General features: G+C 33.1%; 4 protein-coding genes and 1 long non-coding RNA gene across 17 annotated transcripts; 3 read left to right on the top strand and 2 right to left on the bottom strand.

The window, feature by feature from the left end:
- Positions 1-25,630: 25,630 nt before the first annotated feature.
- Positions 25,631-28,353, top strand: LOC123210349 (ubiquitin-conjugating enzyme E2 32-like). Its single transcript, XM_044628643.1, has 5 exons — positions 25,631-25,874; positions 26,504-26,635; positions 26,723-26,807; positions 27,465-27,628; positions 27,706-28,353. Exons 1-5 carry the CDS (start codon positions 25,764-25,766, stop codon positions 28,129-28,131), a joined length of 918 nt encoding a protein of 305 aa, XP_044484578.1. The 5' UTR covers positions 25,631-25,763; the 3' UTR covers positions 28,132-28,353.
- Positions 28,354-45,421: 17,068 nt separating this feature from the next.
- On the bottom strand, positions 45,422-110,089 carry LOC123210122 (protein WVD2-like 3). Of its 13 annotated transcripts, none has more exons than XM_044628339.1 (6): positions 109,961-110,089; positions 107,664-107,746; positions 107,448-107,550; positions 107,288-107,359; positions 107,006-107,132; positions 45,422-45,445 (listed from the first exon to the last, which is right to left on the bottom strand). In XM_044628339.1, exons 2-5 carry the CDS (start codon positions 107,738-107,740, stop codon positions 107,037-107,039), a joined length of 348 nt encoding a protein of 115 aa, XP_044484274.1. In that variant the 5' UTR covers positions 107,741-107,746; positions 109,961-110,089; the 3' UTR covers positions 45,422-45,445; positions 107,006-107,036. The 13 variants fall into 13 exon arrangements, 8 of the variants coding, with proteins under 8 accessions (XP_044484274.1, XP_044484273.1, XP_044484272.1 ...); XM_044628338.1 differs by lacking the exon at positions 45,422-45,445 and adding an exon at positions 58,211-58,344; XR_006501208.1 differs by lacking the exon at positions 45,422-45,445 and adding exons at positions 67,600-67,955; positions 68,047-68,586 and having other exon boundaries at positions 107,448-107,746.
- On the top strand, positions 84,162-85,307 carry LOC123210121. Its single transcript, XM_044628334.1, has 5 exons — positions 84,162-84,422; positions 84,510-84,561; positions 84,650-84,720; positions 84,812-84,890; positions 85,104-85,307. The coding sequence occupies exons 1-5, from the start codon at positions 84,330-84,332 to the stop codon at positions 85,157-85,159; spliced, it is 351 nt and encodes a 116-aa protein (XP_044484269.1). The 5' UTR covers positions 84,162-84,329; the 3' UTR covers positions 85,160-85,307.
- LOC123210124 lies at positions 106,526-106,921 on the top strand. Its single transcript, XR_006501210.1, has 2 exons — positions 106,526-106,591; positions 106,673-106,921. It is a non-coding gene; the product is annotated as an uncharacterized LOC123210124 (long non-coding RNA).
- Positions 110,090-119,605: 9,516 nt separating the features above from the next.
- Positions 119,606-122,088, bottom strand: LOC123212559 (universal stress protein PHOS32). The gene is made up of 4 exons (XM_044631738.1): positions 121,783-122,088; positions 121,585-121,694; positions 121,397-121,515; positions 119,606-119,833 (listed from the first exon to the last, which is right to left on the bottom strand). Exons 1-4 carry the CDS (start codon positions 121,958-121,960, stop codon positions 119,749-119,751), a joined length of 492 nt encoding a protein of 163 aa, XP_044487673.1. The 5' UTR covers positions 121,961-122,088; the 3' UTR covers positions 119,606-119,748.
- Positions 122,089-125,262: the final 3,174 nt, after the last annotated feature.

The following is a 125,262-nucleotide window of genomic DNA, read 5'->3' as shown; positions in this document are numbered from 1 at the left end:
CATAAATCTCCTATTGAAAATTAATATCACAATTGAATTGTAAAATATTTAATTAACTATTAAATTTAATATAATATAATACATAGTTAAAATTCTTTATATAATAAGTAACATACCAATCAATTAGTAAAAAACAAATTAATCAGCTTGAATTTCAGACTCAGATCATAGTGAATCTTTGTATAGGCCATAAGGGAGGAAAACGTAAAATTAGAGTTTGGAATTAATAAAAAAATGTTGTTAGTTTTTTTTTTAAATGATAGTGACATTTTCGTAAACAATTGAAAATTAAAAAAAAAAATTGTATTTTAAGTTTGGCAAACAATTTCAAAAATACAGTGTATAATTCGCGTTTAATACGAGAATAAAGTAAAATATACGTTTAATACGTTTTGAGTTCAAAAAATTTGTTTAAACATGTTTAATATATGAATAATTTGTAAATTTATTAATTAGGCATACACTATAAGCAAGATTAGATAAAGCATGCAAAAAAGAGATAGAGATTAGATTGAGTTTTCAATATTTTTTGAATGTCACTGTATGCCTTAGGAAAGAAAAAGGCAATCAAAACAAAAAGATGCATCAAACAAAAATCCTCATAAATTATCTCATGCAACAAATTACAGGTGAAGGATATTATGTGATGTATGCATCATTACTTTGAAGTCACCCTTTCACCAACACTTATTCACTATTCTCCCTACGATTTCAAGTCCCTACTGCCACCTTTTCCATTTACACCTTTTATACATTTAAGCCACCTTCACCACCCTTGGACGAGATCACACATTAGCTATCATAGTCTACTAGATATGCAAGTCTAGGTGCTATTGACTTGACTAATATCATGATGATAATATAGAGTATTTGAATTCTAAAAAGATGCAATTGGGTAGGTATTTGAATAACTTGTGTTCATTTTTCGTGAGCTCCAAGCTGAAGCAGACTGTTTGTTTATCAAATCAGCCATGACAGGTTCATGTTGTAGAGCAGCCTTGCATAACAACTATAATGTCCATATCTTAATTAATGATCTTGTTAGTGAACGATGAGATTTGAAGATGATGGAAAAACCACATACACGAACTATTCATGAAAAAATTAATGTCATAGAAAAACATAGAGAAAGATTAGTGATTTTACTACTCTAAACTTAGATATTTGATAAAGAATGATGGAGAAGAGCTTCACACTTGTCAAGCCTCCAAAAAAATCCACCAAACCAAGCTAAATCACCTTGGCAAAATTCTTAGAGAGAGGGGAGAGGAGTTGTTTTAGTGAGAGAAGAAAGCTTCACACTAAAATGCACATTTATATAATGATGGCTTAGTTAGCAAATATCTATTTGTTGTTTGATTCTTGTAAATTCTCAATTCAAATTATGACTATGCATGTATATCATAAATATACTTTACTCATTCTAATTGTATCTCACAAACAACTTAACTCTTAAAGTGTCATTTAACACCATATAATATTTTACATGATGAAATATTTATTACCTTTTGAAAGGTGCTAGTCAACCCTTAGATAATTAATCCTCACTCTCTAAAATGTTTGGTTTGTTAGTGTGACTTTTTAGGTTCACTATAGCATAGTTGTAAGTCTTTTTTTCAAATGATCCAAAAAGATGTCCGAAAATTCAACAACTATGGTAAACATCTAACAATGTGTCATAGTGCTTAAACCACGATAAAGAAACACTCCATTGAATTTAATTTCCCAATCATACATTTTATGTTGGTAAGATCATTTCATTGTCCAATTCTAATCGAGTTCGAGCTCATGGTATGTCAAAACCCTAATTTCGATACTCTATAAATCGTTAATTGATATATTCAAAATGTGTCACCACGAACAACCTTCATATGATTTATATTATACTATGACCAAAGATTTTGGTTTTCAATATTTATCGACATTCGTTTAGGAACTCAAAATCGGATTGATCAATGGACACTCTAAATCCAATATCTTTTGATTCAACAAATCTTGTTTTAATCGTCATTAATCTCCACATATAAACAACGCATGACCAACATGACCTTTTGTATGGAATATGATTAATCATGTATTCATACACCATATGAACCATATACATTCGTATCATATCTAATAATGATATCTCAGGTTAAATAATTACTTTGTACACTAGTATAATCATACAATAAGTCATTGACTATGATTTAATGACCATGTGACTTATCATTATTGGTCATGTTCAAAAAATGGTTTACTAACTGTCAGTCCATACTATACCCTAATGACATGATCATCATCATTATCCGTATAGATATCATCTCATCATATTTAATGAAGGCATTCAATATGCCTATTATACGATATTATTGCCCAACTTATATCATGTTCCTGGGGAACAATTTGATAATACAGTTTTATATATTGAATGAATTATTTAGACAATTCACATACATATTTAATATTAATGTAAATAAAAGAAACAATTTACCTATATGAACAAAAAAAACTTGTTCCTTTATTAATAAATCATTATATATATATAAAAGATAAAATGTCCTGAAATCGACAACATGAATGGTTCCTAGGGTTATATATATATATATAAAAGATAAAATGTCCTGAAACCGACAACATGAATGGTTCATAGGGTATATACTAACAAAACTCTCATTTGCACTTAAGTTATTCGTTGTTTTATCTCATATCCATCTTTTTAAGATAATAGTCCAACTACTTCAATGTTATCGCCTTAGTCAATGGGTCAGCAACATTTTCTACTGATAAAGTCTTTTGTATCAGTATTTCTCCAATTTTGATGAATTCTCTCAAAATATGATACTTTTGCTGAATATATTTAAACTTCTAATATGCCCTTGGTTCATTTGCCTGTGCAATAGTATTAGTATTGTCACGTAAAAAGGTTATGGGTAAGCTATGTTTGGAACCATACCATGTTCAAATACAAACTTGCACATCTATACAACCTCTTTTACTACTTCTAAAGTAACGATATATTTAACCTTGTAGTGAAGTTAGTTGTGGTTGACTATTTGGAACTCTTCCAACTAATTACACCTCTAGTATGTATGAAAATGAGCCTTGATATAGACTTTCTATCATCAATGTTCAATTGGAAATCAAAATCTAAGTATCTTTGAATGTTTACTCTGAACATTCATAACTCAAAAATAGATCTTTAATTCTTCTTAAGTACTTAAGAATTGATTTTACAGTCAACCAATATTTTTCCCTTGGATTGACTTGATATCTACTCGTAACACTTATGACACATGCTATATTAGGTCTTATACATAAGATTGCGTACATAAGTCCACCTACAACTGAAACATAAGGTACATTGTGCATTCGTTATTGTTTTTCATCAATCTTTGGACCTATATTTTTAAAAAATGAAAACCGTGAGTGAAAGGCAAAAGTCATTTTTTAAAGTTTTTCATGATGAACTTTTTCAATAATTTTTCTATGTACAACTTATGGGATAATCTAATTATACTTTTCATTTTATCTCTATAGATATGAATTCCAAAGACATAGGTCATATCTCCTAAATCTTTCATCGAGAAGTTCTAGATAACCAAATTTTAACCTTATTCATCATGCCAATATCATTACTCATTAATAGTATGTTATCTACATACAATATGAAAAATGTCAACGCGTGATCTGTAACCTATTTGTAGACACAAGGTTCATTCAGATTCTTTATGAAATCAAATGATTTGATTACTTTATCAAATCGGATGTTTCAACTCCTTGAAGCTTGTTTTAATCTATAAATAGATTGACGCAACTTGCATACCTTATATCTTTTAATAGCGAATACAAAACTTATGAGTTGTTCCATATAAATGTTTTCCTTGATAAATCTATAAAGGAATGTCATCTTGACATCCATAAGCCAAATCTCATAATCATAGTATGCAACAATGGCTAACATTATAAGGATGTATTTAATCATAGCTACGGGTGAAAAAGTTTCCTCATAATCCAACCCTTGTCTTTGAGTATAACCTTTTGCTACCAACCAAGCCTTATAAGTCTCCATATTTCCATCTTTGTCAATCTTTCTCTTGAAGACCCACTTACAGCTTATAAGAATAATTCCTTCTAATAGATCAATAAGTGTCTATACTTGATTAGCATATATAGATTGTATTTTAGAATTTATAGTTTTTAGTAATTTACCTAAATCAGTATCTAGTATAGCTTCTTCGTAACTTTTGATATCATTACCATGATCTATTTCTCCCACTAAGAAGGATTCAAAATCTTGATTATGAAGAAATTCATATCTAACCACATGTCTTGATACTTTGGAAGATTTTTATGTTGGAATTGTAGTATTTTATATTGAGGTTCACTAAATGGATGATCTAGCTTCAATAGTGTCAGTTTGAAGCTCTTTGAACTCTCCCTCAAGCTTAATGTTTCTTCTAACAACACTTTCTTCAAAAAAACTCTTTTTTAAGTAAGTGTGCATTTCTACTTGTCGTTTTTCTTTGATTAGTCGAGAAGTAAAAGTAATATCTTAAACTATCTTTAGGTAGTCATATGAACCAACCTTTGTCTAATTTAACATCCAACTTATTTGTTTTAACTATTTTAACATAAGCTAGGTAGCCCCAAATTCTCATATAATTAAGATTTGGATGTTTTAAATACCATAACTCATATAATGTCTTTTAGACTGATTTTGACAATACTTGATTAAGGATTAACACAACAGTCTAGAGAGTATATCCCCATAATGATGTTAGCAAGTCCATAAAGCTTACCATTGATCATAACATATCCAATAGGGTATAATTCTTCTTTTTAGATACATTATTATACTAAGGGGTATGTAAAGGAGTCAATTGGAAAATTATTCCATTATCCTTCAAAAATTCCTGAAAATCTGTACTTAGGTATTCTTTTCCATAATTTGATCGTAAGATCTTAATACTCTTTTCATTTTGCTTTTTTACTTCATTTTTGAATTTTTTGAACTTTTCAATTGATCTGAATTTGTATTTTATCAAATACAAATGTCAGTATCAAGAATAATCATCAATAAAAGTAATGAAGTAATAAAATCCTCTCTTGGCCATGTTGCTAAATGGCCCGCATACATTTGTATGTATCAATTCTAATAACTCTTTGACATGTTCTCCTTTACTCTTAAAGGAAGATTTGATCATCTTATATTGGAGACATGATTCACATGTTGGATAGGTTTTTGAACCCAATGAACTCAAAAGTCCACTTTCTCCAAGTTGAATCAATCTTCTTTCTCTTAAGTCACCTAATTTATGATGCCATAAAATCTTGGACTTATTTCACTTCGAATTCTTTTATTGGTAATGGAATTCACTATATTATAATAATTCAATTCCAAGACATACAAACTATTTGTATTTACAACTTTGTCTATTAAAACATTTTCAAAAAATATGAAACATTCATTTCTATTAAACTATATATTGTAATTAATTATACATAGAACAAAAACAGAAATGATGTTCTTAGTGGCCTTTTCAAAATATAGAATTCTATACAATGTCAAAATATGACCTGATGATAGTCGTATATGGCAAGTACCCATGACCTAGGCTATAACTCTTGCCCTATTTGCCATCTTCAAAATGATCTCACCCTTTGACAAAATAAAACTATTTTGAAGTGTTTGCATAGAAATACATACATGAGATGTAGCTACTAAATCTATTTTACATTGGTTTTGCTAAATTTGTACTAGAGCATACCAATCGGTATCAAAGCTGGTTTTGAAGCGTAAAAACTTAAGTAAGAAATGATACAATTTGTTCAGAAAGCAGAGTTCTACCAATAATGATTACTAAAGGATTCAATTGATGAGATCAAAAGCTTGATCAGTGACCTAAGTATGCAACAGGTGGAGACCTTGATTAAACAAAAAATGGTGGACTCAACAGAGAAAAGGATAATTGCTAGATGATCTCAGAGGATGTCATAGGCGGGTCTATCAAACTAGAGTTCCCTTGATTCAATAGGAAGATCCTGATAATCGACTTTTTAAGGTAAATTATTATTTTTTTTTAGATAGATAGAAAAACACTTAAAAACTAGGTGAAGATGGCTTTTTTCCACTTGGATAAACAAGTTATCTAGTGGCATCAAGGCTTTATCAAATCTAGAGGTAACTAATCTATCACTTAGGAAGAATATGGCCAATTATTAAGTTCTCGTTTTGGATCCCAAACATATGATGATGTATTAGCAGACTTAAGAAACCTTACGCAAGTTGGTTCCCTTTAACAGTATTTAGATGCCTTTGATGAATTGTATCCAAGGGCAGGGATAAGATGATTAGACACTTAGTTTCTTCTTGTCAAGATTAATGGATGTGCTACAAATGTCGATCCATATGTTCTAGCCAAAGTCATTAGTTGAAGCCTATGCATTAGCAAAATTACAAAAGGTGACAATAGCTACCACGAAAGATCAACTAAGGCCATTTTCCCAAACTACTAATCCTAGATTAATTTCATCCCATAAGAATTTTGCTAACTCTTAACCTAACCATATATCACCAATCACTTTTCCCAGCATAAAAAATAATCAACATGCTGGAATATTACTAACACCTGTTATGCCCAAATTGCAAGAGATATCACCTCTATGTAACAACAAGTTGTTAACCAATAAAGAACTAGATGAAGTAAGGGCTAAAGGTCTTTGTTTTTGATGCAATGAGTGTTGGACCTCTAGGTGTTTTGATTATGCCAAAACAAAGTTTAAAGTTGTTAATTTATATATATTGGGCTAATTAAATCTATGATAAAAAATTTGTATGATCGAAAGATAGGCAAAATGTATATTTTTCATCTTTTCAGATATAAGATTCCCATCCGCAAATGTGGGACACTAGTTCTTTTGCTCATCCAATGACCATCCTTGTAAATTTAGAGCTCTTAAGAATTTTTGCCAATTGAACAGGGATGTTTGTCCTTAAAATAGAGATACCCATTTCTAGACTAGGGACGTCCATTCTCATGATAGAAACGCCCATTTCCTTGTCTAGGATGCTCATTCCTTTGTTGGTCTTTTCATGTCTAAAACTTCTGCAATTGAATTTTGAAGGTGCAAAGAAGAATACCAATCTCGAAAAAAGAGGCATATGTCCCTTAAGTGGTGTGTTTCAAGAATTTAATCGTTGGATGATTATTTCAAAGCCACTAAAGTGAGAATGTATAAGAGAAGGTGTGTTTCAAGAATTCAATCATTGGATGATTATCTCAAAGCTATCAAAGTCAGAATGTGTAAGAAGACATCGTGTTGTCATGTTTTCAAGGCCAAAACATCATTATCGAAGCTTAACGGATACATTATCCTAACTAATGGTCATTTAAGCTAATTCAACCATCCAAAAATATAAATTAAAGACTCTTTGATGGGGAATAGGTTAGAGATATTGCTAATATACAATCTAGTACTCATTTCTTCTCTAATTTCTCTCTAAAGCTCATAACCCAAATTCTTAAGAAATACATTTATGCTCACTTTTTTGTATCAACTTTGTAAAGGCATTCACATTTATTTTTATGTATTCAAACAATCGTGGGTGAAATCTTGAATAACTATTATGGTGGGTAAAATCTTGAAGAACTATTGTAAAAAGGGGATTCTTTACTAATAAAACTTCAAGCATATTTTTTGAAGAAGTGGATGAAGGAGGCTTGGAAAAGAAAACTCAAAACCACTATAAATTATAAAGCACTTCATTTACTTACTCTTTTTACTTTATACTTATATATATGTTGTATGTTTTGATTAATTCCTGAGTATAGTTTGTTCTTAATTGTTTGGATATCTTATTGAATTTATTTGTTTGGTTGTGACTGATTATAAATTTGCTTAAAAGATTTTACTTGGTTAAAAAGTTTTAAATAATCTTATTCATCCCCTCTGGGATTATTAACTATTTAAGGGACGTTTAGTTTGAAGAATATTTTATTATCAAAATTAAAAAATTATCTTGAAGATTACTAAGTATAAATTTATTATTATGTTTGGTTACGTTTAGTAAAATTAGTATGTATAAATAATTATTGTGTTTGGTTAGAAGTAATAAAAAAATACTAATATATTATTTTATTTATTATATAAAATATTAATAAATATAAAAATATTTTTATATTATTTATTATTTTAATTAAAAATTGAGGGTAATTTTGTCTTAAAAATTTAATAAGTAAGGATAAAATAGTAATAATAATTAAGATTACCATAATAATCTTTTAATACCTAAAGTGAATGTAGTAATTAGATTATTTTCTATATTACCTGTTACATCACCATTAGTAATAAAATATTACTGGAATATTTTATTACTTTGCAAACTAAACAAGATAATATAAGTAATAAAAAATATATTTCTAAGGTAATCTTTAAATCTCTCAATCAAACAGACCTTTAGGGTTTTTCAATTGGTATCAGAGCTTGGATTCTAAGTATATAAATTCTAAAAAATTTTAAAGTTTAAGATCGAATTTAGAATGGCTAATATATCTACCCCTATTTTGGTGAAAGATATAGTATTACAAGACCACCATTGTTTTGTGGGTCAAACTACACTCAATGAAAAATTAGGATGAAACTTTACATTCAATTGATAGATTATAAGTTATGAAAAATCATTGAAAATGGTAACTTTGTGCCTAGAGATCCTAGAACAAATTTGCTTAAGAATGAAGAAAATTTTAATAAAGAAGATGAAAAATTGATGAGTCTAAATGCAAGGGGTATGAATATTTTATTTTTTGCATTAGACTTAACCGAATTTAATCATGTTTTCTCATGTGATTCAACCCAAAAGGTATAGACTATCCTTCAAACCACTTATGAAAGTACAAATCAAGTGAAGGAGTCTAAAATCGAGCTTCTATTTTGGGAGTATGAATTGTTTGAAATGAAGTCTAAAGAGAATCTAACCGATATGTACAAGAGGTTCTTAAACTTTATAAATGATCTTAGAGAACTTGGAAAGAAGTTTGAGACCATTAAACTTGTGAAGAAGATGTTTCGATCATTACCAAAATCATGGAGGATGAATGTGACCGCTATTGAAGAATAAAAAAACCTAAGCAAAATAGGCATGGATGAGCTTATTAGAAGCCTATTAACATTTGAGACGAAAACAAAGCCCCAAGAGGAAGAGGCCAAACCAAAGATGACTATTGCCTTGAAAAAGGAAAATGAAATGATGATTCTTCAACAAATGAGGAAGATGTGAGTCTTCTTGCAAGGAAATTCAAAAAATTTCTTTCAAGAAGTAAAGGCAAGAACTTTTCTAAATCAAAATACAAGGAGGATAGTGATGATGAAGTGATATGCTATGAATGTAAGAAGCCTAGTCACATCCAATAAGAATGTCATCAACTCATGAAGAGGAGAAAGGAGAAGAAACTTAAAAAGAAAATGCTTACGACCACTTGGAAAGGAGTGACAATTCAATTGATAAAAGTGAGTTAGAGCATGAAAGAGTCAATCTATGTTTCATGACAATAAGCGAATTAGAGGAAAAGGGTAATAACTCTAATTCTTACTCTTTTAATGAATTGCAAGAAGCATTTGATTGTTTAATGAATGAATATAAATGCATATGTGCTAAAAATAAATCTTTGAGAAAAAAAATTGATATAAATTAAGAATGATCATGAAAATTGCATTAGTGAGCATGCTAAGGTCAAGAAAGAAAACTTGAACTTGTTAAAAATGAAAAGATTTTAGCATCAAATGAGTTAGAAAAACTCAAAGGTGAAAATGATGCTTTGTTTGAAAAAGTGATTAACTTAAATGAGATTTTAGATAAATTCAAGATAGACACAAAAAGATTAGATGAGATATTTGTATCTCAAAGATATGCATTAAATAAAAAAGGCCTAGACTATAATAGAGGTAATCTTTTTACTAAATCATATAAGCCATTAAAGAATAATAATTCATTGTATTTAAAATGTAAATTTTGTGCTTTTATTGGTCATAATGTTGGAAAATGTCTAATTAGGAATGTCAAACCATTTAACTTAAAGAAAGTTTGGGTTCCTAAATAGATATTGAAGACTAACCCTAATAGACCCAAAACAATTTGGGTAACAAAAAATTCTTGAATTCTTTTGTGGGTGTACCTTGTAGCATTGGAATCAAATGGTGCAAAATTCTTAAATTCTTTTTACTAAATTATATAAGCCATTAAAAAATAATCATTCATTGCATTTAAAATGTAAATTTTGTGCTTTTATTAGTCATAATGTTAGAAAATATCGAATTAAGAATGACAAACCATTTAAAGTAAAGAAAGTTTGGGTTCCTAAATGGATATTGAAGACTAACCTTAATGGACCCAAAACCATTTGGGTAACAAAAAATTTTTGAATTCTTTTTCAGGTGTACTTTGTAGCATTGGAATCAAATGGTGCAAGATGAATAGCTAAGCAAGGCACATATTCAGGTAATGAAGATGGGAGCATCAAGGTACTTTGAAAGTTTAAATTTCTTCAAGTTAAAAGCTTGAGAAGTCAAGTAAATACCTAAACTCTCTTTTAAATTCAATAATTGTATTATTTGAATTTGATTGTTGGTTGGTTGGTTGTTTGAATATATATTCTTTGATATACTATTGGTTGAGTGCTCACTAATGTGATGATGATAATATTTAAATAATATATTTGAATTGATTGAATGATTTCATGTGTATCTTGGTAAATATATGATAATATAGATATATTTTTCAGTTGGTATCTAAGTAACATTTGATATAAGTTTGAGCATCTAAATGTGTTCAATGCTTACTACAAAATTAAGTCGAATCAATGTGAACTTGTGTTCAAAATTGATCATGACTTAATTTACATATATTCTCCTTAAAGTGGATCAAGATATCCAAGATTTATATTTTGAGGTGTTTTGATTTCATGCATGATTCAGTTGTCTCATTGCGTGATTTTAACTTCAAATTTTTGGAAAAATCATATATCAACAACTTTTTGCAAAAAGCTAAAGGTTTCACAAATTTAAGCTTCTGCATGTACACCCTTCTATGCATTTCATTTTATCTTTTACTCATACTGTATAACATAACATTTTCAGAAAAATACTTTTTTTGTTACTTAAACTTATTCTCATGCTTTTTTTAGTTAATTATCATTATTCATAGTTGTGGATGATTTGGTGTCTAAGTATCAATTTTGAAAATTTGTATAGATACCTAGTTGACATACCGTCTAACATACTAATATACTAATAATGCTTTTGATAGTTTTCTTGAATATTTCTATTGATTATCTTAATAATGTTTTGAGTTTAAATTATATACTTTGAATTTTATTGACTTGAGAATATATATTTCTTGATGATGATTGATTGAATAGCCTTTGGATATATGATATTCTTTTGGATTGAATGTTTGATAAATAGTTCAAAGGTTGAATGAAGATGAAAATTTGTTTAATGCCTTATTGATATTGATATTGAGGTAATTGTTTAAGGTGAATTATAGCTTAGGGTTGGAAAGAAGTTTGGATGGTATAAATGCATATATTGAAGTGAAGTGTATCTATTATTGATCAAAAAAATGATTTATCAAAAATATAGGGGATACCATGGCAAAGTTTTTTCCAAAACCTTTTCATATGGACTTGCTTTAAAATAAAAGCTTGGTAAATAGGTTTTTGTTTTTTTAAGTAAGGGGGAGCATATAACCATTGATTAAGGGAAAGAAAATTTTCAAATTGGTATTGCTTTAGCCTTAAATTGGAAATCAAATAAAAAAATTGACTTTTAATTTATCTTTCCTTTATTATTGTTTTTGATATATGACAAAAGGAGGAGAGATTGGTTAAGTTCAAAAACTTTAAATGGGTTTATAAAAATCAAAATGAAAATGAAAAAGGAAGGTGATTTTTTTTAATGTTAAATTAAATTGTATTGTTAAAGTAAGAGGGAGTTTTTCAAGTGAGAGGGAGCAAAAGATTTTCAAAATTTTTTCTCTTGCTTTTCAATACTTAAACTTGAGTTTTGTCATTAATCAAAAAGGAGGAGATTGTTGGACCCCAAAGTGTTTTAATTATGTGTTTTCAAAGCCAAAATATCATTGTCAAAACTCAACGGATATATTATCCCAACCAATAGTCATTTAAGCTATTCTAACTATCCAAGACTATAAATTGGAGACTCTATGATAGGGAATAGGTTAGAGATATTGGTAATGTAAAATCTAATACTCATTTCTTCTCTAATTTCTCATCAAAGCTCATAACTCAAATTCTTGAGAGATAAACTTGTGCTCATTTCTTGTATTAGTCTTATAGAGGCATTCACATTCATTTTTCTGTATTCAAACAATCATGGGTGAAATCTTGAATAACTATTATGGTGGGCAAAATTTAGGGTAACTATTGAGTTGGACGCAATCCCAGATCAACTACTGAATTGGATATAATCTGAGAGAACTTTTGTAAAGAAGGGATCATTTACTAATGGAACTTCAAGTGGATTGCTTGAAGAAGTGGATGTAAGAGCTTGGAAGAGAAAGCTTCAAACCACAATAAATTATTGAGCATTTTTTTTCTTTACTGTCTTTACTTTATGCTTACGTATATGTTGTATGTTTTAATTAGTTACTGAATATAATTTGTTCTTAATTGTTTGAATATATTGTTGAATTTATTTGTTTGATTGTAATTTATTATAAATCTAATTAAAAATTTTATTTGGTTAAAAAGTTTTAAATAATCATATTCACCCTCCTTTAGGATTATTATCCATTTGGGATTTGTTTAATGAGAAATATGTTTATAAGCACAAATGTAAGAAGAAACAACTCTACACTCTCTAATTGGAAGTCAACATTGGAGATAAGGATAGTTAAGATACAAGCCAAGTGCCGGAAAAATGAGAGGTAGGTAAGGAATCCAATTTGATGCAACTCTCTTTAGATGCACTTAGTAAAGGTATAAGTCCCATAATTATGATATTGAAAGGAACTTATGGAGGAAGCTTATTTACATCTTAATAGACTTGAGCAATGCGTACAATTTTCTTAGTGAAATGACTACTCTAAGGTTGGATTGCTCATGGACACAATAGAAATGACTCACGTAAAAATGGTAAACAGACAATAACTACCATGTGATAAGTTTTGTATAGGTTTCAAATGGAAAGCTCAAGGACATGAGTTTGTTGTAGATGTGTATCTATTATTTCTCAATAACTATGATCTAATTCTAGGTATAAAATGGCTAGCAACCTTGGATGATATATTGTGGAACTTTGAAGAGTTGCCAATGATGTTTAATTAGAAAGGGCAATGAAGAATTCTACAAGGTTATAATGGTAGTAAATTATCCCTTATTGATGATGATTATTTGCTGAAATTACTCAGGAGAGATCAACAATTGGCTTCAATCCAATTAGTTATACAATTTGAAAGGATATAGTTATCAGTGTTGTAAACCTCTAAAGAAACCAATTAGGAAGATTAGGTTGGACTGAAGTAACTCTTTTAGAAATTTCAAGATGTTTTCAGTAAACAAATGAAACTACCTCTAACTAGAATTTAAGACCAACAAATCATTTTGAAGGATGATGCCAAGTCCATTACCCTAAGACCTTACAAGCACAATAGTCTATAGAAACATATCATTGATAGGATGGTCTAAATAATGTTAGAATCTAGAGTTATCAAGTATAGCAATAGCCCTTATTCCAATCCGATAGTCATAGTGAAGAAGAATGATGACTCTTCAAGATTATGCATAGATTATAAGAGCTTCAACAAATCAACTATTAAGAACAAATATCCCATTCCAATAGTGGAAGAATTGTTTGATGAGCTTAAAGAGACAAAAATATCTTCCAAGGTGCATTTATGATTTGAATATTGGTAGATATAGATACATCCAAAGTCTATAGAGAATATAACATTTAAAACGCATGAAAGACATTACGAGTTTGTAGTCATGCCTTTTAGATTGACCAACACACCCTCCATATTTTAAGACTTGATGAATTCCATCTTTAAGGTCCATCTTAATAGGTTTGTCTTGATCTTCTTTGATGATATATTAATATATAATAAGAATAAGGCCGAAGACATAGAGTATTGAAAGTTGGTATTGAAATTGTTAAGAGTTAATAAATTGGTTGCTATAAGGAACAAGTGCTTCTTTGGCTCCACTTAAATAACCTATCTAGGTCATATTATCTCAGCTCAAGAAGTGAGAACAAATTTGAAAAAGATCAAAGTAGTAGTAGAATGGCCACTTTCAAAGATAGTGAAGCAACTCAGAGGCTTCCTTGGTTTAACTTGATATTACAGGAAATTTGTGAAGGGTTATGGGTGTTTAGCTTGACCACTGCTAGAGTTTTTAAAACTAATGCTTTCTAATGGAATAGCACAACCTATAATGCCTTTGAAAAGTTAAAGAAAGCCATGATAGCAACCCTAATATTAGCCTAGCTAAATTTCGTGGAAAGATTTATGATAGAAATAGATGCTTATAAGGATGGTATTAGGGTTGTCCTCACACAGGAAGGGCACCTAATAGCATATGTTAGTAAAGCCTTAACTCCTAAAAGCCAACTCTTTTCAATCTACCAAAAGGAAACATTGGCGATACTTTTCACAATTAAGAAATGGGAAACAAATTTGGTTAGCTAGTCTTTTACTATAAAAACTAACCACCAGAGTGTAATACTCACAAATTCATCCAAGGGTACTATCATCTTTTGGCTTTGTTTATGATTGATTATGCTTAATAAACTTAATGTATGTGGATTTAGGCTTGCATGACTATTTGAGAAGGCCACACACCCATGTATATGATGGCAAGGGTAAAATAGTCTTTTCCTATTTGATTTTTGGTAATTAGTACAGTATGAGTGACATGCATGCCTATGATACGTGCCCGTGTATGAGTACGCATATGTTTGTGTATCATGTTCATGTATGGTTAGTAGGTTTCAATTTTATATAAAGACGTGTTTCATGAGGATTTTGGAATGTGTCATTAATGGGTAACAATATACATGCCCATGAGTGAATATTACACACTTGTGTCGTGATTTTTAATCAAAAAAGAACCTAGACGTGTTTTGCCTAAAAATTCATCTATGTTTTCAGAGAAAATATAAAGAAATGAGAGGGACTTTAGAGTCTTTGAGGCTCGAGGACGCAAGAGGAAAAATTTTGGGATTAATCTTAGCCATAAGAAGATTAGCTTATCGCCAAAGGAAAGGTAAGTAGCATGATACTCCATCTAAATTCTTTATTCTAATTAATCTGGAAATCTTGCGATAAATAGTGATTAGACTAAATGTGTTGAATGTGGAATTGATTGTGTTATGATGTTGATTTGATTGTAAATTAGTTTGTGTTTGGGGAAATAGATTGATATTATGAATGTGATGCTAAGATTATGATTTTAATCACCTTGAATAAAGGATTCAACATCAATAACAGTATTCTAATGTGATTCTATGATACACAAACATCATATTTGTGATTGATTTCATATAATGGAGCAGTGATGTCTTCTTGAGAGGAAAATTGAATATACTTATATTACATTTAGAAATTGTGGATCTAAAACTAATTTGTTGATGGTATTGATGCGTTATGGGACATATTAGTGATAATGATGTGTTTTTGAAGTATTTGTAATGGTTTACTATGATTTTAATGTTGTAATGACATTTGGTTGGCTGGAAATTGTTATTGGAGTTGGAAACAAAAATCTAGAAAAAGTCGACAAATGTTATGTGCTTTTAGGCGAGAATCTTCCTATGTTGAGCTAAAGCCACAGACATGTAGGTTTGGGGGTGGATACATGCTCATGTGGTACTGGTCATATGACCATATATTCTACCCAAATGACATGCCTGTGTATGTGTGATTTGTGTCGTGAGGATTCAATAATACAACCCTCTGTGTGGAAGATACACCCCTATGTATAATTGGAGAAAATGAGAATAAATGAATGTAAATTAGTAATGCTTTGATATGGTTATGAAAATGACTAGTTTACCTTTATAAGGGAGGATTATAAGAATATGATATAAAACCTTAATGAAAGCGATATGAGATAAAAAAATGGATAAGTGTATCGAACTATGTGGAAGATGACATGAAGGGTATTTAGGTGTGCCTAATTATGTGAACGATGATATAGTGATTCTGAATCAAAAACTAGAAATGATTTATTATGATATTACAATTTGTCATCGAGCTATGTATAATGTGACGTATCACCAAGGTATGTGCCATTGAGCTATATGCGATATGGTAGTGAAAGCATCAGGGCTAATATGTGTAACCTTGATACCTTTGAATAATTATGTATCGACACAGGACACATTAGCATTTGGGATACTTGTGTATGCACTGATGCTAGGTATTTTAGCATTTCGGATACATGTGCTATAGCAAAAGACATTTAGGGTCTCATTACTCTTATGATATGGTATCTATAGTATGAAGCCCGAATGACATATGCACTCACTTTATGATTGACATTTAAAATGTTTCATGCTTTTACCAGACATTCAAGACACTGATGTACATTATTTAGCATTAGTCATTCAGGTGACACTGTCATTGAGAATTGGGCAAGGGGTGTCGAATGATTCAAATGAATATCTAGGATCTTGAAAAACATTCGTGATACCACAAGGAGATTGATCAAATGACACACATGAGATTAAGATTATCTATGATGCATGTTCATATATTAGATATTTTAGGGTCACTTACTTACTGAGTGTGTTTAACTCACTATCTTCTTTTGTGGTTTTATAGGTAAGACTTATGGAACAGTGGGCTATAGTAGTAGGGAGCTAATGGGTCAGCTTAGGGCAACACATGAGATAAGAGTATTTTTGTCATTTTGCATAATGGTTCATATTGATGTATTTAAATTTAACTGTGATATTGGTGTACTCTATTTTATGATCTTAGATTTCAAACACTAAGATTGATATTATGTTTGATATGCTTTATTATAATTTTTGGGTCTGTGGGAGTAAATTATTTATCATGTTATTATTTATTGTTGCATTTGTTAGGCAAAGTTTTTAGTTAGCATGTCTCTTCAAATATCATCTCAACTAGGGGTATGCATATAAAGAGGGGTGTTACATAGAGTTTAAAACATCTATTAGAGCAAAGGGTCACAACTCCTTCCCAACAAACATGAGAAGCAAAACTCGTGCAATTTGATTATGACATTATATATAAAAAAAAAGGGAAAGAGAACTTGGTGGGAGATGCATTATCTCAGTTACTTGGAATAGAAACCAATAGCTTGACTTCTAGTCTGCTACCTTAGACATCATGCAATGAGTAGAGAGATCATGGGTTGAAGATCTGTATCTCCACTCTATTATTAAAGCTAAACAGCAAGACCTCAGTAGTTATGATAGTTATTCTCAGCATTAAGGAAAGTTGAAAAGGCAAGGCAAATATGTAGTTGGGCAAAAGGTAGAGCTACAGAAAGACCTCATTATTTTATTTTATAATTTAGCTATAAGTGGCCATTCAAGTATTAGCACCACAACTAAGTGGTTGAGTTCAATTATGTATTAGAAAGGAATATGGTGATATGTCAAAAATTTCACCAAGGAATGTTCCACTTGTCAAAGATTCAATTTAGAAAATAGGTCAACACCTAGCCTATTACAACCTTTACCTATAACTTCTAGAGTTTTTATAGATATCACTATGGCTTTCATGGAAGGTCTCCCAATCGATGATATTTGTAATAGTTAACTAACTCACCAAGTATGACTATTTCATTAGATTACTACATCCATTTTCAATAGTCACTGTACCTTAGACCTTCTTGGATAATGTTTATAAGTTGCATGGATTATCAAATATGATCACCAGTGACAAAGGCTTTTTTTTATTAGCCACTTATAGCAAGAGTTGTTCTAGCTTTAAGGAGTCAAAATTCAATTATCCATCTCTAACCATCCTTAAATGGACAACCAAACGAATATTGTTAATAGGTGTTTGGAATACTACTTGAGATGCATGGGAAAAGACCTCCCTCATACATGGTATTGTTGGTTGTCACTAACTGAGTTTTGGCACAACACATCTCATCACTCAAATATTTACATGTCACCTTTTGAAGCTCTTTATGGATATTAGCCTTTCATTCATGTTCCTTATTTCTCGACAACTCCAAAATTGGAGTTGTTGATACGTTTATCCATTCTAGAGAAGACAAAATTCAAATCCTAAAGAAGCACTTAGAAAAGGCTCAACAACATATCAAAGTAATGGCTGACAAGAAAAGAACGGACAAAAATTTTCTGGTAGGTGATTGGGTTTACCTCAAGCTGTAGCCATATCAACAATAGTCTCTGCAACAAGGCTACTTGAAACTTCAAGCTCCATATTATAGCCCTTTCCAAATACAAGATACAGTGGGTGTCATGACATATCGTTTATATTTACCCTCTGATGTTGATATTCATAATGTCTTCCATGTATCCCAATTGAAGCTTATGTGTGCTCCGATCCAAGCTTCATCAACTTTGCCACACATGATTCCAATTGTAAAACGTACATCGCTAAGTATCCTTGATTACTGGATGGTGAAATGTTACAATATTGTTGTTGCACAAATGTTAGTCCAATGGCAAGGATTTCTACAAGCTGTTACCACTTGGTAGTTTGTTGATGACATGAGAAAACACTTCCCTCAATTCTCCCTTAAGGTCAAGGCTTTCAAAGAATGAGGCATTGATATGAATTTGAATTGCCCAAAATAAGATACGATGTTGCATTACAACAATCCTAAGAGTGCATAAAGTGTACCATTTCATTAAACAAAAATGGCATCGTTTGTTTTGAAAGTTGGCAACAAAGGACTAATTTCATTTGTTTTACTTCAATATCTCCATTTGTCTATTTCATATTTTTAATTGCCTTTTATAGTTGATGTTAGATGGGAAACAATATATTAAAATATTTTTGTTACAAAATGAGAGGGATGTGAATGACACTGTTTTCCTATTTTCATCTTTAGTACTTTGAATTTTGTTTTTCTGTATTTCTCTCGCTAGACCTTCTTTTTGTTTTACACATTCTGTTAAGTTTGAACTGGAGCATACAATTAACAAATTTTAGGTCAAGATATTCAATGACTCTCAATTGTTGTACCAAATAATTGATTTTCTATTTTCATGACTTTAAAGAGAATAAATAATGAATTTAATATATCATAACAAGGAACAAGATTCCCTTACAAGTCCAAATATTTTAATAGAATATATATTGGTACAGGATACAAATAGATTCTATGACTCCTTTCTCTTAAATTTTTTATTAAATCAATCAGAGAAGAAGACTGTATTTGAAAAGGATAAATAAATGGGCAAATGTACATGTTACAATTTTTTAATGGCTATGGTATATTTAACACTAAATAACCTGCTACATACATTGGTCGACAGCAATGAATTTGCTACTCAAAATACTAGCAAGTGGTAATAAAAAAAGCAAGAAGGAAGTGTTAGCAGGATTAAATTTTCACTTAATCACAGATACAAAGAAGCATCAGACAAAAGTTTGCCTTTGAATTAATCAAGTTAGGAAAATATAAAATTTATGCAACAGTGTTCCAGTTATTTTATGGAAATGATAAATTGGCCGAACTTGTCAACTAATTAGTGATGTAATGTTGATGGACTTTTAGGTCACATATATAATGATTATACAGATATCTTGTCGACATTATTCATAAAACATTCGAGAGTTAGATATCTGATGAAAGATGAGTAATGAAATAGACCTAATTGATACACAATTCTATACTAGAGTTTGAGACAAATTTATAATAAGGCTAAGATATAATAGCAAATACTTGAAGTGTTGTTCTACTCTACAAGAGGTGTCTCCATTTAATGTGTCTGTTTCGAGCTTGTTGTTAAACAGTATTATGATTCCGAGAACTCATGGAGCAAAAATCAGGTTGCAAGGCTATTTGGGCTCGCGAGAAACAATCCAACTTGCATGCATGTTATACTTACTATTAAAAGATTAGTGATTTAAGGGTCAAATTTTACAATAAATGTTTATTCAAGTAAGAAGTGCATATCATGATTATATAAAGAACACATGATGACAAGATAAAGGAAAGAGAGCTACAGCTATCATTGGATTCCTCCTGTATATCTTTCCTTTTTGCTAAGATCTTTGATGCTAATTGATGGGTATTGCATAGTTCTAAGAGAGTTTTGTGGGTGACCTTCTTAAGTGAACCTTTGAGGGGACAAAATTCCAATGTCAGGTCTCATTTCTGAACTTGATTCTTTTTGTTCATGCTTATCCTTAGTCACAAAGGACAAAAAAGAGAATTTATTGAACTGAATCAATAATACAAGAATATTTGCTCATAATCTTAACTAGGAAATTGAGTCCCTCATTTGTGCTTGAGTTAAGCTTTTAATCTCATACTCAAGGCTACACAAGTCTCCAATAATTGGAGTTGATTAGGATTTATTCGTATGTCAAATGCAAGAAATTAAAGATTTGCAAATCAGAATCTTCCTGAAATAGCTGCAACAAATGGCAAAAAATTAAGGCCTAGACACATGGCAGATAAATAAAACAGATAAATAAAAGCTTAATGTGTATCAAACTTGATGTTCCTTTCCATCCAATTATTAGGCATTTTCTATCCATAGTTAATGTGCGGCAACACCCATAGGGAAACTTTTTAACCACTAGATTTAATTGACACAATGATGAAGTGCTCAATTCTGTCTCCACCATTCCAAATCTAGCAAAAAAAAAAAAACCCTCCAATAATCCATATTTTCATGTTGAACTGTTCTCTTTGCACCCTCTGTTGCCACAATACTTCGAATCATGTGGCTTAGATAAATTCACTCAATACATATTCTATTTGTATTAAATTGGTCCATACAGGCGTCAATGTTGTCAAAAATTGCATTGTAATAAAAAAGAGCTTCATTAAATCGGTCCATGAAACCTTGTGAATTATGGTTTGCCTCAACTTCTATGACCACCGTTATACATGGTTTCAGATTTTTTATTAGTATCATTAATGATTCCAAGCAATCAAGCTTGAAAAGGAACCTCTTAAAAATAATGTAAAGAAGACAACAACTTCCTCAGCCTCTACCTAAAAGTCATCTTCTTTTAGATCTTTGTAGTCTGATACAAAAAACCATTTTAAATGATATGGCTGAGTTAATAGTCTTAGCAAAGTCCCTCAACCTTTTGCCAATCTTCTGCACTCTTACTGTTGATGTTGTTGTTAAAATAGCAGTTATCTTAAGAAGTTAAAGGAGGCAGTCATGTTGAGCAGCAAGAGCTTGCATCAATATTGTCCATTGCTTGGCAGTCTTGATTTTGAGATCAATTACATAAACCTTTTTTGCCTTGGCCACTTTTTCTTCTATGGCTTGGACTGCAGTGAACTGGTTGGTTGAATGAAGGGAATTTCTTGGAGACGAGACTCTTTAAAAGCCTTGTCTATGTTAAGCTGATATCCTTCCTGTTTCTCTATCATTCCTCTCCCAAACATCTTTCCTGTTTCCCTATCAATCCTCTCCCTAAGAGCTTCAACAAAATAGTACACAATTCTTTCAATTAGGTGGCCAGTAATTGAAGACAAATTATAACAAATGTTGAGTAATTCACTTGCATGATCATACTGTTGGTTGCTAAACTTCTCAACACTCTAAAAGAAACTAAACTAGTTCCACATTTTTACAGTCCTCATCCAGGAGATCATTGGGATGTCTTGGGAGATCATTAGAATTTTGGGGCGGATATTTGCTAAATCTTGCTCTTACAGCCTTGAACACTTCTTCGGTTGACAATACAAGTGCACCTACTCCATTGCAGATTGCTTTATCACTGCAATTACTCAGTTTTTCCATGTTTAAACACTTGTGCCTATTTGAATATTTCTTCCTAAGTTCATATGCTAGTAAGGAAAAAATGCTTGGTCATTTCATCTTTGGCCCTCTAACAATTGAGATTTTAGAAAAAAAAAATTCCCCTAGCTCTATAGGTAGTGGTTGGTTTAAATCCATGTCTTTTATAATTTTTCTTCTAAAAGATCAAGTAAACTAATTTAAACAACTTTCATATCCAATGGCAACATTGATGACAAAGGTAAATACGATATATCTGTAACAACTCTGGTCCAACAACCTGACCCACTGTCAAGATATTGTCCACTTTGGACACACAGTCCATCATGAGTTTGCTAATGGGCTTTACAACCCAAAACGCGTCTTGACAGTTAAGGAGCTCACAGGTTATTTAACCACTCAAATTCTCCCACTACTAACCAATGTGGGATACATAGATAGACCCAGTATCTCCCCCGTGCTTTGTCGATGTGGAATTTGCCTAAGAGTATCACAATATCCATCCATTATTGAAGGTGTAAGCCAATGAAATAGAAATTTTGATACTGACTTATGGGCAGGAAGGAAGATGCCCAGAAATTTGTGAAGCTAGCATTTAGTGGTTATCTCTGAGACTAAAACCAAAATGAGCAACCTAATGAATGAGATAGCCAACAACCAAATAGCTACAAGGGAGGAGTTTTCAATCATTATTTGTTAATTCACCTAAGAACTTCAATCAATGATGACATAGTGAAAGAAACAACGTAAGAAACAATCAGGAAGAAAAACCACATTGCAAGCTACGTAAAGAATGGACAACTTTCCTCTTATTTAAAAATGAACTCAACTAAAACTATCGCCTTATTATAACCAGAATTGTCCCCACTAAAATATAGAATTCATTTGCTACACAACTATATTATTTAGAAATGTCTAAATTTTCACCATGTAATAGAACCATTTTCCTCAACTCTGAGTTTCCATTTTCTTAATGAATTTATGATACAAACATACAAACATGATAAAAGTTTCATTCTTCACCAATATTATAATGATAATTTCAAATAAATAATGCAGTGAGATCACTGGTAAACACTGACTAACTTTCTTTTGTAAATATTGTAATATGTAGTTGTCTACTTTATCAATTTATTTAAGCCCTAAATGACAGAATTACATAGGATAAACTGTGAATGCCTTAGTTGTTTTCCTCAATCGAACTTCCAAACAAAGAGTGAATGAATTGGCGTACCTTTCCAACCTACAGCAAGGCTTTTTGCATTCAACTCAATTGTACAACAACTCCCACAAGCAAATTTGTTTACCATAAGGTTTGCTTGTTACAAGGATGCCATACTTAGTTCCATCTCCTTCATGCCATAACGGCTGAAGAATGCCTTCTATCCACGAATTTTCACATGTCGAATCTTCCTTGCCTTTCCCTCACCAACCACAATGTCTCTGATTGATTCTCTAAAATACATTGATTCTATCACTATCCTCATCTCGCTTCATGCATCCATCAATGCAGTCAAAATATGCACTAAGAAAGAAAAGACCTTCAATGAAATGTTTCACAAAACCTGGTGAGTTTAGATTTGCATCAACTTCAAACACCACCATCATACAAGGCTTTCGTATTTTTGACCACTCTCACTATATTTTCAAGGCGATTCAGGACTGCAATCATGTTTCTTATGACAACATGATTTTAAAAAAAAAAATGTTGGTGGGGTTCTGGTTGTTGAAACTTGGAGAAGATGATTTCTTCTTTTGATGAAGCATCTTGATAAAATCCATATCCTGAATTAACTGGATCAATGGCACCGAACTTTTCCCAACCTATAGTTCCATAAGAAATTAAATTGTTTCCCTTTGTTCCTTTCTCGCATACTCTAAAAACCATTATCTATAAAGCTAAGTTTATGCTGAGCTTCACTAAAATTGAATCCCTCCAAAGGGAACATCACATTCTCCATCTAAATACAAAACTTAGCTACCGAGATCAGAATCAAGTACGTCAATTTTAGTTGGTGCACACTCCTATGCTTGAAACTCAAAGTATTTCTAGATATAAGTAACCAAATACTTTTCTTCTTGTCTTATTCACAAATCTTTTTATGAATGACAAAATCTTCCAGTTATAGTATTATTATTTGACAAATTCTTATGCCCAATTCCACATACAACAGTAACATTGACATAGAGGTTGGAATTTTCAAGGTGGCCTGCAATTGTAACAGTAGATTATATGAATTACATTTGGATAAAATATTGCATAAAAGTCAACCTTTTAATATTGATCTATTTCTGTGACATTTCGAATCTCACTATCTAGGTCACTCTAAAGATATAGTAATACTCTATTTCATAAGAATCTATTGCTAAAAAAAAACACGAGAAGTTTCAATTGATTAAAAAAAAACTAGTACAAAACACTCTTATTTTTTTGTGCCGGACATTTGGTGTGAAAAATATTATGAGGTATCCAATCATCTTCCTCAATTATGGCGGCATATTCTTCATTAGAAGCTTAGTCAGTGAAACATAAAGATACAATCCTTTGATTTGGGAAACCGGCAATAATGTTGGACACTTCCTTCGAACTGATATTAGGAATACACTCACTCTAACTGAGGAAAATAACTAAAATTACAAGTCCTAAAGAAAAACTAAATTCTAACTACTTGTCATTTTTACGTGGATCTAGTAAAGATTTTTAAACATCAAACAATAGTTTCAGAAGCCGCAGTCAAGTTGATCTCAATATCTTTGAAAGAACCTTCCACAAAAGAATTTCCTGAGAAAATCAGCCAAGAATGCTACAGAAATTAAGCAGAAGAACATAGAATGGTCCTTGAAAGAAAAAACAATCAAAAAGTTATAAAAGACATGAAATCAAACGTCAGAGCTTGCGAATCTACCCTGTCGCCCAGTTTATCTAAAGAATTAGAAAACTAATCAAATATTTTGATTTAGATTTGACTCAAAATTAAAATAAATAAATTCGAAACGGGTGAACTAAACTCAGCAAGCTTTCAAGGTGATGCCCCTAATAGAATAATTATTAATTTCATTAATGCTTGTCATAGTTACTGAAACTTCAACTTCGTTTTGGCTTTGTCATGGACCTCATGGCATCGAGAAGGCTGTCAAATTGAATATTGTTAAAAAAAAAAAAAAATTACTCAGTAGAAAGTAAAGGCGGTTAAATTTTCTGACATGGGCCGAAAAATATGAAGGCCCAGCCCGTATAATTGGGCCCATAACTCATCTAGTTCGGGCTCGATTCGGTTTATTTATGACCGGTTCGAGTTTGACTCGAGCTCGATTCAAATCGAACTCGGCTCGGCTCTAGTTTGACTCATTTTCGGCTCGGCTCGTTTACGGCTCGGTTCGGCTCGTTTTTTATATCAAAACGATATCGTTTTGTATATATATGGATCAAAACGACATCGTTTTGTATAAAAAATTTTAAAAAAAATCTACCGAGCTAATTCAAACTCGACTCGAGCTCGATTGAATCAAACAGAGTCCGACTCATTTCAAGCTCGAACCGAATCGAGCCGAGCTCGAGCTTGAGCTGGCTCGGCTCGAGTCCAACCCTAGCACTACTGGTTAATAAGAGACTAAAAGCCAATGATCTGTCGCCATGTGAGCAAATTCTCTTCAGATGACGTGTCAACTCACAACCAAAATCACACCGTCTCCCATCTCAATTAAAAAAAGTCAGTTCCCCCCTCCCGGCCTCCCCTTTCCTTTTCTGTCGTTACAGGCAAGAATTTGGTCTTTAAATCAGACGGTAGTGGTTGATCAATAATAAGTCAGATCGAAATTCAATGGCGGACGATAAGTACAATCTGAAGAATCCAGCGGTGAAGAGAATCTTACAGGAGGTTAAAGAGATGCAATCTAATCCATCAGATGATTTCATGAGCCTTCCACTGGAGGTTCGTAAGATTAATTGGAATATTTTTTATATTTTTAAATATTTTTTTCTGGTTTTGAAAATAATAAACTAAGGGATCTATTGTTGTTCATTTTCAATAGCTCATATGGATTACTTAATTTTTTATTAATTTGATTTTCTTTTTTTTTTGCTTAGTCGTTTATTTGAATTGTTTATGCATAATTACATAAATTTTTGTTTTTCGGAAGTCTTTTTTGTTTTTAATTTGATTATTGTTGAATTGATAAAAGGATTCTTTTATGAAATTTTTATATAATCGCTTAAGTGTAACGAAACTAACTCAATTAGGGCTTCCTGTAGTTGAATTTGGAAATGTAGCTGAGTGGGGTGGAATCAAGTTCATAAATTACAGTTTGTTTATTTAAGTTTGTTAAATTGGGAGTGATTTACTAGAAGTTGGGTCTTTATCTTTTGGCTTAAGTATTTGAATGTGATCAAGATAAAAACAAAACGAAAGTTAGTGATACGTTGAAGTGAAATGATGTTCAAAACTATGTTAATTTGATTGGTGAAGTTTCTTTTGAAAGAGAGTCTTCTGTTTCAAATTTGGTTTTTTCTGTGCATTATGCAAGGGGTAGGTGTTGCTAAGCTTATGATTCTTGGTCACAGGAGAATATATTTGAATGGCAATTTGCCATCAGGGGTCCGCGTGATACCGAATTTGAAGGTGGGATTTATCATGGACGGATTCAATTGCCTGCTGAATACCCATTCAAGCCTCCATCGTTTATGCTGTTGACTGTATGATATTACTCTCTTGACAAGCATTGCTGCTCATCTTCTGGTTGTTATGTGCTAATTAGCTTTTAAATGCCTTTTCATTTTCAGCCTAATGGACGCTTTGAAACCCAGACTAAGATATGCTTAAGTATTTCAAATCACCACCCCGAGCATTGGCAACCTTCGTGGAGTGGTAAATTTGATTATTTTTAGCTTTCTGTGGTGTGATTTTGTGTAGTCTTCACCAAGATCCATTCTGTGTACAATGTTGTGAAGTAAGGTCTATTGTCTAGTTTTAAATTGCTTCAAAGGCCAATTGAAGCAGTTCGTTGAGTGTATTGCAACTCTTTTGAGTAATGATATGTTTGTGCTTCTTGTATCTTACATGGTTTTGCATGTTGATTATATAATGAATATTTGAAGTAGGCTTTGCAAATACGTGTGTGAAACTGTGAATTTATGTTATATTCATTTAATCAGTGGTGTTTATTTTCATGCAGTCAATCATTTAGCTTGATATATTAGGAATTTAGACCATTGTTAGCCTGGATATAAATTTGTTTGATTATCCATCAAATATTGCTGCTGCTTTGTTTTATTGTGGGATCAAAACTTTGGAAAACAATTCTAAGTTCTGGCAATGCTTGGCAGATTGGTTAAATATCTGCCTCATTATTGGAATGAATGTGTTTTGCTTCAACCTATGCTGCAAAGTGTATTTCCCTCTAATGCTGAATGATTTTTCAACTTGGCATGTGCACATTATCTGATATTTTGTATTTTTCTAAGTGGGCTGCAAACCTGTGTATTGTAAGTTTTGCACCTGGCTAACGCAATTGTTTTTCTGCAGTGCGTACTGCCCTTGTAGCGCTAATTGCATTCATGCCTACCAACCCAAATGGTGCATTGGGTTCACTAGATTATAAGAAGGAAGAGAGGCATGCTCTGGCTATCAAATCTCGTGAAGCTGCCCCAAGATTTGGGACTCCTGAACGCCAGAAGCTCATTGATGAGGTATGATTTAGCTAAATCTTTCTTTTGTGTTTTTTAGCTTTACACATGATTTGTTCTAATCAACTTTTGGTTGACAGATTCATGAATATATGTTAAGCAAGGCACCCAGTGTTCCTCAGTTCAGCCCCCTAGAGTTCTCTGAAGAAGACCCTGCCAACAAGGATGGTGAGTTCCAAGAAAGTTCCCAAGGTGCTGGTATTGTGCATTCCCAGGAAGGGCATCCAAATCCTGCATTGGGTGAAAGGATTACCAATGAAATTCAGGAGGTTCCTGCTGATGCTAATCCCAGCCCTGCAGGAGGTGGAGCATTAAGAGAGGTTTCTACTAGCGGCTCAAGTGATCATATTCTGCCACCAAGGGCAGAGATGAGGATTCAAAAATCTGCTGATGATCGGCTATTCACATGGGCTGCTGTTGGACTAAGTATAGCAATTTTGGTTCTTTTGCTGAAAAAGTTTATGAAATCCAGTGGTCATGGTGCTGTCTTTATGGATGGATCGTAGATATGTGAATGGGTTTAACAGGCTTGACCGTCTGAATTGCCATGAGCGGTTAAAATATTATCAAAAGATTTCCCATTGGATGGCTTAGTATTGTGTATGAATATGGTCCTTCAGAAGTTCATCTTCATATATCCCATGATTGTAAGTAATAGATGACCAACTCATTTTTATTATCAATTGTAATCATTATTCATGTGCAGTATGAATATCCTTTCATATTGAGATACGTTGTATGCGCGAGACATATTCTTATACGGTGTGTCTTGTCGTTCGTTTTGCATTGGACTTTTCTGTATTCCTAAAGGGCTCTGGCTAGAGATGGCAATTTGGATCCGGTTTTAGGGGCTTCGACCCTCCCTGACCCTAATGGGGAGGGGATTCCCCGATAAAAACGGGAAAAGGGGCAGGGATGGGGATGAAAAAAATCCCCATAATTGGGGACGGGGATATATATGTCCTCGCCCCGCCCTACCCCTTCCCTCCCCGCCCCGGCCCGCCCCCCCGCCCCCTAAATATAATATATTAATATAATTTTTTTTAAACTATTAAATTCTATAAACTTTTACATTATAATTTATTAAAATCATAACTTTAATTTTACTAATTTTTGAATTATCAATTATCAATTTTTACTAATTTCTGAACTATTAATCTAATATATTAAAAAAACCTCAAAATCTCATTATCATAAAATACAAATGCACCAAATTAATTAAATTGGAAGTTATTACAAAATTACCCTAAATCATATACATATTTACTAAAAACGAAGGTTTTCAAAACCGGACCAGGATAAAAACCGTTTTAAGTACTGGTTTCGGTCGGACCTGTTGAACCGTTTGAACCGGTCGAATTACAATTTAGTCATAAATGAGAAGTCGGTTAAACGACTGCAGCTCTGTTGAACGACTTACCAAAAAGAGGGAAAGGCGGTTTGTCTTAGGTGGGAATAATAAGAAAACCAGTGTAGCAGCCCACTGGAAAATAAGAGAATGGTTCAAGAAACGCTCTTTGGAATGGATACAAAGGGCTTTTTAAGTTCATCTCTGTAAGGAGAAACAACTTTCACATTGTCGATTGAACCGTTTTAAGACTTTGTTTTAGTTTCTTTTACAGGATTAGGAATAACTGGTTTCTGTGGCCTGGATTACACTTCAAACTTCTATTATTAACTCAGTAATTGACAGAATAAATGAGAAGTCGCCGGTCACAGCAGCAACGAAAATCGTCGTCGTCAGCCAACGTCTGAGCCTGGGAAGTCACCGTGAAGTGAAACTACTGCCTTGTAAGCCTGCAAATCGACACCCCTCGGCGGCAGCGTCGTCGTCGGCAAGGAACAGGAAATTCGTCGGAGGAAGTCGTCGGCTGCAGCAACTAAGGACTGCGTCTGCGTGCACTGCAAGGAAGAGGAAAAAAGAAAAACAGTGTTTTATGCAGAAAGTTTTATATGCAGCCTTGAACCGGTTCCTGCATGGACCGGGTTGGACCGCGGTTCAGGAGAGAACCGGCGGTTCAACTGCGGTCCAATCCGATTTCTATTCCAAAACGGTTTTGCCTTCAACAGAATCCAGCTACAGTACCGGTTCACGGACCAACCGGTTCGATCGGTCGGTCCGGTTCGGTTTTTAAAACCTTGCTAAAAACTATAAACTTAATAATTTTTATTACAAAATTGCCACCCATCTTTTAACCCTAAATCTAAATCCTATTTTCCTTCCATTTTTCCTCCACAGCCGCACACTTCCTCCCCCAGCCAAAGCTTCCATTTTTCACTCCACAGCTGCACTGCGCACTCCCTCTCCCAGCCAAAGCTTCTTTGTCTTGTAGTTGGAGGTAAGCTTTTTCCTTCCATGATTGCACTGGCATGCAAAGACTTTTGATATAAATATATTTCCTTCAACATTTTTTTTCCCAAAAAAAGAATAATTTTCAGCTGCTATATTTTTCAGCTATACTCCTGTACTTGGGCAAACAAAAGGATTCCTATGATTGTCTTTCAGTGTTATGTAACTATTTAATCCCAACAACAGCCTCCAAAACGTAATGCAAAAGCCCCACTTAGCGACTGGCTTGTACATTTTGTACAATCAGTAATACTTGAGCGTGAGACTTACCAACTATGTTGGCTTTACCACATAATGCATCCAAGCTCTGTTGTTCTATTCTGGAGTCAGCAATATTGGCTCCAGGAAAATTTAATTAATTTCATTTTTGTTTAATTAATTTCATTCTAATAAAAAAGATACTCTTTTGTAGTTTCGTAAAATTTATTTATTGATTATTAGAATTATTAATAATGCACAATTGAAGAGTGTATATTCATAAAATATTGAGAAATTAAAATTTATTGACTAGGGTATGGGGAGGGGATTTTTCCCCTTGGGGATGGGGAGAGGATTTTTCCCGCGGAGACGGGGAGGGGATAGGGAGAGGATTTTCCTTCACGGGGAGAGGACGGAGATTTTTTGTTATCCCCGTAACGGGAACGGGCTGGAGACGGGGATTGATATCCCCTCCGGGGACGGGGACGGAGACGGGGATTGATATCCCCTCCCCGCCCCTCCCCGTTGCCATCGCTAGCTCTGGCCATACAAAAAACAGTTTCTTGGAATTGTCTACATTTGTACAATTTGGAGGAGCACATCTCTCACGAGGCAGAGGGTAACTGACCCCACGAGCATATATCCCATAAATAAATAGCATATATGGTGAATGAATGAAACAGGTGGTTATCAATAAATGCAGTAATAACAGAAATAATACAGCAGATGAGGACAAATTTCACCAGCAGGGAACTGGATTGAATATGTTTAGCAGGCCAATATCCTGAGAAAAAATAACAACAGTTCCACTGGGGCCAAAAACCCATATGAGTAGGGCTTGATTCGAGTCGAGTCGAGCTTTACTCGCAGCCAGCTCGAGCTCGGCTCGATTCATATATGGGCGGCTTGAGTTCGGCTCGAGCTTGACTCGAGCTCAATTCAGCTCGGTTCGAGTTCGATTTGACTCGTTTTTCGTTATCAAAACGATATCGTTTTTAATACATTATGATCAAAACGACATCGTTTTGTATAAAAAATTAAAAAAAAAATCTATCAAGCCAATCCGAGCCAGCTCGAGCTCGATCGAGCTAAGCCGAGCCCGGCTTGTTTCTGACTCGACCGAGCCGAGCTTGAGCTGGCTCGGCTCGACTCCAGCCCTACATATGAGAGTACTGGATGCAAGTGTACAGGTTTTAGCTGCATTAAATTACAAAACCTACATCAGAAGCATGCCAAGAATCAAGCTATAGAGAAAAGAAATGCTAGAATTTCATCAACCTGGGTCAATTCATCTTTTCGTCCTTTCTTCCAGAATGTTGGCCAAGTATTTTCCTGATTGCCTCAGCCAACGTAAGACCAGTTTCCCGTACAGTGACAATAGGAGCATAAAACACATCATGGCTCACACATTCTCAAAATCAGGACGTCTCATTAACTAGCTCCCAATGTGACTCATAATTACTTTTGCTCAAAATTGAGACTACATTTTTTAGCTTGGTCCTTTACGAACTCTTATAAGCACTAATCTGTCCCCGCATTTATTAATAGTGCTAACATTACCTTCCTAAGATTCAACTCGAATGTGAAAAGCTTGGCATAGATGCATTATGGTCTGTTGGAGCGTATTTTAATAGGTCCAAGTGCACCATAACATGTGGGGGTGCGCACATAGCACACTAGCCCAAAGCATGCATGGCTAGCATGCTACAGTACCTAATATAAATTTTTTCACATGAATTTTATCTCTCGCAAGTGCACAACGACACATTGGCTTTGAGCTTTCACACATTCGATGTTCATGGAGCATATTCGGCTTGCGCGATACACGCCTGGTGTGCGCACTACGTGGCTGCCATGTGAGCTGCTCATCGACAATACTTCTACAGGTGCACATCCAACACCTCGATGAACCCCAAGCGTGCTTAGGCTACTAGCCGAGCTCTTGGCTACTATGAGTGGTAACCCAACCATGGCATAGCCGTGCAATTCTCATACCCCATTCCGCTGTCGACTTTTGGTGATCAAAGAAACTCAAGGGTCCTAACATCTCTAACCATCCCTTACAAATCCTTATCTTACACATTTTCATGTTCACACACCTTATACATACATATATATATATAAAATTGGATGGGCATACACAATCTCTAAACACAGGCACATGAACACAATTTAAAAGCAAAATTTGAGTAATAAAATGTAGTATCAAATAATAGAGAAATGACCAAATTGCCTTTTACATTTAGCTAGGGTATTACACCTCCATGTGTTCATTCATCATTGACAGCCTCCGAGCATAAGCTTCTCACCAAGTAAATCTTGACAACATTTCTCATTATTTCCCAGCATCCTAAAGAAACAATCAGAGAAAAAATAATAGAGAATTTTTTATAGTTTATCAGAGAAAATACTGTTGTTGACTGTCCACACCCTTTCTTTTGACACAACATGTATGGCATGACTTGCAAAATTGTAAGCTGTATCAAGAGCTTTGGGATAAAACCTATAAATCAATCCGTTAAAAATAATAAAAAATTATAAATAATGAAAAATAGAAAAAAAAATTGGCCTATCAACTTGTTAAGGGTTCAAGAAGACATGGACTGAGACTTTGGATTGTGCCATGGGCCTAACCGTGCTTATTACTGTGTCTAAGTGATTAATAAAAATAAATATAATAAACTTGCATTATGATATGGGTTGACAAATTAGTGTGAGACTTGAAAGTTATTGAACTTTTGGCTAGACACCCTCTCTGAAACCCATTTAGTATAGTTTCGAAAGCAGTAGACTAACCATTTCGATGCAAGTAATCTCAACAACGTGACAAATTCAAAATTTCAGATTGTATGACATTTTATAATTCTAAAGTTTTCAATTTAATGTTTTATAATCTATGTCTATATCTTGTGGAATTAGGATTGAATGATTGTATGATTGATTATGCAAATAAAATCTTACATTTAAAAGATAGAAATAGAACGGTAATGAATTGGGTGCATAGGCTTTCTAAGAAACAACTGCAACCTCATCGTTCTTTTAAACTACCTTTTATCGATACCTCTTACGTTCTTTAACAAACTCTTGGCCCCAAAGATAACTGTCACCACTATATAAGACCAACCCCCCATCACAATAGACTCTCTTACATAAATCTAAAGCCTCACCGGCTTTTCAAGAAGCTAGTGCCATTGTTGCATAGAGTTTTTTTACTGTAGAGATGGCACCAGAACTATTGCTCATAGTAGGAGGGGTTACTGTGTCTTTATCAATCAACTAGGAGGAGTAACTTGATGACTTTTTTACCAATCTTGACACTACTACTGCATATCTTATTTTCATATACTGCTTTGCCCAATACACCCAAGTAAATTCTTTTATGTGTACTTTACATTCTTGTGTCAGGCTTAAGTTTTTATTTTCTGTTCTTAGTTCTTTGATTGGTATCTTTGGTTGCCGAGAAAACTATAGGGAAAAGAAAATAAGCTCGAAAGGTTTATTAGTTTCTTTATCCTTGGATTTAGAAGAATTGATGCTTCCTTATCTCCCTCTACATTTTTAAGCTTCTTTTTTGAAATTTTTGGTTTAGTTTTGATTTTTCCCCTTTTTTTGAAGAATTCACAAGAATGAAAATTATGGGGTTTCAAGATATTTTAAAGGTTTTCAGTTTTTTCCTTTAACAAATAATCTTGCTTGGCGTTTTATTTGAATTTCTTGAAACACTATATGGTAGCAGTGATTTTCTTGGAGACTTAACGTAATAAATGTGTTTTACTATGATAGGCCAATACCCTAGTGAAATTTCACATTGGTAAAACACAGTAAAAATGTTGGATTTAGATGTGCATCTCACATTACTAAGATTGTTGTAAAACTCAAAAACCATGATAAACTTTGTTTAATTTGTACAATAAACATTGAGTCCTATAACAACATATCTTGAAAATGAACTAGACCATTTAACCATAGATGTTATAAATAGTTCTTTGAAATGAAAAACCACTATGAAATTTTCATACCAGGTTTCTCTGATCTTATATTGTATTCCAGATGAACATGCAGTGGCAATAAGATGATGCCCTTCTCAAAGGAGACAATGGAGGAGGTAAGAGGCTGGGCCATACAATTTTCTTGTTAAACAAATTTCCTCTCATTTTTAAACAATTAGATGCATTTTTGTGGTAAACGCAACAACGATAAAGAAGGTATGTCTGCTAGTCACCAAGGTTGAAGACAATCAAGGACAATATGTATACCTAAGGTTCAACTGCTTTCAATAGTCAAATTTATTGGTCACAAAATCTAGTTACTCATTTCCCACAAATAGGTTCATTTCTTTCACCGTCTTCCGGATTGAAAAGCTTATTTTTGAGATATCCAATAGAATCATTGCTCTACCTTATAGCCTACAGCTGCACCAACAAAGACTTGGTGATACAAATATTCACTACAGAGATTATCTTTTTGGACTCGGTCATGGCAATTGGCTTAACACGGTTTGGTTTAAATTTGTTTAGTTTGATTTTGGATTGATTTCGAGCTAGATCAATTGGATCAACTTTTTATTCAAACCGAACTCAAGTCATGGAATGTTCGGATTGAGTTTGACTTGAATTCATTGTTAGAATTCGTAGCCCTAGTTCGACTTAAATTTATAGTTTGCATTTGTGATTCCAATTTGTAACTTAGATTCATGCTTCAAAGTTTGCGAGTCATTTACAAAATGACATCATTTTACCTATTACGAGATAAAACGATGTTTTTTGGCAGGGAGGAGAGACAGAGAGACCATTAGTTTTGTTTTCCATTCCTAATACTTATTGTAAAATGAAGCAACATTGAATATGTCCAACAAGAATAATAACACTGTAATCTTTAACTGAACACACTTCCCACAAATAAAATGATAACAAAGGAAAAATGTGTAATATCCTTGGTCTAATAGCCCGACTAACTGTTAAGATATCGTCCACTTAGTCCATCATAGCTTTGCTTCTATGTTTTGCAAGCCAAAACATATCTTGAAGGCTTAAGGAGTTCACAGATCATTTAACCAGTCAAATTTTCTCATTTCCAAACAATGTGGGATGCACAAATAGATCAACATCTCTCTCATGTTTTGCTGATTTGAGATTTGCCTAAGGGTATCACATACACCCTTTTTACGGGACTTAACATCTTAGCTGAGGTTTACCCTGTCATTGCTCAAGAGGACACGTAGAGCCACTATGATACCATTGTAACATCTCTGGTCCAATAGCCTTGCCACTATCAAGATATTGTTAACTTTGGACACATAGTCTACTATGGTTTTGCTTCTAGGTTTTGCAATTCAAAATGTGTCTTGACAGTTTAGAAAGCTCACAGGGTATTAACTAGTTAAATCTTCTCATCCTCAAGCAATGTGGGATGCATAGATAAACATAACATTTCTCCCATGCTTTGCCGCTATGGAATTTGCCTAGAGGTATCACAAAATGAGTGATAAACTATATCTTCACTCCATTCCTATGACATCTTAGTAACATTATCAACAATGTTAGGTATAAATGGCATAATATGATTATATCTTAGCTCAAAACTTAAAGGAATTATAGACCTGACAATTCGTGTCATCGGATCGTGTTCATATTGTATTAATTTGGGTTTTCTATTAAAGACCTCCAATTCTAGCCCGATCTAAATTAGAATCATGTCAAAATTTTTTAACTCTAACCTAACTCTTAAATATTTGAGTTGATCCAACACGATCCAAATTGACCTGAAATTATCTATTATTTTCACTTTTCAAGGTGTTTTTACTATTTTAATTTCTTCATCGAATTACCCCAACCTACTATTAATAAAACGTACAATATAACATTTTATCTTGTTTACAAATGGTCTAAAAATTACATATTAAGACTTGTAAAACACATCAATAATCTAACTAACCATATCACATTCTGACTACTTAATAATAAATAAAATATTTAAATAGAAATAAAAAATAATAAGAGTAATTACAACTATATGCAGTCTGTAAAGATTTCAATTGTTGTTGATATTGTCTTTCAACATTTTTATAATTTTTCCCTAACAAATTCTATTAAAGTAACATTTTTTTAAAATATTTGAATCGATTTGGGTCGTATCAAGTTACTTTCTTGTGGACCCTAATGCTATCCGATTTAATTTCTGAGTCGTATCGGGTTGACCTGAAATAAATTTTGTGTCAAAAATTTTAATCCTAATCCGATTTTTTCTGTATCATGTTATGTCGGGTTAGCAGGTCTTATTGAAAATTGTCAGCTCTAAGGAATTCTAGAATGATAATCTCCATGATGAAGATAACAAAGGAAACCCTTCATTTTCTACCACAATCTTGCCAAGGTATCAACGTTTTTTCCTGTTTTCTTTATTAGCTATATATTTCTTCATAATTCCTCAAAAGGGTTTCATAAAATATAGGATTAAAAGTAAGGCTAGATTTGAGCCGAGCCAAGCTTGAGCTTGACTCAATTTGCATGGAACTAAACTTGAATTCGAGCTCAGCTTGTTTGAAAGGACCCAAAAGCATTTAGTTAGGTCATTATTAAAATAATGTCGTTTTAATATATATTAGTCAAAATGACATTGTTTTGTATCAAAATTTTTAAGTTTGTAAGCTTGATGAGTTGAATACCCCAAAACCCAAGCTCAAGTTTGTTTGAGTTGAGCTTGTTTCAGACTCGTTTGAACCGAGCTCAAGTTGAGATCTAATAAACTCGGTTTGAATTCAACTCTAATTAAAAGCTTAATTTTGATTTTATTTATAATATATATATTATTTTTTATCTGTATAGGCTCTTAGATGGATGGTTTTAATTCATTTTTCTCTCTACATTTACTGAAATGAAAAATTAATGACATGGAAATCTGCATATTTTCTAAATGGGGTTTTGTTTAATCTTATTAATATGTACTTGTTGCAGTGTTACATAGAGCAGTACAATAATGTTGAACCCGGCAGCCATGGACATGGTATATACTATTCCTTCATCCTTTTCCTTTTATATTATTGTTATAATCTAAGTCTAGCACTACTAGCAGTTACAACTTGTTACTGGTAAGACTGTTCCCGCTTGAAATAACTGCCTACAAATAGAGTGGTAATGAATTGGGTGCATAGGCTGCTTGGGAAACAAATGCAATCTCATGAGTCTTTAAAACTACCTTTAACCGAATGCTCTTAACAAACTCTAGGCCCCATCACAACAGACTCCCTCACAAAAGTCTCAAGCCTCTCCAACATTCCAAGAAGCGCCATTGTTGCATGGAGTTTTTTACTTGAGAGATGGCACCAGAACTATTGCTCGTAGTGGAAGCGTTTATTGATTCACATGTTCATTTCTTGTGGTATAGTTGGAATTGCATTTATGTGTATTGGTTTCTTTACAATCTTGTGTAATAGGCTTAAGTTTTTATTTTTTGTTCTTGGCTTGGTATGTTTGGTTGCCGAGAAAACTATAGGGGAATTGAAGCTTTCTTATCTCCCTCTACATTTTCAGGCTTCCCTTCTCAAATTCTTTGTTCGGTTGTGATTTTTTCCCTTTTTCTAAAAGAATTCACTTGAATGAAAATGATGGGGTTTCAAGGCATTTTTAAGTTTTCAGATTTCTTTATTTACAAATAATCTTGCTTGGGGTTTTATTTGAATTTCTTGAAACATTGTATGGCAGTAGGGATTTCTTGGAGACTTAATGTAATTCATGTGTTTTACTATGATATTTCAATACCTTAGACAAATCCTACATCAATAAAACATAGTAAAAATGTTGGGTTTAGATATGCATCCCACATCGCTAAGATTGTTGTGAGTTCCACTAGATATCAAGATGTCTTTTGGGTTGTAAAACCCAAAAGCCATGATAAATTATTCTAGTATTTATAATAAATATTGAATCCCATAACAACATATCTTGATATTAGATCAGACTATTAGACTGTGGAAGCTAAAAATAGTTCTCTGAAATGAAAAAGCACTCTGAAATTTTCCTAACTAGGTTTCTCTGATCTTATGTTGTATTGTAGATGAACATGCAGTGGCACAAGGATGATGCCATTCTGAAAAGATACGATGGAGGTAAGAGGCCAGACCACACCCTTTTCCTGTTAAACAAATTCCTCCCATTTTTGAACAATCAGATACATGCTTTTGGTGAATGCAACAAGGACAAAGAAGATATGTCTAATAGCCTCCAAGCTTGAGGACAATCAAGGCCAATTCATTTAGTGGCCTAAGGTTCAATTGCTTTCATAAGTCAAATTTACTTGTCACAAATTTCAGTTACTCGTTTCCAACCAATAGCATCATCTCTTTCACTGTCTCTTAGATTGAAAAGCCCGTCTTTGAGAAATCCAACCGTATCACTGCTCCAGCTTACAGCATGTAGCCGCACCAACAAAGGACTGGTGATACTAACATTCAATGTAGAGTTTATCTTTTTGGATTTTCTCTAAGTTTTGGGCATAAACATAATTATATTTTGCCTTTTCTGCTTAGCATTCCTCCTAATATCACCAAGATGTCGTAGAAATGGAGTGAAGATATTGTTGGCCACTCATTTTTTCATTGTTATCTTTTTATTTTAAGGAATTTTGTTTAGTTGAAAATTCCGGTGTTGTTGTTCATGTAGAGCATATACAATATTGCTTCATTTTAAGGTTAGTATTAGGAATATAAAACAAAACTTCTTAGTCTCTTTATCTCTACTCCTTGCCAAATGAAAAAAAAAAAAAAAAAAAGCATGCATACACATAAACTTGCAAATCAACTGCACCCTCTAAATCAGCTGCTTTCGCTAATTTTGATGAGGACTTTTAATTGAGAATTGTGAGACAAAAGACAGGCCGATTTGTTAGTATGATAACCATGTTGTAATGTTGGAAAATTCAGGTTCTCTATAATAACCTGAAAATATAGAATTTTGAAGAAAATAACAAAGGAAATTGAGAGTTAAAATATTGAAGGAAGGCACACTACAATATATTTCAGAAATGAGAATGCCTATTTATAGGCTTACAACCAAACTAAAATCCTAATAAATCTCAACTACTATCAGATTTTATTGGCATTACTTGACTAACTGAAAATCAGAAAATTAAGGAGCAAGATTCTGATCTGAACAAATATCAAATACTAAGTCTACCTAAGACTTTTTCAAATAAAACATGTGCTTCCCTTTTTGTAAACATCAGCTTCAAATTTCAAGGCAAACTCTCATGAGTTTTAACACTCCTCCTTGAGATTTGCCTTAGACATGCCAAGCTTCATCCTTAGGAACTCCAACCTTGAATTAGGAAGCGCCTTAGTCATTATGTCAGCAAGTTGCACTTCAGTTGAGCAATGATGCAACTTGACAAGTGAATTCTTTTCAGCTTCCCTTATGGAATGAAATTTTACATTAATATGCTTGGTCCGTCCATGTTGGACAGGATTTTGAGCAATGGCAATGGCTGACTTGTTGTCACAATAAAGCTCAGTTGGTGACCTTTGTTCCTGGCCTAGATCAGCAAGCAATTTTCTCAACCATATTGCTTGATTTGCAGCAGCTGCAAGGGAGATATACTCCGCTTCTGCAGTTGATTGTGCTACCACTTCTTGCTTTCTTGCAGTCCAGCAGATGGCACCTGAACCAATTGTAAATACATAGCCAGAAGTACTCTTCATGTCATCAACACTTCCTGCCCAATCACTGTTAGCATAGCAATTTAATTTAACTCCTTCTATCTTCCAATACCAGATGCCAAGATCTGTTGTACTTTTAACATACTTCAGCACCCTTTTTGCAACTCCCATGTGAACATTTGTAGGTGAACTCATGAATCTTGAAAGCAAACCAGCTGGAAACATCAAGTCAGGTCTGGTTGCTGTCAAGTACAGTAGGCTGCCTACCAAGCTTCTATATGCAGAGGGTTCTTCAAGTTTCTCACCATCATTCTTTGAAATCTTCTCATTCTGTGCCAATGGAGTTGCTACTCCTTTGCATGAATCTAATTTGAATTTTTTAAGAATATCAACAGCATATTTTCTTTGTGAAACGAAAATACCTGAGCTGCATTGATAAATTTCCATTCCAAGAAAGTAGTTCATGATGCCAAGATCAGACATCTCAAATACATCTTGCATTTCTGTTTTAAACTTGGCCAGAACCTGCATATTGCTTCCAGTAACTAGCATGTCATCAACATAAAGTGACACTACTAGTTGCAAACCATCATTATTCTGTTGTAAATACAAGGTGGCTTCATTTTCACTCCTCATGAATCCAAGCTGGATTAGATGAGAATCAATTCTGCTATACCAGGCTCTTGGTGCTTGCTTCAGACCATAGAGAGCCTTATGTAGCTTGTACACTTTGTGTTCATTGCCAGCAACTTCAAAGCCTTCTGGTTGTTGAACATAAATTTCTTCCTGAAGTATACCATTTAGAAAAGCTGACTTGACATCTAAATGGTACACTTTCCATCCCAATTGACCAGCAAGAGCAAGTAGTAGCCTTATAGTGTCATGTCTAGCTACTGGTGCAAATGTATCATTGTAGTCCACTCCAGCAACTTGGGCAAAGCCCTTTGCAACCAATCTGGCCTTGTGCTTAAAGATTGAGCCATCTGAATTGAATTTGGTTCTGAAAACCCATTTCACACCAATTACCCTGTTAGCTTTAGGTAGTTCTGTCAGCTTCCAGGTTCCATTTTTTTCAATAACATCAATTTCAGCCTTCATGGCCTCAATCCATTCTGGAAATCTTACAGCTTCTGTGTAACATGTAGGGTCAGCATGTACAAGATTGCACCTCTCATACACATCAGATAATGATTTCACCTTTAGCACAGGTGTGTCTGAAGTTGCTTCAACGAGTTGATCTTCAATACTTGTGTTTTCTGTTGCTTGTTCAGGAATAGATGGAGTGGCTTGATCACACTTGTTGACTTTCTTCAAGTCCCAATCCCAATAGGAATTTTCATCAAAGTGCACATCTCTACTTATCACAATTTTCATTCCACTCAAGCTATAAATCTTGTAACCTTTTGATTCTGCTGCATACCCAACAAATACACCTTTCTCAGCTCTTTCATCAAGCTTCCCTCTCTTCACAGATGGCACATGAAAGTAACACAACGAGCCAAAAACTTTCAGGTGCTTAACAGAAGGTTTTAGACCAGACCATACCTCTATTGGTGTTTTGCTTAGAATAGACCTAGTTGGAAGCCTGTTAAGCAAATATACTGAAGTATTGACTGTTTCAGCCCATAAAAGCTTTGGTAACTTCTTTTCAAATAACAGACACCTTGCCATCTCCATCACGGTTCTATTCTTCCTCTCGGAGACTCCATTCTGCTGTGGTGAGTATGGAACTGTCAACTGATGTATAATTCCAGCTCCTTCACAAAAAATGTTAAACTCTGTTGAGGTATACTCACCTCCGTTGTCAGTTCTGAGCACCTTAATCTTCTGGCCACTTTGGTTTTCAGCCATTTTCATGAAGCTTTTGAATTTGGAAAGCACTTGTGACTTGGTTTTTAGAAAATAAACCCAAGTCATTCTGCTAAAATCATCAATAAATAGTGCAAAATACACATTGCTGCCTAATGAAACTGTGCTCATTGGTCCACAAATATCTGAATGAACTAATTCTAACTTCTAAGTAGCTCTCTTGGTCGTATCATGAGGGAATGGTTGTCTAGGCTGCTTCCCAAGCTCACAACTTTCACAAGTTTGAGCATTGATTGTGATTTCAGACATGTCTTCAACCATACCAGCTTCCTGCATAAACTTCAATGACTTCAAGTTGAAATGACCATATCTTTTGTGCCAAACAATACTTTCATCAATCTTAGCACTAAAGACATGATCTTCAACTAAGTCAAGCTTCAAATAAAAGCTATTTCCATTCATTTTGAGTTTGGCTATTTCTGTTCCATGAACATTAGTGATGAAACAAAATTTTTCTTTAAAAGCAACTGCATATCCATTTCTCAGCATTTGAGCAACACTAAGAAGATTTTGATCTAGTTCTGGAATATAAAGAACATTAGTGATCATTTTTGTACCTTTCTTGGTGTTGATAGCAATTGTCCCTTTTCCTTTGGCCTGCACAACTTCACCATTTCCTAACTTGACCTTTGGTTGAATTGATCTATCAATGGAGGTGAAAAATGATAGATATTTTGTCATGTGACTGGTGCAGCCACTATCAATGAGCCAAGTATTTAGTTCATGAGAACTAAGTGCTTGTGAGACCATAAACAAATGCTCAACATCATTTTTATCTTCTTCAGTCACATTTGCATGTTGCTGAGGATGCTGTTGAGATTGGCTTTTCTTGGCCCTGCAATACTTCTCAGTGTGGCCGACTTTATTACAGAAATTACAAGGAGGTTTATTTTTGTGCCAACAATCCTTTTCAGCATGATTGGTTCTTTTGCAATGACAGCAAGGAGGAAAATTCTTTTTTTTTTCTGCTGCAGGTGAAGATCCTGCAAATTTCCCTTTGTTGTTCTTGAAGGACTTCTTTCCTTTGTGATATGCTTGAAAAGCACCTTCAGTAGCTGCATCATTTCTCATTGAAACTCTTTGCTCCTGTGCATAAAGCTTGCTAATTAATTCTGAAATTGTGAGTCTTTGCAAGTCACAAGATTCTTCAATTGCAGAGATCTTGGCTTCAAACTTTTGAGGTACTGAAACCATAATCTTTTCTACCACCTTCTGATCAGGTAGATTCTCACCATGCAATCTGATCTGGTTAACCAGCTTCATAAGCCTTGCTGAGTAGTCCTTCACCAGCTCATCATCTTTCATTTTTTGTAGCTCAAATTCTCTCTTAAGAGTAAGTACCTTGCTTGCCTTCACTCTTTCATCTCCTTCAAATGTCTCCATTAGCTTATCCCATACAGCTTTAGAAGAGTCCAAGTGCATAATGCTGGTAAAGATGTCATCAGCCAAACAAGAATGGATACATGTCAAGGCTTTGTCCTTCTTCAGCTTTTCTTCTTCATGTGCCTTTATCTGAGCAAGAGTTGGATTTTCTCTCAAGGCAGGTGGATCTTCATCAGTTTCCACTACATGCCATAGACCTTGAGATCTCAAATAAACTCTCATTTTTACAGCCCATATGTGAAAATGATCTCCTGTAAACATTGGAGTTGCAGGAGTAGAAGAACTAGAAGAAGCCATAAACAAATGTGGAAATCTCTCTCTCTCAACCTCACAGTGTTTACACTCAAATAACCCTCACAGCCCGAAGGAATTAAGCTCTGATACCACTGTTGTAATGTTGGAAAATTCAGGTTCTCTATAATAACCTGAAAATATAGAATTTTGAAGAAAATAACAAAGGAAATTGAGAGTTAAAATATTGAAGGAAGGCACACTACAATATATTTCAGAAATGAGAATGCCTATTTATAGGCTTACAACCAAACTAAAATCCTAATAAATCTCAACTACTATCAGATTTTATTGGCATTACTTGACTAACTGAAAATCAGAAAATTAAGGAGCAAGATTCTGATCTGAACAAATATCAAATACTAAGTCTACCTAAGACTTTTTCAAATAAAACATGTGCTTCCCTTTTTGTAAACATCAGCTTCAAATTTCAAGGCAAACTCTCATGAGTTTTAACAAACCAACTATATTGTAACATGTTCCTTTTGTTCGATTAAATAAGCATTTTTCTAAAGTGGATGAAGAGATTCTTATAGAAATTCAACTACTCTTTTTGGAACCCTTATCCAAAATCATGACATTCTACTACTCCCACTTTGCCTGAGCTATCTCAAAAAGTCACTAATCACATAACTGTAGAAGTATGTATCCAAAAAGTGGGTTGAACACATTCAAAAACCTAGCTATTTGTCCTATCCTTACTTCATTTAATTTATCTTTCACCATACAAGATAATAAGAGTGATTAACCAATGCTTATCATTGGGCTGAATTTAAATTGAGCTGACTTGATCATAAAAGTCAGTTGAGCTCAGCTTATTTTAAATTTGAATCAAGTTTAAGCTAAATGAGTTAGATTGTCTTTTAAACCAAACCGAACTTGAGTAATGGGGTGTTTAGATCTATTTTGACTTAAATTCATAGTTCGAATTTGTGGTTCCAGCTCAACTTGAATTTATGGCTCGGATCTGTAGCTCGAATTTGTGACTTAGATTTGTGGTTCAAAGTTTGCAACTCATTTATATAACGTCGTTATTTTACCTATTACTAGATAAAACGACGTTGTTTGGCAGAAAAGAGAGGTAGAGAGGCTAAGAAGTTTTTCTATTCTTAATGTCTCATTGTAAAATGAAACAATATTGTATTTGCCTAATATGAACAACAACAACACTGTAATTTTTAACTAAACACACTTCTTAAAAATAAAAAGATAACAAGGGAAAAATAAGTGACAAACTATATCTTCACTCCATTCCTATGACATCTTGGTGACATTATGAGCAATGTTAAGCGGTGTAAGATATTTATAGTTTTGCTCAAAACTTGAAGGAATTTCAGAAAGATAATCTCTACAGTGAATATCTGTATCACCAGACCTTTGTTGGTGCGGTTGCAGGCTGTAAGCTGGAGCCGTGATCCTGTTGAGTTTCTCAAAAACGGGCTTTTCAATCTGGGAGATAATGAAAGAGATGAAGCTATTAGTAGGAAATGAGTAGCTGGAATTTGTGCTAAGTAAATTTAACTGATGAAAGCAGTTGAACCTTAGGCTACTGAATGAATTATGTCTTAGCTCAAAACTTTAGCAGCAGCGGCAAACTATATTTTTTTCTTGATTTTTGATCTGCACCGTCTCTTAGATGGATGGTTCATGGAGGTTCTTTCATTCAGAAACCTAAGGTTGTACTGCTAACTTAGCTTCCTTCTTTTTCGCCAGTTTCAGGTTCTTATTCTTCATCCATCTTTCTGGGTTGTCAGATCCAAATTATTCTGAGGAAGGCTCAGAGTCTGGACAAGACCACAACTGCTGCTGATGCTGCCACAGCACCTAATGTGGAATCCGATAGGCATGCCTGACCCAGCAGTTGCTTAAGAATTCCCTCTCCGCGGTCTTCCGCATAACTGTTCTTCTTCAGTTTATATGAGTTTTTAAAAGAGATGTATATATACCCATTAGTGTTTGGAGTTGCTTTTAGATAATCTGCTAACATGATGATTTGATTGAGATGGAGACATTTTATTGGAGCAGATCTTGTGTAGCATAGCATCTCCATTTTTTTCCACTGTAGTGTTGCCAGTTTTACCTGCAAGCGTAGTTGAGATATAATATACGGACCTTTTTTTTGTTCAGGTTAGACTTGTAAGTTGCATTTTACCGCAAAAAAACACAAATTCTTGTTTATAGTTTCTATTTTCTCTCCTTTCCAAATATCACTAATTAAAGTGTCACTGCATGTCTTTATCTGCACTTACTGCTTTGCCCAACATACCCAAGTAAATAAGCACTAATTAAACTTTCTCGGATCAATTATGATTGCTTAGATGAGAAAAATTCTGTAAAAGAAAATAAGCACAAAAGTTTATTGATTCACTTGTCCATTTCTTGTGGAATGTTTGGGATTGCTTTTATGTGTATTGATTTCTTTACAATCTTGTGTAATGGACTTAAGGTTTTTTTTTTTTTTTTTGGTTCTTGGCTTGGTGTGTTTGGCTAACGAGAAAACTGTAGGGAAAAGAAAATAAGCTCTAAAGGCTTATTAGAATCTTTATCCTTGGATTTAGAAGAAATGAAGTTTTCTTATCTGCCTCTACATTTTCAGGCTTGTATTCTGAAATTCTTGGTTCAGTTGTGAATTTTCCCGTTTTCTTAAAGAATTCACAGGAATGAACATGATGGGGTTTCAAGAAATTTTTAAGGTTTTCAGGTTTTTTTTTTTAATCAAATAATCTTGCTTGGCGTATTGTTTGAATTTCTTGAAACATTGAATGATAGTAGTGATTTTCCTAGAGACTTACTGCAATTCATGTGCTTTACTCTGACAATGTGGCACTCTCTTAGGCAAAGCAAAACAGATGTTGGATTTAGATGTATATCCCATATCCCTTAGAATGTTAAAATATGATTGCTTAAATACAGTATGAGCTCATTAAATTATTAAGATACGTTTTGACAACATATTTTGATAATAGGCTAAACCACTTTGAAATTTTCTTAACAGGTTTCTTTGACCTTATATTGTATTGCAGTGGTACAGTGATGATGACCTTCTTAAAGGAGATAATGGAGGTAATAGGTCAGGCCACACCATTTTCCTGTTAAACAAATTTCCTCTCATTTTAAACAACCATATACATGTTTTGGGTAAATGCAACAGGGATAAAGAAGATATGTTTGATAGTCTCCAAGCTAGAGGACAATCAAAGCCAATTCATTCAGAAACCTAAGGTTCAACTGCTTTCATTAGTTAGATTTACTTGTCACCAATTCTAGTTACTCATTTCCTACCAATGGTCCTTTCTTTCACTGTCTCCCAGATTGAAAAGCCAATGTTTGAGAAAGCCAACAGGATCATTGCTCCAACTTACAGCCTGTCGCACTAACAAAGGCCTGGTTATATGGCATTCACTATAGAGATTATTTTTCCAGAATTCGTTTAAGCTTTAAGCTAGGAAACAATCATAGTATGCCATTTCTACTTAGCGTTGCTCCTAATCTCCCCAAGATGTCATAGAAATGGAGTGCAAATGCAGTTTGTGGGAGATACATACTGGTGTTTGCGCATCTCTGTCATTCATTTTTCCTTTATTATCTTTTTAATTTTAGGAAATCTGTTTGGTTAAAACTTACAGTGATATTGCACATGGTGGGCATATACAATATTGCTTCATTTTATGAGTAATATGAATAGAAAAACATGACTTTTTACATACACATAAGAATGTTGGGAGAACTATGCTCGGCCCACCCAAGCTTATTGTGCCCTAGCTCGGTGCTAGAGCTAGCCTTGGTCGAATATTACAGTGCTAACTTTACCATTTTAACTAGAAGACGTGATCGTAGTTCTAATACTAAATGATTTGCATCTTAGGAAAGCTCACAAAAACCTCATGCTCATCTACAAGAGAACCCAAACAGCCTTTAATGAAAACGGAAAAAAGTTGTGTTTTGTCAACTTCCATACTCTTTAATCATTGATCTAAAGCATGTGGGAAAAACAATATTTCAATAGCAATGAACTATTACGAGAGTATATGTTAGATAATTAGACATGTCAAAGCAGTTAGGCGGTCTACAACATGACCCATTGGGGGATGCGTCAAATTCAACTTGTTATGACCACTGATCTGTTTATGTAGAATACTTTTTAAAAGTAGATTTTATCTGTTCATAAACAATAATAGCTAGAACGGAACAAACTCAGCCCTAATTAAATTAATTAAAATAACTATTTCATGATGATCGTTCCACTGGCACTACTTGCAATTACAACTTGTTACTGGCATGGCTGCTTCCGCTTTAAATAATGGCCTACAAAGTTAATCCAATGGGAACCTCCATGTGTTCGTTCAGTATTGGCCCAATCACCGGTATATAAAGGTGCCTCCAACCAGAAGCTGCTCATCAAGAAAGAAAGAAGCAGAGGAAAAGAAGAGATTTCTTAACAAAGGAGGCAAGCACTAAGGTTGTTTTAGAGAATGTTGAGCTCTTGAAAGAGGAAGTCAAGAATAAGAACAACGACATTAAGAAGAAAGAAGCAGCTCCTGTGCCCATTGTTAAGATATTGCCCACTCTAGATATATAATCTATCATGGTTTAATATCCTTGGTTCAACAGCCGACTCACTGTCAAGATATTGTCTATCATGGTAATTATCTACTCTGTAGACAGAGTCCATCATAGTTTAACATCCCTAGTTCAATAGTCCAATCCACAGTCAAAATATTATCTACTTTGGACATACAGTCTATCATAATTTTGCTTCTAGGCTTTGCAAGTCAAAACACATATTGACAATTTAAGGAGCTCATAAGCTATTTAACTAGTCAAATTCTCTCATCTCTAACCGATGTGGAATGCATAGACATAGTACTTCTCTCTTATACTTTGTCGATGTGGGATTTGCTTAAGGGTACTATATACACCCCCTTACGAGACTCAACATCCACATTGAAATTTAGCCCATCATCATTCAAGAAGACATGCAGAGCCGCTCTGATACCATTTTTAACATTTCTAATTTAATAACTCGACCCACTGTCAAGATATTGTCTACTCTGGACACATAGCCCATCATGGTTTTGCTTCTGAGCTTTGCAACCCAAAACACATTTTGACAGTTCAAAGAGCTCACAGACTATTTAACTAGTCAAATTCTCTTATCTCTAACAGATGTGGGATACATAAACAAAGTACAGATAAACCCAACATTTCTCTCCTACTTTACTATTGTAGGATTTGCCTAAGGGTATTACATAACAAAACAAACTATTCATATAGCTCACAAAAATGTTTATATATACACAAAACAAAATATTTATATAATTTATGAAAACATTTATATATAAACAAAATGGAATATTTATATAAGTTACAAAAATACTTGTATAAATGTTTTGGTTTAATAGAAAACCTGCATGAAAATATTTTATAATTTATAGAAACCAAAATTTTCATATTTGACTGTCATATCCAAACATGTAGGGTCAAAAATCAAACATGTATGCAAATACAAAATAAATAATTTCTACTTATCTCAAATAAGAGCAAAGATCAACACAAACTCTTATACATTTCAAACAACCACGCAAAATTTTCTTGGATTCCTAGCCACAATCAATGAATTCAATTGAATCAACAAAATCTTACAATTCTTCTTAGATTCCACTGAAAAGCCTTAATTCAAAACTAATATCTCAAATTCTAAAAGTATCCAAACGAACAACTTTATACCAAACTAACGCATGCCTATACTGTACAACTTTTGTTCCATGAATTTTATAAATTTTTATACAAATTTAAATATTAAAAAACTTTGCAAGGACAAAGAAGACACATAGGTAGTTTACTAAAAAAATATTCAGCTTAAAAAAATATATAAAAACTTCACAAAAATTAACTCTTTCCACAGCTTATGAAGATTGTCAACAGTTTTCAGGTTTGATAGTTCTAGCTTCCAGTAATTTTATGAAATTCAGTATAACTCAAACATTTACGAAATTTTGTAGAATTAAACTTAACATATTTATGGTTTAAATAAAAAAACCAACCTGAAAATAAATTAAGAAGCCATGTAAAATGAATTTCTTTCACAGATCACTAAGTTGCCATCTTTCAGATTGGACACACAATATTATAACAATTTTAATAAATAGCATATAATGTATAAAATTGTGAAAATTTCCAAGATTAAACTAGACATGCTAATTTTTTTATAAAAAAAATTAATTCAAAAATATTTCAGAAAGCTTTAAAAGCTAAATTTTTCTATCGGTCCCAAACTTTGCCAAATAAATTTTGGGTTTAATACTCAATCCTATAACAATTTTAATAAATTATATTGAATAGGTAAACTCACAAAAATTTCTAGAATAGAACTAGACATATTAATTTATATATATAAAAAATATTTAAATTCAAAACAATTAAAAAAACTATAAAAAAAACTGTGTGCTTAGCACTTTATTTGGTTAAAAATTTCTAAATTTTATTGTATGTTTTTATTAGTTTTGGGGTGTTACATGCTGTCACCGTTGTTGTTATTATTAACAACTCTTCAGCTTAGATGATGAAGAAGAACAACAAGAAGAAGGAGATCAACACTTGCATTCAAGTCTCCAACACAAAGAAACCCTTCATTTTCTACTTAATTCTTGCCAAGGTATCCACATATTTTCTTGTTTTATTTTTTCCTTAAGTCAAGAATTTTTAGTTTCCTCATGTTTCCTTATTAGCTTATTGACATGAAAATTTGAAGATTTTATGATTTTCTTGATGGTGTTTTGTTTGATGTTATCAATCTATCTTATAGAGTCATATAAAGCAGTACAACAATGTTGAACTCTCGGCCTTAGGCATAGGTAAACGGTTGATTTTTAATGGAGATTTGTATACAAAGAAAGTGCCAAAAAAATACAAAAACATAGGAGTGAAATCGGAGAACCGGAATGGAAGATTTTTGTTGTTGTAAAATAGTTAACATTTTCTATTCTTTTCCATACATTTATGTTTACATTAGTTTCACTAAATCCATATACAATAACAACTTAAATTAAGCTTACCCATACCATTGATGACAAGCTAACCAAACCTTAATTATCAAACTACAACAAGCACAACTACTACTATTTGGTTTGGTTGTAATCTAACCAAAAGCATTACAAGATGGTTAAGTAAGTTTTCATCATTTTAAGGTTGAAAAAATAATTCACACCAACTTTAAGTTTCTGCACTAGAACCATCTTCGAAAATTCAAAATTTTTTAGTAGCCAACTTCACTACTTTATAGCTTCATCACTCCTCCTTGACAAACTTATTTACCATTCCTAACTTATTTCTCATATGAACAAACCTTTTGGTGTTTACTACCTTAGTCAAAATGTCAGCTAATTGCTCATTTGAGCTATAATGGATTAACCTTTTTTGTTATGGCTATTACAACTTTGTTATCATAATGAATAGGTGTAGTTTCTACTTGTTTTTCATGCAAATCATCTAAAAGTTTTTTCGCCAAATGGTTTGATTTATAGTTGAAGCAATAACTATGTATTCAACTTTTGTTATAGATTAAGCATCAATACTTTGCTTCTTAGAATTTCAACATATCATACCTAATCTGAGAGAAAATATGTAACCATAAATCACTGTGCACTAGTTTGGCATTTAGTATGGCTTATTATGAATAGATTAATGGTCAGATTGAGAGAACTAATTGGGTGTTAAATGATATGTTAAGAACTTGTTGCTTGGAGAATATGGTGTGTTGGGTTGAGATGTTCCCTTTAGTAGAGTTTACCTATAATAATATTTATTAAGCGATGATGCAGATAACACCCTATAAAGTATTTTATGATAGGAGGTGTCGTTCTACTTTACACTGGGATGAGTTGGGTGAGAAAAATGTCTTTGTTCAGTCTCTTGGACCAGAATTGACTCAAAAAATGATTAAAGATGTTCAACTAATCAGACAGAGAATGAAACAGACCTAGGATCAACAAAAAGTTATACCAATTAGAGATGTTGAGATCTAAAGTTCAATGTAGTTGATAGAGTTTTCATCAAAGTAACCCTATTTAAACATATGATAAGGTTCGAGAGAAAGGGTGAGTTAGCTTCTAGGTATAACTTATAGGCTTGCATTATCGAAGAGCATGAACTGTATTCATGATGTGTTCCATGTCTCATCATTACACAAGTATATTAGGGATCCTTCCAATGTGTTAAAGACCAAAGAGATTCAATTATTAGATGATAGAAGTTATGATGAGAGATTGATTAAAATCCTAGATAAAAGGACCAAATAGTTAAGAAACTAGTAGATTCCCTTGGTCAAGGTACTTTGAAGGAATTATAAGATTGAAAAGGCTACTTGAGAGATAAAACAACATCTTGAGCTATTTTTAGTGAATTCAAAGGTCAAAATTCCAATAAGAGGGATAAATTGTAACACCCATAAGTACACTTAAGGGTAAAATAGTCTTTATTTATGAGTTTATATAATGTATACATGAGTTAGTGCGATTTGAAAGTCAATGTGTGAGTTTTCAATGACACACAATCATGTATGGAGAGTTCATGCTTGTGTGTCATGCCACATCAACCAGATATGATATATTCCATGTGAAATTCAAATTTCATGACACATGACTGTGTATGGGTGGTACATGCCTCTGTGTGTGTTTACGCGTTTAAGTTTCTATAAAAGGCCTGTTGTTACATTTTAGGGATTATTATTCTAATCCTTAAGTGCATGAAACATTTCAGAAAAAAGAAAGAGGACAAGAGTTTGATCATTCGGTGTTTGTGTGATAGCCTTAGTGATTGAATTCTAGCAATATGGAGAAGAGGAAACTAGAGAGAAGATAACCTACCTATGTGCTTGACTTTCTATAGATAATAGGTAAGTAAGGCTTATTGTCCTATACTTATTGATTGAGATATTGCCGCCATTTGTGAGTTTATGGATGATGATTTCTACCATAAATTTAATTAAGCTGAATATATGTATGTTAATCAATATTTTATGTGCAGATCTACTGTGAACATAGAAACATGATAATGATAATAGTTCTTTGGTTAGTTTCGGTTTATGTTTAATGAAATTGAAGGGAGATCATGAGACATATTCGTGTGTGTGTGTGTACATACATATACACACACACATACAAAAACATATAGGCGCGCACGCGATTTTGCTTTAGTGAATGATTGATTGCATAGTGACTCTTATGCTTTAGAATAATATGGAAAAGTAAGATGGACAAACCCTAACTATGCTTTTATCCATAAGTTTATGGATGAGATTAGATGAGATTGCATTTTATTGATTATTGAGTCATGGAATTGATACTTGTTATTAAGGCATGGTATTGGTATAAGTTTAGTTTTATGCTATATCCATAAGGGCATAGGTAAGATGCTCAAGAAGAAGATCAAGGTGCCAGCAAAGTCTGATTCCTAGGTTCATCACATAACCGTGTGGTATGGGACACATGCTCGTGTGTGCAATAACCAAAATTTAGGCTAAACTTTCTTAACTTTCTAATGAGCATTGGGTGTTGTTAACCAGTTAGCGGTCAACTAGGACACGTAAACTTCTTATGTGTAGTTTTAGCACGATTTTGTGTGCGATGAAATGACTTGAATACCCTTAAGAAGTGGAGCAGTTGAGAAGAAAATAAATAAAGAAAGGAAATAATTATCAAAAGATCTATACCTCTGTGTTAGATAACAACATATGCTTTTGTGTTTAGAAGATTAACACATAGGGAGAGGCCACCATATAAGCATTGTATAAGTCAACTTTATGGTAGAATTTTGTCAAATCAAACACATTAAAGGTGTTAGAAATCCTCATGTTGTCAGGTAAGTCCACCACATAAGCATTATCATTAATCTTCTTCAAAATTTTGTAAGGTTATACCTTTTTTTGTTTGATTTACCGTGCATACTGGTTAAAAGTCTATTCTTTTTAAAAAACACCATAACTTCCTCTCCCATGTTAAACACTTGTCTCCTCCTATGTTTATCAATGGTGATTTTATAAGTCAAATTACTTTCCTTTAAAACTTGTTGCACCACCTTAAACATGAATACATAATTGTTAGCCAATGTAAAAGCTCATTGACCGGTTCCCCTACCTATAGGCAATGATTTTATTGTTGTAAGCGAATTCAGCTTGTGTTACGGCAAATTCCCATTGGCTTTTCTTCATACCACAAATGCATCAAATTAAATTTCCCAAAGAATGTTTAACTATCTTTGTTTGTCCATCAGTTTGTGGATGTGCGATATTACTAAATTTCAATTTAGTCCCAAATGTGTTCCACAAAAAAAGCTAAAATGTATTATCTCTATCCAAAACAATTGATAATGGAGCCTTATGTAAATGAACAACCTCCTTGAAAAATAACTTGGCCACATGATGAGCATAAGTTGTTTTCTTACAATAAATAAAGAAAGACATCTTGGAGAATCTATCTACCACAATAAACACTAAGTCATATCCTCTTTGAGTTCTTTGCAACTCCAACACAAAATCCATGGAAATATCATCCCAAGGTGCATTAGGGTTGGTTAAGGGCATGTATAATCCCATGTTTTACTGTTGTCCCTTACTAATTTGGCAAATAGGACACCTTTGGGCAAACTTCCTTAAATCTCACTTTAATTGAGGTCAATAATACCTCTCTTCCAATCCAACTATAGTTTTATCTCTATCCATATATCCACTTGAGTCACTTGAGTGCAACTCTCTAATTAGCTTATCTCTTAATAAGCTCTTTGGAATACATAATTGACTTCCTTTAGACAAATACCTATCTTGAATAAGGAAATCCTCCATAGGAAGATTATGTAAATAATTATTCCATACCTGATCGAAATCTTCATCTTTCTCATATAGCTCTTTGAGTTGCTCAAATTTAGTAATTTCAAGGGCAATTGTAACTAACAATGCTACTCTTCTACTCAATGCATCTGCCACTCTATTAGTTACTCTAAATTTATGAATAATCATATAATTAAATCTCTAAAGGTACGAACCCTATTGTACTAACATTCGATCTATATTCTTTTAGGCCTTAAAGTGTTGAAAGGTTTGGTGATCTGAATAGATGATAAACTCTCTTGGTAACAAATAAATCTCTCATGTCTTCAAACATCTAAATAATGCATATAATTCTTATTGGTAAGTGGACCACTTCTATCTAGCTTCACTTAACGTCTAACTAAAAAAAGTAATTAGTCTCCTCTCTTGTGAAAGTACTCTACTAATCCTAATTCCACTAGCATCACACTCTAGCTCAAACACTTTATTAAAATTAGGCAACGATAAAATAAGAGTTGTTATTAACTTTTCCATAATCAATTCAAAGCTTCGATCTATATCTTCTTCCCATTGAAATTTTCCTTTCTTCAAACAATGAAGCTAACTCATGAAAACTACTCACTTCACTTATGGTTTTTGGTCTTTCATTCTCTAATTGTTTATACTTGTCCTTATCTACATGTATTCCCTCAACACTAATTATGAAGCCTAAGAACAATAAATTTCTTGTTAAAAACACACACGTCTTTATATTCACATATAATTTATTTTCCTTCAAAACCAGGAACACTTGTTTGAGGTGATTTAAGTGTTGTTCGTCATTCTTACTATAAATTAAAATGTCATCAAAGTAAACCATAACAAAGTTAGATAGGAAGGGTTTTAATACCTGATTCATCAACCTCATAAATGTACTTGGTGCACTTGAGAGTCGAAATGGCATGACTAACTATTCATACAAACCATCATTTGTTTTGAATACAGTTTTCTATTTATCTCCTGGTCGAACTCTAATTTGGTGATACCTACTCTTCAAATCTACCTTTAAAAATACCTTGGCACAATGCATTTGATCCAGCAAGTGATCAAGTCTAGGAATAAGAAATCTATAACTTACAGTTATTTTGTTGATGATATGACTATCCACACACATTCTCTAACTTCCATCCTTCTTTGGGGTCAATAGTGTTAGCCTCGTAGGCTCTCACGAGGTAAAGAGCAAAGAGTCAATTTTGAAACTTGTTGGACTCATGGGATCATTAGTAGGGGGCAAAAAGCCACTTTTTAGAACTTGAGAGGATTGTGGGATCATGGAGAAGAGGGAAATGTGGGTTTTGAAATAGTTCCCACCTCTTGAAATTGTGAGTTTAGGGTTAGCAGTTAGTTGATGATTTTCATTAGGGGTATTTCTGTTATTTGCCATTAAAGGGTTTTGTTTGATATTTTTCACTTAGGGGTTTTATGATATTTACCATTAAAGGGGCAAATTGATATTTTTTCTATTATAAGGTTTTTCAACATGTAGTTTTCGAATTTGTGATTTCTTTTTCCAAATTAAGTAGTTATTGTGAAAAAAAAAATATATATATATATATATATATATATATATATATATATATATATATATTATTTTGGATAATTTCAATTTAGGGTTTTTGGACATGTTGATTTAAAAAAAAAAAAATTTATCATTACAATTGAAATCCTTTTAATAATGCAGTGCTATTCTCATGACTTTGATAAGGATCTTGCATATCATTGATGGACTTGTGATGAGAATGAATATATACATATGTTGGAGAGGAGTGGCGTGTTGTTTGATAAATTAGCTATGGATGCGATATTGAGTAACATGAGTAAGGGTATGATTTGTGATTGCTCATGAATGTATAAGTTGTATGGTTGATTTGTAATGATCCGACAACTGTTGGACACAGTTGATCATTAAGCAGTCAACTAGGGCAGTAGGTTCACTTGTGTATAACTTTTTCAAGACCATGTGTGGGGTGAAATAACTAAAATACCCTTGAGAAGTAAAGCGATCAAAATGAGTTATGTTTGAAAATTATGCTAATTATAGAAAAAAGAATACATGCTCGTGTTAGGAGACATACACCCCCTTGTGTATAAGTGATTTGGTTTACACGAGGAGAGGTTATGAGGAAAAAAGGTCATGTATAATTTACTAGGTTAACATGCCCATGTATATGGCATAGTAAAGCTACATGCCCTTGTCTAATGTACAAGGAAGATACATACCCATGTATCCTAGATGACACATCCGTGTATAAAAAGCATAATAAAGAAAGATAAAGGAAACTAGACTAAAGGTTTATGGGTTGTTCTGAGAGGTAGTATAGAATTCCTGAGTATATAGTAGTACCCAATGTGCCCAAGAGATAAGACTTTAGAGGGGCGTGAGATATGGTTAAGGTGAAAGCTACGTTGAGCTAGAGATGACATGAGGCTCGAGATACATGCATGTTAGACGTGTTAAGATCATTACAAAAGGGCACTATGTGTACATTTTTCCTACACTACCTATAGTAAAACATTGTACTTATAGTAAGGTACTTGTTTGCAGTAGAGCCCAGATGAAATATGTTCAGGTGTAGTGGATTAACGAGTGTTCACATGGCTAATGTGTCAAATCCATGTATTCGATCTAGTTCAATCGACCTAGTATACAACTATAAGACATAACTTCAAGATGACGATGCTTTTACTAATAGATAATATGTCACATCAGATAGAAGTTTAGGGGAGTGGTTTCTTAGTGAACGAGTGAGACAAATTTAACCCTAGAGATGATATGGCACACAAGTTAAGAATTTAGGGAGTGGTTCTTTAGTGATCGAGAGGCTCTTAGTTTAATCTGAGAATTATGAGGCATAGCCTAAAATTTCTTGAGAGTAGTATGAGTATAGTTATAAGATGTAAGACCCAATATCATCCTAATGAGAGTATAGAGATAAACTCTAGATGACAAAGTTAATATGGGTCAAGGCAAGGGCAATTTAGGAAAGAAGTAAAAGTTTGTAATAAAGTCTCTAACTTATTGAGTGTTATCACTCACTCTCCTACTTTCATGTGTGTAGGTATAAGTGATTGTGATGGTTATGGGTAAATAGTGGTCAACCGACATAGAGCAATTAAGGGCATTTTTGTCTATTCAAGATTTTATCAATTTATGCATTTCAGTTATCTTTATGCTTTGGCTACACACACCATGTTGATGTTGCTAATGTTTTTGTGTTGCGAACATCTTTTGCACACTTCTAACTATTATGTTTTCAGAAGGATATTTTTGTAATTTTTACTTGATTTATGATTAATGTTTTATTCAAAGTTCTATATCATTTATTTATGTTTTAAAAATTTATGCATACTAAAATAGCCTATTTATTGACATCTCCCTCTAGAGAACGGTACATATGAATGATGTGTTACAATATTACACTTTTAATTCTAAACATATAATTAATTAATAAATTATGTGTACTAATAATAATAATAATAACAATTATTTTATATAGTGATATAACATTTTTTAATACATAAATTAATGCTTATTATTAATACAAATATCAATAATAAAGACTAATATTCTATCTCTAAAGATTAACTTAATTTTCTTGTTAGTTACCAAACTCAAAATATTAGATTCAGCGAATGGGTTAGTTTGAAGCCTGCCATCAAATGCCCAATGGATTAGTTGGGCTTCTTAATATGGCCTTTTTAACCAATTTCCCTTACAAGTTACAAGGTTGTTCCCTCTTACAAATAACGGCCTATAAAATTATGTCAAATTAGAAATTTCTTGTAACACCTTATTTAAGAAGCATACCCCTAGTGATAATTATCTTGATGTGACATGTTACTTGTGCATATATACAAAAAACAAAATTAAAGCAACAATTTAATGAAAAATAAACTTTATACCTTTATTTGAAAATTAATATATGTGCCCAAAAAATGTTCTGAAATTAAATTCAATTGTTACAATAATAATATTAATCTATTATGTATTAACCCTATAAAAACATTGATTGCAACCATAAATTTATAAAAGAAAATAATGATAACCGAATACAGAACTTAGTGCGCTAATCCAATTGCCTTCCTGTCTGTATCACTGTTTTCCTTACCTGCAAAACCTAAAAATAAAATGTGATTCGTAATACTTAGTAGACATTTGTAGTAAATATGATTTTCCCCACAAATATTCTTGACAGAGTCTTACCGCCCCCACTCGTCCCTGAAGCACTTGGCCGGATACCAGACTTAGATGTCTTCTATGCCTTCGTATTAGATGGGGCATCAATCTTAGATACCTCTTACATCTATATTTATCAAATTTACATTTGTCTCAGCTGTCGCTTATATCATCATCACGTATTAGATTAATTCCCATGTCCTTTTATTCGAAATCGAGACATCTCATCAATTGGCTCACATAATCTCAAGATCAAGATGTCTCATCAACTAGCTCCCAATGTGACTCATAATTACTTATGCTCATAATTAAGACTACATTTTTTAGCTTGGTCCTTTACGAACTCTTATGGCCACTAAATCTGTCCTCACATTTATGAATAGTGCTAACATTAGCTTCCTAAGATTCAACTAGAATGTGAAAAGCTTGGCATGGATGCATTATGGTTTGTTGGAGCGTATTTTAATAGCTCCAAGTGCACCATAACATGTGGGGGTGCACACATAGCACACTAGCCCAAAGCATGCATGGCTTGCATGCTACAGTACCTAATATAAATTTTTTCACGTGAATTTCATCTCTCGCAAGTACACAATGACACATCAGTTTTGAGCTTTCACACATTCGACGTTCATGGAACATGTCTGGCTTGCGTAATACACACTTGGTGTGCACACTACGTGGCTGCCATGTGAGCTGCTTATTGACTCCAACACCTCGATGAACCCCAAGCATGCTTAGGCTACCAGCCTAGCTCTTAGCTACGACAAGTGGTAACCTAACCATGGCATAGCCGTGCAATTCTCATATGTAGGTTCGTCTGCCGTCAACCACCCCATTCCGCTATCGACTTTTGGTGATCAAAGAAACTCAAGGGTCCTAACATCTCTAACCATCCATTACAAATCCTTATCTTACACATTTCCTTGTTCACACACCTTATACATACATATATATAAAAAATTGGATAGGCATACACAATCTCTGAATACGGGCACATGAACACAATTTAAAAGCAAAATTTGAGTAATAAAATGTAGTATCAAATAATAGAGAAATGACCTAATTGCCTTTTACATTTGGCTAGGGTATTACTCCTTCACGTGTTCATTCATCATTGACTGCCTCCGATCATAAGCTTCTCACCAAGTAAATCTTGACAACATTTCTCATTATTTCCCAGTATCCTAAAGAAACAATCTAAGAAAAAATAATAGAGAATTTTTTATAGTTTATTAGAGAAAATACTGTTGTTGACTATCCACACCTTTTCTTCTGACACAACATGTATGACATGACTTGCAAAATTGTAAGTTGTACCAAGAGCTTTAGGATAAAACCTATAAATCAATCCGTTAAAAATAATAAAAAATTATAAATAATGAAAAAAAAATTAGCCTATCAACTTGTTAAGGGTTCATGAAGACATGGACTGAGACTTTGGATCGTGCCATGGTCCTAGCCATGCTTATTACCATGTTTAAGTGATTAATAAAAATAAGCATAATAAACTTACGTTATGATATGGGTTGACAAATTAGTGTGAGACTTTAAGGTTATTGGACTTTTGGCTAGGTACCCTCTCTGAAACCCATTTAGTATAGTCTCAAAAGTAGTAGACTAACCACTTCGATGCAGGTAATCTCAACAATGTGACAAATTCAAAATTTCAAATTGCATGACATTTTATAATTCTAAAGTTTTCAATTTAATGTTTTATAATCTATGCCTATATCTTGTGGAATTAGGATTGAATGATTGTATGATTGATTATGCAAATAAAATCTTACATTTAAAATAGAGAAATAGAACGGTAATGAATTGGGTGCATAAGCTTTCTAAGAAACACCTGCAACCTCATCATTCTTTTAAACTACCTTCCATCGATAACTCTTGTGCTCTTTAATAAACTCTTAGCCCCAAAGATAACTGTCACCACCATATAAGACCAGCCCCTATCATAACAAACTCTCTTACATAAATCTAAAGCCTCTCTAACTTTTCAAGAAGCTAGTGCCATTGTTGCATAGAGTTTTTTTGCTGTAGAGATGACATTAGAACTACTGCTCATAGTAGAAGGGGTTACTATGTCTTTATCAATCAACCAGGAGGAGTAACTTGATAACTTCTTTACCAATCTTGACACTGCTACTGCCTATCTTATTTTCATATACTGTTTTGCCCAATACACCCAAGTAAATTCTTTTATGTGTACTTTACATTCTTGTGTCAGGCTTAAGTTTTTATTTTTTGTTCCTGGTTCTTTTATTGGTATCTTTGGTTGTCAAGAAAACTTTAGGGAAAAGAAAATAAGCTCGAAAGGTTTATTAGTTTCTTTACCCTTGGATTTAGAAGAATTGATGCTTCTTTATCTCCCTCTACATTTTTAGGCTTCTCTTATGAAATTTTTGGTTTAGTTTTGATTTTTCCGTTTTTCTTGAAGAATTCACAAGAATGAAAATTATGGGGTTTCAAGATATTTTAAAGGTTTTCAGTTTTTTCCTTTAACAAATAATCTTGCTTGGCGTTTTATTTGAATTTCTTGAAACACTATATGGTAGTAATGATTTTCTTGGAGACTTATCGTAATTAATGTGTTTTACTATAATAGTCTAATACCTTGGTGAAATTTCACATTGGTAAAACACAATAAAGATGTTGAGTTTAGATGTGCATCTCATGTTTCTAAGATTGTTGTGAATTCCTTGAGCTATCAAGACATCTTTCGAGTTGTAAAACTCAAAAGCCATGATAAACATTGTTTAATTTGTACACTAAACGTTGAGTCCCATAGCAACATATCTTGAAATTGAACTAGACTATTTAACCATAGATGTTATAAATAGTTCTCTGAAATGAAAAACCACTCTGAAATTTTCATACCAGGTTTCTCTGATCTTATATTGTATTCTATATGAACATGTAGTGGCACAAGGATGATGCCCTTCTGAAAGGAGACAATAGAGGAGGTAAGAGGCTTAGCCACACCCTTTTCATGTTAAACAAATTTCCTCTCATTTTTAAACAATTAGATGCATGTTTGTGGTAAATGCAATAGTGATAAAGAAGGTATGTCTGCTAGTCACCAGGGTTGAAGACAATCAAGGATAATATGTATACCTAAGGTTCAACTGTTTTCAATAGTCAAAGTTACTAGTCACAAAATCTAGTTACTCATTTCCCACAAATGGGTTCATTTCTTTCACTGTCTCCTAGATTGAAAAGCTTATTTTTGAGATATCCAACAGGATCATTACTTTACTTTACAACCTACAGTCGCACCAACAAAGACCTAGTGATACAAATATTCACTATAGAGATTATCTTTTTGGACTCGGTCATGGCAATTGGCTCAGTACAGTTTGGTTTAAATTTGTTTAGTTTGATTTTGGATTGAATTCGAGCTAGATGGATTGGATCAACTTTTAATTCAAACCTAACTCAAGTCATGGAATGTTCGGATTGAGTTTGACTTGAATTCATCATTAGAATTCATAGCTCTAGTTCGACTTAAATTTATAGTTTGTATTTGTGATTCAAATTTGTAACTTAGATTCATGCTTCAAAGTTTGTGAGTCATTTACAAAATGACATCATTTTACCTATACAGGATAAAACGATGTTGTTTGGAAGGAAGGAGAGACAAAGAGACCATTAGTTTTGTTTTCCATTCCTAATACTTATTGTAAAATGAAGCAACATTGAATATTCAAAACAAAAATAATAGCATTGTAATCTTTAACAGAACACACTTGCCACAAATAAAAAGATAACAAAGGAAAAATGTGTAATATCCTTGGTCTAATAGCCTAACCCACTGTCAAGATATCGTCCACTTAGTTTATCATGGCTTTACTTCTAAGTTTTGCAAGCCAAAACATATCTTGAAGGCTTAAGGAGTTCATAGATCATTTAACTAGTCAAATTTTCTCATTCCCAAATAATGTGGGATGCACAAATAGATCAACATCTCTCTCATGTTTTGTTGATTTGAGATTTCCCTAAAGGTATCACATACACCCTCCTTACGGGACTCAACATCTTAGTTGAGGTTTGCCCTACCATTGCTCAAGAAGACACATAGAGCCATTCTGATACCATTGTAAAATCTTTGGTCAATAGCCTTGCCACTATCAAGATATTGTTAAGTTTGGGGACACAGTCTACCATGGTTTTGCTTATGGATTTTGCAATCCAAAATGTGTCTTGGCAGTTTAGGAACCTCACAAGGGATTAACTAGTTAAATCTTCTCATCCTCAAGCAATATGGGATGCATAGATAGATATAACATCGCTCCTGTGCTTTGTCGATGTGGAATTTGCCTAGAGGTATCACAAAATGAGTGACAAACTATATCTTCACTCCATTCTTATGACATCTTGGTGACATTATGAGCAACGTTAGGTACAAATGGCATAATACGATTATATCTTAGCTCAAAACTGACAGTTCGTGTCATCGGATCGTGTTTGTATTGTATCAATTTGGGTTTTCTGTTAAAGACCTTCAATTCTAGCTCGATCTAAATTAGAATCATGTCAAAAATTTTTAACCCTAACCCAACTCTTAAATATTTGAGTTGATCCAACTCGATCCAAATTGATCTGAAATTATCTATTATTTTTATTTTCCAAGGTGTTTTTACTATTTTAATTTCTTCATCGAATTATCCCAACCTACTATTAATAAAACGTACAATATAATATTTTATCTTGTTTACAAATGGTTTAAAAATTACATACTAAGACTTTTAAAACATATTAACAATCTAACTAACCATATCACATTCTGACTACTTAATAATAAATAAAATATTTAAATAAAAATAAAAAAATAATATGAGTAATTACAACTACATGCAATCTGCAAAGATTTCAATTGTTGTTGATATTGTCTTTCAACATTTTTATAATTTATCCCTGACAAATTCTATTAAAGTAACATTTCTCTAAAATATTTGAATTGATTTGGGTTGTATCAGATTCCTTTCTTGTGAACCTTATCACTATCCGATTTAATTTCTGAGTCGTATTAGGTTGACCTAAAATAAATTTTGTGTCAAAAAATTTTAATCCTAATCCGATTTTTTTCATATCATGTTTTGTCGAGTTAGTAGGTCTAATTAAAAATTGTCAGCTCTAAGGAATTCTAGAATGATAATCTCCATGATGAAGATAACAAAGGAAGCCCTTCATTTTCTACCACAATCTTGCCAAGGTATCAACTTTTTTTCCTATTTTCTTTATTAACTATATATTTCATCATAATTCCTCAAAAAGGTTTCATAAAATGTATGATTGAAAATACGGCTGGATTTGAGCCGAGCCAAGCTCGAGCTCAGCTCGATTTGCATGGAACTAAACTCGAACTCGAGATCAACTTGTTTAAAAAGAGCCAAGCTCAAGCATTTAGCTAGTTTGTTATTAAAATGATGTTGTTTTAATATATATTAGTCAAAATGACGTTGCTTTGTATCAAAATTTTTAAATTTGCAAGCTTGATGAGTTGAACACCCCAAAACCCAAGCTCAAGTTCGTTTGAGCTGAACTTGTTTCAGACTTGTTTGAGCCGAGCTTGAGCCGAGATCTAATAAACTTGGTTTGAATTCAACTCTAATTGAATGCTTAATTTTGATTTTATATAAAATATATATTATTTTTAATCTGTATAGGCTCTTAGATGGATGGTTTTAATTCATTTTTCTCTCTTCATTTTACTAAAATGAAAAATTAATGACATGGAAATCTGCATATTTTCTAAATGGGGTTTTGTTTAATCTTATTAATATGTACTTGTTACAGTGTTACATAGAGCAGTACAATAATTGTTATAATCTAAGCCATGGACATGGTACATACTGTTCCTTCATCCTTTTCCTTTTATATTATTGTTATAATCTAAGTCTAACAGATAACTCGCAAAATTGCTGAGATTTTTTTGATTACTACTAAAGCTCAGCCTTAATTGAATTAATTAAGATAAATATTTCATGATGGTCGTTCAACTGGCACTACTAGCAGTTACAACTTTTTACCGGTAAGGCTGTTCCCGCTTGAAATAACGGCCTACAAATAGAGTGGTAATGAATTGGGTGCATAGGCTGCTTAGGAAACAAATGCAATCTCATGAGTCTTTAAAACTACCTTTAACCGAATGCTCTTAACAAACACTAGGCCCCAAAGATAACTATTACCTCTACATAAGACCAGCCCCCCATCACAACAGACTCCCTTACAAAAGTCTAAAGCCTCTCCAACATTCCAAGAAGCGCCATTGTTGCATGGAGTTTTTTACTTGAGAGATGGCACCGGAACTATTGCTCGTAGTGGAAGCGTTACTTTGTCTTCATCAATTTACAAGAAGGGGTAACTTGATAATCTTGACACTGCTACTGCATGTCTTTATCTGCACATACTCCTTCGCCCAACATACCCAAGTAAATATCACTTTCTTGGATCAATTATGGTTGCTTAGATGAGAAATTTTGTGAAAGAAAATAACCACAAAAGTTTATTGATTCACATGTTCATTTCTTGTGGTATAGTTGGAATTGCATTTATGTGTATTGGTTTCTTTACAATCTTGTGTAGTAGGCTTAAGTTTTTATTTTTTGGTCTTGGCTTGGTATGTTTGGTTGCCGAGAAAACTATAGGGGAATTGAAGCTTTCTTATCTCCCTCTACATTTTCAGGCTTCCCTTCTGAAATTTTTTGTTCGGTTGTGATTTTTTCCCTTTTTCTTAAAGAATTCACATGAATGAAAATGATGGGGTTTCAAGAAATTTTTATGTTTTCAGATTTCTTTATTTACAAATAATCTTGTTGGCGTTTTATTGGAATTTCTTGAAACGTTGTATGGTAGGTAGCAGGGATTTTCCCGGAGACTTAATGTAAGTCATGTGCTTTACCAATCTTGACATTGCTACTGCATATCTATATCTGCATTTACTGCTTTTCCCAACATACCCCTGTAAATAAACTTTCTTGAACCAATTATGATCGCTTAGATGAGAGAAATTTTGTAAAAGAATTGCTCATTTCTTGTGAAATGGTTGGGAACTATGCTTTTGTGTGTATTGATTTCTTTACAATCTTGAGTAATGGGCTTAAGTTTCTATCTTTTGTTCTTGGCTTGGTATGTTTTGTTGCCAAGAAAACTATAGGGTTAGATTCTATATCCTTGGATTTTGAAGAATTGAACTTTTCTTATCTCCCTCAACATTTTTAGGCTTCTATTCTCCTTTCCTTATAGAATTCACAAGAATGAAAATTATATGGTTTCAAGACATTTTAAAGGTTTTCAGTTTTTTTTTTTTGAACAAATAATCTTGTTTGGCGTTTTATTTGAATTTCTTGAAACATTGTATGGCAGTAGGGATTTCTTGGAGACTTAATGCAATTCATGTGTTTTACTATGATACTCCAATACCCTTGACAAATCCTACATCAATAAAACATAGTAAAGATGTTGGGTTTAGATGTGCATCTCACATCGCTAAGATTGTTGTGAGTTCCACTAGATATCAAGATGTCTTTTGGGTTGTAAAACCCAAAAGCCATGATAAATTATTCTAGTATTTATAATAAACATTGAGTCCCATACCAACATATCTTGATATTGGATCAGATTATTAGACCGTGGATGCTAAAAATAGTTCTCCGAAATGAAAAAGCACTCTGAAATTTTCCTAACCAGGTTTCTCTGATCTTATGTTGTATTGCAGATAAACATACAGTGGCACAAGGATGACGCCGTTCTGAAAAGATACAATGGAGGTAAGAGGCCAGACCACACCCTTTTCCTGTTAAAAAAATTCCTCCCATTTTTGAACAATCAAATACATGCTTTTGGTGAATGCAACAAGGACAAAGAAGATATGTCTAATAGCCTCCAAGCTTGAGGACAATCAAGGCTAATTCATTCAGTGGCCTAAGGTTCAATTTCTTTCATAAGTCAGATTTACTTATCATAAATTTCAGTTACTCATTTCCTACCAATAGCATCATCTCTTTCACTGTCTCTTAGATTGAAAAGCCCGTCTTTGAGAAATCCAACCGGATCACTGCTCCAGCTTACAGCATGCAGCTGCACCAACAAAGGACTAGTGATACTAACATTCAATGTAGAGATTATCTTTCTGGATTTTCTCTAAGTTTGGCCTTAGACATAATTATATTATGCCTTTTCTGCTTAGCATTCCTCCTAATATCACCAAGATGTCATAGAAATGGAGTGAAGATATTATTGGCCACTCATTCTTCCATTGTTATCTTTTTATTTTAAGGAATTTTGTTTAGTTGAAAATTCTGATGTTGTTGTTCATGTAGGGCATATACAATTTTGCTTCATTTTACGGTTAGTATTAGGAATATAAAACAAAACTTCTTAGTCTCTTTATCTCTACACCTTGCCAAATGAAAAATTAAAAAAAAAAAAAGCATGCATACACAAACTTGCAAATCAACTGCACCCTCAAGATCAGTTGCTTTAGCTAATTTTGTTGAGAACTTTTAATTGAGAATTGTGAGACAAAAGACAGGCAGATTTGTTAGTATGATAACCAATTATATTGTAACATGTTCCTTTTGTTTGATTAAATAAGCATTTTTCTAAAGTGGATGAAGAGATTCTTATAGAAATTCAACTACTCTTTTTGGAACCCTTATCCAAAATCATGACATTCTACTACTCCCACTTTGCCTGAGCTACCTCATAAAGTCACTAATCACATAACTATAGATGTAAGTATCCAAAAAGTGGGTTCAAAAACCTAGCTATTTGTCCTATCCTCACTTCATTTAATTTATCTTTCACCATACAAGATAATAAGATTGATTAATCGATGCTTATCATTGGGCTGGATTTAAATTGAGCTGACTCGATCATAAAAGTTAGTTGAGCTCAACTTGTTTTAAATTTGTTTTGTTTAAATGTGAATCAAGTTCAAGCTAGATGAGTTAGAGTGTTTTTTAAACCGAACCGAATTTGAGTTATAGGGAGTTTGGATCTAGTTTGACATAAATTCATAGTTCGAATTTGTAATTCTAGTTCAACTTAAAATTATGGCTCGGATCTGCAGCTCGAATTTGTAATTTAGATGTGTGGTTTAAAGTTTGCGACTCATTTATAAAACGGCGTTATTTTACCCATTACTAGATAAAACGATATTGTTTGGCAGAAAAGATAAGTAGAGAGACTGAGAAGTTTTTCTATTCTTAATACTCGTTGTCAAATGAAATAATATTGTATATGCCTAATTTGAGCAACAACAACAACACTATAATTTTTAAAGCACACTTCTTAAAAATAAAAATAACAAGGGATAAATAAACGACAAACTATATCGTCACTCCATTCCTCTGACATCTTGATGACATTATGAGCAATGCTAAGCGGTGTAAGATATTTATAGTTTTGCTCAAAACTTGAAGGAATTTCAGAAAGATAATCTCTACAGTGAATATCTGTATCACCAGACCTTTGTTGGTACTGTTGCAGGCTGTAAGCTGGAGCCGTGATCCTGTTGGGTTTCTCAAAAACGGGCTTTTCAATCTGGGAGACAATGAAAGAGATGAAGCTATTAGTAGGAAATGAGAAGCTGGAATTTGTGACAAGTAAATTTAACTGATGAAAGCAGTTGAACCTTAGGCTACTGAATGAATTATGTCTTAGCTCGAAACTTAAGCAGCAGCGACAAACTATATTTTTTTCTTGATTTTTGATCTGCACCGGTTCTTAGATGGATGGTTCATGGAGGTTCTTTCATTCAGAAACCTAAGGTTGTACTGCTAACTTAGCTTCCTTCTTTTTCACCCGTTACAAGTTCTTATTCTTCATCCATCTTTCTGGGTTGTCAGATCCAAATTATTTTGAGGAAGGCTCAGAGTCTGGACAAGACCACAACTGCTGCTAATGCTGCCGCAACATCAAATGTGGAATCCGATAGGCATGCCTGACCCAGCAGTTGCTTAAGAATTCCCCCTCCGCGGTCTTCCGCATAACTGTTCTTCTTCAGTTTATATGAGTTTTTAAAAGAGATGTATCTATACCCATTAGTGTTTGGAGTTGCTTTTAGATAATCTGCTAACATGATGATTTGATTGAGATGGAGACATTTTATTGGAGCTGATCTTGTGTAGCATAGCATCTCCATTTTTTTCCACTGTAGTGTTGCTAGTTTTACCTGTAAGGGTGCGTTTGGTTAAGAGTTTTTAAGATTACCTTGGTAATCTATCTTTTATTCCCTTATTTGGTTTGTCAGTAATAAAATATTACAGTAATCTTCTATTACCAATGCTGACGTGACAGGTAATATAGGTGGTAATCTGATTACCACCTTCACTTTAGGTATTTAAAGATTACTGGGGTAATCTTAAGTTTATTATAGAAAAATTATTATTTATTAATTTTTTGAGATAAAAATAAATTTATTTTTAATTAATATGACAAATAATATAAAAAATATTTAAAAATAATTAAATTTAAGGGTATTTAAGTAAAATAATTTACTAGTAATCTTTTATTACCTTTAACCAAACATAAATATTTATTTATATCTATCAAATTTTATTAAATATAGTAATCATTTATACTCAGTAATCTTCTAAGTAATTTATCTTCAAGGTAATCTTTCTATTTTAGTAATCAAACATTACCCAAACCAAACGCCCCCTAAGTGTAGTTGAGATATAATAAACAGAGCTTTTTTTTTCAGGTTAGACTTGTAAGTTGCATTTTACTGCAAAAAAACACAAATTCTTGTTTATAGTTTCTATTTTCTCTCCTTTCCAAATATCACTAATTAAAGTGTCACTGCATATCTTTATCTGCACTTACTGCTTTGCCCAACATACCCAAGTAAATAAGCCTAATTAAACTTTCTCGGATCAATTATGATTGCTTAGATGAGAAAAATTCTGTAAAAGAAAATAAGCACAAAAGTTTATTGATTCACTTGTCCATTTCTTGTGGAATGTTTGGGATTGCTTTTATGTGTATTGATTTCTTTACAATCTTGTGTAATGGGCTTAAGGTTTTTTTTTTTTTTTCGGTTCTTGGCTTGGTGTGTTTGGCTGACGAGAAAACTGTAGGGAAAAGAAAATAAGCTCAAAAGGCTTATTAGAATCTTTATCCTTGGATTTAGAAGAAATGAAGTTTTCTTATCTGCCTCTACATTTTCAGGCTTGTATTATGAAATTCTTGGTTCAGTTGTGAATTTTCCCGTTTTCTTAAAGAATTCACAGGAATGAACATGATGGGGTTTCAAGAATTTTGTAAGGTTTTCAGGTTTTTTTTTTAATCAAATAATCTTGCTTGGCGTATTGTTTGAATATCTTGAAACATTGATTGGCAGTAGTGATTTTCCTAGAGACTTACTGCAATTCATGTGCTTTACTCTGACAGTGTGACACTCTCTTAGGCAAAGCAAAACAGATGTTGGATTTAAATGTATATCCCATATCCTTTAGAATGTTAAAATATGATTGCTTAAATAGAGTATGAGCTCATTAAATTATTAAGATACGTTTTGACAACAGATTTTGATAATAGGCTAAACCACTATGAAATTTTCTTAACAGGTTTCTCTGATCTTATATTGAATTGCAGTGGTACAATGATGATGACCTTCTTAAAGGAGATAATGGAGGAGGTAATAGGCCAGGCCACACCCTTTTCCTGTTAAACAAATTTCCTCTCATTTTAAATAATCATATACATGTTTTGGGTAAATGCAACAGCGATAAAGAAGATATGTTTGATAGTCTCCAAGCTAGAGGACAATCAAAGCCAGTTCATTCAGAAACCTAAGGTTCAACTGCTTTCATTAGTTAGATTTACTTGTCACCAATTCTAGTTGCTCATTTCCTACCAATGGTCCTTTCTTTCACTGTCTCCCAGATTGAAAAGCCAATGTTTGAGAAAGCCAACAGGATCATTGCTCCAACTTACAGCCTGTCGCACTAAGAAAGGCCTGGTTATATGGCATTCACTGTAGAGATTATTTTTCCAGAATTCATTTTAGCTTTAAGCTAGGAAACAATCATAGTATGCCATTTCTACTTAGCGTTGCTCCTAATCTCCCCAAGATGTCATAGAAATGGAGTGCAAATGCAGTTTGTGGTAGATACATACTGGTGTTTGCGCATCTCTGTCATTCATTTTTCTTTTATTATCTTTTTAATTTTAGGAAATGTGTTTGGTTAAAAATTACAGTGATATTGCACATGCTGGGCATATACAATATTGCTTCATTTTATGAGTAATATGAATAGAAAAACATGACTTTTTACATACATATAAGAATGTTGGGAGAACTATGCTCAGCCCACCCAAGCTTATTGTGCCCTAGCTCGGTGCTAGAGCTAGCCTTGGTCCAACATTACAGTGCTAACGTTACCATTTTAACTAGAAGACGTGATCATAGTTCTAATACTAAATGATTTGCATCTTAGGTAAGCTCACAAAAACCTCATGCTCATCTACAAGAGAACCCAAACAGCCTTTAATGAAAACGGAAAAAAGTTGTGTTTTGTCAACTTCCATACTCTTTAGTCATTGATCTAAAGCATGTGGGAAAAACAATATTTCAGCAACAATGAACTATTACAAGAGTATATGTTAGATAATTAGACATGTCAAAGCAGTTAGGCGGTCTGCAACATGACCCATTGGGGAATGCGTCAAATTCAACTTGTTACGACCACTGATCTATTTATGTAGATTTCTTGTTAAAAAGTAGATTTTATCTGTTCATAAACAATAATAGCTAAAACGGAACAAGCTAAGCCCTAATTAAATTAATTAAGATAACTATTTCATGATGATCGTTCCACTGGCACTACTTGCAATTACAACTTGTTACTGGCATGGCTGTTCCCGCTTAAAATAACGGCCTACAAAGTTAATCCAATGGGAACTCCATGTGTTCGTTCAGTATTGGCCCAATCACCACTATATAAAGGCGCCTCCAACCAGAAGCTGCTCATCAAGAAAGAATGAAGCAGAGGAAAAGAAGAGATTTCATAACAAATGAGGCAAGCACCAAGGTTGTTTTAGAGAACGTTGAGCTCTTGAAAGAGGAAGTCAAGACTAAGAACAACGACATTAAGAAGAAAGAAGGAGCTCCTGTGCCCATTGTTAAGATATTGTCCACTCTAGATATATAATCTATCATGGTTTAACATCCTTAGTTCAATAGCCGATCCACTGTTAAGATATTGTCCATCATGGTAATTGTCTACTCTGTAGACAGAGTCTATCGTGGTTTAACATCCCTAGTTCAACAGTTCGATCCACAGTCAAAATGTCATCTACTTTGGGCACACAGTCCATCATGATTTTGCTTATAGGTTTTGCAAGTCAAAACACATATTGACAATTTAAGGAGCTCACAAGCTATTTAACTAGTCAAATTCTCTTATCTCTAACCAATGTGGAATGCATAGACATAGTACTCTCTTATGCTATGCCGATGTGGGATTTGCTTAAGGGTACTATATACACTCCCTTATGAGACTTAACATCCACATTGAAGTTTGGCCCACCATCATTCAAGAAGACATGCAGAGCCACTCTGATACCATTTTTAACATTTCTGATTCAATAACTCGACCCATATCAAGATATTGTCTACTCTTCACACACAGTCTAGCATGGTTTTGCTTCTGAGCTTTGCAACCCAAAATGCATCTTAACAATTTAAAGAGCTCACAGGCTATTTAACCGGTCAAATTCTCCTATCTCTAACCGATGTAGGATACATAAACAAAGTACAGACAAACCCAATATTTTTCTCCTGCTTTTCCGTTGTGGATTTGCCTAAAGGTATTACATAACAAAACAAATTATTCATATAGCTCACAAAAATGTTTATATATACACAAAACAAAATATTTATATAATTTATGAAAACGTTTATATATAAACAAAATGGAATATTTATATAGGTTACAAAAATACTTGTATAAATGTTTCGGTTTAATAGAAAACCTGCATGAAAATATTTTATAACTTAGAGAAACCAAAATTTTCATATTTGACTGTCATGTCCAAACATGTAGGGTCAAAAATCAAACACGTATGCAAATACAAAATAAATAATTTCTACTTATCTCAAATAAGAGCAAAGATCAACACAAACTCTTATACGTTTCAAACAACCACGCAAAATTTTCTTAGATTCCTAGCCACAATCAATGAATTCAATTGAATCAACAAAATCTTACAGTTCTTCTTAGATTCCATTGAAGAACCTTAATTCAAAACTAATTTCACAAATTCTAAAAGTATCCAAACGAACAACTTTATACCAAACTAACACATGTCTATACTGTACAACCTTTGTTCCATAAATTTTATAAATTTTTATACAAATTTAAATATTAAAAAACTTTGCAAGGACAAAGAAGACACATAGATAGTTTACTAAAAAAATATTCAGCTTAAAAAATATATATATAAACTTCACAAAAATTAACTCTTCCCACAACTCATGAAGATTGTCAACAGTTTTCAGGTTTGATAGCTCTAGTTTCCAGTAATTTTATGAAATTCAGTATAACTCAAAAATTTACGAAATTTTGTAGAATTAAACTTAACATATTGATGGTTTAAATAAAAGATCAACCTGAAAATAAATTAAAAAGTCATGTAAAATGAATTTCTTTCACAGATCACTAAGATTGCCATCTTCCAGATTGGACACACAATATTGTAACAATTTTAACAAATAGCATATAATGTATAAAATTGTGAAATTTTCCAAGATCAAACTAGACATGCTAATTTATTTATAAAAAAAATTAATTCAAAAATATTTCAGAAAGCTTTAAAAGTTAAATTTCTTTATCGGTCCCAAACTTTGCCAAATAAATTTTGGGTTTAATACTCAATCCTATAACAATTTTAATAAATTATATTAAATAGGTAAACTTACAAAAATTTCTAGAATAGAACTAGACATATTAATTTTTATATATATATAATATTTAAATTCAAAACAATTAAAAAAGACTATAAAAAAATTGTGTGCTCAGCACTTTATTTGGTTAAACATTTCTAAATTTTATTGTACGTTTTTATTAGTTTCGGGGTGTTACATGTTGTCACTGTTGTCGTTACTACTAACAACTCTTCAGCTTAGACGATGAAGAAGAACAACAAGAAGAAGGAGATCAACACTTGCATTCAAATCTCCAACACAAAGAAACCCTTCATTTTCTACCTAATTCTTGCCAAGGTATCCACATATTTTCTTGTTTTATTTTTTCCTTAAGTCAAGAATTTTTAGTTTCCTCATGTTTCCTTATTAGCTTATTGACATGAAAATTTGAAGATTTTATGATTTTCTTGATGGGGTTTTGTTTGATGTTATCAATCTATCTTACAAAGTCATATAAAGCAGTATAATAATATTGAACTCTCGGCCTTAGGCATGGGTAAGCGATTGATTTTTAATGGAGATTTGTGTACAAAGAAAGCGTGAAAAAAATACAAAAACATAGGAGTGAAATCGGAGAACTAGAATGGAAGATTTTTGTTGTTGTAAAATAGTTAATATTTTCTATTTTTTTCCATACATTTATATTTACATTAGTTTCACTAAATCCAAATACAATAATAGCTTAAATGAAGCTTACCCATACCATTTCTTACAAGCTAACCAAACCTTAATTATCAAACTACAGTAAACACAACTACTACTATTTGGTTTAGTTGCAATCTAACCAAAAGCATTACAAGATGGTTAAGTAAGTTTTCATCATTTTAAGGTTGAAAAAATAATCCACATCAACTTTAAGTTTCTGCATTAGAACCATCTTCAAAAATTCAAAATTTTTTAATAGCCAACTTTATTACTTTATAGCTTCATCACTCTTCCTTGACAAACTTATTTACCATTCCTAACTTATTTCTTATCTAAACAAACCTTTTGGTGTTTACTGCCTTAGTCAAAATGTCAACTAATTGCTCATTTGAGCTATAATCGATTAACCTTTTTTGTTATGGCTACTGTAACTTTGTTATCATAATAAATAGGTGTAGCTTCTACTTGTTTTTCATGCAAATCATCTAAAAGTTTTCTTTGCCAAATGGTTTGATTTATAGTTGAAGCAGTAACTATGTATTCAGCTTTTGTTATAGATTGAGCATCAATGTTTTGCTTCTTAGAATTCCAACATATCATACCTAATCTGAGAGAAAATATGTAACCATAAATCACTGGGCACTAGTTTGGCATTTAGTATAGCTTATCATGAATAGATTAATGGTTAGATTAAGAGAACTAAGTGGGTATTAAAGGATATGTTAAGAACTTGTTCCTTGGAGAATATGGTAAGTTGGGTTGAGATGTTCCCTTTAGTAGAGTTTGCCTATAATAATAGTTATTAAGCGATGATGCAGATAATGCCCTATAAAGTATTTTATGATAGGAGGGTCATTCTACTTTACACTAGGATAAGTTGAGTGAGAAAAATTTCTTTGTTTAGTCTTTTGAACCAGAATTGACTCAAAAAATGATTGAAGATGTTCAGCTAATCAGACAAAGAATGAAACAGACCCAGGATCAATAACACGTTATACCGATTAGAGATGTTGAGATCTAGAGTTCAATGTAGTTGATAAAGTTTTCATCAAAGTAACCCTATTTAAACATATGATAAGGTTTGAGAGAAAAGGTAAGTTCGCTTCTAGGTATAACTTATAGGCTTGCATTATCGAAGAGCATGAACTATATTGATGATGTGTTCCATGTCTCATCATTACACAAGTATATTAGGGATCCTTCCAATGTGTTAAAGACCAAAGAGATTCAATTATCAGAGGACTTAAGTTATGATGAGAGATTGATTAAAATCCTAGATAAAAAGACCAAATAGTTAAGAAACTAGTAGATTCCCTTGGTCAAGGTACTTTGAAGGAATTATAAGATTGAAAAAGCTACTTGGGAGATAGAGCAGCATCCTGAGCTATTTTTAGTGAATTCAAAGATCAAAATTCCAATAAAAGGGATAAATTGTAACACCCACAAGTACACTTGAGGGTAAAATAGTCTTTATTTATAAGTTTATATAATGTATGCATGAGTTACTGCGATTTGAAAGTCAATGTGTGAGTTTTCAATGACACACAATCATGTATGGAAAGTTCATGCTTACGTGTCATGCCACGTCAGCCAGATAAGATATATTCCATGTGAAATTCAAATTTCATGACACATGACTGTGTATAGGTGGTGCATGCCTCTGTGTGTGTTTGCACGTTTAAGTTTCTATTAAAGGCTTGTTGTTGCATTTTAGGGATTACTATTCTAATCCTTAAGTGCATGAAGCTTTTCAGAAAAAAGAGAGAGGACAAGAGTTTGATCATCCGGTGTTTGTGTGATTCCCTCGGTGATTGAATTCTAGCAACATGGAGAAGAGGAAACTAGAGAGAAGATAGCCAACCTATGTGCTTGACTTTCTATAGATAATAGGTAAGTAAGGCTTATTGTCCTATGCTTATTGATTGACATATTGCCGCCATTTGTGAGTTTATGGATGATAATTTCTGTCATTAATTTAATTAAGTTGAATATATGTATGTTAATCAATATTTTGTGTGTGGATCTGCTGTGAACATAGAAACATGATAATGATAGTTAGGGCTGGATTCGAGCCGAGCTTGGCTCACAGCCAGCTCGAGCTCGACTCGGTTCATATATGGGCGGCTCGAGTTTAGCTCGAGTTCGACTCGAACTCTGCTAATGTCAGCTTGTTTCGGGCTCGAGTTCGGTTCGGCTCAGCTCGGCTCATTTTTCGTTATTAAAACGACATCATTTTTAATATATATTGGTTAAAACAACGTCGTTTTGTATAAAAAATTTTAAAAAAAAATCTACCAAGCCAGCTCAAGCTTGGCTCTGGCTCAGCCAAACCCGGCTCATTTCAGGCTCGACCGAGCCGAACTGAGCTCGAGCTGAAGCTCGAGCTGGCTCGGCTTGAGTCCAGCCCTAATGATAGTAGTTCTTTGGTTAGTTTCGGTTTATGTTTAATAAAATTGAAGGGAGATCATAAGACATATTCATGTGTGTGTGTGTACATGTACACACATATAAAAAAAACATATAGGCGTGCACGCGATTTTGCTTTAGTGAATGATTGATGGCATGGTGACTCTTCTGCTTTAGAATAATATGGAAAAGTAAGATGGACAAACCCTAACTATGTTTTTGTCCATGAGTTTATGGATGACATTAGATGAGATTGTGTTTTATTGATTATTGAGGCATGGAATTGATACTTGTTATTAAGGCATGGTATTGGTATAAGTTTAGTTTTATGTTATACTCATAAAGGCATAGGTAAGATGCGCAAGGAAAAGGTCAGGGAGCTAGCAAAGTCTAATTCCTAGGTTCATCACATAACCGTATGGTATAGGACACATGCTCGTGTGTGCAATAACCATAATTTAGGCTAAACTTTCTTGGCTCTTTAATGAGCATTGGGTGTTGTTAACTAGTTAGCGGTCAACTAGGACACGTAAACTTCCTGTGTGTAGTTTTAGCATGATTCTGTGTGCGATGAAATGACTTGAATACCCTTAAGAAGTGGAGTAGTTGAGAAGAAAATAAATAAGGAAAGGAAATAATTATCAAAAGAGCTATACCTTTGTGTTAGATAATAACACATGCTTGTCTGTTTAGAAGATTAACACATAGGGAGAGACCACAATAAGGAATGGTTGTGTGTAAGTGTAAAAAAGGACATACCCCTATGTGTCTATAGATACACACCCGTATGTGTAGAGTAGATTAAAGAGAAAGAGAAAAAGAATTAGGCTAAGGATTTATGGGTCATCTCAAGCAATAATGCAAAGAGTACGAATACGTAGTAATACCCTGATATAAGACAAGCACTAATGGAGTTGTGATATTGTTCACAATGATACTTAGGGTTGATATCGTTTAATAGATGCAAAAGGATACTAAGAATTTTTGCGAGCTTTGCAAAGGAATTTTTAAGAAAACTCAAATAAGAAGTTTTGTTAATAACTTGAACTAAATGCTTTGAATGACAAAACTCATATCTTTATATAGGTTTATTTCTCCTGACTAAACTAGAAAAATATAAAACATAAGGAACGTTATTTTAAGTAAACTTTCTTAAATAATAACTTCCAAAAACTTATTGTTTCCCAAATCAAAATAAGACACTCACCAAAAATAAAATAGGTTTTCTTAACTTATTTAGGAAAACTAATATTAATAAAACTTTATTAATTAAATAAGACTTAGGATTTTTTATTTTACATTCTTAAGGCTTCCTTCATGGCTTCATGTCATCATGCACAACCATGTTATCACGCCACATCTCTAAATAAGATGCTACATCTTATGCCACTTCATTTTTTGGGTGCCACATCATCAATCTTCCTTTGGATAATTTCTTTTGTATTTTGAATGTTTTCTACCCTACTACCCTTTTTCCTTGGTCCTTCACTATTCTCCCCCACTAGAAAAGAACTTGACAACAAGTTATCATTGTATAAGTCAACTTTATGGTAGAATTTTGTCAAATCAAGCACATTAAAGGTGTTAGAAATCCTCATGTTGTCAGGTAAGTCCACCACATAAGCATTATCATTAATCTTCTTCAAAGTTTTATAAGGTCATACCTTTTTTGGTTTGATTTACTGTGCATGCTAGTTAAAAGTCTCTTCTTTTTAAAAAACACTATAACTTCCTCTCCCACATCAAACACTTGTCTCCTTCTATATTTATCAATGGTGATTTTATAAGTCAAATTACTTTCCTTTAAAACTTGTTTCACCACCTTAAACATGGATACATAACTGTCAGCCAATGTAAAAGCTCATTAACTAGCTCCCCTACCTATAGGCAATGATTTTATTGTTGTAAGCGAATTCAGCTTGCGTTAAGGCAAAGTCCCATTGGCCTTTCTTCATACCACAAATGCATCAAATTAAATTTCCCAAGAAATGGTTAACCATTTTTGTTTGTCCATCAGTTTGTGGATGTACGGTACTACTAAATTTCAATTTAGTCCCAAATGTGTTCCACAGAATAAGCCAAAATGCTACCTAAAACATATTATCTCTATCCAAAACAATTGATAATGGAACCTTATGTAAACAAACAACCTCCTTGAAAAATAACTTGGTCGTATGATAAGCATCAGTTGTTTTCCTATAATAAATAAAGAAAGACATCTTGGAGAATCTATCTACCATAATAAACACTGAGTCATATCCTCTTTGAGTTCTTAGCAACCCCAACACAAAATCCATGGAAATATCATCCCAAGGTGCATTAGGAATGGTTAAGGGCAAGCATAATCCCATGTTTTACTGTTGTCCCTTACTAATTTGGCAAATAGGACACCTCTGGACAAACTTCCTTAAATCTGGCTTTAATTGAGGTCAATAATATCTCTTTTCCAATCCAACTATAGTTTTATCTCTATCCACATATCCACTTGAGTCACTTGAGTGTAACTCTCTAATTAGCTTATCTTTTAATAAGCTCTTTGGAATACATAATTGACTTCCTTTAGACAAATACCTATCTTGAATAAGGAAATCCTTCATGGGAAGGTTATGTAAATAATTATTCCATACCTGATCGAAATCTTCATCTTTCTCATATAGCTCTTTGAGTTGCTCAAATTCAGTAATTTCAAGGGCAATTGTAACTAATAACGTTGCTCTTCTACTCAATGCATCTGCCACTCTATTAGTTACACCAGATTTATGAATAATCATATAATTAAATCTCTTAAGGTACGAACCCCATTGTACTAACATTCAGTCTATATTCTTTTAAGCCTTAAAGTGTTGAAAGGTTTGGCGATCTGAATAGATGATAAACTCTCATGGTAACAAATAAAGCTCTTATGTCTTCAAACATCTAAATAATACATATAATTCTTGTTGGTAAGTAGACCACCTCTATCTAGCTTCACTTAATGTCTAACTAAAGAAAGCAATTGGTTTCCTCTCTTGTGAAAGTACTCCACTAATCCCAATTCCACTAGTATCACACTCTAGCTCAAACACTTTATTAAAATTGGGCAACAATAAAACAAGAGTTGTTATTAACTTTTCCATAATCAATTCAAAGCTTCGATCTATATCTTCTTCCTATTGAAATTTTCCTTTCTTCAAATAATACAACTAACCCATGAAAGCTGCTCACTTCAATTTTGTTGGTTTAGGCTTGGTTTCTTATGTTTTCATATTACTTGGAATTATAAGGTTCTTTACTTCAATCGTTTGTCGCCTATTTATGTTACCCTGCGGTAATCGCTTGATCTATAGACCATATGCTTTGTATTGCCAAATGATCTTGAATAGAATAGTTTAGGCCATTCATATACCTCGCAACTTGTTAGTCTTTGGTCTCACTCAAGTTACATCGAGATTGTAGTCATAGAAATTCTTTCGTATAGGTAGCCATAGTTTTGGTTCCTTGGTAACAATTTTGAAGTTATTGGAACAATGTTTGCTCATAATTGAATGGTAGAAAACAAGACTTTGACAAAGCTTTTATCGGCTCCCAATCTCTCACAATTGGGTATCCCTTCATCTTTAATTGTTCTTGATGCCTTTGCCACCATGTATCGACTCCTCCCTTTAATTTATAAGCTACTACACTTACTTTATGTGCTGGTTTGATCTACATAATATCAAAAAATTACTCCATTTCATACAACCAATCAAGAAATTGCTCAATATCCATTACACCATTAAATTATGAAGATTACCCTTGAGTTTGTAAGGTTCACAGTTTTGATAAGCTCTCCTCCCTTCTTAATTATGGCTCCGAGGTATAATCACCTTTTGATTCTTCATCAACTCCTTGCTCGAGTCATGTAGAAACTTCTTCTCTTCTTGATTGCATTTGCTTAGGAAGAATTGAAACTATCCTTTGTAGATTAAAAGCAGTTTGTGTAGGTTATGATACAGGTAAGTTGGCTTCTATCTTATTGACTTGTGTAGTTAGTCCCTTTACAGTTCTAACTAATGTTGTGATTTGTTGCTCTAAACTAGCATGCCAATCTGAATTTTCCTTATGCCTAGCCATCTCAAAACAAGGCTATGATACCACGTGATGCAGGACAAGCGCTAATAGAGTTGTGATATCGTTCATAAGGATGCTTAGGGTTGATATTGTTCAACAGACGCACAGTAATACCACGAATTCTTGCAAGCTTTGCAAAGGAATTCTTAAGAAAACTCAAATAAGAAGTTTTATTAATAACTTGAATTGAATGATTTGAATTACAAAACTCATGTCTTTATATAGACTTATTTCTCCTAACTAGACTAGAAAAATATAAAACATAGGGAAAGCTATTTTAATTAAACTTTCCTAAATAATAACTTCCTAAAACTTATTATTTCTTTAATCAAAATAGGATACTCACCAATAATAAATAGGACTATTAACTTATTTAGGAAAACTAATATTAATTAAATAAGACTTAAGATTCTTTATTTCACATGCATAAGGCTTCTTTCATGGCTTCATGTCATTACACAGGTCTATGTCATCATTCCACATCTTTAAATAAGCTACCACATCATGTGCCATGTCATCCTTTAGGTGACACATAGCCAACATTCCTTTGCACAATTTCTTTTGCATTTTGAATATTTTCCACCCTACCACCCTCTTTCCCTGGTCCTCTATTATACCCTATGTGTCTAAGAATTAAGCTATAGAATGATAAGAGATACATTTTAAGTGGAAGCAAGAACGAGCCGAGTTAAGTTAAGACTCAAGATGCATGCATGTTAGGCATAATAGGATCATTCCAATGAGGCACTGTGAATGCATATTCCTTACACTATTTGTAGTAGGGGATGTCCACAGTAAGACACAAGACTCGTAGTATGGTTTTTGCTCACAGTAGAGCTTAGTTGAGATGCAATTTAGTTTAGTGGAATAGAGAGATAGCTCACATAGCCAAGGTGCCAAATTCTTGTATTTGATCCTAGTTGATCGACCTAGTATATAGTTTCAGTTACAGTTTCTAGATTCAGCTACTTCCACTGAGTTCAGTATGGTCATGCCAAATGAGAATTTGGGGAATGGCTCCTTACTGACTGAACATGACATAGTTTGATTCTAGAGTTATGACATATAGCTTGGATATTCCTTAGCATATAGTATGAGCACATAAATGTTATATAAGACCTATCATCATCCATAAATGAGTTTAATGCTAACTCTGGATGACAAAGATAGTATGGGTCGAGACTAAGGGCATTTTAGAGATTTAAATATTAAGTAACAAATGAGTCTCTTACTTACTTATGTTTTATCACTCATCCCTCTTCTTTTATGCATGCAGGTACAGACGACCGTGATGGCTACAAGACAAGCGGTGGTCAAAGGGTGTAGAGCAATGAGGACATCTCTATCATCATAGTTTTACCAACTTTATTCTTAATGATTTTGTGTTATTCAGTTTATATTTATGTATTTGACTGTACCGTTCCATTTCTCAGTAAATTTTGAATTATGACATCTTTTTTTCTCTTTCGATTTCAGTCTTAGCAAGGGTATTTTTGTAAATTTGCAAAGTTGAATAAATGAAGTTCGTTTTCAATAAATAATGAGTTTTATGATATGTTTTGAGTTATATGCATACTCGAAATAGTCAATTTGATGACATTTTCCTTTAAAGGGTAATACTTTTGGAGAAGAGTGTTACAGTTTGGCTTGAATAAAAAATAGCTCAGCTCGGTTAGACTTGAGTTTGTCAAGCCAACATTAAGAGTGATTCGAGTTTAGTTCGAATGATAATGATTCTGCTCAAATTTGGTTTGAGTTTGCTCAGTTTGTAGTTTAAATCCCTTACTCGAATCTGTGGCTCAGATTCATAATTTAAATTCGTGATTCATTAATAAAACGATATTGTTTAATAATTACTTAACATACTTCGAATCAAATCATGAGCCAAGTTCAAATCAAATCAAGCCATTTATCTAACTTGTGAGTCAAACTGAGTTGAACTCTCTCTAGCTCAAATTTGGCTTAGTTTCAAAATAAGTTGAACCTTTTATCATGAACTTGGTTCAAATTTGAATTAAATCGATTCGAACCAAGTTGAATCAAGTTGAGCAAGCTCGATTCGAGTCCAATGTTACTGGAGTTGGACTAATTTCTTTTCGGCTTGAGTTAGACCAATTTCTTTTCGAGCTGAACTCGAGTTGGGGGTGTTCGAGCTCAACTTGATTTGTATCTACTCTTAGTTACATGCCCAATTTAGTTCAAAAAAATATATTAATCCATAATGTTAATTTTACTTATTTAGACCGGTATGTATCATATTGTACGATACGCAAATTATATATTTTATCAATTTTCAATACACCTTAAAATACATATTATTTTTTATCTGTATTATATATCGTATATTTGTATGATACTGATAACCATAATACCATAATATCTAATATGGAATCAAACCAAGCAACTGCATAAGAATTCCTTTGTCGTGGTTCTTCGTAGACATGTAAAGGGGTTGGCCAACCCGCTTCATGCCCAAGTCCGCTTGTTTTTACACAGCTCAGGCGTCACGGGTCTGTTCATGCTTATAGGTCGGCTTGGCCCGTAAGACTCGCCAATCGGTAGGCCTTAGTATGGCATGACCTGTGGGTATGATGGAACACTCCAGATTCGGCCTGACATGACTCATTATGGTTGTAGTCTTCCACATAAATGTTCTTTTCCAATTTATATAAGTTTCTAATGGAGATGTATATATGCCCGTTAGTGTTAGGAGCAACTATAGAAGATCGGCTAACAAGATGATTTTATTGAGATGGAGACATTTTAATGTAGCAGATGTTTTGTAGCACAAAAACTCTTTATGTTTTCTATTGTAGTGTTACCAGTTTTACTTGCAAGTGTTGTTGAGATACAATGTACGGAGCTGCGTTGTTCATGTTAGATTTGTAATTTTCATTTTACTGCAAACATAAATTCTTGTTAAGGGTATGCATGGTTAGGTTTGGTATTGAGAGCTTTTTTAAACTAAATTGAAAAAAAATAGTTTGAAAAATTTTCAAACTAAACCAAATTAAAAAAATATGGTTTGATCTAATTTAATTATGGTTTAAACCTATAAAACTTATTCACTTTTAAATATATTTTACTTAATAAAATTAATTTAATTATAATTTTACAAAATAAACATGTAAAATAAATATGAAATATATATATGTAAAAAAATGACAAATTAAATTTTAAAAAAACGTTATACACCTAATTGTTTATTGAAAAATTTTATATAATATAGTTTCATATATGTATTTTAAAAAATACATATCTTCTACTCACGTATGAGGAAAGGTCCAAATCAAATACTTAGACATATAAATCTCATACAACAATATATTTCATACTGATAAATGTGTTATGTGACCTTACGAGTCACCTGTACTTGAGAGTTTATTATTATACTCTTGTTAGGAATAACATAGTCGTTTTAACTTGAAAACAAAAAATATATCATTAGTCTCACTATATCCTAAACTTATTTGATCACATCAGTCTCTCTAATCCCTCAAAAAAAAAATATGGTGTTATAAAACACAATTCGTGCCTAAGGGGTTAGCGAGTCTGAGTATCTTGCAAAAGTTTAAGGAATCGGAGCCAATCAGTTTCTACAAATAGAAATCCGAACCTAGAACCAATATATATATATATATATTGGAAGCATAGGCTGCTTAAGAAACGGCTGCAACGTCATCATTCTTTCAAACTACATTTTACGGAGAACCCTTAACAAACTCTTGGCGCCAAAGATAACTATCACCTCTATATAAGACCAGCCCCCCATCACAACAGACTCCCTCACACAAATCTCAAGCCTCTCAGAATTTCCAGGAAGTTAGTGCCGCTGTTGCATAGAGATGGCACTAGAGAGGAGGAGTAACTTGATAACTTCTTCACCAATCCTGACACTGCTCTTTATCTGCACATACTGCTTCGCCCAACATACCCAAGTAAATGTCACTTTCTTGGATCAATTATGGTTGCTTAGATGAGAAATTTTCCTAACCAGGTTTCTCTGATCTTATGTTGTGTTGCAGATGAACATGCAATGGCATAAGGATGATGCACATCTGAAAGGAGACAATGGAGGTAAGAGGCCAGGCCACACCCTTTTCTTGTTAAACAAAATTCGAAATTCCTCCCATTTTTTGAACAATCAGATACACGCTTTTGGTAGGGAGAATGAAGATATGTCTGATAGCCTCCAAGCTTGAGGACAAGCAAAGCCAATTCTTTCAGTGGCCTAAGGTTCAACTACTTTCACCAGTTAATTTTACTTGTCACAAATTTCAGTTACTTATTTCCTACTAATAGCTTCATCCCTTTTATTGTCTCCCAGATTGAAAAGCCCGTTTTTCTGAAACCCAACAGGATCACGGCTCCAGCTTACACCCTGCGGCCGCTCAAACAAAGGCCTGGTAGTACCAAAGATCCTTTCGTATTGAAACTAATTAGATTTACATATTGTGATGCCACAGAGGTGAATATATCTACAGTGAACTCCATGCTGGATCATATAGATTCTTTCATTCAGAAACCTAAGATTGTACTGATTAATTAGCTTCCTTCTTCCTTCTTCTATTTCATTAGTTAAAAGTTCGTATTCTTCATCCATCTTACTGGATTTTCAGATACAAATTATTCTGGGGAAGGTTCAGAATCTGGACAAGACCACAACTACCGCTGATGGTGCCACAGCACATTACGTGGAATCTGATAGGCGGGCCCGACCCAGCAGTTGCTTAAGAATTTCCTTTCCTTCTTTTCCAGTCTATATAACAGTTTAATAGAGACGTATAATGATTTGATTGAGATAAAAACATTTTAGTTTAGCGGATCTTGTGAAGTGTAGCATCTTTATTTGATTTCTGTTGTAGTGTTGCCATTTTTATTTGCAAGTGTAGTTGAGATATGATATACAGAGCTGCGTCGTTCATTAAATAATAAAAAGCGAGTGTTCGGTTCTAAAAAAATTTTAAAAAAAAATCAATGGAAACAATAAAAAATGTGATGATATTTACCAAGTTGTTATCTCATATTTGAAAATTAAATTTCAGGTAATTAAATTAAATACCCAAATTTACTAGGCCAAAAACAAAATTACCCAACTCTGTTAACACAAAACAAATATACCCAAATATTGTGAATTGACAAAAACATCCCCATATATAAACAAACCTTAACAATTTCAGCAAACTCATTTCTCCTGTGAATTTATTGTTCCAATTAACAAAAACGTGAGGCAAAACCGAGAGGTGACGCCTAGCTCTTTTCTCCAACGATTTTTTGAGTTTTTTGACAACAAAAATGGCAAAAGAGATTAGTTCATCGTTTCTTGTTATGTTTTATTCATTTTGGTGTTGAGATTTAAACAATTGAGTGAAAATTTTGAGTTCTTTTAAAGTTAGGCTTTTTGGTTTTGAACAATTGATTATATGGGTGAAATCCTTTATGTGTCAGATGAATTTTGTAAGAGGTTTTTTGTTAGAATAGACATAGATTTTATTGTTGTTGAAATGGGAGTCAAAAAAAGGATTTTGGGTTCGGAAATCCAACATTGTCAACTGAAATAGCAAGGTAAAATTAGCTAGGGACGGGGAGGTTTTTGCAAATTTTCAAACAGTGACAACCTTGTGGGCTCATGAGATGGGGGGCAAAGAGTCAGTTTTGAAATTTGTTAGACTCTTGGGATCATGAGTAGGGGGCAAAGAGTCACTTTTTAGAACTTGAGAGGCTCGTAGGATCGTGAGGAGGGGGGAAATGTGAGTTTTGAAACAATTCCTGCCTCTTAAAATTGTGAGTTTAGGGTTGGTGGTAGTTCACAATTTTCATGTGGGGTCTTGTTGTTATTTGCCATTAAAGGTTTTTGTTGGATATTTTTCACTTGGGGTTGTTATAATATTTACCATTTAAAGGGAAAAATTGATATTTCTTTCTAGTATAGGGTTTTTTCAAGTGTAATTTTCGAATTTAAGGTCCATTTTTTAGAACTAAGTAGTTATTGCAAAATTTGATATATTTTTTATTATTTTGGATAGTTTCAATTTAGAGTTTTTTGGACATGTAGATTTAGAAAAAGAATTTATCATTATAATTGAAATTTTTTTAATAATGCAATAATTCTTGGATGTGTACATTTCAACTCTTAAGTTTGTTTTCCCGAATAAAGCATTCAATCTACTTGTTGTATGTATTTTTAATTTACGGGGGAGAAATAGAAAAAAAATCTTGTATCAAGGTTTATTGACGTGTAAATTTTAAATTTTGTATCTATATCTCTGAATAAAGCATTTATGATGAATAAAGTATTAAAGGTTTTTGTTTGATATTTTTCACTTAGGGGTTTTATGATATTTATCATTTAAGGGGGAAAATTGATATTTTTTTCCAATATAGGGTTTTTCAACATGTAATTTTTGAATTTGAGGTTCATTTTTCCCAATTAAGTAGTTATTGCGAAATTTGATATATTTTTTTATTATTTTGGATAGTTTCAATTTAGAGTTTTTTGGACATATAGATTTAAAAAATATATATATCATTACAATTGAAATCTTTTTAATAATGCAATGGTTCTTAGATGTGTACATTTCAACTCTCCCGAATAAAGGATTCAATCTACTCGTTTTATGATATTTTGCATTTACAAGGGAGCAATAGAAAAAATCCCACATCAAGGATTCTTGACATGCAAATTTCAAATTTTGTATCTTTATTTCTGAATAAAGCATTTATGATGAATATTGTCTTGATTACAATTTCTTTTATATTACATAGAAGATTACAAAAGAGAAAACATGTGGAGCCAAAGGCAAAATTAAGATACCCTATTGTTAAGCGACATTGCAGGGTTCAAGTGACCTCAGGTAGGAATCGAGATGGGATGTCCACTATAAAAGATGCTTTAATGGAGAAGCAACTAAAAATCTTTCGAACGATGTATTTTGATCAATTTCTGCATGTCCACGACATTAGATTTTGATCAACCTATTTGAGTTCGCGTTTATTACACATCTTCACTTCAATCGGTTGACAAACATTAGCCTTTATCTTCCTCGAGATGTCAAATATCGAATTCAGGATACCTATTTCTATAGTGCACAGTCGATCACATACAGTAATCTGGAATATATATTCGAGGTGAAGGCATAAGGGGGATGATGATGGCAACGCAGTTAAGTTGGCCCTACTTTATTGTCTTTATTTGGGGTTACTAAGGAATGACATTTGAAAATTGATATCCCAAAAGGTTCTCCAATTGGTTGATCATATGGATGGATTCAATGCATATCTATAGGGAGAGCGACTATGGCAAATGACATACTGATCCATATCTCATTGTATTAAGAGGTTATGTGCAGACCTCAATCCTAATGAAAAGAAGAAGGTTAATCTAGTTAAACAATATGGTTTCATAGGGTGCTTGTTTGCTTTCCAAATCCTTTGATTAACTATTTACTATTAACCTTATTATCATAGTTAACACAAGTGAAGATGAACCATTTATTTTTAATCTTCGTACAGGGTAATGGACATAAGGGATTATTGAAAAAAGGATCCCCACATACACTATCCCTGATAATAGAGATAAGTACAATAAGAATGTGGAATACAATTTAATCTAATTAGGTGATTGATTTTTTTATATGTCATGTTTATAGGATGTATGATTGTTCTTCATAGTAGACATCCCTTTAATTGCTAGTAAAATGGTGAAAGACATTGCCTTCTAAAGGGACGAGGTGGTTGATGTCTGTCACGAGGAGAGTTTGATAAGGTACATACATAAATGTCCATAATGATTTTCATTTGGCTAATGAAAACGTTGAAAGACGATTTATTGTTTATATGTCCTTTCCTTAACCGACCACATAATTAGATGTGGTAACTTGACATCACTTGAGGATTCCTTCACCAAACCTTTTTCCATACAAAAGGTATCATTATCTATTTTACCAATAAATTTGAAATTAATTTTTTATTATTATTGTCATTGTTGCTAGAATTTTCAGTCACATCACATCACATGGGCATTGAATAATAAAGTTGTTTTTATTACATCACATTTTTACATACTTTATAATTATGATCAGGCATTAAAGTTTTCAAATAGTTTAATTGTGCACACCTTTTTGGTATATTTCCATAAGGGGTATGTATCTGGAGATGGGTGTTACATTTATGGAATTTGAGCATGATTTTGGTACCTAAAAAGGTGAAAAGTTTTATGTGTTTGAAAAATGCATATAAAGTTAAGTAAGAAAGTAGCCCCTTGTACAATATTGACCAGCCCTGCATGCTTATTGCTGTAAGTATAATATACTTGCTTCTAGATTAAAATAATATATGCCTAAAGGTTGTTATGATCTCAGGATAAGGAGATCAAAAAGGTTAATCAGAGATGTCCCAAAGGCTCCTAGTCAAGAAATAAGCCAAGCAAAGGCTCAAGGATAGGCATTCAACACCCTAGTTATGCCCTCCATTAATAGTGTTGCCATTCTCTAGATTGTGGAAGAGGTTCTAAGACAAAACAAAGAGGTGTTAACTAATGTGGGGTATCTAGCTCAAGCCCCACTGGCGCCAAAGTAGTATTCAGATATATAGGCACTCTCCTAGTAAAGTAACAAGAATGCAAGAGCACCTCGAGTAAAGATTGGAGGTAGCAGTAGAAGACAAGTTTATCCTATTATAGCCTATCTAGTCATCATATGCCCTAGATTTTAAAGGCAGTATAGTGTCAGGGGGATTGCCAATTGAATAATGGCTAAAGCAGTAGAGGATGTCATGAGGATCTACTCAATGATAGATGCTATTAAGATACAGTGTGCTAGTCTCCTATTGAAAGATAACACTAAGGTCTAATGGTAAACGTTATGTGAGACTCATCAAGTTTTAGAGATATCATAGGTAAGCTTCAGACAAGCTTTTGAGTCAGAATAAATTTCAATTGAACTCATATATGTGAAGCAGTAAGAGTTCCTCCAACTGAGGTAGAAAAACATATATGCTCTTGGCATGGCTAATTCAAGGATAGGAAAGTTAAATGTGTTTATAAAAAGGCATAGGCCAGACAAAGCCAAAGATGTGATAATTAAAGATAATTCTTCTAAGACTTTTTTAGAGGCCCTTAGTTAAACACTAAGATTTGAGACCGTAAGACAATGCATGACCAAGACAAAGTGTTGTCAGAGAAACCTCTACCACCAGCCCCGATGTCAAGATAGAGTCAGCTGACTATTAGTGGCAACTAAAGGGGAGGCAGCAAAGATAGTCCTAGTAGAGACAACAAAGGTAAGAGAACCTTCCAACCTAAGAATAAGAATAACTAAAGGGTTAAGAAACAGAGAAAACAAGAACAGCCTAGACACAATGATTCCCCTACATGTCATAAATATGATGAGAGGTGTACCAATGAGTGTTAAGCCATATAAAAGGTGTGTTATAGATGTAAGTAGCCAAGACATTGTACCAGGTAGTGTACAACCCTAACAACGATGCCAACTCATGAAAAGTAAATAGTTAAAGGAGAATAGACTTGAGTATTCATACCTACTGAAACCTATATGGATGCTAGCCCAATAGTTATGATAGATTAGTTATTGTTTCATACTTGTCTTTTATAAGCTTTAATTGACTCCGGTATCACACATTGTTTTATTGCTAAAGGCACAGTTAAGAGATTAAGACTAGAGCCTTCAGTTGTCCCCTATATTAACATAAAGATGTCGGATGAGGACTAGATTCATAGTAGTTTAATATTGGTAAGGGAAACAATTTTTCTAAAAGGTCATGCAATGGTCATGAACTTAATAATCATATACATGCTAGATTTCGATGTAATACTAGGCATGAACTTTTTGAGCAAATATAGAGCAGAAATAGATTGTAAGAAGAAGAAGGTTAAATTCAGTTTGGATGATGGTGAGTAGTTTACATTTGAAAATGATCGAATCTTTAGCATAATGATTAATAGTATCAAGGTTAAGAAAATGTTGAGTAAGGGATGTATGGTGTATTTGATGCATGTGGTTCAAAAATCAACAAAGATAATTTTAGGCATAAAAAATATGTAGTAGTAACTTGGCCCCAAGAACAACACAAATTTCCAAAGCCCACTATAGAATAGCCCCAACTAAATTGTAGGAACTAAAGAAACAATTACAAGAATTATTGGATAGTGGATTCATCAAATAAAGCCACTCACCATAGGGTGTACCAATCCTCTTTGTAAAAAAGAAAGATGGATCAATGAAGGTATGCATTGACTATAAGGAGTTGAATAAGGTGACGATAAAGAATAAGTACTCGCTCCTGAGGATTAATAATTTATTTGACTAACTCAAAGGTGTCTTAGTGTTCTTTAAGACAGATTTGAGGTTAAGATATTACCAAGTTAAAGTAAAAGAACAAGATATACCAAGACTTCCTTTAAAACTAGATATGAGTATTATGAGTTTGTGGTCATGCTTTTCGAATTAACCAATGTCCTGGCAGTATTTATGGACCTCATGAGCAGACTGTTCCAGGATTGTCTAGATAAGTTCATAGTGGTTTAAATTGATGATAATTGAGATTTATGCTCTAAAGGCTAAGAGAGAGATAATTGTTTACGAAGTTCTCTAAATATGAGTTATAGCTAGATAGAGTGGCATTTTTGGATCATGTGGTTTCAACATATGGCATATCAGTAGACCCCTATAACATTGAGGTGGTGCTACAATGGTATAGGCTTAAGACCGCTAAAGAGGTCAAAAGTTTTTTAAGATTGGCAAGCTATTATAAACGTTTTATTGAGAGATTCATCAAGTTAGCTTGACCTTTTCATAGAGTTAACATGCAAAGAGATTTCTTTTAGATGGTCAGAGGCCTACAAACAAAGTTTCCAAGAATTAAAAAAAAGATTGACCTCAGCTCCTCTCTTTGCCTTGTTAGAGAAATGAGAGAATACAAATGGCTCATATCAGGGTTTAGGAGTAGTATTGATGCAGAAAAGGAAAGTTATAGTTTATGTTTCCCATTAGTTAAAGGAGTATAAGACTATATACCCTACTCATGATCTTGAGTTAGCAACTATTAAGATATGGTGGCATTACCTGTATAAGGTAAAACGTAACATATACACGAATCACAAGAGTCTTAGGTAAAGTAAATGTACTTACAGATGCCTTGAGATAGAAAAGCGTTCCTATCATAAATTACCATTTACTGTAAGTTATAGCAGGACTTGGTAAAGAGTAGATTAAGGTCATCACAAGGTAGTTGGTAGGTCTCTAGATTCAATTGACCCTTCTAGATGAGATTTGTATAACACAGGCTTCAAATAAAGGAGGTCTACAGATTAGACAAAAGACAGTTGAGAATATTGAGAATAAGTTCAATATGGTTGAAGGCATCTTGATGTTCCAACAGAAGATATGTATTTCCCAAAGAGATAAGAACCTAGTAGAAGTGTACAATTCCCTTTACGCGACCCATTTTAGGAATGTAAAAGTGTATCAAAATTTGAGAAAGATGTTCTAGTGGCCAAGAATGAAGAAAGACATTGCATTCTTTGTGACTAAGTGTCTTATATGTCAGCAAGTTAAGGCTAAACATCAGAGGCCATTGGACTTTTATAGTCTTTTAGCATTCTTGAGTAGAAGTGGGAACACATATCGATAGATTTCATAATTGGATTTTTTATGGTTAAAAGTGGCTATAATGTATTATAGGTTATAGTGGATTAATTGACCAAGTTGGCATATTTCATAGTAGTTAGAGACACCACGAATATTGATCAGTTGGGTCAGATCCATGTGAAAGAGATTATCAAACTTTATAGAATACCTATGATGATAGTATCAGATCGAGACACTAGATTTGTCTCAGCATTTTGACAGAGTATGAAAAACTTCTTGGGTACGAGATTGGTATTCAGTACAACATATCATCCTTAGACTAATAGACAAACTAAAAAAGTCAACAAGGTAATTGAAAATATGTTGAGGGCTTATTGCCTAGATAAAGGAGTGAGTTGGATAGATGTGTTGTCATTGATGAAGTTTGCTTATAATAATAGTTATCAGGCTTTGTATGGCAAGAGATGTAAATCACCATTACACTGGGATGAGATAGGAGTGAGAGATGTCTTACTTTAGTCATTAGGACCTAAGCTGACCTAGAGGATGATTGAGGATGTGAGGATGATTAGAAAGAGGATCAAGCAAGCCCAAGACTATAAGAAAAGTTATACAAATCAGAGGAGATGTGATATTTAGTTTCAAGTAGGTGATAAGGTGTTCATCAAAGTAACCCCTTATAGACATGTTATAAGATTTGATAGGAAAGACAAGTTAGTGTTGAAATTTGTCAGACCCTTTGAGGTATTAGAGCGTGTAGGTAAGGTTGCCTACTAGCTTGTGATACTAGTAAGCATGGATTACATTTATAATATGTTTCATGTATCATTACTATGCAAGTACATTAGTGACCCTACCCATGTGCTTAGTGTTAGGGATGTTGAGCTAGAAAATGACCTGGTCTACGAAGAACATCCAATTTAAAATTAGACTGGTAAGTTAAGGAGCTTAGATATAAGTAGATTCCTCTAGTAAAGGTTCTTTGGAGAAATCACAGAGTTAAGAAAGCCACATGGAAGGTTAAATAGGATATGCGATAGAGGTTCCAACACTTGTTTGAGTGAACTTCAAGGACGCGATTCATATAAGGACGGGAGGATTGTAACACCCACAAGTAAGCCTAAAGGTATTTTAGTCTTTTTTTTTCTTGTTTTTAAATTGGGTGATTAATGATTTTCAAGCGTACACACCCCTGTATGATCAATAGAAAGTCAATTAGTGGATCAGATTATGATTGCGACGAAATAGAAAGTTGTCTTAGTTCTGTAACTAAACATAAGCCCATGTATGGCTTATACACGCCCATATATCGTGTCTTAGAATTAAATTAAAAACACAATCAACCTTCATTCTCTTACATTCTTTTGTTTGCCAGTCGCTCAAAAGTGAGAAAAAAGTCTATAGTTTCCTGAAGAGTCATCACTAATCATTGAAGTCACTAATTTTAAGGAGAATGCATCGACAAGCATAGGAAGACAAGTAAGTGGTGCTTCCAGCTTGACTTCAGTTTATTAAGCATGATTCATTGTTGTAGGAATTTTTAGAAGGATTTCTTGTATGATACATGACCTAAATATGTTGTTTTATAATTTGCATTGTTGGAATACTTAATAATAAGCTATTAGAGGACAAGAAATTCATGAAAGACATAAATGAGGTATCCAATTGTGTGGATGATGGCGCAAACTCAAATCAAGTCAAATTTGAGTCGAAAGTCAACAACCTTAAAGCTAGTGTCACACAACCAGGAATTTGCCAATTATATGTGTAAGTGACAATAATTATGAAAGTAATAGTGTTGGATACCCATGAAATATATCATGCATTCAGTGCCCAGGTACATAGTCACTTAGTTCAGTTCAAGTGTATATGGTAAGAATTTAGCTTTAGATATTCATCACATAATTAACGAGATCCACCATATATGTCCCTAAGCTAGGGGTTATCTCCAAATGATTAGTCAGTAGTTCCAATTAGTTTATGTGGTAAGAAAAAGTGTTGTTATCAAAGATTTCTCATATGGTCAAGGTGTCCCAGTTAGATAACCTAATAGGCCATTTGGCATGTATGCAAGGCATAATAGTAGCTTTCACCAGGGCATCAAATATGTCAATTTTAGCTTGGGTCTTCATGACTTCCAAGGTGTCATAGTGTGATCACATTTAGCTTACAAATAGAACTCACGTTTTATAATCAATTATTTATAATAGTTTTGGGTGTCAAAAGATCACCACTTATTGAGTTTTATTCATGCATTTCCTTTTGTATGTTTATTATTGTCATTGTTGCTAGAATTTTTATCAAACATAGTTTATTATTATTATGTATGTTTATTATTGTCATAGTTGTATGAATTTTCAGACACATAATATCACATAGGCATTGATTAATAAAGTTGTTTTTATTACATCACCTTTTTACATGCTTTATAATTACGATCATGTATTAACGTTTTCAAATAGTTCAATTGTGCACGCCTCTTTTGGTATATTCCCATCAAGGGTATGCATTTGGATAAGGGTGTTATAGCGGGACTATTTAAGGTGTTAGAGCGTATAGGGTTGCCTACCGGCTTATGTTGCGAGTGAGTATGGATCGCATTCATAACATGTTTCATGTATTGTTGTTATACAAGTATATCAATGACTTGTTTCATGTGCTCAAAGTTGAAGATATCAAACTCAAGGATAGTTTGGCGTATAAGGAGTGTTCAATTTAGATCCTTGACCGATGAATCAAAGAGCTCTGATATAGGTAGATCCCCTTAGTTAAAGTTCTTTAGAGGAATCACCGGGTTGAAAAAGCACATGGGAAGCCGAATAGGACACAAGGCAGTAGTTCCTATACTTTTTAAGTGAATTTCGGGGACAAATTTCATATGAAGGGTGAGGACTATAATACCCACAAGTAAGCCTAAAGGCATTCTAGTCTTTTTTCTTGTTTGAATTGAGTTAATAAATGTATTCTAGAGGGATACACACCTATTTGAATTTTGAAATTTGTGATCGTGTATGCCCAACAGAATTTTCATAGTTGGGTGACATGACAAACACCCATGTACTGTAGGTATATGCTTATGTTGCGTCCAAGAGGAAAAATAAAAAGATGAATTAACCTAATTTTTTACTATATTTTTTTATGCATCTACTCATTTATCAGAGGCAGAGAGAAAGAAGAGGTTTTTGGTTATCGGAGGAAGTTATCAATCTCTAGAATTTATTTGTAGCCATGCAAAAAACTGCTTGTATGCTAAAAGACAACTTATAGCTCGATTTTCTTTAAAAAAGATGCTATGACATGATTAGTTCAGTTCACTAAATATATTGATTATTATAGATGATTGAAAGCATGTTCTTACTAGACTATTCAAGTCATAAGATTGATCATCACGACAGTAACTGTGTTAAAAAGAATGAGGCCATGTTTGATTAGTGTGCCGATTTTAATTTGTAATGTTATAAATGTTTACATGTTTATAATGATGATAGGCTACTTTAGGCAATTTAGAAATTTGTTTGAGACTATATATGTGTTGGTATTAACCCATAATGGGTGGAGGGCATAAAACATCGTAGGTTTGCAACTCCTAAATCGTGATGCACGTTTATGTATTTTTATACAAATAGGAAAACTTTGTATGTAACGCTTTCTATTGAGAAGAAGCATACACAATTTTGTGGTATGAGAAACGCGCCCATGTATGTCTCCTTTGATAGTAGATATCATGTTAGAATTTAGACACACTCATGTAGATAGTTAAACGACCATTTTACCCTCGATTAAACATAAGGAATGGAAAGATGAAGGAAAGAAAGAAAATGAGATCTTAGCAAGAAAGGCAAAGAAGTTAGTGATAAAAGAGGTGTCTGACTATATGGAAAATGACACAGACCCCAATCAAGTCAAATCTAGGTCAAAAATAAAAAAAGTTAAGAAAAATGATACATATCCAAATAGTTACCAACTGTGTGCATAAGTGGCGATGTACGTGACAGCAATAGGGCTAAATACCTATGAGATGTATCATGCACTCGATGCCAAGGCACATTAGCCACTTAGCTCAACTCAGCTCAGGTTAGTTTAGTTCAAGTGTGCATGGTAAAGGATTATGACATTTTAGATATTCCTCATGTGGTTAGTAGGATACATCACATACATACCTGTGGTAAGGGTCATCCTAGGATGGTTTTAGATAATAGTTTCGTAGCTAACGTATTGGTAAGGGAAAGATTGTGGCCAGATTTCCCTGTGTGACCAAGGTATCTTAGTTAGCTAGCCCACTAGATCGTATGGCATGTGCCCAAGGCATGATAATAGTAGACACGTAAGGTGTCATATGTTTTCACTAGGGCATTAGATATGCCAATTTCAGGGCATGAAGGTGTTAAGTTGTGATCATGTCCAAATTCATAAGTGGAATACCCAATTTAGTAGTTGTATGCATTATTCAGGGTGTCGAGAGGTCACTGACTTACTACATGTTTTCATTCATGCATTCTTTTTATGTTGTTTTGCAAGTAGAGGTGAGTAGCAGGGCATGCGGAAGAGTCAACGATCCAGCAAACCAGCTGCATGAGGTGAGGGGCAAAAGTGTCATTTTGAATTTTTTTTTTTGTATTTGTGTTTTTTATTATACATATTAATAGTCTTTAGTTATTTTTCAGATGCATCATTTGTAATAATGTCAGAAGTTATTTAATACATTTAAAATATTTATTCAGATTTCACCTTTTCGCACACGTTAGTATTATCATGCATTTATTCTTCTCTATTTTAACTAAGAAAGCAGGTTATGCATGCTCTAGGTCATATTCTATGTTGGAGTATGTATCTAGAAAGGGTGATACATGATTAAACATCACCATTACCATTAGAGTCATCTTTATCATCATCTACATATATCTTATATCTTTTAATACTAACATACCTCAATAGAAATACACCCACCAAATTAATTATAATAATAAGTGTGATTATTGTTGTTAATGGAAACAATATGTTTGGTATCGAAAGTAGCAACTTGACACGTGTAGAGGAATATTTCTATCTCTCCCGCCAATCATTATTGAAATGTATACAAATATATATTAACAATAAAACTATGTACATAAACAAATAAAAATAATGTGTATAACTTTATGTACAAACAATAGTATATCACCATGTGGTTGTGTATTCTTTTATCTCTAATTTAAAATTGGTCAAAAGACTATTTCCCCTTAAGTTTCAATGTAAAGACAAATACACACCCGCGGAGTTTCAAAAACTCAAAAACCCACCCATGGACCAATTGCTGTTAAAATTTTATGTTGGAGCTAAAGGTAAAATTGTAACTTTTTCACCGCAAATCCCCAATGTTTTTCTCCCTTCTCTGACAATAGTGGTCGCCATCGTTGCCATAGCTAGAGAAGGAGAAAACCCTGGGGATTTTGTGGGGTAGGGTGGTGGGGTGGGGAGGGGGCGAGGGTTGAAATACGAGTTTTCAAAACTTAAAGGGAAAAATAAGACAAAATTATATATTCCCCCCAAATCTCTAAGGTTTTCTCTCTTCTCCAATAATGGTGGTAACCACTATCGCCATAGTTGGAGAAAGAGAAAACCCTAGGGATTTTTTTTTTGGGGCGAAATTATTTTTCAAAGTTGTGGCTAGGGTTGAAATGCGAGTTTTCAATACCGAAAGGAAAAAATGAGATAAAATTATACATTTTAATATTATTGGTAAAATAATGATTTTACCCTTGTCTCCAATATACAATTTTTAACAATAGTTGATCTATGAATAAGTATTTAATTTTTGAAACCCTGCGAGTGTGTATTTGTCTTTATATTAAAACTTAAGTGGGAAATAGTCCTTTGACCTTTAAAACTATTTACTCATATAGTAACATGCTATTATTTATGCACAAAATTAAGTACACTATTTATACACATAACACTACTCATATATTAATGTATGAAACAAGGTGATTGGTGTATTGTCTTAACTAACCATTAAATAATGCCCATGTTCTGTTGGGTGGGTAGACAGGTAACTTGCCCTAACCCAACTTCAATTATACTAGGGATGATGTTAACGTTTTTTTTGTTATCTTTTATGTTTTTCTTTATCCGAAATATATGTGAAAATGTAAAAAATAGATAAATAAATAATTGTCTATCTCAAACTTTGGTTTAGTCGAATTCCAATTTGGATTAAGAAATAATTCTACTGACTAGTGTAATTGAGTTGAACCATGTCTATATTTCATAATAATACCGAAAAAAAAATTTGGGTTTGGGTTTTTCGTTTATTTTTGAAATTATGACGTGACTTCATAAAAAAATTTATGACAATCTTTAAAAAAGCATTTCAACTAAGTTTAAACCTAACTATCCAAACCAAGTTCGAATAAGATTCAATTCAAAATCAATTTGATATTTGAATTGAATTTAAAAATAATTTAACTTTAGATTCAACTTTAAGTCATTTCAAACTCAATTATGTGAATTAGTTTGAATTCGATCTATTTATGAAAACAAGAGCAATTCAAATTTGGTTTATTTGATCTTAACTCGAATTAAATTGTGCCCTAAACCTAAGATATAAACTAACTCAATATATGTTAAAAAGTGTCTAGACAATGCACAAAAGATAAAACAAACCCATGTTATAGTTATAATTTTAATTCAATACAGATAATAAATTATTAAAATTATTTACACTAATAACAGATATCATTTTGTGTGTGAACAGATTTTTATTTATTTCTAACTCTAAATCATTCAATTATATAATGACATAATTTATCAAAAAAAATCATATAATAATACATTATTATTATTACATAAACTAATACTTAGAGATAACACAGATATTGATAATATTTACTAATATTCTATCTCTAAAGCTTAACCTAAAATCCTTTTTAGTTTTTTTTTTTTTTTGGAATTTTAATATCCTTGTTAGTTACCAAACCCTAAAATATTAGTTTTAGCGAACAATAAAATTACATGCTAAAACAATGAAAATAAATTTGTGCACAAATAATAATATATCACTATGTAATTGAATGATTTTGAATTAAAAATATAATAATATTCAATTACATAAGAATATGTCAATATTTATACCTTTTTGCATGTTTGAGTTTGCATGATCATGTATTAAATGATAAGATTTTAAATTTAGTAGTTCGGTCATAGGTCATACATGTCTCTTTAGGTTATATTTCAAGTAGGGGTATGTATCTGAAGAGAGATATTACATAGAGTTTGCGTACAATAATAGTTATCAAGCAACCATCAAGATGGCTCCATATGAGGCTTTATATGGCAGAAAACATAAATCACCATTACATCGGGATGATATAGGAGAGAGAGATGTCTTGACTTAGTTATTAGGACCAGAGATGACTCAGAGGATGATAGAGCACGTAAGATTGATAAGAGAAAGGATAAGGCATGCTCAAGATCGTCAAAAAAGTTATTCAAACCTATAAGCATGTGATATTAAGTACGAGGTAGGTGATAAAGTATTTGTTAAAGTAGCCTCTTACAAGCATGTTATGAGATTTGATAAGAAAGACAAGTTAACACCAAGGTTTGTGAGACTATTCAAGGTGTTGGAGCGTGTAGGGTTGTCTACTAGCTTGCGTTGTCAACGAGCATGGATCGCATTGATAACGTGTTTCATGAATTGTTGTTACACAAGTATATCAATGACCTGACCTATGTACTCAAAGTTGAGGATATCAAGTTCAAGGATAATTTGGCGTATGAGGAGTGCTTAGCTCAAATTATTGACCAGCGAGTCAAGCAGCTCAGATATAGGTAGATCTCCTTAATTAAAGTTATTTGTAGGAATCATTGAATTGATAAGGCCACATGGCAGGCTGAGCAAGACATGAGGCAACAGTTCTCATAACTTTTTGAGTGAATTTTAAAGACAAAATTCATATAAAAGGAGGAGGACTATAACATCCACAAGTAAGCTTAAAGACATTCCAGTCTTTTTTCTTGTTTGAATTGAGTTAATAAATGTTTTCCAGATAAAGGCATAATTTTGTGTAGGGGCACACATAGTCATACATCATCGGCAGAATTTAAATTTTGAGATAAGATCTAAATCACGACAAAATCGGATTATTTGTAAAGTTTGGTAGCATGACACATGCCCATGTGTACATAAATTAATACTTAGACATAATACAAATATTGATAATATTTACTAATATTCTATCTCTAAAGATTAATGTAAAATCATTGTTTTTTTTTTTTTTTTTTTTGAGGTTTAATACCCTTGTTAGTTACCAAACTCTAAAGTATCAATTTTAGCGAATAATAAAATTATATGCTCAAACAATGAAAACAAATTTATGCACAAACAGTAATATATCACTATGTGATTGAGTGATTTTGAATTAAAAATAAAATAATACTTAATTATATAATAATATGTCAATATTTATATACAAATTTATATTTATTATTTGAGTAAATAATATTGTTATTTAAGGAATGGATTGGTGCTCCTTAATATAGGCCTTCTTTTTAAATTCCCGTTAATTACTTATCCATTGACACCAACTTGCAAGGCTGTTGCCGCTTAAAAATAATGGCCTACAAAATTATCCCATATTAGAAACCTCCAAGTATTCGTTCATCGTTGGCAGTGTCGCCTCTATCTAAAAGCGACTTGGATCATTAGCTTCTCACCAAGTAAATCTCAACAACATTTCAATCAAATCTCTTATAAACTGTTAAGAACTCTATTATTTTTTCTTTGACTGTTTCTCTTTGTAGAATTTGGCCGGACACAATCCACTACGGTGTCTAGTCTTCCGCAAAAATTTCTTTTTCTAGTTTACACAAGTTGTAATAGATATGCATTAATAACCATTAGTGTTTATGTTGCTATTACAGAATCTGCTAACATGATGATTTGATTGAACATTTTAGTGTAGCAGTTCTTGTGAAGCGTAGCTTCTCTGTTTGTTTTCTATTGTAGTGTTGCCACTTTTATTACAGAATCTGCTAACATGATGTTTTCTATTGTAGCAAGTGTACTCGAGGTAGATTTGTAATTTTCGTGCACTGCAAAGAGATATGAATTCTTGTTTCTAGTTTCCATTCTCTCTCTCCTTTGCAAATATCACTGATTAAATTGCCTCTTAATATGCAAGTTCTGAAGCTAAACCCATATGTGTTTCTTCTTAATGTTAAAAAGAAGACGAATGTGGTGATTGTTGTGATCTTCAGTCATCTATTAATGACAAGAGAAAAGAACTTTACCCTCACACAAAGTTAAGGGTTTTAGTGTGCTTCTCTTCATAGATGGCCAATAAGATTCTTCATTAAAATGATGAACGGAAAATTTCCTACATAGACAAACATTAATTATAGTTTTAATTTAATAAAATCAAATAATTAAATACTCTAATGATAGTTTATAGATAGATTTTAAGTAACTAATAAAGACAAGTTTAATACACTTATGTCAGGACTAGTGTGGGATTTAAGGATTTAAGTAATTGATAAAAATAAGTTGACAATATTAGTGTGGGATTTAAGGATTTTGATCCCTTTGATAAAATCTATTACCCTATTATATATAAACTACATACTCTTACTGAAACCCATACAGTATAATTTTACTGATTGAAAGTTATCTTTCAGAGAGGTTTCAGAAGCAAAAGATTAGTCATACCAATGCAAGTAATCTCAGCAACGTCACAAATTCAAATTTTCAGATTGTATGATGTTCCAAGTATTTTCATAATCCTAAAGTTTTTAATTCAGTGTTTTATAGCCTACGTGTATATCCAGTGGAATTAGAACTGAATGATTTAATGTTTGTTTATGTAAATAAGATCTTACATTTAAAATATTCAAATAGAGTGGCAATGAATTGAGTGCCTAGGCTGCTTAGGAAACAGACGCAATCTCATGATTCTTTAAAACTACCTTTAACCGAATGCTCTTAACAAACTCTAGGCCCCAAAGATAACTATCACCTCTATATAAGACCAGCCCCCCATCACAACAGACTCCCTCACAAAAATCTCAAGCCTCTCCAACATTCCAAGAAGCGCCATTGTTGCATAGAGTTTTTCACTTGAGAGATGGCACCAGAACTATTGCTCGTAGTAGAAGCGTTACTGTGTCTTCATCAATTTACAAGGAGGGGTAACTTGATAATCTTAACAATGCTATCGCATGTCTTTATCTGCACATACCGCTTCGGCCAACATACCCAAGTAAATATCACTTTCTTGGATCAATTGTGGTAGCTTAGATGAGAAATTTTGTGAAAGAAAATAACCACAGAAGTTTATTGATTCACATGTTCATTTCTTGTGGAATAGTTGGAATTGCTTTTTTGTGTATTGGTTTCTTTACAATCTTGTGTAATAGGCTTAAGTTTTTATTTTTTGTTCTTGGCTTGGTATGTTTGGTTGCCGAGAAAACTATAGGGGAAATATAATAAGAATCCTTGTATTTAGAAGAATTGAAGCTTTCTTATCTCCCTCCACATTTTCAGCCTTCCCTTCTGAAATTCTTTGTTCGGTTGTGATATTTTCTCTTTTTCTTAAAGAATTCACATGAATGAAAATGTGATGGGGTTTCAAGGCATTTTTAAGTTTTCAGATTTCTTTATTTACAAACAATCTTGCTTGGTGTTTCATTTGAATTTCCTGAAACATTGCATGGTAGTAGGGATTTTCCTGGAGACTTAATGTATGTAAGTCATGTGCTTTATCTGCACTTACTGCTTTTCCCAACATACCCGAGTAAATAAACTTTCTTGAATCAATTATGACCGCTTGGATGAGAGAAATTTTGTATAAGAATTGCTCATTTCTTGTGAAATGATTGGGAATTATGCTTTTGTGTGTGTCGATTTCTTTACAATCTTGAGTAATGTGCTTAAGTTTTTATCTTTTGTTCTTGGCTTGGTATGTTTCGTTGCCAAGAAATCTATAGGGTTAGATTCTATATCCTTGGATTTTGAAGAATTGAACTTTTCTTATCTCCCTCAACATTTTCAGGCTTCTCTTCTGCCTTTCCCTAAAGAATTCACAAGAATGAAAATTATGTAGTTTCAAGACATTTTAAAGGTTTTCAGTTTTTTTTTTTTTTTGAACAAATAATCTTGCTAGGTGTTTTATTTGAATTTCTTGAAACATTGTATGGTAGTAGGGACTTCTTGGAGACTTATTGTAATTCATGTGCTTTACTATGATATTTCAATGCGCTAAATAAATCTCATATCGACAAAATATAATAAAAATGTTGAGTTTAGATGTGCATCTCACATTGCTGAAATTGTTATGAGTTCTTTAAGATATCAAATCGTCTTTTGGGTTGTAAAACCCAAAAGCCATCATAAATTATTCTAATATGTATAATAAACGTTGAGTCCTATAGCAACATATGTTAAAATTGGATCAGACTATTAAACCGTGGATGCTAAAAATGGTTCTCCAAAATGAAAAACCACTCTGAAATTTTCCTAACCAAGTTTCTCTGACCTTATGTTGTATTGCAGATGAAAATGCAGTGGCACAAGGATGATGCCCTTCTGAAAGGTGACAATGGAGGAGGTAAGAGGCCAGGCCACACCCTTTTCCTGTAAAACAAATTTCCTACCATTTTTAAACAACCAGATACATATTTTTGGTGAATGCAACAGGGACAAAGAAAATATGTTTGATAGCCTCCAACTTTGAGGACAATCAAGGCCAATTCATCTAGTGGCCTAAGGTTCAACTGCTTTCATCAGTTAAATTTACTTATCACAAATTCCAATTACACATTTCCTACTAATACTTTCATCTTCACTGTCTCCTAGGTTCAAAAGCCTATTTTTGAAAAACCCAACAGGGTAACAGCTTCAGTTTACTACCTACAGCCGCACTAACAAAGGCCTAGGGATACAAATATTCACTGTAGTGATTCTCTTTCTGGATTTTCTTCGAGTTTTGGGCTAAGATATAATCATATCACACCTTTTTCACTTAGCATTCCTCTTAATATCACCAAAATGTCATAGAAATGCAACAAGGATACAGTTGGTCACTTATTTTTCCTTTATTATCTTTTTATTTTTAGGAAGTTTGTTTAGTTAAAAATTATGGTGTTGTTCATGTTGGACATCTACAATATCGCTTCATTTTACAACAGGTACCAGGAATAGAAAAACAAAACTTCTTAATCTCTTTATCTCTACTCCCTGCCAAATGAAGGGAAAAAAAAAGCATGCATACACATATACCTACAAATCAATTGCACCCTTAGGATCAGCTGCTTTTGCTAATTTTGATAAGGACTTTAAGTTGAGAATTGTGAGGCAAAAGCCAAACAGATTTGTTTTTATGATAACTAGTTATGTTGTAACATGATCCTTTCATTTAATTAAATAAGCATATTGCTAAAATAGACGAAGAGGTTATCATAGAAATTCAACCACTCTTTTTCAAACCCCTATCCAAAATCAAGACATTCTACTACTCACACTTTACTTGAGCTATCTCAAAAAGTTACTAATCACATAACTGTAGAAGTTTCAAAAAAATAGGTCAAACCATGTTAAAAAACCTAACTAATTGTCTAATCCTCACTTCATTTAATTTACCTCTCACCATAACAAATAATAAGATTAACCAATGCTTATCTTAAGGCTGAATTTGAATTGAATTAAATTGGTCGTAAAATTCGGCTCAACTAGGCTTGGTTTAAATTTGAATCAAGTTTGAGCAAGATGAGCAAGATAAGTTTCAAAAAACCGACTTCACATCCATAACTCAAATTTGTGACTAAGATTCGTGGTTCAAAGTTCGCGCTCATTTACAAAATGATGTCCTTTTACCCATTATCGGAGAAAACGACATCATTTGGTAGGGAGGAGAGATATAGAGACTAAGAAGTTTTGTTTTTCTATTCTTTATACTTGCTACAAAATGAAGCAATATTGTTTATGTTCAACATGAACAACAGTGTAATTTTTAACTGAGCACACTTCCTAAAAAAAAAAAAAGATAACAAAGGAAAAATTAGCAACAAACTACGACATCTTGGTGACATTACGAGCAATGTTAAGTGGAAAAGGCGTGATATAATTAATCTAAGCCCAAAACTTAAAGGAATTTCAGAAAGGTCATCTCTACAATGAAGATAATAAAGGAAGCCCTTCATTTTCTACCACAGTCTTGCTAGGGTATCTACAATTTTTCTTGTTTTCTTTATTAGCTATATATTTCTTCATAATTCCTCATAAAGATATCATAAAATGTAGAATTGAAAGCTCAATTTTGATTATTTTTCCCCGATTTTTTATCTGCACTGGCTCTTAGATGGATGGTTTTAATTCATTTTTCTGTCTGCATTTTACTAAAATGAAAAATTAATGACATGAAAATCTGCATTTTTAGAATTTTCTAAATGGGGTTTATTAGTCACAGATTCCATCCAAACAAGCTAATTTCATTGGTTCATGCTTTTAAAAACCTGCTGCTTAAAGAGCTGCTTGCTACCGCTTTGTAATTCTATCAGAAGAAAATAGCCCAAGACAGCTATGGCATGCCCTGTTTACAGCTGCTTATCCTCTTCTGTCTTTCCGCCATCTCAACCTCACACCTAAGCATCATGTTCCTAGGGACAGAGACCTTCAAGCTCTAAAGTTATCATAGTAATGCCAGCATGGTTACATCTAACTGCCTACTGGGCAAGCTTCCACTTTCTTAAGATGTACTTGTTGCAGTGTTACATAGAGCAGTACAATAATGTTGAACTCTCAGCCATGGATAGGGCTGGATTCAAACCAAACCCGTTCGAGCTCGAGCTCGGCTCGAACGAGCCCGAAACGAGCCAGCCCTAGCTCAGCTAGGGCTCGAGCTACTCGTCAGATTTTTCAATTAAAAATTTTGATATAAAAGGACATTGTTTTGACCAATATATATTAAAATGACGTCGTTTTAATAACGAAAAACGAACTGAACCGAATTCGAACCGAGTTTGAGCTTGGCTTTCACAAGCTCGAGCTCAGCTATATGTGAACCAAGCCGAGCTCGAGCTCGGCTCAACTCGAATTTAACCCTAGCCATGGACATGGTACATACTATTGCTTTATCCTTTTCCTTTTATACTATTGTTATAATCTAAGTCTAACAGATAACTTGCAAAATTGCAGACATTTTTTAATTGCTACTAAAGCTTAAAGTTAATCTTTTCTCTAACAGACTGTCTAGTTGGATAACTTTTCCTATTTCTCTGTATTAATGCAAATACTGGTATGATTTAATGCAGCCTTTCCTACTGTTAAAAAAATCGCTTAGATTCTGAAAGGAGATGGACTGGCTATTAACAAGGGTAGGAGGTCCCATTCTATTCATGTTAATTAATTAACTAAAGACCCTTTAGTATTGAAACTACTTAGATTTACACGTTGTGATGCTACAGAGGTGAAGATATCTACAGTGAACTCCAAGCAGGTTCATGGAGGTTCTTTCATTCAGAAACCTATGGTTGTACTGATTAATTAGCTTCCTTGTTCTATTTCATTAGTTAAAAGTTCTAATTCTTCATCCATCTTACTGGGTTTTCAGATCCAAATTATTTTGGGGAAGGCTCAGAATTTGGACAAGATCACAACTGCTGCTGATGGTGCCACAGCACCTAATGTGGAATCTGCTAGGCAGGCCTGACCCAGCAGTTGCTTAAGAATTCCCTTTCTTTCTTTTCCAGTTTATATAAGTGTTTCAACATATAGGAGAAAATAATTTTGTAATAGATGAACCCTACACTTATGCTTTTATACTTCTATTCATCAATCAAAAAGTCAAAATTTCTCAGCAGCTTTGTGGAGAAAGTGGTTTGCATGGCATCTCAGAATCCTAAACTTTTATATGACAAGAAGAACAAACAAAACCATGCAATACCTTTCTCAGGTCAGCTTTTGGTGGTAGTCCCTCATGGTAGAAGCTTGGCATTGGGTTCCCCATAAAAGATAAATTCTTTCTGAATGGCTTGATAGCCGCCTCTATCTCTTCCTTCAAATATTAAGATCTGGAAGAAGGTCAAAGTAAGAATCATCCAACTCAAAAAGGCCAACATAACTGAAAGTGGGAATACAAAGTAAAGAATTGCATGATAATTAATTTCCACTAAAAATCATTAGAAAGAGAGATTTCTAACTATCCTAATTTGCATGAGAGACATACCTTGGTCCTTGCTTCACTCTGGCTTTTCTCAGCTTCCATTGCTTTATGTTTCTCCTCTAATTTTGAATAAAACTAAAAAAAATGCAACATAATAGATACATTATATATGAAAACTCAAACTACAAGATTCATGTTGAATATATATATATAAAGGCAGTACCTCCTTCTGTTTCTCTGCATGTTCTGTACATCTAAATGGAGGAGCTGCAGAAACAGTCATCCTGGACTTAATAGTCCTTGAAAATGCTGCAGTTCTATGCATAGTGAAAAGATAACATGAATTTTGAAAAGAAAGAGAGTGGAGAGGCAATAGAAAGAACAAGAAGGTATAGAAGAATAAGATATCAAACAATGATTCCTGGGGGTCAAAGGATATGAGTAAGCTACAGAACAAGAATCTTCCTCATCAGGGTGCTTTTTGTTCTCGGGTTGCAATGGCATCCTCAGCACCATAGGTGGCTGGACCCAAAAAAATGAAGCTAACATGTCAGCTATAAACAGTTACATCATCCTGAATTTGTCAACTCTATGATTTTCAAATAAAACTTTGTAAAACTTTTAACCAAATGAAAAATTTACAATTAGACGGCAAATGCAAGTTGCTCATGGCCTGCCATGAGATTTTTTTTATATGTTAGTAAGGTTTTAATATTACCAGCAGTCACAAATGATCTCTGCACTAAATTTATGGTAATCATCTCTTAAATTATGGTCACATTAGATGGTCCAATATCATGTTGACACAATAAAACCTCAATTTTCAAGGCAATGAGGAAAAAGAATAGCTAAGCATACTCATATAAGAAGTAATCAAAATGTCACTAGTCCTTAAGCTCAATAGTATTTGACACAATCCTTCTATATTCACTATGTTATATATTTTAGGTTCTCTATTGTCAAAACAAAAACCAAAAAGAGGAAAAAAACAATAACAATATATAGAAGCCACTTTATAGTTTACAAGGACAATCAATAGAGACACAAAGCACAACTAGGGTGATAAAGCAAAAGGGAAACAAACAATTTAGTTGATGCAAGACTAGAGAAAGCCTTCATGACAAAGTCTATTATCTTACAGGTTTAACCGAGCTGTTCTATACATGAGGCCTTGAAACTTTAGCTAGAGCAGCACCATACTTTAGTTGAACAAGAATGAGGAATTCACAACATTGATTTTAGAACCACCACTACCCATGCACATTGAGTATGGATGTTGTTGGATGTAAAATGCTTAAGGTTAAGATGTTATTATTCATTAATTCTGATATTGACCTTATAAACCATGGGAGAACAATAAATTTCCTTGAATGATATTGTGGAGAGCCACATGTTTCCAAAGAGAAAGACTTAAGCCTTTGGGGTGCTCAAGGAATTGGTTTTAATGATAAGGTAGAAAATATGACAGAAACATTCGGAAATTGACTTCTAATTCAAAATAAGAGTAATCAAAATTATCATATTTAATCAGGCAAAAAGAATTATTTTTGGTATCTGTTGTCAATCCCTAATAGCAAATAAATTTCCAGTTTGCAAAAATTCATTTCATCCTGGGCCTTTGCAGCTATCTACCAAATGGTCTCATTTTCAGAAGAACACTCCATTAAAAATACAAAGGTAATCACTGAATAAAACTCATTTTAGTGGCAACTAAACATATATAATGATTTTACTTAAGGTAAAAGTAGATTACCTGCAGTAATAAAAGATATTCAAGCTTGACCAAGCAAAAAGACAATGTGAAAAAGGAAAAATATTAAGAAAAAATGAACAACAAAGTCTTTGACAAACTCAAATACAGTTGATTGATCCTACAAGAAAAAAACAGTGACAAACAGAATCATTTTCCTTCGTAAAACTGGATGGTCAAGACAAATAAAAGAAGAATAATTAGATAAATGAGTCTGCTCAAACTAATAATCATGAAAAAATTCCTACCAAACAACCAGATTATACTCTAAAAAGCAATTAATTAACTGTGTAGGGACCTAGTCAAACAAGAAGAAATGAGTTTACTTTCAATTAAAAAAAAAAAAAGAGAGAGAGAGAGAAAAGAAAGGCACAACCAAAATTGAGAAATGTTACCAAAATTGAAAGAAAACATTCCAGAGTATATATTTGAAAATAAAGAGACATCATCAACTACATAATTGATTCAAAATTCAAGCCACCGAATCTTTAGTTGGTCACATTTAATAATAAAATTTGCACAACAAGGAATCGAACTCATAAACAAACGTGTACCATGTTAAAAGCTCAGTCATTTATCTGTGGACACACAAAATACAGAAGAATTATCCAACTTAAAAAAAGCATTAAATCTATGACCCAAACTGAATCCCATTCTGACCCAGAATATATTTACTCACAATACTGCAGAAAACAATTTAAAAACATGAAATTTCTGCCCACTACGAGTATGATATCAATCTTGAAACTTGAACTCAACAAAGCTAAAAAATATCAAATTTTAAAATTTTTTCCCATGAAGAAAAATGCTTGAGGTGATAAGACACACCAAAAAAACAAATCCCAGAAGCAAACAGACAACATTAACGGATCGGTTGGCAACGGAATGAAGGAATCATTGAAGCTACATTGCATGCATGGTGATGATAAACAGATAAAGAATTAGAAAAGAGAGATAAAGAATTTCAAACAAGGTAAGTCACTCACGGTCTTGATCAGATCTGTAAAGAGAGCAGAAGGGGAATATGGAAAATGGAGCTGTGTGTGAGTCGGTTGTCTCTGTTACAAACAGTAGTTCCTTTTTATACAAGGCCAAAAGACTTATTCCCACCCACGGTTTGGTACTAACCCAAACTTATACAAAAAGTAACTTTTGAAAATTCAAATATATATTATCTACTAATTTTGATTGTTATTATCAGAAATAAAATTGTTATTTAGTTTTTTTATGTAAAAGATAAAAAAATTATCTTATTTTTCTTACCTTAATTTTGAAACCTAATAATTCCCCCCCTATTTTTTTCAAGTTTAAAAACTAACCTCATTTTTTCCCCAAGTCTAGGTTTTATTTAGACTCTCATATTTTTTCTATATAGAGCCATCCCTAGCCTTTTCAAAAATTTCAATTTCACCCCCTCTTTAACTTCAACATCCAAATCACCGTCAATATCTTTCTCCCTTTGTCTCCAACAACTAAGACCGAGTAGATGTGACTTCCCCTTCACCTTCTTCCCATTTATATCTTGCCTGATGCAAAATTTTGGTAAAAATTGAGTGAGAAATCTTACTCGATTTCAGCTACAAAAGCTTTGATTCGGCTTTGTCGTTAACCACCGACACACTGTCTCCCTTCAATTTTGACAAATCGAAGGAAGGAGATGTTGTGTCGTCGTCACCCACCGAAGGAGAGGTCAATGATGATGCGAATTTGCCAACAAAGTTGAAACCCTAAGCTTATTTCACATCGATTCAGTCAGCTTTGGCTTTGTATTCGGCCTTCGTTATATGTCCATTAATTTAAGAGTTTAAGGTGCACCATTGGAATGAACAACGATGTCGAAAATGAGGGGCAACTAGAGAAGAGAAGGAAAAGTGAAAGTTTCAAAGAATGGGGTGGTGGTGTAAGAGTAAAAAATATGGGGGGTAAGTGAAGGTTTCAAAATTATAAATATGTAACCCTAAAAATGGGGGAGGGCAAAAATGAATTTTGTAAAAGTAAAAAAATTAATTTTAAAACTAAATTATGGGAGAATTGTTAGTTTTCAAAACTAAGGGGGAAAAAGGAGATAATTTTAATATTTTCTAGATAAATTCTATAAATAACAATTTCATCTTTGACAATAATGACCAAAATTAACAAATGAGTGGGTATTAGAATTTCGATGGTTAGTAGATGAAAAGTTGAGTTTGCATCAAACCTTGGGTGGGAAAAAGTCATTTGGCCTTCATAAAATTGTTCTATCCTTGTTTCTTGTTGGTGTTAATTATGTTAAGTCATAGATAGATTTGGTAGACGAAGGGATGACTTTTAGGATTATTGCATTTTTTTTTTTTTAAAGGCCAAAAAGACTTATTCCCACTCAAGATTTGGTCCATTCTCAACCTCTTATCTATTAAATTTTAAAAACTCAAATACTCACTCGTCATCTAATTTTTGTTAAAATTTACCATTATTTACAAAAAGTAAAAAGTCATTAAACAAATATATTTAAAAAACTAAAATTTTATCTTATCCCCCCTACCCCCTTTTATTTGAAAAACAAACAATTTCCTCCACCCAAAGTTTGAAAAGTTACATTTCTCCCTTATGGTATTTTTCTCTTTCTTCGACCATCTTCTTTGTTCTAACTGACAACCGACCCTTCTCACCCATCTTCTTCTCTCGCTCAAGAGAGTCTGTCAGCAGTTGAAGACAAATCATCTTCATTTGACAAAGAGACAAAGATGATTTATCTTCGTCTTTTTAGGTGGTCGAAGACAATTCATCTTCGTTTGCTTCTTTGGGCGACGGGGAGATGTTTTGGATGAAGCACGATGGATCTTTGGCGAAGCCACTTTGATTCATCACGATCATGGTTGCTTTGCAGTTGTGTCTTCATTCAAGAGGTGAGAGGGAGCATCGACAGATGGGAGATCGGCTGGAGAATAGTCGTTAGAGAAGGAAGGGAAAAAAAAATGAAACACTAGGGGGCAAAGATAACTTTTCAAACTTTTGGGTGGAAAAAAATTGTTAGATTTTTAAATTAACAAGATAAAATAAGATAAAATTTTAGTTTTTTAATATTATTAGTTAAATGACATTTTTATCTTGTAGCTAACAATAAGTTCTAAAAGAAGTTTGATGACTAGCAGGTATTTAGGTTTTCAAAATTTAAAAGAGTGAGAGTTTAGGAATAGACTAAACCTTGGGTGGAAATAAGTCTTTTGGCCTATTAAATAAATTTTGTTTTATTTTTTTATAAGACAATTTGAATATTTAAGTTTTACCGGTCAAACTTTTAAAAATATTAAATTTTTATTAGTTTTTATAAAAAGTATCAAATTAATAATATTTATTTTCAAATAAAATGAAATAAATAATCTTAATTGTGTTTGTTCGATATTTTTAATTTAAAAATTCTTGAAAATTTGATCTCTTTTATGAATAATTTTGAAAGTTCAAATTCTTTAATTAGAAAATCTCAAATTTCAGTTTAAGTTTTGCAAGTTTTCAAATAGTGTTAGCCTCGTAGGCTCTCACGACGTAAGGAGCAAAGAGTCAATTTATAAACTTGTTAGACTCTTAGGATCATGAGTAGGGGGCAAAAAGGCACTTTTTAGAACTTGAGAGGATTGTGGGATCATGGAGAAAGGGGAAATGTGGGTTTTGAAATAGTTCCTACCTTTTGAAATTACGAGTTTAGGGTTAGCAGTTAGTTGATGATTTTTATAAGGGGTCTTTCTGCTATTTGCCATTAAAGGGTTTTGTTTGATATTTTTCACTTAGGGGTTTTATGATATTTACCATTTAAGGGGGCAAATTGATATTTTTTCTATTATAAGGTTTTTCAACGTGTAGTTTTCGAATTTGTGGTTTCTTTTTCCAAATTAAGTAGTTATTGTGAAAATTGATATATATATATTATTTTGGATAGTTTCAATTTAGGGTTTTTGGACATGTTGATTTAAAAAAAAAAATTTGATCATTACAATTGAAATCTTTTTAATAATGCAGTGCTATTCTTATGACTTTGATAAGGATCTTGCATATCATTGATGAACTTGTGATGAGAATGAATATATACATATGTTTGGAGAGGAGTGGCGTGTTGTTTGATAAATTAGGTATGGATGCGATATTGAGTAACACAAGTAAGGGTATGATTTGCGATTGCTCATGAATGTATAAGTTGTATGGTTGATTTGTAAGCCATAATTCTTGTCCTTAATTCATCGTATAGTATGGAATTATCCGTAAGGTGCATGAAAACATATAAGGATCATATAGATTGTGAAATTTAAGGTTCCTCAGTCTACTTTCTAGGTTGGACACAAGATTGTGTGGTATAGGACACATGCCCGTGTGCATGAATTCTAGATATCAGACTGAGTTTTCCAATGATTCGACAACTATTAGACACTGTTGATCATTGAGCAGTTAACCAGGGCAGTAGGTTCACTTGTGTATGACTTTTTCAAGACCATGTGTGGGGTGAAATAACTAAAATACCCTTAAGAAGTAAAGCGATCAAAATGAGTTATGTTTGAAAATTATGCTAAGTATAGAAAAAAAAATACATGCTCGTGTTAGGAGACATACACCCTCTTGTGTATAAGTGATTTGGTTTACACGAGGAGAGGTTATGAGGAAAAAAGGTCATGTATAATTTACTAGGTTAACATGCCCGTGTTTAAGAAAGCAACATGCCCATGTATATGGCATAGTAAAGCAACATGCCCGTGTCTAATGTACAAGGAAGATACATGCCCATGTATCTTAAATGGCACATCCGTGTATAAAAGGCATAATAAAGAAAGATAAAAGAAACTAGGCTAAAGGTTTATGAGTTGTTCTAAGAGGCAATATAGAAATCTTGAGTATATAGTAGTACCCAATGTGCCCAAGAGATAAGACTTTGGAGGGGCATGAGATATGGTTAAGGTGAAAGCTAAGTTGAGCTAGAGATGACATGAGGCTCGAGATACATGCATGTTAGACGTGTTAAGATCATTACAAAAGGGCACTATGTGTACATTTTTCCAACACTGCCTATAGTAAAACATTGTACTCATAGTAAGGTACTTGTTTGTGGTAGAGCCCAAATGAGATATGATCAAGTGTAGTGGATTAACGAGTGTTCACATGACCAATGTGTCAAATCCATGTATTCGATCTAGTTCAATCAACCTAGTATACAACTATGAGACATAACTTCCAGATGACGATGCTTTTACTAATAGATAATATGTCACATTAGATAGAAGTTTAAAGGAGTGGTTTCTTAGTGAACGAGTGAGACAAAGTTGACCCTAGAGATGATATGGCACACTAGTTAAGAATTCAAGGAGTGGTTCTTTAGTGACCGAGAAAGTCTTAGTTTAGTTTGAGAATTATGATGCATAGCCTAAAGGTTCTTGAGAGTAGTATGAGTATAGTTATAAGATGTAAGACCTAATATCATCTTAATGAGAGTATAGAGATAAACTCTAGATGACAAAGTTAGTATGGGTCAAGGCAAGGACAATTTAGGAAACAAGTAAAAGTTTATAATAGTCCTAACTTACTAAGTGTTATCACTCACTCTCCTACTTTCATGTGTGTAGGTATAAGCGATTGTGATGGTTGTGGGTAAATAGTAGTCAACTGACATAGAGCAATTGAGGGCATTTTTGTCTATTCAAGATTTTATCAATTTATGTATTTCAGTTATCTTTATGTTTTGGCTACACACCCCATGTTGATGTTGCTAATGTTTTTGTGTTGTGAACATCTTTTGTACACTTCTAACTATTATGTTTTCATAAGGATATTTTTGTAATTTTTACTTGATTTATGATTAATGTTTTATTGAAAGTTCTATATCATTTATTTATGTTTTAAAAATTTATGCATACTAAAATAGCCTATTTATTGACATCTTCCTCTAGAGGACGGTACGTATGAATGATGTGTTACAATATTACACTTTTAATTCTAAACATATAATTAATTAATAAAATTATGTGTACTAATAATAATAATAACAACAACTATTTTATATAGTGATATAACATTTTTTAATACATAAATTAATGTTTATTATTAATACAAATATCAATAATAAAGACTATCATTCTATCTCTAAAGATTAACTTAATTTTCTTGTTAGTTACTAAACTCAAAATATAGATTCAGCGAATGGGTTAGTTTGAAGCCTGCCATCAAATGCCCAATGGAGTAGTTGGGCTTCATAATATGGCCTTTTTAACCAATTTCCCTTACAAGTTACAAGGTTGTTCCCTCTTACAAATAACGGCCTATAAAATTATGCCAAATTAGAAATTTCCTGTAACACCCTATTTAAGAAGCATACCCCTAGTGATAATTATCTTGATGTGACATGTTACTTATGCTTATATACAAAAAAAAAAAAATTAAAGCAACAATTTAATGAAAAATAAACCTTATACCTTTATTTGAAAATTAATATGTGTGCCCAAAAAATGTTCTGAAATTAAATTCAGTAGTTACAATAATAATATTAATCCATTATGTATTAACCCTATAAAAACATTGATTGCAACCATAAATTTATAAAAGAAAATAATGATAACCGAATACAGAACTTAGTGCGCTAATCCAATCACCTTCCTGTTTGCCTCATTGTTTTCCCTACCTGCAAAACCTAAAAATAAATGTGTGATTTGTAATACTTAGTAGACATTTGTAGTAAATATGATTTTCCTCACAAATATTCTTGACAGAGTCTTACAGCCCTTACTCGTCCCTGAAGCACTTGGTCGAATACCGAACTTAGATGCCTTCTATGCCTTCGTATTAGATGGGGCATCTATCTTAGATACCTCTTACATCTATATTTGTCAAATTTAAACATTTGTCTCAGGTGTCGCTTATGTCATCATCACATATTAGATTAATTCTCATGTCCTTTTATTCAAAATCGAGACATCTCATCAATTGGCTCACACATTCTCAAGATCAAGATGTCTCATCAACTAGCTCCAATGTGACTCATAATTACTTATGCTCATAATTAAGACTACATTTTTTAGCTTGGTCCTCTACGAACTCTTATGGCCACTAAATTTGTCCCCACATTTATGAATAATGCTAACATTACCTTCCTAAGATTCAACTCAAATGTAAAAAGCTTGGCATGGATGCATTATGGTCTGTTGGAACGTATTTTAATAGCTCCAAGTGCACCATTACATGTGGGGGTGTGCACATAGCACACTAGCCCAAAGCATGCATGGCTTGCATGCTACAATACCTAATATAAATTTTTTCATGTGAATTTCATCTCTCGCAAGTGCACAACGACACATCGGTTTTGAGCTTTCACACATTCAACGTTCATGAAGCATGTCCAGCCTGCACGATACACGCCTGGTGTGCACATTACATGGCTGCCATGTGAGTTGCTCATCGACAATACTTCTACAAGTGCACGTCCAACACCTCAATGAACCCCAAGCGTGCTTAGGCTACCAGCCTAGCTCTTGGCTACGACGAGTGGTAACCCAACCATGGCATAGCTATGCAATTCTCATATGTAGGTTCGCCTGCCATCAACCACCCCATTCCGCTGCCGACTTTTGGTGATCAAAGAAACTCAAGGGTCCTAACATCTCTAACCATCCATTATAAATCCTTATCTTACACATTTCCTTGTTCACACACCTTATACATACATATATATAAAAAATTGGATAGGCATACACAATCTCTGAATACGAGCACATGAACACAATTTAAAAGCAAAATTTGAGTAATAAAATGTAGTATCAAATAATAGAGAAATGACCAAATTGCCTTTTACATTTAGCTAGGGTATTACACCTCCACGTGTTCATTCATCAATGACAGCCTCCGATCATAAGCTTCTCACCAAGTAAATCTTGACAACATTTCTTATTATTTCCCAACATCCTAAAGAAACAATTTGAGAAAAATAATAGAGAATTTTTTTATAGTTTATCAGAGAAAATACTGTTATTGACTGTCCACACCCTTTCTTTTGACACAACATGTATGACATGACTTGCAAAATTGTAAGTTGTACTAAGAGCTTTGGGATAAAACCTATAAATCAATCTGTTAAAAATGATAAAAAATTATAAATAATGAAAAATTTAAAAAAAAAATAGCCTATCAACTTGTTAAGGGTTCATAAAGACATGGACGAAGACATTGACTAAGACTTTGGATCGTACCATGGGCCTAGCCATGCTTATTACCATGTTTAAGTGATTAATAAAAATAAGCATAATAAACTTACGTTATGATATGGGTTGACAAATTAGTGTGAGACTTTAAGGTTATTGAACTTTTGGCTAGGCACCCTCTCTGAAACCCATTTAGTATAGTTTCAAAAGTAATAGACTAACCACTTCGATGCAAGTAATCTCAACAATGTGACAAATTCAAAATTTCAGATTGTATTACATTTTATAAGTCTAAAGTTTTCAATTTAATGTTTTATAATCTATGGCTATATCTTGTGGAATTAGGATTGAATTATTGTATGATTGATTATGCAAATAAAATCTTACATTTAAAAGATAGAAATAAAATGGTAATGAATTGGGTGCATAGGCTTTCTAAGAAACAGCTGCAACCTCATCATTCTTTTAAAACACCTTCTATCAATAGCTCTTGCGCTCTTTAACAAACTCTTGGCCCCAAAGATAATTGTCACCACCATATAAGACCAGCCTCCCATCACAACAGACTCTCTTACATAAATCTAAAGCCTCTCCGGCTTTTCAAGAAGCTAGTGCCATTGTTGCATAGAATTTTTTTACTGTAGAGATGGTACCAGAACTATTGCTCATAGTAGGAGGGGTTACTGTGTCTTTATCAATCAACCAGGAGAAGTAACTTGATAACTTCTTCACCAATCTTGACACTGCTACCGTATATCTTATTTTCATATACTGTTTTGCCCAATACACCCAAGTAAATTCTTTTATGTGTACTTTACATTTTTGTGTCAGGCTTAAGTTTTTATTTTTGTTCTTGGTTCTTCGATTGGTATCTTTGGTTGTCGAGAAAACTATAGGGAAAAGAAAATAAGCTCGAAAGGTTTATTAGTTTCTTTATCCTTGGATTTAGAATAATTGATGCTTCTTTATCTCCCTCTACATTTTTAGGCTTCTCTTCTGAAATTTTTGGTTTAGTTTTGATTTTTCCCTTTTTCTTGAAGAATTCACAAGAATGAAAATTATGGGGTTTCAAGATATTTTAAAGGTTTTCAGTTTTTTCCTTTAACAAATAATGTAAACCATTTGCGAGCTAAGGCTACCACCAAACCCAGATGAAATATCTTTCCCCAGGTGTAGTGGGAATCTAGTCATTTCATGGGTCCACAAATGAATCAAACAACATGTGAAGGTTTTTCTTCTTCCACATAAGCCTTAATATATCCCCTCTTCTTTATTAGTTCCTGTCTTCTCATCTTCATAACCACCCACATATTTGGGCGCATTGAGTGGCCAAGGTAAAGTAGTTCGTCATCTTCATTATCAACATTTTCATCAAAATCCACATCCAACCCCGCTTACTCTTACGAATTGACTTATATGTTTCATTCAGAGAGACACCCCCAGACGTCTTTCTCCTTCTGGGAAAATCCTTCTTTTCAACGCCATTGCCTTGTCCTTTCTCTGAAAGAGACAAGTGATGTATATATTTGTCCTGCATCAATAGTGTTTTCATATAACCCACAATTATCTCAGAAAGCTTATTATCTAATGTCTATGGGCGTTATAAACCAGACAAACTATCCAACAACTGAAGCTAGAGAGAAATCATTTAAGTAGAAATAAGAAGTTAAAAGGATAATGGCCCGAGACTACATCAAATACATCCTTTTCAGAAAGAGTTAAGACTACAGTCTTGAAAAATGATATAGAATATTAGATCAAAAACCTTTGTTATTTCTTTAAATCACACTATATTAATCAAACAAGAGCCTATCTCGAAAAAAGAGACAATTAGCGCAATGATTCGCAGATAATTCAATGCAAGCCACTGGGAGCACCTGCTTCTGTCGTTGCTGAGAACGCTCCATTGTGGAATTGGTAATGTATGGGTAATACCACCAAACTTAAGCTTATGCTACATCCTGTTCTCACTTCCTAATCCGTTAGAACCAACCATAGTATCTTTGAAATATTGACTTCCAGCCACTATCTCTAAATTGTATGGATGGTTGCAGAAGTGATCGTAAATCAGGGCAAGGTCGACGAGATATGCCACTCCTTTTCTTCTTTGCAGCACAAACCAATAACAGCAAGCCCTTCACTACGGAAGCATTCCATTAATGTTCAAAACTCTAATGGTCACAGCTAATGATCCTTTGTCAGTGTATTTTGCACTCAGCATGATGATATGAGCACGCAAAATGATTTGGAGTTATGTAGGAAGCCTTATTGTCAGTGTATTTGGCAACTCAGTATGATGATATGAGCATGCAAAATGATTTGGAGCTATGTAGGAAGCCTTATGTGGGAAAAGGATTCTTATTTGAATGGAATTTAATTTAGACTCCATTTTGGGGGACAATGAGTTTAGCTCAGACAAAAGTGCTAGCATACACAAATTATGTCAATATAAAAACAAATCATAGGCCACAAGCTCGCCCAATATCAACCAACAAAATATTTCATTCAATTCTACATCAATATGCAAAGTCAGACTTCTGGCTCTCATACGAAATCCAACTCAAATACACTTATTCTTTCAGCAGAGGTAACGAAGAAACTAGATCTCATGACCCATCACGAAGAAACTAGATCTCATGACCCAACTTCACTACAGTTACAGGGCATGAACCATTGTTCACCACATAGTTGCTTACGCTGCCCATGATAGCCCTGAAAAATTATAAAAACAAAGAAAATTAATAACAGTTTAATGCAAAAAGATGATATTTTCAGCTAAATGAGTCCAAAATTAATAACTATCCATCCGAGTCACATATGCCCTTACTAAATTACTAAGTTTGAACTTAGTATTTATCCTAAAAGAAAGTTGGTTACAAGTCAACGTTGATGACTGCAATAAGGTGAAGATGAAATAATTGATAATGAATATTTATTCCTAGTTTGAACTAAATTAAGCGCATAGAGGAAACGGCTATGCCATGCCGAGTCACAAAAAAAAAAAAAGGCAAGGGTCAGTACGCCGCCGACCGTGTCATGCAAAGGCCCGCAACAGATTATGTCTTCATGGACAAATTTGCAGATAGAATCCGAAAAAAAAAATTAATTTTTTTAATTTTTACTAGCCCTGCCATACAACCCGCAAACTTTTCTGTGAGGCCCTGCCTGCAAATTTTTTGGGCTATGCTATGCTTAGCTGTCCCCAAACTTTGTAGGCAGTACCCGGCTCGCCCACTGCCACCCAAGGAATTATTAGGCAAAGGACAAACTTAAAAAACATCCATCAAAAATAAAAAATTTAAATTCCTATTTATATATTAATTTTTATTAAAAATTTTTTGTTAAATACAATAATAAAATTATCATTTTAATAATATTATTAAAAAATATATAATTTTATTTTATTCTTCTCATCTCCTAAAGTTTTGAAAATTAATTTTTACCCCATACATCAACTTTAAAAAATCATCATTTTCCCTAAGGTTTGAAATTTTTAAGATTTTTTTTCTTCAGCGATCGGAGCTGGCTTTCCCCACCCATCTTTTGTCGACAACCGAAGAAAAAGGAAAGGCAACCACCCATCTTTCATTGAATACTCGAATGACCACCCATTTATCACAATCGAACGACACTTGGGCGACGTTGCGCGATTCATCTATCTCAACCACGACGCTGAATTCAACAATGATGCCTTCGAGTGTTGAATGAAAAATGGATGGTCTAGAAAAAGGGAGAAGAATGGCCAGACAATGTTGATTGTAAAAAAGGGAGAGATTTGGTCAGAAAATCAAAACCCTAGGAGAAAAAGTAAATTTTCTAAAACTTAATTTTATGACAAAATTGATAGTTTTTAAACTAAAAGAGAAAATTTTTATAAATTTTTAAGATTTTATAATTTAAAGATAAAATAACGATTTTATCTTTTTCTTTTTCCCAAATTTAAATAGAAGATAGTTTAGAAATGAGTGTTTTATTTTTTATCTGTCCTAGCGGTGCTTTAAAATTTCAACAAAAACTTGGGTGAAAAACAGTCCTTTGCCCTTTTCCAGTTTAAAAGCTTACTTTTCAAAAACAGGAATCGTTGGTAAGACAAAAATTATGAGCTGGAATCACATGGAAATCCCAATTAGATGATGAGCCATTGACTCCCATGGGAGTCATTGATTCCAGCAGGAACAAACAGAGAATATCAAAGAATGAAGAACAAAAATTAAAGCGCAACATAAAAAGAAAGAGCATTAAGTGCAAGGAAGTGATTGGAAAAAACAGATCAACCTCTTGATCTTGCCAAGCCCTCTGTTTCCAATAATAAGGCAGCTCAACGGAATTTTATCAATAGCTTCACATATCTTCTCACGAGCATCACCCCAATAAATCTTCAAAAGCACCACCACCTGCTAACAGTTCATAAATTCAACAATAAATATTCATTACATATGAAATCAAATAATAAAAAATTTTACCTCTTTTTCCCTAGCAAGTGTGTTGAGAATATCAAGTGTTTCAGGGTCAGGCTTCAGCCCATATTTCTTCATAACCACAGGATCAGATAACTCAACCAGAGGAATTAAAGCTGAAACAAAAGAATTTCCCATGTACCTAATCTTAGTTAAAGAAAATAAAATAGAGTAAAATTTTAAAAGAGAGAGAGAGATGATTACGTGAACCAGTGGCTTCCCAGAGTTGCATCTCGCCTTGCTCATAGTCAACTTCGGGCTGAACGGTGACAAGGATAAGGTGATCCCCATCACGGACAACGTTATCTACCGCCCAAGTTAACGCTTTCTTGCTGCACGGAGAGAAGTCTACCGCTACTCCAACTCTTCTGTCCCCTTCCATCTCTTCTGAAACGAATTGAAAACAAGAACGGCCTTACTTTTAAGGAGAGAGAAAATGGCTAAAGATTAGGAAGCGAGGCGGCTTATTTTGACTTGTGTTTACGTTTTGGAGCCGCCCGATGGGGATTTTAGTGACAACTTGTGGTGCTTGATAAAAATCGGAGGCCAAAGGACTAGTTCCCACCCAGTCTCTGCTGAATTTTCAAAGTCCCCCCATCAACTATGGAAATACTATTTATCCATCCATGACCGGTTAAATTTAACGAAACTCTAACCTCTAAAAATTTAACCTCATTTTCCCCCCTAAAAGTTTAAAAACTAACATTTTTTTCTAAGCTAAGTTTGAAAATATCGCATTCCCCCCTAGGATTTAGTTTTAAAACCCATTCACTTTCTTCGGTGTCATCGCCGACCGTCTCTTCCTCCCAACGGTTTCTCTTCCACCGACGACCCTCCTCAACTCCACCTCAACCCATCCAACGCCAAGAGACATCGTCTGGGAAGATAAATCGTCTTCCCAGACAACGAAGACGAGATCGTCGTTTGGGAAACGATCGTCTTCCCAAATGAAGACGACTCGTCTTCCCAGAGGACGACGAGTTGCCTCGTCTTCGTCTGAGAAGACGATCGTCTTCCTAGATGATGAAAACGAGATCGTCGTTGTTTGAAAAAATGATTTCTCTTCCCAGACGATGTCTCTTGACACCGGATAGGTTGGGGTGGAGTTGAGGGGGGTCATCGATGGAAGAGAGAGACGACCGACAATGGCACTGGAGAAAGTGAAGGGGTTTGGAAACTAAACCCTAAGGGGGAAATGTGATCTTTTCAAACTTGACTTAAGGGAGAAAAGTTAGTTTTTTAAATTTGGGGAGGGAAATAAAATCATATTTAAGTTTATTTTTAATATTAAATATAAAATAAAGATTTTATCCTTATTACCGTTAATTTTAACTGTTTATAGGTGGGTAAACAGTATTTCTATAGTTAATAGGGGGAACTTTGAGAATTTAACATAGTTTGGGTGGGACATGTCCTTTGGCCAAAATGGGACGCTGTAAAAGAGTGAAGTTACAGTATGAGGGGGGGGGGGGGGGGGGGGGGGGGGGGGGGGGGGGGACATTTCAGGCTTTAATACAACAGTAAATGCACGGATACAACGGTGCTAGATAAGATGTTGGCATAGAAGTGTCAGTGAGTCGGCCGGATCAGCGCTGGCCCAGTGTATCGAATCTATAGAATGGATTGGGTCTTTCGCTTACATAGTAATAGGCTTCTAGGCAAGTTCAATTCATAAAATTTTTAACCCAAAACTTGACTCTTCATATATGATTCGATCAAACCAAGTCAAATTTTATTTTGATTCACTCCCTCTAAACAGATTTTAAAAAAATAAATATAAATTATTTTTTAATTATTAAAATAGATAATAATATTTTAAATATTTTATTAATAATCTCTTATTTGTGATAAAAAAATATCATGATTATATGATAAAAATATTATAATATAATACAAATAAATTAATTTACATATTGTACAGTTATAAACATAAATAAGATATATATCATAATATTTATCTACTCATCCTCAATGTTTAGATTTATGAATTCTTCAAAGATATATTCTGTCACCTGATTCTGTAATTTAAAATCAACTTTAACTAAATCTTTCATATACATAATTGTCTCGATCATGTTTGGATATAAATTAAATTATCTATGATCTAGCACGCATCCACTTGCACTAATAGCGAATTTCAATACTGCAATCAACACCAAAAATGTTAGTAAATCTCGAACCATAGTGGCAAGTACAGGAAAAATTTATGTGCCATTTTTCCACCATACCAAAATATCTAGTTTTTCATTATTATATCATTGAATAATTTTTGGATAATTGTTAATATTGATATAATTATACAATTTATCATAATTTGCATTTTGACTCGTAGATTACTTACTTTTGCATAAGAACGACCATTTGTACGTTGCTTATCTGTGTTTATATGATGAAAAATATTATAATATGATACAAACAAATTAATTTACATATTGTACATATTATATATATATATAATATAATATATATATATATATATATATATATATATATTATTTATCTATGCGTCCTCAACGTCCAGATTTTTGAAATTTTCAAAGATATATTTTGTCTCCCTATTTTATAATTTAAAATCAACTTTGATCGAATCTTTTATACACATAATCGTCTCGACCGTATTTGGATGTAAATTAAATTGTCTATCATCCAACACGTAACCATTTGCACTAAAAGCGGATTCTAATACTACAGTCAACACTAGAAGTGTTAATAAATCTTGAGCATAGCGACAAGTACAGGAGAAATTTGTCTTATTTTTGCACCATATCAAAACATTTAGTTTTTCAGCATTATATTGTTGAACAATTTATGGATAATTCCTAATGTTGATATAATTATAAAATTGATTATAATTTACACTTTAACTCGTAGATCACTTACCTTTTCACATGAGCGACCATTTGTACATTACTTACATTTGTTTACATAATGAAAAATATTATAATATAGTACAAAATTATTAATTTACATATTGTACAATTACAAACATAAATAAAATATATATATCATACTATTTCACTACTCATTCTCAATGTCCAGATTTCTGAATTCTTCAAAAATATATTATGTTACCTGATTATGTAATTTGAAATCAACTTCGACCAAATATTTCATATACATGATCGTCTCGATCATGTTTAGATGTAAATTAAATTGTCTATCATCCAATACGTATTCACTTACACTAAAAACATATTCTAATACTAATGTTGACTTCAAAAGTGTTAGTAAAATCTTGGGCATAACAACAAGCACAGGAAAAATTTATGTCTTATCTTTCTACCATACCAAAATATCTAGTTTTTAACATTATATTGTTGAACAATTTCTAAATAATTATCAATGTTAATATAATTATAAAATTGACCATAATTTGTACTTTAACTCACAGATTGCTTACTTTTGTGCAAGAGTGACCATATGCACAACTTTATTTTACCTAAACTACTAAAACTTGTCTTTGGTATTAGACTTTGTCTACTCTTTTCATATTTTTGTTCATAAATACTAATATTTCACATAAAAAATCTTGATCGTATTCAACAGAATTAACATTGCTATTAATTAACAAATTTTCATTAATCAAATAAATTTTGTAGTTCATTAATTTTTGCCCTAAAATCTACAACAATAGCTATGAAATAAAGTAAATGAATTTTACGCCAATATTTTTAAAATTTTTGT

This window comes from Mangifera indica, chromosome 3 (assembly GCF_011075055.1).
Source record: "Mangifera indica cultivar Alphonso chromosome 3, CATAS_Mindica_2.1, whole genome shotgun sequence".
NCBI classification, from domain to species: Eukaryota; Viridiplantae; Streptophyta; class Magnoliopsida; order Sapindales; family Anacardiaceae; genus Mangifera; species Mangifera indica.
The sequence above is the reverse complement of the archived record's forward strand: the minus strand, read 5'-3'. Positions and strand labels throughout refer to the sequence as shown.

Coding starts and splice junctions, on each gene's coding strand:
- LOC123210349 (XM_044628643.1), top strand. CDS start 25,764: ATGGCGGACGATAAGTACAATCTGAAGAATCCAGCGGTGAAGAGAATC. Junction 25,875..26,503: donor TCATGAGCCTTCCACTGGAG/GTTCGTAAGATT, acceptor TCTTGGTCACAG/GAGAATATATTTGAATGGCA. Junction 26,808..27,464: donor TTGGCAACCTTCGTGGAGTG/GTAAATTTGATT, acceptor GTTTTTCTGCAG/TGCGTACTGCCCTTGTAGCG.
- LOC123210121 (XM_044628334.1), top strand. CDS start 84,330: ATGGCACTAGAGAGGAGGAGTAACTTGATAACTTCTTCACCAATCCTG. Junction 84,562..84,649: donor TCTGAAAGGAGACAATGGAG/GTAAGAGGCCAG, acceptor CGCTTTTGGTAG/GGAGAATGAAGATATGTCTG. Junction 84,891..85,103: donor GCCGCTCAAACAAAGGCCTG/GTAGTACCAAAG, acceptor CTGGATTTTCAG/ATACAAATTATTCTGGGGAA.
- LOC123210122 (XM_044628339.1), bottom strand. CDS start 107,740: ATGGTGCTGAGGATGCCATTGCAACCCGAGAACAAAAAGCACCCTGAT. Junction 107,551..107,663: donor TCTTGTTCTGTAGCTTACTC/ATATCCTTTGAC, acceptor TTATCTTTTCAC/TATGCATAGAACTGCAGCAT. Junction 107,360..107,447: donor ATGCAGAGAAACAGAAGGAG/GTACTGCCTTTA, acceptor CATTTTTTTTAG/TTTTATTCAAAATTAGAGGA.
- LOC123212559 (XM_044631738.1), bottom strand. CDS start 121,960: ATGGAAGGGGACAGAAGAGTTGGAGTAGCGGTAGACTTCTCTCCGTGC. Junction 121,695..121,782: donor CTGGGAAGCCACTGGTTCAC/GTAATCATCTCT, acceptor CTTTTGTTTCAG/CTTTAATTCCTCTGGTTGAG. Junction 121,516..121,584: donor CACTTGCTAGGGAAAAAGAG/GTAAAATTTTTT, acceptor AACTGTTAGCAG/GTGGTGGTGCTTTTGAAGAT.